This window comes from Notolepis coatsorum (assembly GCF_963971535.1).
Source record: "Notolepis coatsorum genome assembly, chromosome: 8".
NCBI classification, from domain to species: domain Eukaryota; kingdom Metazoa; phylum Chordata; class Actinopteri; order Aulopiformes; family Paralepididae; genus Notolepis; species Notolepis coatsorum.
Genome location: NC_140172.1, coordinates 41,594,942 through 41,739,120, shown reverse-complemented (window position 1 = coordinate 41,739,120; position 144,179 = coordinate 41,594,942). Strand labels below are relative to the sequence as shown.

The 144,179-nt window shown below is 42.8% G+C and overlaps 4 protein-coding genes across 4 annotated transcripts in view; 1 reads left to right on the top strand and 3 right to left on the bottom strand.

The window, feature by feature from the left end:
* Positions 1-19,725: 19,725 nt before the first annotated feature.
* stc2b (stanniocalcin 2b) lies at positions 19,726-23,993 on the top strand (the record flags this gene model as incomplete). Its single annotated transcript, XM_084320387.1, has 4 exons — positions 19,726-19,855; positions 21,452-21,594; positions 23,076-23,287; positions 23,696-23,993. The coding sequence occupies 4 exons, from the start codon at positions 19,726-19,728 to the stop codon at positions 23,991-23,993; spliced, it is 783 nt and encodes a 260-aa protein (XP_084176513.1).
* Positions 23,994-28,716: 4,723 nt separating this feature from the next.
* On the bottom strand, positions 28,717-52,259 carry bnip1b (BCL2 interacting protein 1b; the record flags this gene model as incomplete). Its single annotated transcript, XM_084320088.1, has 6 exons — positions 28,717-29,891; positions 30,200-30,318; positions 50,151-50,258; positions 50,978-51,069; positions 51,226-51,318; positions 52,137-52,259. The coding sequence occupies 6 exons, from the start codon at positions 52,257-52,259 to the stop codon at positions 29,695-29,697; spliced, it is 732 nt and encodes a 243-aa protein (XP_084176214.1). The 3' UTR covers positions 28,717-29,694.
* A 13,345-nt stretch (positions 52,260-65,604) lies between these two features.
* crebrf (creb3 regulatory factor) lies at positions 65,605-133,837 on the bottom strand. Its single transcript, XM_084320078.1, has 10 exons — positions 133,701-133,837; positions 93,072-93,284; positions 92,530-92,655; positions 79,303-79,478; positions 75,437-76,671; positions 74,974-75,171; positions 73,918-74,107; positions 73,275-73,348; positions 67,042-67,161; positions 65,605-66,627 (listed from the first exon to the last, which is right to left on the bottom strand). The coding sequence occupies exons 2-10, from the start codon at positions 93,078-93,080 to the stop codon at positions 66,509-66,511; spliced, it is 2,247 nt and encodes a 748-aa protein (XP_084176204.1). The 5' UTR covers positions 93,081-93,284; positions 133,701-133,837; the 3' UTR covers positions 65,605-66,508.
* A 6,152-nt stretch (positions 133,838-139,989) lies between these two features.
* pcyox1l (prenylcysteine oxidase 1 like) overlaps positions 139,990-144,179 on the bottom strand; it is a 20,004-nt gene continuing 15,814 nt past the window's right edge. Inside the window, exons 6-7 of the mRNA XM_084320079.1 lie at positions 143,445-143,859; positions 139,990-143,164 (exon numbers count right to left, since the gene is read on the bottom strand). Coding sequence (XP_084176205.1) covers positions 142,915-143,164; positions 143,445-143,859 — 665 coding nt within the window. The 3' untranslated portion in view covers positions 139,990-142,914. The remainder of the gene's footprint in view (positions 143,165-143,444; positions 143,860-144,179) is intronic.

The window sequence follows — 144,179 nt, the reverse complement described above, 5'->3', positions numbered from 1 at the left end:
AGCCTCAATCTACACATCTTCACCCTATCACTCCTCGACCAATATCCATCCACCTTGATTTTGACCCGAGGCTGCAGAGAGAAATAGTGCCTTCCCTTGGTCCCCCTTTCCCACTCAGCCTGCCACTCAGCCTCAACTCCTTTCTTTATCTTCTCTCTGAGTTCTACTCTTCCCATTGAAATGCCTATCTCTTCCTCCCTTCCCAGGCTCTGTTTGGCAAGGGAGTCAGCCATCTCATTTCCCGCAATCCCAGCGTGCCCCGGGACCCAACAAAACTCAACTGCCCAGCCTGCCTTCGCAATCCTATATAAAACCAACATTATTTCCTGAATGAGATCAGGGCGAGCTTTAGACCCACCTGCACTCAGAGCCATCAGTGCAGCAGCCGAGTCAGAACATATAATCACCTGGCTTGGTCCCACTTCCTCCACCCACCACAATGCCCAGAGGATGGCAAGCAACTCTGTCACAAATACAGAGCTGCCATCAGATATTCTTTGTCCCTTACCGATGGGTCCGAGGGAGAACACGCCATCCCCCCGTGGAATAGGGAGCGATGGCGAGCCGGGGTCCGAGGGAGAACACGCCATCCCCCCGTGGAATAGGGAGCGATGGCGAGCCGGGGTCCGAGGGAGAACACGCCATCCCCCCGTGGAATAGGGAGCGATGGCGAGCCGGGTTGACGTCTGGAGTGGGAACACTGGAGTCCTCCCGTAGAGAATTAGAGAGCGAAGGCGGTGTCCCACTCCAGGCACACGGCGACAGGTGGTGATGGCTGGCACGTCGTCTCACGCCGGAGACGCGGCAGGTGATGGTAGCAACAAGATGGCACGACGTCTGGAGTGAGAACAAAAGGGATCCTCCCGTGGAAGTATAGAGAGCGAAGACGATGTCCCACTCCAGGAAACGGCAGTAGATGGTAACCAACAGAACCAGCGTACAGAACACAGAACGACCCGACAAGGACTGGAGGGGAGTATGCAACCTAAGTACTCTCCCGAGCTGATCGCAAACTCCCAACAGGTGCGTGAAGGTAGGGGAACAAGAATGTCCAAAGGTGGGGGCTGGTGAAGAGTAGGAGACAGGGAAAAGTCCTCGCAAGGGTGGGGGCTGGTGAAGAGTAGGAGACAGGAAAAAGTCCTCGCAAGGGTGGGGGCTGTTGAGGAGAGTAGACAGGGAAAAAGGTCCAGGGACAGGCGAATCCTCACAGTACCTCCCCCTCCACGGGAGCCACCGGGCGACTCAAAAATCAGACAGCGGGGCAGGGGACATGACAGAGCAACCAAACAACAACAAAAAAATGGGCCATGCTAGCAGGGGAAGCTACACCTAAAGTGGGGCTAGCAGAGGGACAGGGTAGCTGCCAGGGCATTGCTAGCTACAGGGCCTATGCTAGCTGTAATGCTACATTAGCATAGAGGCTGCGCTAGCTGCCAGAGCTAGGCTAGCAGACAGGGCTGGACTAGCATGAGAACACATGGGGTTAGCTGCAGGGGCTAAGCTAGCAGACGGCTGGACTAGCTGAGGAAGCCGGTTAGCTGCAGGGGCTAAGCTAGCAGACAGGCTGGACTAGCTGAGGAAGCCGGTTAGCTGCAGGGGCTAAGCTAGCAGACAGGCTGGACTAGCTGAGGAAGCCGGTTAGCTGCAGGGGCTAAGCTAGCAGACAGGCTGGACTAGCTGAGGAGAACAAGCTAGCTGAAAGGACAGTCCTAGCTGTGGGGAACAGGGTAGCTATCAGGGGAGCTAACGAGGCTAACAGGGGAGCTAACAGGGGAGCTAACAGGGGAGCTAACAAGGGAGCTAACGAGGCTACCAGGGGAGCTAACAGGGGAGCTAATGAGGCTAACAGGGGAGCTAACGAGGGAACTAAAGAGGTTAACAGGGGAGCTAACAGGGCTGTCTCACATACACTGTCTGTGCTGGCTGGGGTCGTCGACTGGTCGGGTCGTATTGTTATGGTTTGAAACCGACCCCAATAGCACAACACAAGACAGGTATGAGAGTAAGCCAAAACAGGGCAATATTTATTATATAACAAAAAGCGGCACAGTCCCTTTAAGGGAGAACACAAAAAACACTAGAGTCCATGAAATACGAAAACTGCGGCATTGTGCCTTTAACAGGCGAACAGGCTAAGGGACTAGGGGCACTGGAGAGAGGGGCTGGGGACGGGGACAGGAATCCGACGGCGGAGGCCGGGCACGGGGATCCTCTTCGTCCCTACACCGAGTAGGGCTCTGCTGCTCTGAAAGGAATCCTCCTCCTCCTCCTCGGATGCTGCAGACAGGCAACGCAGAACGCAGGGGGTCCCAGGGGACCGGGGCGAGAACGCACCATCCTCTCGTGGAATAGGGAGCGATGGCGAGCCGGGGTCCGAGGGAGAACACGCCATCCCCCCGTGGAATAGGGAGCGATGGCGAGCCGGGGTCCGAGGGAGAACACGCCATCCCCCCGTGGAATAGGAAGCGATGGCGAGCCGGGGTCCGAGGGAGAACACGCCATCCCCCCGTGGAATAGGGAGCGATGGCGAGCCGGGTTGACGTCTGGAGTGGGAACACTGGAGTCCTCCCGTAGAGAATTAGAGAGGGAAGGCGGTGTCCCACTCCAGGCACACGGCGACAGGTGGTGATGGCTGGCACGTCGTCTCACGCCGGAGACGCGGCAGGTGATGGTAGCAACAAGATGGCACGACGTCTGGAGTGAGAACAAAAGGGATCCTCCCGTGGAAGTATAGAGAGCGAAGACGATGTCCCACTCCAGGAAACGGCAGTAGATGGTAACCAACAGAACCAGCGTACAGAACACAGAACGACCCGACAAGGACTGGAGGGGAGTATGCAACCTAAGTACTCTCCCGAGCTGATCGCAAACTCCCAACAGGTGCGTGAAGGTAGGGGAACAAGAATGTCCAAAGGTGGGGGCTGGTGAAGAGTAGGAGACAGGGAAAAGTCCTCGCAAGGGTGGGGGCTGGTGAAGAGTAGGAGACAGGAAAAAGTCCTTGCAAGGGTGGGGGCTGTTGAGGAGAGTAGACAGGGAAAAAGGTCCAGGGACAGGCGAATCCTCACAGCAACTAATGTTATGAGTGCAAAATTAAAGGACAATAAATCTAATCTAACTGAAATTGTGTAGCACAGACCTTTCTATGGATCAAAACCTCAATATTATTATGGTGTAGTTAATACTTCATGTATCCTTAATCCCTAGGCTAATGAGGCACTAAGATGTTAGAAGAAAAAAAAAATGTATGCCAATGACAGGAAGTAATGGTATATGTGTGTGTGTGTGTGTGTGTGCGTGCACTGTGCACGAGTGCACATCTAGGGGCGGGGTGTAGATTTTGGTCTCCCTGATGTTGACTCCTTAGCCACAGCCTTGGGTTGTTTAATACTGGACGAGTGTTTCATAACGGCCGTTGTGTGGGCCGGTTTCGGGGCCGGTGCGTGGGCCGGTGTGTGGGCCGGTGTGTGGGCTGGTGCGTCTGAATGTCCCGGGCTGAATTTGTGTCCCTGTCCGCCCCTGCTCTAAGCCATCCTAGGTTGTAAAAATGGGCAGGGGTGAGGTGGGTTTTAGGAGTAAGGTCAAGCAGTAGTCGGACCAGTTTGTTTTGTGATGTTTGTAGTCTTGCTTTGGTACCATGAGGTGCAAGCATAGTCGTAGTACCCTTGTATGAGCACTCCTGTTAGCGTCTTCAAGGTATTGTTTACCAGAGAGGAGATCCGGTACAAGAATCTTGTTCGTCGGTTGACTTTTTTTATTACATTGGTTGCCATTTTGTCACAGGAAGGATGGAAATCAAGCTGTTTGATAGGTTGTAATTTGTCAATTTTGCCCACTCAAAATGCCCATTTTACTATGGTCATACTATTTCTCTCATTTCATAATTGGTTCATACAACCAAATCAGCAGAGAGCACATTCAAACTAGTAGCACAACTGGTGGCAAAATAAGTATGAATAAGCCATACCACAGTCCGCTGAATTGTACAAACAAAAACTACATTAGTTATGTAGTGTGAAGGCTTGAAACAACTATTGTTACATCGATTGATATAATCCATACAATGTTTGCCATTTATATTATATATTTAGCTCATACAAATGAGAATATAATGAGTAGCTCATATTAACCTTTTATTTTATTTATTTATTTTTTATTTTTTTTTAGCTCTCGTTAACAAAACGGTTGGATACCCCTGCCGTGGATGTCAGACAGGACAGAGACACTAGGTGGGGTAGGAGCACCAGCTTGAATCCGAGGCAGGATTAACATACATTTACAATCACTGACTGATCAGGTCCACATTCAGGATGTTATAAATATAAGTCGTATGCACATCTTTGAATGAAGTTATCATTTGATATCCATTAGTCATTGTTTTAAAAAAACATTTGTATAGAAAAAATATAAATTTGTATCCTTACTACTATGCTACTATGTTTATACTACTATATACTATGTACTACTATGCTACTATGTCTATACCTCTATCTACTATGTACAATGCCACTATGTCTATACTACTATTTACTATGTACTATGCTACTATGTCTATACCTCTATCTACTATGTATTGATTTATTGAAAATCTTAAGATTGCAGAATGGGTACAATACAGTACGGCTCAATACACACAATTGTTAAGGGGATGCAGACCAGAGAAAGACTTTCATCTTGTTTACATCAGGGTCCCCCATTTTCAATTCATCATGACATTTATGACATACACAACATACAGATATACAGATATATATCATGACATTCATGACATACATGACACTGTTACCTTTATGACATACACGATATACAAATATACAGTACTGTTTAACAGAGATCCTAACAGAAAATATATACATTCGAGGGCGAGGAAACTGTACATTAGGAGGGGGTTGGGTGGGTGGGTGGCGGGGGGGGGGGGGGTTTGGACAATTACGGGGGCCAGTTTCGAATTGCAGACTCCCTTAGGTGCTCTTTGAGGGAGGTTTTGAAGGTGGGTAGGGATTCACATTATTTTACGGCTGTGGGTAGGGCGTTCCACATTGTTGTGGCATAATTGCGAAACGTGTTTAGTCCCTTGTTTGAGCCGAATCTGGGTTGAACATGATTTGTGGAACTCTCTCTGGTGTTGTGGTCGTGGAATTCACTGACCTTTGGGAAGTATTTCAACATGTATACTATATACAATCTCTACTCGCCTCTGTTCTGCATTTGGGTCCTACACACCCCCACATCCTAACAGAGGGTAGTTTATTAACCAGTGTTGAGGCTATGTTTGTAAAGAAAATGTAATTGGCCACCTCCAGTTATATAGTCGTACTGGCGAATCGCGTCTTGCTCTTCGCCATCGAGATGTACCTCATCTCCAGTACCTACTGTACTTCATTAACGAAAAAACAAATGCACCCAGCATCTGACCAGGCCCTGCCCCAGTGCCGTACTATAAAGGACTAGGCGTGGTCACCACTCGCCCTTCCTCTATTTCGTTTCCATCATGGCGGATGCGTGCACCCTGTGAACTAGCGGTATGAAAAGTATAGAGAAATTGTGCAATGTTGAGTATTCGCCGGAGATTTGCCAACCCCTGGAATCTTCTCGGCATGTTCCAACGGCACGTCGGGTCTGTCCTGGTGTTTCCTCGTCTTGTGGCAGCAGATCGAGGGACAGCGTGCAAGGTTTGGCTATCGAGCTGACTCGTACCCAGGTAGGCTCTGTGTCATCAGGCATTATCGCTGGTGTTAGTAATGCTGCTTGTTGTTATGTTAGACAACCGAGTTGTGTGTCGGCGCCAGGGGCGGGATGTCTGGGTGAACGTGAGTTGGACGTTTTCCAGGCGATCTTGGAGCACGCTGCTAACACTAATGCTATAATGCTGGGTCACTGTTTTAATGTTCCCCGCCGTGGGATGTCACCGCTTTTCCCTCCTCTTAACCGGTTCATTGATGAAGGTCAGTTGGTAGCTAATGTGGGGGTTTTTGCTGAGACTTATTTACCCTTTTTACAGGTGAATGGGTTGACAACAGGGCGCAGGGCGGGTGTGCCGTGGCTAGAGAGCCAGGTAGCATCGATCCTGTGCCCCGGCAGGGTTGACCGGTGTCCCACCCGGAAGCCGACGCTTGAGAGCAGGTCGGCCCGGCAGGTGGCAGTACGGACTGATGAGAGTTATACTGCCACAGGATGGAATTTAGCTGCGGCCAGTGTTGTGGCTCAGCTGACTGTTTTTCTGTCCACATTAGCGTCGGGTAGTGGGGCTACAGGACCAGCCGACGCTGAAAACATTTTGCATGTTTTTGGTGTTATAGAGATCTTGAATCAGTCGCAAGCTATAACTGCGGGGAGGATTAGGATGCTATCAACACTTGTTCTGGTTGGAGCAGTCTCCTCTTGGGGAGGAAGAAAGGTTTCTTCTCCTCACGGCTCCTCTTTCCGCGGAAGGACTCTTTGGTCGTTCTGCGGAGACGCGGGCGGTTGTTGACTTAGGTCCCACACCGCCTCACACTATGCAGCCGGAGGTTGGAGCACGGCCTCGTCAGCGACTATGGCGAGGCCCTCGACAGGCGGTCATGTTTCGCCCGCCAGTGGTACCCTGGGCGTTGAGTCAACAGGTGTCCACAAGGCCGACAGCCTTGGCGGCCGAGGGATCGGCCATGTTGGATGAGCTCGGCTTGGAATATACAAGCCGTCGCCGTCCTGCTGCGAGCAGCCCGCTCCCCGATCACTCCCTCCCCAACACCAGCGGAAAAGGGGCTCTGATCCGTTTCCTTTGGCTGCGGGCCGCGAGCCTTCGTTGAAGCGCATGCGGCCCCACGTTTCGCTTCTCATGGGGACAGGGGCTGACACCCAGTTGATGGCTGAGCCTGGGTCTGTCCGTGAGAATGTTGTGCTGTCACGTGGCTCCCTCGCCACGCGTTGTGCGTTTGGTGAGCCTGGTGTTATGGCTGCCACTGTCGACGGTGGTCAGCAGGGGGACTCGAGGCCTCTTCGAAAGAATGCTCAGCGCGGGTTACCCCGACCTCGCCTTCGCCAGGCGGGGTATCACGTTGATGCCTCCCACTCCCGCAAGATCGGCAGTGGTCTGGCAGGCGCGCGTGATTTGGGTGGTAGTAATATCGCTGCAGGGCTACGGTGTGTAGTGAGGGAAATCGGTGGTTTTTCAATGTATATTTGGTTTATAAACTGATATAAAGAGACGCTTTAAGAGGGTAATACCATTATCATCACGGGATGATATAGACGGTGGTGGAACCAGAGGTTTCAGAGCGAGCAGGAGTCACTGAATAGCAGCACACTGACCGAGCAGGGTGAATGTTTTGAATTCCGATCTAAGACACAACAAAGATAATGTGGCAGGAGACACAGAGGCAGAGCGCGATGGAGGTTTTGACAGTAATGAAACGTTTTGAAATGTATGAAAGGTTATTAGCAGTTGTCATGACAGCGCATGACAACCAGAAGAGGGGCGGGCTATCGTTGCTATGACGAAGATCCTATAAAGCTGACAGTGTTTCCGGGTGTAAGCCAGACCAAGAGCGGCTAAGGGCAGACTACAATCTGACTAGGACTGAGAGACTCTCTCCTCTCATCACGGAGAGGGGGGAGGAGGAGGAGGAATGACACATCATCATTAGCTTCGGCTAACGGGAGAAGGGTTCTGGCTACGACCAGGCCTGACCACCATTGGACTGAATAGCAGAAGGACGATAGACTGAACACACCGAAAGATCATTAGAATAGAGTTTACAAGGACAATACGAATTGGTTCCCATCTGATTATGAGGTCTCTGTTTATGTAAATAAACACTGCTTCTCCTTGTAAGGTATTACGCTGTGTCAAAGTGTCGAATTCTTACGAAGGTGGAGAATTCTTATGGTTTGCGGATCGCACTAACGGGGAGAGATAAGGATTGTATCAGCCAGTATATGAGACGTCAGGACCATTAAAAGTACACAACGCAGAGGAGTGGATGGAGAGAGGATAACACAAGAAGACGTGAGACTGGCCAGATTGATCAGAATCTAACAGTAGGAACCTATGGGGTCCTCACGCCTTGCATGTCCGGCTGCAGAACAACTCCTCAGCATGTTCTGGATGGGTGTTCAGTGGGGGAGCTTTTGTCACCTAGTTTGATGTCAGCTTCTCCCGTATCAAACCGGCCCTTTCTGTCGGGGTCCCCCCTTGGGTGCGATTGCCTCGTGGGTTGTATCAGGGACCGTTGTCCCGATTCCACGGAACGCCCTGCCCGCACGGTTGGCGGTTTCAGAGGCTACGCACAGCGGGAGGGACCGGGCCGTCTATCTACAGTTCCTTGCGGCCCAGCGCCAGTTGGCGGCGGGTGTGCTCTGGGATTATTATCACATATGGCTACAACAGTGCCATATGTCAAGGTGGATGGAGAGAACGTTGAGGCGGGGGCTTGTCTTGCAGTTCGCACAACCCCACCCTCCGTTTTCAGGTTTGGTGCAGACCCTATTGTCAGGGTCAGCAGCAGTGACAGCTCTGGCCGACGAGATCCAACCTCTGTTGGCGAAGCAGGCCGTAGTCGTGGTCCCGAGAGAGGACGCGATGTCAGGTGTCTACTCCCGTTATTTTCTGGTGCCCAAAGAAACGGGAGGTGTCAGACCTATACTGGATCTGTCCGCGTTCAATCGTCTGATTGTGGCGAGACCGTTCAGAATGTTGACCGTCAAACACCTGCTACTCGCTGTCAGGGTGGGAGACTGGTTCACCTCCATAGACCTGAAGGATGCATATTTTCACATCCCGATTTTCCCTCCTCACAGGAAGTTCCTACGGTTCCTTTTTCAGGGCGTAACGTACGAATACCAGAGGTTGCCGTTCGGCTACTCTCTGGCCCCCCGCACATTCACCAAGTGCGTAGAGGCCGCGCTGGAGCCTCTACGTCTGGGGTGCCCAACCGTTTTTGAACCAAGATCTACTTTTTAATTTACCACCTAGCCGAGAGCTACCAGCCAAAATTGTATATTGTAAGCCGTCATTTGAGGCTTTATAAAAGCAGCATAATGAACACAAATCTGTCAGTGCCGAGTCCGACCTCCTCTTAAATAACAAACAGCATTGCTTGTTGTAGTTAACAAGGAGAGGCAGAGTTGATTTTGCAAAAAAAATAATCTAATTTTATTAATCGAGATCTACTTGAAATCAGCCCGCAATCTACCTGTCGATCGCGATCGACTGGTTGGGCACCACTGCTCTACGTCGTCAGGGGATACAAATTATTTTCTATCTCCACGACTTGCTGCTCCTCAGCCGGTCGGAGGAGGTCGCCAGGTCTCATACCAGGCTGGTGGTGGAATTCCTCACCAGGCTGGGTTTTGCTGTGAACTTGAAGAAGAGTACACCTCTTCCCAGTCAACAGGTGGAGTACTTGGGCTTGGTTCTAAGTTCAAGGCCCATGAGGGCAACCCTCTCGGAGCAACGGAGAGTGTCTATCCTCAACGCGCTCGGGGGTTTTCCGTCCTGGAGGGACGGTCACGGCGCTGCAGGTGATGCGCCTGCTTGGTATGATGGCATCTGCTCACGCTGTGGTCCCTCTTGGCCTCCTCTTCATGAGGAGGATACAGAGGTGGTTTTCCAGTATGAAAATAGACCCGGTGAGGGGCAAGTGGAAACGGTTGATGGTTCCCTTGTCGATACGGGTGGATCTCGCCCACTGGAGGAGGACTGGTATCCTCACTAACGGGGTCCCCATGGGCAGGAGGCGTTCACACGTCACGGTCTTCACCGACGCCTCCCTCACGGGATGGGGGGGGACGTGTCGGACCAACACAGTAGGGGGCAGCTGGATGATCCAATCCATGCTGCCCAGTCTGCCCTGCACATCAATGTGTTGGAATTGAAGGCGGTCCTCCTGGTCCTCAGACGGCTCGCCCACTTGGTGGTAGGCGAGCACGTTTTGGTCAGGACGGACAGTATGACAGCAGCGGCGTATATCAACAGACAGGGTGGAGTACGCTCCACCCGTCTGCACCGGGCGGCGGTCGAGCTCTGGCTATGGGCGTCTCACAATCTGCGCAGTCTGAGGGCGCTCCACATCCCTGGCAAGGAGAATGTGGGCGCGGATGTGATGTCGCGGGGTGGTCCTCATCACGACGAGTGGGAACTGCGTCAAGACGTAGTCAGGCAGATCTGGGATCGCTTCGGGGAAGCTTCAGTGGATCTGTTTGCGAGCAGACGATCTCACAAGTGCCCCTTGTGGTTCTCGGTCAGTCGGGAGGACGATCCTCCCTTGGGGGTGGATGCCTTCTCAGTGTATCCATGGCCGCCCGGGCTTCTGTACGCCTTCCCCCCCTCACACCTGATAGGTCAGTTGTTGGAGCGGGTACGGTGCGAGCACAGGACCTTGATCCTGGTTGCGCCGGACCGGGGCACAGCTGTGTGGTTCCCGGTCCTGATCCAGCTATTGGTAGCCCCGCTTGTTCCTTGTTCCTTGGTCATTGCGGGCCCTCTCTCAAGCGGCCGGGTCGCTGTGGCAGCCCCCTGTGCTGGGCCAGCCTCTGATGGTTTGGCTGGTGAGAGGATGAGTCTGGAGAGGATGGACCCTTCTGTGGTTGACACCATCCGGAATGCGCATGCTCCCTCCACTATCGCGCTTTACGCGGGTAGGTGGCGTATGTTCCAAGAGTGGTGTAAGGTGGGGGGCCGGGACCCAGTGTCCTGCCCCCTGGATGCTGTCCTTGCTTTCCTTCAGTCTCTCCTTGATAGACTGTCGGCTTCGACGGTGAGGGTATATGCTGCGGCTATATCCTCTTATCATGAGGGGTTGAGGGCGTTGTGTTGTTCAGCCACCCTCTTGTGAAGCGTTTCCTGCTTGGCGCTCGGCGCCTTAAGCCAGTGACACGCTCTCTGGCTCTGAGTTGGGATCTTCAATTGGTCCTCGGTCGGTTGTCCAAGGCCCCGTTTGAGCCTCTTGAGCAAGCGCCTTTGGAACAGCTGTCGTTCAAGACTGCGTTCTTGCTGGCCATCACCTCCGCTAAGCGTGTGGGTGAGCTCTGTGCTCTCTCGGTGCGGCCTGAGTGTCTGTCTATTCGTTTCGATAGCGGTGCCACTCTGAGGCCTAATCCAGCCTTCGTGCCAAAAAATATCCGGAGTTCTTTCCGCTCCAGGGATATTATGGTTCAGGCGTTTCATCCGCCTCCTCACGCTAGTGAGTTAGAAGCGGGCCTTCACCTGTCATGTCCGGTCCGGGCTTTGGGGATTTACCTCAGCCGTACTCAGGGCCTCAGGGCTACCGATCAGCTTTTTGTCTGTTACGGTGGCTCTCGTGCTGGTAAGGCACTGTCAAAACAGCGCCTGTCCCATTGGTTGTGTGAGGGCATTGCCCTTCGCTACACATTGGCTGGGCTGGCCCCCCCTGGGGGTGTCAGGGTGCACTCCACTCGTGGGGTGGTGGCCTCTGCCGCCCTGTTAGGAGGGGCCTCGGTGGAGGACATCTGTGCTGCGGCTTCATGGTCCTCACCGGGTCCCTTCGTAAGGTTTTACCTCATGGACATGAGCGGGGATTCTGTCTCCCAGGCGGTTCTAAGGTCTGGAACCTCTCCTGCTTCCCGTCTTTCGGTGGGGTAGCAGGGGTGTGTGGGTGTGGACCACAAGGTGTTGTGTCACACGTGGTCACGCCTGTGCTGTGCGTTTGGAGGTTTCTAGTTCACTCTTTTTCGGACTTGGGTGGAGTTGACTGCCGCCCCCTCTTCACTAGGAAGGAGGGGTGACGGGACTCCCCTCCCCCCTGATGTGGGCTTTCGGGTCCTCAGGGGGTGCATTTGTCGGTCCTCGCGTCTGCTCTGTCCCTATATCTCGATGGCGAAGAGCAAGACGCGATTCGCCAGTACGACTATATAACGATAGGTTATGTATATAACCTAGTTATATGAGTACTGGCTGAGCGTCTTGCTCTTAGCGCGCCCTGAGGTCCCTTGGGAAACTTTTTCTGAGGAAGGGCGAGTGGTGACCACGCCTAGTGCTTTATAGTACGGCACTGGGGCGAGGCCTGGTCAGATGCTGGGTGCATTTGTTTTTGAAGTACAGTATGAAGTACAGAAGGTACTGGAGATGAGGTACATCTCGATGGCGAAGAGCAAGACGCTCAGCCAGTACTCATAGTACTTTGAATCACACCCGCTGTCTCCTGCCTGCTCTCTACTCGCCTCTGTTCTGCATTTGGGTCCTACACACCCCCACATCCTAACAGAGGGTAGTTTATTAACCAGTGTTGAGGCTATGTTTGTAAAGAAAATGTAATTGGCCACCTCCAGTTTGTCTGTGATGAGGGTGTTTCCTGTCTTTATGTTGATGTTTGAAAATCTGGTTTTTATTTTTTACTGCAGCCTAGTTGGTTGTTGAGTAATTTCCAAAGTTCACTGGGTTTGTTTTTGTTTTCCTCAGTTTTGTCATTGATGAAATATCTTTTGCCGATTTGATCATGGTGTTTACATCGTTTCTTAGTCTGTTCCTTTGTTGTTTGAGTTCAACCACGTGGGCTTGGAGGTCACTGTTTGAGCTTTTGGCAAGCTTTGACTGACTTTTATGAAGTTCAGAGCATTTCTTGTCTCTGGTTTTCATAGCAGTCAGTATTTCTGAGTGCATCCATGGCTCAGTGCGGTTTTTAACCCTGGTGGTTCTTAGGGGGGCCATGTTGTTTAGTATTGTTGAGAATTTGGTTTTGAATCCAAGCCATGTTTCTTCAACTAGTGTACCACTGAGCTCATCTGACCAGTCTAGGCTCTCCAGTTCTTGGTTAAAGACCTCACTAGAGGCATACAATGCCACTATGTCTATACGTCTATGTACTATGCCACTATGTCTATACTATTATCTACTACTATGTACTATGCCACTATGTCTATACCTCTATCTACTATGTACAATGCCACTATGTCTATACGTCTATGTACTATGTACTATTCCACTATGTCTATACTACTATCTACTATGTACTATGCTACTATGCCTATACTACTATCTACTATGTACTATGCCACTATGTCTATACCTCTATCTACTATGTACAATGCCACTATGACTATATGTCTATGTACTATGCCACTATGTCTATACTACTATCTACTATGTACTATGCTACTATGCCTATACTACTACTGTACCTACTATACTAGTATGCACTCAAAGTGAAGCACTCAAATATGGCACTGCTAGACGAACAATACCCCTTACTCTTAGTTGCCAGAGGTGTACCTCTCCTGCTGACTTGTTGTACACAAAAGTGTGAGCTAAATGACTAAATGTAATGTATGTATTTTACATACATTACAATACATACATTACATTTAGTAATTTAGCTCACACTTTTATGTCATTGCTTAGCAACATAAATTCATACCTCCCACTGACTTCAACTAGCATCAGAAAAGAAAAGTAAGACACACTTTTTTGTGTATGTGTATTAGTCCTATATAGTGGTGCTAGAATAAAAGGTCAAAATGTAAAACTTTGAAAAGCCATAACTCGCCGTACACCGCAAATCCGACTGACAAGAAACGTTGTACTCTATGCAGCTATCCTTGTTGTACAGCTTAGCCAAATTATTATATGTGTTGACAATTCTTTATCTATCAATGCCAAATTTGGTAGAAAGCCAACATAGATAAAATAAAAACTACCCCAGACAAATAGCATAAAAGACCAGAAATGTGACCGGTACCACCCAAGGTGGCAAATGCTAATCAAGTATACTAAAAGGTACATGTCTGTACATAATATTTTGAAATGTTAACCACTGCTGAATTGTAGCTTAGTCATAGTTTTAAGCCATTAGAATGCCCACCCTCCATAATAGTCTATGGGTAAGGCCAGATATTGATACTGCCTAAAGTGGCAATGTCTTTAAGTTGACAAACTATGTGTAGGGTCCATATGAATAGATTGCAATGTGATAACCTTTTAACGGTCCCACATTGTGAAAATCTAACTTTTTCAGTACTTGTGCACATAGTATACATTTGGGTTTTTGACATTCAAACTGTGAAATAAGACAACCCAGTCAGATTTTGTACCCAGCCTGTATTCAGAAACTGTGTTTGGACTTCTGTCTTTATGATGACATGAACAAGTGTGTGTGTGTGTGTGTGTGTGTGTGTGTGTGTGTGTGTGTGTGTGTGTGTGTGTGTGTGTGTGTGTGTGTGTGTGTGTGTGTGTGTGTGTGTGTGTGTGTGTGTGTGTGTGTGTGTGTGTGTGTGTGTGTGTGTGTGTGTGTGTGTGTGTGTGTGTGTGTGTGTGTGTGTGTGTGTGTGTGTGTGTGTGTGTGTGTGTGTGTGTGTGTGTGTGTGTGTGTGTTTGTGCGTGTGCGTGTGTGTGTGTAAGCAGCTGCTGGCTTGGCTGTACAGGACATGCAGGAAGGAACGTCAGTCTCTGAATGTCAGAGAGAGAAAGAGACATTATTCTACAAACCGAAGAGAGGACAGACACAAAGAGACATTGTTAATGAGAGGACAGACACACAGGGAGAGACTATTCTCTAAACTAAACAGAGCGAGAGAAGAGCCAGGGAGGAGAGATCAAGAGAATCAGAGGAAACAGATGACAGAGGGAGAGTGGAGTCCAGAAGATTAAACTTGCAGTGTCTTTCCATACTGAGAACAGACACTTTCAAGTGCACACACAAACACACACACATGCATGTGTCCAGAGTGAGTTCAGTTTTTCACAATATGTTCAAAGCCTGTAGAGGTCATTTGCTTTGTTTCTGAATGGCCCTGACCTTTGACCCTGGATACTCAGGCGGGACCCAGCAAGGTGATGTGTCATCACACAAGAGACTAAAACCCAAACAAACATGTACTCATACGTCTAACTCCTCATCCTCCCTCCTCACACGAGCCCTGGGTGTTATCCACTCTGCGCCCAGGAGGCCTTGAGCATTATGTTTGAAGGAGAGAGAGAGAGAGAGAGAGAGAGAGAGAGAGAGAGAGAGAGAGAGGGAGAGGGAGAGGGGGATGGAGTGTTTGTGTGCAGGGGCCCAATGGGGGCGGAGCTTATTCAGGGCCTCATGTTTTGATGGAAGACATCTTTCTACCACCCCGACCTTTTGCACTTCTATTTCAGCCTCCTCTTAAACCTAACCCTTACCTTAACCTCATGCCTAACCATAACCTCAAATAGAGATTAATTTAAATTATTATTATATTTCTTATATTGATTATACATAGATTTTTTTTACTTTGAATATTGGCTAACTGTTGAGGACCTTCTAAACATGCTTCAAAAGAACAGCACTGCTCCCCTCACACAACCTCTGTTGACCACCCACACACTGACCCCTCACCTACACACACACACACCACACACACACACGCACGCACGCACACACACACACACACACACACACTCACACACACTCACACACACACACACACACACCGTAGTGCAAACATCATCTATGCAATGTACTCTTGTACTCTGCTTCACTCACATGACCATGTTATGGCTAAACCCAAACCATAACATGTAAACACAATGCATGATTGTGTGAATGACAGCAGCTGGATGAAAGCTTATGACTCTCTGGTGTGTGTGTGCGTGTGTGTGTGTGCATGTGCGTGTGTGTGCGTGCATGCCTGTATGTTGAGCATGATGATTGATTTAAAGGGGAACTATTTCAGTGTTTAGCATTGTTTCCTAGCTATGTGGACTTATATTAATATGATCTATGTCTCTAATTCTCATATTGGCGCATTCTTCCAATTATCCTCTCACAATATTCACCCTCACTGAACTGAGTCATCTGAAAATGTGCATATCTGTGATGTCAGAGATTTCTCAGCTACATAATAATGTGGCAGTTGATGTGGCAGTTGGCACCAGGCCACACAGTGGTTGGAGCCCAGCCTCAAAACAGCTTAAGATCTTGAGGTAAATGCTGTTTTTGAGTACTTGATTAGAAATACAAAACAATGAATTTTTTTTGAAAAAAAACCTTACAGAGGTGTTCTATAGTCTCACAGGAATTGTGTAAAAGTGCCCAAATAGTGAAAGAAATAGTAAAATAGTTCCCCTTTAAGAGAGAAGCTAGCCCAGACAAGAAAGGGGTTGTATTGTACATACGTGTTATTGAGGTTTATTGATTTTGTTCAACTTACGGGCAGTGAGGTGAACCAAGTTTGTTCAGTAGTGTTTACTATAGTAGTGGTTTTAAAGATATGGGTCAGGACCCACTGGTGGGTCTCAACAGGGGGCCAGTTGGAAGGTTGGATGAGCTTAAAGGGGAATGCCACCCATTTTGAAAATTCACATATGTTCTTGTGCCCCAGGGCAGTTCAGTCAGTATTTGTGAACATGCACCACTCTCTCCTAAAGTTAGAAATCAAAGAGAGAACCCTGCAATCTGTGATGTAACTAGGATGTAAAATCTGTGGCTGCTTCATAGACCAGGGGTTCTCAAACTTTTTTATACCACAACCCCATTTTATTTAGGATTTTTTTTGGCAAAGTCAATGGTTTGTTATATAGACCATTTCAACTTGACAACATAAACATTCAAATTGGACCCAAGTTTATTTCCTAATATTAATAGCTAACAGGTCCAAGCTGTTATTATCAAAAAACTTGATCATGCATATTTATTAGAACATTTAATTACAGCACTATGTTATCAATACACATTTATAAAACAAGGCATATTTAGCTCAATATTACTTGCCAATGCCCCACTGTCACCTACCCACGACCCCACTTTGGGTAGCGACCCATGGTTTGAGAACCGCTGCCATAGACAATGAATGGTGCGCTGACTTTATGAGGCCATACAATTTTTGTGTGAGCTCCTGCATCCAAATGAGGTTTATATTCTAGCATTACAGGTCTGAACCAGAATTAAAACCTAATTTGGGTGTAAGAGCTCACTCACTTATTAGCGCATTTATTAACTTGCACTGTTGTTGGAGATAGTGACAGCAATGCTTATTGGTGACAGTGTTTCAATAAAATAGGTTTATTTTACATCAACACTCTCAGCACTCTGCCATCTTCTCTCTCTGCTCTGCCCCTCTCGCCTCTTCTAAATGCAGTGCATGCTCCACTATTATATAGGAACTGAAGACCACTGGCTGACAGCCAGTACACATGCAGACACACGCGCAGACACACACAAGCATGTGTTCATGTGTAGGCCAGTCTCTAGCCAAAAACAAGAAGGTAAATCAATGATAAAGTTACTGCTGATAGACACAGCTAGTCACTGGTCTAGGCTTGTATTTATCAAGCTTTGACCCTAAACTGTATGGGACTAGCAAGTATGGCAATGTGACATGTTTGTAAAAGGGGACTCTTGTTGTTCCAATAAGCCCAATTTCATTCTGATATGATGAGGTGAGAAGTCAAGGGACGCCATTGTAGATGGCCATACCGATTTCTCCAAGTCAATGGTTTGTTATAGACCATTTCAACTTGACAACATAAACATTCTAATTGGACCCACGTTTATTTCCTAATATTAATAGCTAACAGGGAATACACTTGTAATGTCACTGAAACAGTCTATACTTGTTTCAGTTTCACGGTAAGCTATGGCATGGATCCTTATCCACGGATTCCTCAGGAACTCTACTTTTAGATGATACCTCTATCTTTGTGCTAGTTTTAAAATTACTACAGCCTCCAAAAGACAAATAGGGTTTGATTTGGTACCGTGGTTTTCAGAGGGCTGCGTTACACATGCCTAGCAACTTTCAAGTTTCATGGAGTATTTTCCAACCCTTTTCAACATCAATGGAAGTTTGAATAATGTTTAGTAAGGTAAGTAAGATCAAGTTGTCATACTAGGCATTTCAGATCAAATATGACTCAAGATCCAGCTATTTTTTGCTTACTCCCTTCTAGCAAGACGTCTCATTCTTTTGAACTGGAAAAACGATCATCCTCATTTGGCAGGTGGATTTGTGATGTTATGTATTGTTTAAAAGTGGAAAAGATAAAATACACATTGCAGGGATCAAGTGGAATGTTTGATGTGGTGTGGCAGCCTTTTATTTCTTATGTGGAACGGTTGACTATGTCTCTCACTTCCTGAAATAATGACTTTGTATTGTATTGTAACGGTTTTGTATTGAGAAGTGCTCTGTAAACAGTTTTTCTGTTTTCTTGGTTTTGTTTTGTGTGTGTGCTTATGTCTGTTACGTCTGTAATGTCTACTGTAGTGTCTAAAACTTTAATAAAAACACATTGACTAAAAAAAAAGATCCAGCTATTTCATATCCAACTTACCACTTAAAATGTTGTCTGAAAATATTTTATGTTCAACTTTAGGTAGAAAAGAGAAAGTTTATGAGCAAGCCACATCTTGTACACACACACACACACACACACAAGGGTAGGTTGACAGGTTAATTGAGTGTTGATCTCAGTCTAGCTGACCTTTATCTGCTCCGGCTCTGAGGAAAAGCCCTCTCTCTGCACCAACAGTTTGCCGTTTGGAGCTATACTACAATGTGACATTTTGTATCGGCAGGAGACCCAGGGCCCATATTCACTAAGCACCTCAGTCCCGAAGTAGGAGTGCTGAGGATTCAGTGGCCAGGAACATTTATCTTTTTATATTTTGTTTTATGAATCCTTTACTTAGAGAAAATTACATTGAGATTTCTGTGACCCAGTGAGAGCATTTCTATAATTGAATATTCCAGATACAAGTTAATATCCTGGTTAGGGTCTTAGATGTGATATGGTATTATTTTGTATGCATTTTCGTATTCCAGACGGCCATTAATGTCCGTACACAAGTGAATGTATACTGCGTACTGCCATTGAGACAGAACTCACAAAGACACAAAAACCCTGCAGTAAACCGAATAAAGTGTTTACATTCCTCTGCGTCCTGCTGGCTAATAGCAGTGGCAGCTATCATAAGCAGGATATGGTGTTTACTTAAAGACAGAGAATACACAGGCATGTATTAATGTGCAGTGAAAACTGTGTATCTCCAAAAAGTCCACTTTTCACAAATTAAGACTTTAGAATCATTACTTCATAGAAGATGCTTATAGTATTTTTTAAAGTACTACAGACCTCGTTTTACATGGGTTTTCTGGGACCTATAGGATTCACAACATTGGCTCAGTATGTAATAAGACAGTGTCAAATCTGAATGCAAGAGAGAAAATTAGAAACACTACAATGGATGCCACTCTTGTGCATGTGTGAATGGCTTAAAGCAACAATGTGCCTTTTTTATTAATCAAGTTCTAAAGCGTGTACAAGGCAAACTGAGGTCACCTTCGCTGCTCTAGCGGGTCTGATGAGACCATTTGAGGTTAGAGCAGCAAAAGTGAGTGCTGTGTTGAAGCGCGGTGGTCTCAATTTGCTCTGTACACACTCCAAAAATGCATTCCATTAAATTAATTAATAGAAAATAAATGTTTTATAAAATACACATTGTCGCTATAAATGTAAAAAATGTGTAGACTCCTTTTCAACAGTTAGGTGAAACAAAAACCAGAAGCAATGTTTTTCATTCAACTACTAGTCTGTCTGTGACATCAGTTTGTTGTCTAATGACTAATGAGCCATTGTGTACATGGCGCGCGTTCATGGTGGCGCTGTGAAGGGTTCCGAATGTCATGAGCGCGCATCCCGCTCTGAGCTCAAAATGCGCGTTCATAATAGAAACTCCTCTGTTAATATAAGGCTAGGGGCCTACAACTCCTATGTTTGTTGCACCCGTCTATCAAAACAGGCAAACCTTTTGGATTCGATTTGCCCTAGAGATGCAGCTGAAGTTGTCTGCTTCGCTCTTTCTGCTCCTGGTCTGTCAACGGGTGCTGACGACCGATCCAAACGAACCCCAAGATAATAAAATCAACCAACCGAAAAGACGCCTCTCTCTGCAGAACACAGGTAGGGAAATCTCTGTGTGCTCTGTTGATCTATCGATACAGCGACGTTGCAGTGATATGTGCAGCAGATTTACCTTTCATATGCCTACTTTCTGAGAGCGCCAGATTAGTATTTCAGTAGGGGGGCCTGAGTAGGTTACACCACTTTTTGATGGTAACTACACAAAAACTATTTGTAGGCTACACATTTGTTTCTTATATGAGTCTATAAACAATGTATAGCTGAAAAACGACAACAACATAGATACGTTTTTATTGTAATTTCTTTCTAAAGATAAGGACCACACACAGCCAGGGACAATTAACAGTGGTACATTTGTGTGACACTCAGTTTTAATGCTTAAAACCATGTAGGCTATCAATCAAAATAAATAACTCGGGTAAAATCTTACATTTCACATAAAAACATTAGAATATAAATGATAAACAGGTAGCTATATATTCTTCCAATTTAGCAGTGGCCATCATTGTTCGTTTTGAATGTATAACCACAAGGGTTTAACTTTATTATGTGCGATTATTAATATTTCCACGCCTTCGTTTTTTGGTCAAGGGGCAGTACCCATTTTATCCATTGCTATCCTTCACAACAAATCGTTTTATAATATATATATAATTAATTTATAAAATAGGTGGCTTGTTCTGAAAATATGTCGGGGCCCCTAATGTCAGAAAGGTATCGAGGACTAGCCAATAGGTCTAGGGCAGGCCATTGTTTTTATTGAGCAAATAAGTCTGATATTTGTTCTGGTTAGGGTTCCCAAGCGCGTATAGGGTCCTCCATGTGCCCCTGGTGGTCTCAGGGGTGCAGACTCTATCAACGATCCTGTTTCAGAGCCTTTTAACTCTACTCGGCCCGAGCAGCAGTGTGCAACTGCTCGCCGCTAACTGCCGGTCTGCCGCGGTCTCCTGTTCTGTCGGTGCGCTGTAATTCAATGCGCTCTGTGGCTCTTTCATATCCAAGCACATTCCCCCCGTAGCTGCTCTCCAATGGCACGTCTGCTCCCGGTGCGCGTGGTGCAGCAGGCGCATAAAACAGCAGCAGCACAAAACAACAACAATCCCACTGTCTTTTAGATAATAGCATACATCTGTCAAAAAAAATGCAAAGGACATTGAAGTACATAGATGTATGGTCAATAATACACTTCTCTCTAGATGAGAACACAATCAATCAATTTGACCTACCATCAAATCAAATCAAATCAAATCAAATGTATTTGTAAGGCCCGACAACACACGTTAATGTCTCCATGGGCCAGACACGTCTTCTTTAAACAAGTCAAGAAGAAACATCACAATAAATCAAGAACAAAACAAAAACACTGAAGTCCAAAATAAAATGTAAAATAAATAAATGAATGCAACACTCCCAGACATACAAACTCACTAAAAACCTAGCAATAGGAAAAAAGCACCACAGGCAATGTGGAGGGGAGAAACCTTAGAAGGTCCGTTCAAGGGGGGGGATCTCCCTTCTTAGATGTCGGTGATAGTAGTGTTGCTATAAAACAACCATAGAACAGATTCCTCTTTAAAATGTTTGACATATTTATACCCCCCCCCCCCCCCCTACACACATCTCTCTCTCTCCCAGCTGAGATCCAAGGCTGTTTGGTGAGTTCAGGGGATGTTGGCTGTGGAATGTTTCAGTGTTTCAACAACAATTCCTGTGAAATCCAAGGGCTGCACCACATCTGTCTCACTCTGCTGCACAATGCTGGACACTACGACTCACAGGTAGGGTGGCACGCACGCACACACTACACACTCCTCAGTATGTACAGCACATTGTACTGTATCAATGTTTACAGTGACATCTTGGCTTGCAAACCCATGAACGAGATTTGCAGACTAGCAATTTATTGTGTGATGGTTAAAAGTAGGTTTATGTTGACTCTAATTATTCAAGTGATTTTATATAACAAATAAACGGCAGGTCATTTCTGAAGGATGTGCAACAGTGCCGTCTTTATAGATTGTGGTGCACTATGTTGTTAGATTATGTTAATAAGATGAGTCTTGCCTTTCAGAGCAAGTTGCTTTTGAAGGATGCAGTGTTTCTTGTTTATAGTGGTGATGATACTGTAGTACTGGTTGTAGAGCTAAACCACACAGGAGGCAACTGGAATTAGATACAGTAGCCTAGTTTTCTCCCATAGAGGTGCATCAGGGAGTGAAAACACTACTAACGTGTCTCTCACATAACCAGCATGCATACCGATATCTTTAATGTAAGGATTCGTAACCTGTACATTTCCACTAATGCTTGGAGTCTTATCGTCCAGGACAGATCCCCTGTAGAGAATCCCTTCCCTTTCAAGTTTAGTGCTGCGTTTTGAGTTGTGTAAATGGCTGCTTCGGAGCACGTCCACAATGAGACACAGGGTTCTCAGACATTGCAAAATGAAATTCAAGGACTTTCAAGTCCTTTTCCAAGCACTATTTTTTTCATTTTAAAATGGCATTTAAAAGGATCCAATTTTAAATGCATTTATTTTTTTATTGAAAAACAAAATCGGATCCAATATTTATGGCTTTCCAACAATTAGTTACACTAGATAAAAAAAAATGCTATTTCTTGATTCAGAACAATTTGATCATGGATGAACAACTTTCAATGCAAATGTTTGATTTGAATTTCAAGCACTTTTTAAGCACCTTGTAAACAAATGGGCTGTTCTCAAGGAATTCCAGGCCTTGACTCTTCCCCCCCCGCCGTCAAAAATCAAGTACTTTAAGCACTTCAAGGACCTTGTGCGAACCCTGGAGGCGTGTATGCCTTCTACAACAGAACTGCGTTTCCGCGTTCGAGTTTTGCGCTCCGATTGGCCAGGTCATGTGACATGTGCGCCAATCGTGGGACAGCAAGTTCTGCGCCTATTTCCGGGTCTAACAGCCTGCAAACTACCTGGCGTTCTATCGCCATGCTCTAAGACAAACTCTAACCTTAACCAACTTCGAAAGAGCGCCTAAGCTTAACCAGTGTAGAAACTTGCGGTCCCACGATTGGGCGTACATGTCACATGACCAGAAATGACCTGGCCAATCAGAGACGCGGAAACGCAGTTCTGTTGTAGAAGGCATTCAGGCACCCTGGAGACATCTCCACCCTCCCCCTCTAGGGAGTTTGAGGCATTAGAAGCAACATAGATATTTTTGCTCAGGAGTCAGGATGAAAATGAGTAGCCAGTTGCATGTGACAATAATATTTCTTCCAGGGTAAGTCGTTTGTGAAGGATGCGATGCGGTGCATGGCGCTGGGCCTGCGGCAGCGCTTCAGCTGCGTGAGCCGCCGGTGCGTAGCAGTGAGAGAGATGGTGTTCTCCCTGCAGAGGGACTGCTACTCCAAACACCAACTCTGTCTGGCCTTACGAGACCATGTGGACACCACCGGAGACCTGGTCCACTTCCACCTGCTGTTCCCACCAGGGTGAGGGCTTACACACACACACACACACACACACACCCCCCACCGGAGACCTGGTCCACTTCCACCTGCTGTTCCCACCAGGGTGAGGGCTTACACACACACACACACACCCCCCACCGGAGACCTGGTCCACTTCCACCTGCTGTTCCCACCAGGGTGAGGGCTTACACACACACACACACCCCCCACCGGAGACCTGGTCCACTTCCACCTGCTGTTCCCACCAGGGTGAGGGCTTACACACACACACACACACCCCCCACCGGAGACCTGGTCCACTTCCACCTGCTGTTCCCACCAGGGTGAGGGCTTACACACACACTGTATATATCTGTATATCTTGCACATTACGAGAGGTGACAATAAAGCGGACTTTGACTTGACTTAATACATTGTGTGTCCCACTAGGCCGTACGTGGAGTTGGTGAACTTCCTGTTGAGCTGTGGAGAGGAAGTGAGGTCATGGGTTGGACATCGGTTGCGTGGGCAATGTGAACAACACTGGGGGTCACTGTGCAGCAGCTTTAGCGGCACCTGCTCTCCCAGCCAATCAGACGCTCCTCCTCCGCATGCCGGCAACTCTACCCTCGCCATGACCTCGCCTCCCAACGTCCAGGACCCTCCGTCGCTGCTGGCCACAGAGCCGGAGGAGCGCGGTCTCGTTCAGACCGACAACGCCACCGAAACGACCGTTACCACTATGTAGACCGACAAGACAAACAGACAGGCAAGCAGAGACTGACTGGCATGACGCCAAATCATGAAGATAGATATGGAGACGGTGATAAGAGAATGAAAGCAGAACCAGATATTATCTACCTCAATACAACGCTGCAATAAACCATAGTGACATGTATACAGTACTCCAGGATGGATGGACACACACAGGTCTCTGGACTTGGACACGGGTAAACACAGGGAGTTTGTCTACAGCTGAAGTGCGGCTGATGATAGACAGTGTCTATAGAATGTCTTACTATTTAAGTGTTTTTATTTATTAGGAATGCTTTTGCATCATACAGTATGGTCCGTTGCAGCATACTCTCGCCCATCATACATTGTCCTGTGTTAAAACAGTCTGCAGGAGGGCATTTATGAATTATGAAGATACATTTCTGCCGTTTTAACTTCGATCTCATTTCATGTGAATCCTTTGTCCTGGTTGATATGATTTGCATCACTTAAATGGTTTTCTACGTTACTATGCATTATGTTTGCGAGCATGTTCACATGGTTATAAAAGTAAAACAAAATAAAGATATTGATATTGATTTTCTTTTACAATAAAAAGGATCTTAAGGGTAATGCCACCCATTTTAAGAACTCGCATTATGTTCTTCCTGTACCCCAGGACAGTTGAGTCAGTATTTATGAACACACACCACTCTCTCCTAAAGCTAGAAATCAGAGAACCTTCCAATCGGTGATGCAACTGGGTGGCATTCCCTTTTCCTGTCAACTTTCTCAAGCTCCAGTCTCCTAAGTGGGCGGGACCTTTACACTGGCGCTATTGTCTAACACTGAGATCGCTGGACAAGTCTCAAACAAACTTGTTTCAACGGTGGATCTACAAGTCTGAAAAACATTGATTCAGTGTCAAAATGTTCATCAGCATCTTGTAAGGGAAGGTCCCAATATTGACCTTGATTTCAATAGTAATGAAAATAATAGCCACATACAACCAAAACGGGGGGGGGGGGGGGCAGGCAGGCAGTAACCCGCCAATGCTGCACCTTGTGTAGTTCACGTGATGAATTACAGGAAGTGAGAAGCATAGATATATCTATGGTGAGAAGGACATGAAATGTTACTAACAGTGTATGCTGCCATCTCCTGGTAGAACAATGGTAACAGCGGTTGTGCAATGACCATAATATTCATCATAATGGAGATATATGCAAGTTTATTCAAATAGACATTGACCATTTATCAACAGTTGAACAGTCATTCTCAACACGAGAGATGCCCCACACAGTACTCTGTGGTTGATGTCTGCTTCGAGGGAAGGCACTAAGGTAACATTTTAATAAGTAGTGAACAGTCAACCCTGGTTTAGACCTGAAATGACAGCAGTATTCTGTAGCTTCAGACAGATGAAGGAAAAACACACACAGGACACAGCAATCTGACCCTATCAAAATACCTTGGCCCTGGTTACCTCTATGTTGTAGATTAATGTGAGGCATCCCAGTTGAAAATGACAATTTTGGCTGGATAGGAAAACATTTGAAATATTATCATATTTTGGCTTTACATATACTGTAGTTTCATAAAACATATAAAGCAATTATCAAAAGCAACTATAAATATTTTTTGTGTGTTTTCGTATGAGCTGCATCAGGTACACCAAGCTACTGTAATGTTCTCAATTACATTTTTCTTTTCACCTTAAGTTAGAGATAGATACTAACAATACATTTGACATGGTGCTTCTTAACAAAATAGCTAGTAATTTATGGAAGATTTAATTTGAAAAAAAAAACTCTTTGAAAATGATCAACTATGTAGTTATTCATCGCATTGAAACAGAAAAAATACTTTGACTTAACTCATTCAGAGCCACGCCCATATGACTAAATTAGGGCTTGTATGCCAGCGCTTTAGTCAATGGGAGGACGGGGATATTTGCGAACGCTTAAACTATATCTTAAATTATGGCTATGGGTCTAATACACCCGTCGCTTATCACTGACTTGCTTGCAGTCAACATGTACGAAACGGATTGTTTTTTCATCTGTACATTTCTGTTTTATACCGCTTTGAATACGAGTATAGTTTGAGATTTCTAGTAATTCCAGAGAAAGACACGATAATAGCCCTTTAGTGGAATACACAAAACACCTTGTCATTTTTCAGCTGATTTATGAATAGTTTTCAAATAAACGCTAGATTATCGATAGTATATGTGTCCTCATGTACCAAGAGAAGCGGGGTCTGAAAAATCGCTTCTCCGTACTTTGGTCGGCGCGAACCTCTCACACACACACACACACACGCTCCGATGGCAGAGAAAGGAACATCGGATTACCCCAAGATTATTTTTTTTTATCCACTTTTTCTCCCATTTTCTATATTTTCTCCCATCCCAATTTCGTATCATCCAATTCAACCCTCCCCTGTCACGAACGCTGTTTCTTGCCTCCCACAAGCCGGCTGCAATGTGGACTAAGTCATACATAGCACAAGTCCCCTCCGGTACTTGAGGTAACAGCAGTCGCATCTTTTCACCTGCGCAGCTCGATCTCTCAGTGGCGAGGAGTAACGCGTGGGAGGCTCACGCTGCCCCCGACACTTCCTGATTCTACTGCGCAGGCGCACCAACCGACCTGTAGGAGTCGCTGTCCACAACGCCCGATCCCCACCCATCAGTTTCCCACCCCCTAATACGGCCAATGTGTATTAGTATGAACGACCAGCTAAACTGAAAGCAATGTGGAGCGCTGGGATCGAACAGGCGATCCCAGCGTCTCTGCATTCGTGGCGAGCGCCTTGCCCACTACGCCACGTAGCCGCCCTGGATTACCCCAAGATTCGTAACATAAAGGCCTTACCTCACATCTGATGTCATGCAAAAAGATTAATCCAATTCCTGATCGCCATTCCAAATATCGATCGCGTCCATTGATCCAACATTATAGTCCAAAAACACATAATCCACGATGCTCCCAGTGGGGGGACTCAATGCAATCGTATCCAGCTGCATGCCCGAGAAGTAAAACCTGGACCGGACTTATTTTTTTGATGCACAGTCCCAGCCAATCCAATCCAATGATGTGCAATACCATCCGGGAGACGATAGGTGGCGGTATTTGCCCTTTGCGAGCTCAGACCCATTCCCAATGATAACGTCAGGCTGGATGGATGAAAAATGAATGGATATCGCTAATAAAAGAAATAACGATTAAAACCTGACTATACTCGTGATTGGCACGCAAGCGATGGCGAGTTAACCCGACTATATTCGTGGTTGGCACTGAATGGGTTAATCCACTGAGAGGAAAAAGATGTTCTAACGAACATGCAAATCTTTATGAAAAATCTGCTAATTTACCAATAATAACAAAATATATAAAAGTCATAATACAAAATATTGTATATTCTGTATCCCAAAAAAGGTTTGCACAGTTGTAAAGTTCAGATAGAATGAAAGCCCCCCCTCCTGAAGAATCCCTCCAGTGTAGACCGGGGTTTGAATTACGATTCTTTACTGTTTTAACACTGTAATCTCTCTTAAGTCTGGAATATTTTGTATTTTCCCACTGTACACATTAAGTGCAAAACATACAGGACTGACTGCCATCTCTCCTTTAAGGGTATTTTCACACTTAAATCCATTTGAGCCATTCAAGTGGACTCGGAGCTATTAAGCTGGTGATATACTACATTTTAAGTGGCTGCGTTGCGAGTGGCATTGTTCACATACTTGCCTGCATATTTTGTCTGTACCTGGAGGGTTCAATCCGAACTGAACTCATCAGAACTGAAGTGAACACAACGACAAGTGAATTCACAAGTGAATTCACCAAATCCCCTTTTTAGTCCATAAAAAAAAAAGGAGGACTGAACTTGGTTGGTCTAAAGCAGGGGTAGGCAACCCTAGGCACGCGTGCCTGCATAGGCACGCGGGGGCATTTGCATAGGGGGCAGCATTAAAAAAAAAAAAAAAAAAAAAAAAAAAAAAATTTTTTTTTTTTTTTATATAAATATTATAGTGAAATATTTTGCACTGTTGTCGCATTTATCTTGTTGAAATCCTCCCACAGGTTCTTTTTACTACCACATATTTAATTGAGACCCTTTATTTGTTTATTATTTCAATTTAGCTGGAAATTGCTACATCATTCAGTAACATTTGCAGAGCCTTATAACAAAAACATTATTACGGTCACCATTGTGACCAGTGGGATTAATCAACAAATTGTATTATTTATTTTTCTATTTCATTGAACATTGCACATGTTAAAAGCAATTTTCTTTACTCAAAATGTGAGTATTACCAAGTCAACTTGTGTTCTTAAAACAATGACAATAAACATAGTTTTATTAGGTTGAAATAATGTGGTTGTGTACTTATTTTTCTGTTAACTTATTATGGATTGAAAACTGAAAACCTTAATGCACAGTAACTGAACTCAATATTTTTAAGTTCTGGTAACTTATTATTATATATTTTTTTACAGTGTAGTCTTGCGATCAATCAAAACTTATTTACACGATATACCTCACATTCACCCTCCATTCACATCCTGGTGTTCTCCATTAGGCCTGTAGGTGGAGCTATGACAGCACACGTACAGTACACACACCAATGGTGTGTGATGTGTCCAAAAATGAATGGGCAAATGTGAGTGAAATGGTCGCACTGTATGCAGCTGTTTGTCTGCATTGCACCCCCCCCCCCCCCCCCCCCAACTCAGATTTAGGGTTGATACAACCATCATAATAATATTGTTAATAATAACAATAACAATAATGATGTAATAATGTAAAAAAAATCATTAAAAAGACCTGATTATGAGAAAAGAAAATTACGATGCATGGAATATTGTTGAGGCACACTAGTTACAACTATATTTCAAACAGGCACTCCATGTCAAAAAGGTTGCTGACCCCTGGTCTAAAGCCATGTCCACACGTACACGGATATTTCCCAAAAACATAGTTTTCACCCCTCCGTTTTCTAAAAGATTCCCGTCCACAGCATCGCAAAAATACTCAAATGAACTGACCTGATGGCAGGCTGTAGGGAGCTCTCCATGGTCCTGATGGCAGGCTGCAGGGAGCCATCCATGGTCCTGATTGCAGAGAAAATACTGCGTTTTCAAAAATATCCATATATGTGTGGACAAGGGCCATTGATCATGATTTTAGCGTTTTCCAAAAGCTCAGTTTCACCCGTCCACACATATACAGACAAAACTTGAGTTTAAAAAAAAATCTTCACCATAGAAGGCCTTTTCGAAAAGCTACATTTTCAATGACCTAAAATTCCTTTTCGCGTGGACGGGAGACCAAAACGCAGAGACAATATCCGTATATCTGTGGACGTGGCCTAAGAGTAGGAGCACTGATCTAGGACCAGTGCTCAGGTCACATGCCCATAAGACACCTCATTATTCTTTTTTTAAATATTTATTTTTTGGCGTTTTATCGCTTTATTGCTACTGGGCAGTCCAGTAGAGAGAGACAGAGGAGGAATGGGAGACAGAGTGGGGGGAAGACATTCGGCAAATAACGACGGGTTCGGGAGTCGAACCCGGGTCGGCCGTGTCGCGGCTGAGCGCGCTATGTGGTTCGCCACTGGGGCGCCCTATAAGACACCTCATTATGATGTATGAGCCAATCTGGTCTCAGATCAGTGCCCCTAATTCCAGACATTTGATAAAAGTCGTGTCCCTGGGGACCGGCTAGATGAAGGGGAAGAGTCGCTTCTTGAGGATATAGAGGACGGTGGCGAGGAAGAGCGCCACCGCCAGGAATATGAGCAGCTTATCGGTTAGCTCCCTACGGTTGTACTTCAGGATCAGCTTCCTCCCCAGGTAGATGGTGCCCGTCATCGACTTGAACTCCTCGTTGGTCTCCAGCACCGTTCTGGAGGAGGTGCCTGAGGAGGTAGGAGAGGATGAAGAACAGGAGAGATGAAGCGAAGTGGGAGGGAGGGAAATGTGGGAAGAGGAAGAGGAGGAACGGGGGGGGGGGGGGGGGGGGGGCATGTAGGAGGAGAGGAAAAAGGAAGAAAGCAAAAGAGGCAGAGAGGAGTAGAGGAAGAGGTGACAGTGAGAAAGGTAGAGAAGAAGACAGTACAATATTTTTGTACAAACATTCATAATTACCTACGTCTATATTTCCTTTATGTAGTTATTCTCCAAACAAACCATACCCATCTTTTGCAACATGCACACGGAACCTTACCCAGCGTGCCGATGGTGTCTTCACTCTGTTGCACCTGCTGTGACATCATTCTGCTGATAGACATCAGGCTCTCTGTGATGTCACTGTTCGTCTGCACCATGCCCTCCTTGGTCAGCTTTCTGCAGACAGACATTTTTCTTCTTGAGTTTTGAGGGCAAACTCCACCTCAACCTTTACATTTGAGAACAAGCTCCCGATTTTGGGTAGAAAAGCCGAACAATATTTTGTCAGCAGAAACTTTCTACTGTCCTTTGTCTGCCAGTAGAGTGAGAATAGAGTATGTTTCTACTGTCCTTTGTCTGCCAGTAGAGTGAGACTAGAGTATGTTTCTACTGTCCTGTGTCTGCCAGTAGAGTGAGAGTAGAGTATGTTTCTACTGTCCTGTGTCTGCCAGTAGAGTGAGAGTAGAGCATGTTTCTACTGTCCTGTGTTTGCCAGTAGAGTGAGTAGAGTATATTTCTACTGTCCTGTGTCTGCCAGTAGTGAGACTAGAGCATGTTTCTACTGTCCTGTGTCTGCCAGTAGAGTGAGACTAGAGTATGTTTCTACTGTCCTTTGTCTGCCAGTAGAGTGAGAGTAGAGTATGTTTCTACTGTACTGTGTCTGCCAGTAGAGTGAGAGTAGAGTATGTTTCTACTGTCCTGTGTCTGCCAGTAGAGTGAGACTAGAGTATGTTTCTACTGTCCTTTGTCTGCCAGTAGAGTGAGAGTAGAGTATGTTTCTACTGTCCTGTGTCTGCCAGTAGAGTGAGAGTAGAGCATGTTTCTACTGTCCTGTGTCTGCCAGTAGAGTGAGAGTAGAGCCTGTTTCTACTGTCCTTTGTCTGCCAGTAGTGAGAGTAGAGTATGTTTCTACTGTCCTGTGTCTGCCAGTAGAGTGAGACTAGAGTATGTTTCTACTGTCCTTTGTCTGCCAGTAGAGTGAGAGTAGAGTATGTTTCTACTGTCCTGTGTCTGCCAGTAGAGTGAGAGTAGAGCATGTTTCTACTGTCCTGTCTGCCAGTAGAGTGAGAGTAGAGTATGTTTCTACTGTCCTTTGTCTGCCAGTAGAGTGAGAGTAGAACATGTTTCTACTGTCCTGTGTCTGCCAGTAGAGTGAGAGTAGAGTATGTTTCTACTGTCCTGTGTCTGCCAGTAGAGTGAGAGTAGAGTATGTTTCTACTGTCCCGTGTCTGCCAGTAGTGAGAGTAGAGCATGTTTCTACTGTCCTGTGTCTGCCAGTAGAGTGAGAGTAGAGTATGTTTCTACTGTCCTGTGTCTGCCAGTAGAGTGAGAGTAGAGTATGTTTCTACTGTCCTGTGTCTGCCAGTAGAGTGAGAGTAGAGCATGTTTCTACTGCCCTGTGTCTGCCAGTAGAGTGAGAGTAGAGTATGTTTCTACTGTCCTGTGTCTGCCAGTAGAGTGAGAGTAGAGTATGTTTCTACTGTCCTGTGTCTGCCAGTAGAGTAAGTAGAGCATGTTTCTACTGTCCTGTGTCTGCCAGTAGAGTGAGAGTAGAGTATGTTTCTACTGTCCTGTGTCTGCCAGTAGTGAGAGTAGAGTATGTTTCTACTGTCCTGTGTCTGCCAGTAGAGTGAGAGTAGAGCATGTTTCTACTGTCCTGTGTCTGCCAGTAGAGTGAGAGTAGAGTATGTTTCTACTGTCCTGTGTCTGCCAGTAGTGTGAGAGTAGAGTATGTTTCTACTGTCCTGTGTCTGCCAGTAGAGTGAGAGTAGAGTATGTTTCTACTGTCCTGTGTCTGCCAGTAGAGTGAGAGTAGAGCATGTTTCTACTGTCCTGTGTCTGCCAGTAGAGTGAGAGTAGAGCATGTTTCTACTGTCCTGTGTCTGCCAGTAGAGTGAGAGTAGAGTATGTTTCTACTGTCCTGTGTCTGCCAGTAGAGTGAGAGTAGAGTATGTTTCTACTGTCCTGTGTCTGCCAGTAGAGTGAGAGTAGAGTATGTTTCTACTGTCCTTTGTCTGCCAGTAGAGTGAGAGTAGAGCATGTTTCTACTGTCCTGTGTCTGCCAGTAGAGTGAGACTAGAGCATGTTTCTACTGTCCTGTGTCTGCCAGTAGAGTATGTTTCTACTGTCCTGTGTCTGCCAGTAGAGTGAGAGTAGAGCATGTTTCTACTGTCCTGTGTCTGCCAGTAGAGCGAGACTAGAGTATGTTTCTACTGTCCTGTGTCTGCCAGTAGAGTGAGAGTAGAGTATGTTTCTACTGTCCTGTGTCTGCCAGTAGAGTGAGAGTAGAGTATGTTTCTACTGTCCTGTGTCTGCCAGTAGAGTGAGAGTAGAGCGTGTTTCTACTGTCCCGTGTCTGCCAGTAGAGTGAGAGTAGAGTATGTTTCTACTGTCCTGTGTCTGCCAGTAGAGTGAGAGTAGAGCATGTTTCTACTGTCCTGTGTCTGCCAGTAGAGTGAGAGTAGAGCATGTTTCTACTGTCCTGTGTCTGCCAGTAGAGTGAGAGTAGAGCATGTTTCTACTGTCCTGTGTCTGCCAGTAGAGTGAGAGTAGAGCATGTTTCTACTGTCCTGTGTCTGCCAGTAGAGTGAGAGTAGAGCATGTTTCTACTGTCCTGTGTCTGCCAGTAGAGTGAGAGTAGAGCATGTTTCTACTGTCGTGTGTCTGCCAGTAGAGTGAGAGTAGAGCATGTTTCTACTGTCCTGTGTCTGCCAGTAGAGTGAGAATAGAGCATGTTTCTACTGTCCTGTGTCTGCCAGTAGAGTATGTTTCTACTGTCCTGTGTCTGCCAGTAGAGTGAGAGTAGAGCATGTTTCTACTGTCCTGTGTCTGCCAGTAGAGTGAGACTAGAGTATGTTTCTACTGTCCTGTGTCTGCCAGTAGAGTGAGAGTAGAGTATGTTTCTACTGTCCTGTGTCTGCCAGTAGAGTGAGAGTAGAGCATGTTTCTACTGTCCTGTGTCTGCCAGTAGAGTGAGAGTAGAGCATGTTTCTACTGTCCTGTGTCTGCCAGTAGAGTGAGAGTAGAGCATGTTTCTACGGTCCTGTGTCTGCCAGTAGAGTGAGAGTAGAGCATGTTTCTACTGTTGTGTCTGCCAGTAGAGTGAGACTAGAGCATGTTTCTAATGTCCGGTGTCTGCCAGTAGAGTGAGAGAAGAGCCTGTTTCTACTGTCCTGTGTCTGCCAGTAGAGTGAGACTAGAGTATGTTTATACTGTCCTGTGTCTGCCAGTAGAGTGAGAGTAGAGTATGTTTCTACTGTCCTGTGTCTGCCAGTAGAGTGAGAGTAGAGCATGTTTCTACTGTCCTGTGTCTGCCAGTAGAGTGAGAGTAGAGCATGTTTCTACTGTTGTGTCTGCCAGTAGAGTGAGACTAGAGCATGTTTTTTTTTTTTTTTTTTTTTTTTCCCTCCATTTTCCTCCGATTTTCTCCCATCCCAATGTTAGTCGTATGCCAATTCCCAGTCCCTTCCTGGTCGCTGCGCACTTACCCCCCACAGTCAGATCATCTGGGAGAGTGGAGGCTACCACGTGCTTCCTCCGACACACGTCCAGCCAATCACCGCTTCTTTTCACTTGGCAGCGCGGATTCTCATCGAGAGGGCGTAGCGTGTGGGAGGACCACACTATCCCCCTCGAGTCCTATCCGCGCTTAGCAGGAGCCCCGACCGAACTGTAGGAGTCGCTGTTTACAACGACCCGGACCCACCCCGCCAGCTTCTCCCACCCTCTAATACAGCCAATTGTATTAGTGCAGACGGCCAGCCAAGCTGGTGACAACCCCGGAGCTGTGAGCTGGATTCGAACAGGCGAATCCAGCTCACAGCTCCGGGGCTGGTGACGAACGCAATCTCCGCTCGGCCACCTAACCGCCCGACTAGAGCATGTTTCTAATGTCCGGTGTCTGCCAGTAGAGTGAGAGAAGAGCCTGTTTCTACTGTCCTGTGTCTGCCAGTAGAGTGAGACTAGAGTATGTTTCTACTGTCCTGTGTCTGCCAGTAGAGTGAGAGTAGAGTATGTTTCTACTGTCCTGTGTCTGCCAGTAGAGTGAGAGTAGAGCATGTTTCTACTGTCCCGTGTCTGCCAGTAGAGTGAGAGTAGAGTATGTTTCTACTGTCCTGTGTCTGCCAGTAGAGTGAGAGTAGAGCATGTTTCTACTGTCCTGTGTCTGCCAGTAGAGTGAGAATAGAGCATGTTTCTACTGTCCTGTGTCTGCCAGTAGAGTGAGAGTAGAGTATTTTTCTACTGTCCTGTGTCTGCCAGTAGAGTGAGAGTAGAGTATGTTTCTACTGTCCTGTGTCTGCCAGTAGAGTGAGAGTAGAGTATGTTTCTACTGTCCTGTGTCTGCCAGTAGAGTGAGAGTAGAGCATGTTTCTACTGTCCTGTGTCTGCCAGTAGAGTGAGAGTAGAGCATGTTTCTACTGTCCTGTGTCTGCCAGTAGAGTGAGAGTAGAGCATGTTTCTACTGTCCTGTGTCTGCCAGTAGAGTGAGAGTAGAGCATGTTTCTACTGTCCTGTGTCTGCCAGTAGAGTGAGAGTAGAGCATGTTTCTACTGTCCTGTGTCTGCCAGTAGAGTGAGAATAGAGCATGTTTCTACTGTCCTGTGTCTGCCAGTAGAGTATGTTTCTACTGTCCTGTGTCTACCAGTAGAGTGAAAGTAGAGCATGTTTCTACTGTCCTGTGTCTGCCAGTAGAGTGAGACTAGAGTATGTTTCTACTGTCCTGTGTCTGCCAGTAGAGTGAGAGTAGAGTATGTTTCTACTGTCCTGTGTCTGCCAGTAGAGTGAGAGTAGAGTATGTTTCTACTGTCCTGTGTCTGCCAGTAGAGTGAGAGTAGAGTATGTTTCTACTGTCCTGTCTGCCAGTAGAGTGAGAGTAGAGCATGTTTCTACTGTCCTGCGTCTGCCAGTAGAGTGAGAGTAGAGTATGTTTCTACTGTCCTGTGTCTGCCAGTAGAGTGAGAGTAGAGTATGTTTCTACTGTCCTGTGTCTGCCAGTAGAGTGAGAGTAGAGCATGTTTCTACTGTCCTGTGTCTGCCAGTAGAGTGAGAGTAGAGCATGTTTCTACGGTCCTGTGTCTGCCAGTAGAGTGAGAGTAGAGCATGTTTCTACTGTTGTGTCTGCCAGTAGAGTGAGACTAGAGCATGTTTCTAATGTCCGGTGTCTGCCAGTAGAGTGAGAGTAGAGCATGTTTCTACTGTCCTTTGTCTGCCAGTAAAGTGAGAGAAGAGCCTGTTTCTACTGTCCTGTGTCTGCCAGTAGAGTGAGAGTAGAGTATGTTTCTACTGTCCGGTGTCTGCCAGTAGAGTGAGAGTAGAGTATGTTTCTACTCTCCTGTGTCTGCCAGTAGAGTGAGAGTAGAGTATGTTTCTACTGTCCGGTGTCTGCCAGTAGAGTGAGAGTAGAGTATGTTTCTACTGTCCTGTGTCTGCCAGTAGAGTGAGAGTAGAGTATGTTTCTACTGTCCTGTGTCTGCCAGTAGAGTGAGAGTAGAGCATGTTTCTACTGTCCTGTGTCTGCCAGTAGAGTGAGAGAAGAGTATGTTTCTACTGTCCTGTGTCTGCCAGTAGAGTGAGAGTAGAGCATGTTTCTACTGTCCTGTGTCTGCCAGTAGAGTGAGAGTAGAGCATGTTTCTACTGTCCTGTGTCTGCTAGTAGAGTGAGACTAGAGTATGTTTCTACTGTCCTGTGTCTGCCAGTAGAGTGAGAGTAGAGCCTGTTTCTACTGTCCTGTGTCTGCCAGTAGAGTGAGAGTAGAGTATGTTTCTACTGTCCTGTGTCTGCCAGTAGAGTGAGAGAAGAGTATGTTTCTACTGTCCTGTGTCTGCCAGTAGAGTGAGAGTAGAGCATGTTTCTACTGTCCTGTGTCTGCCAGTAGAGTGAGAGTAGAGCATGTTTCTACTGTCCTGTGTCTGCCAGTAGAGTGAGACTAGAGTATGTTTCTACTGTCCTGTGTCTGCCAGTAGTGAGAATAGAGTATGTTTCTACTGTCCTGTGTCTGCCAGTAGAGTGAGACTAGAGCATGTTTCTACTGTCCTGTGTCTGCCAGTAGAGTGAGACTAGAGCATATTTCTACTGTCCTGTGTCTGCCAGTAGAGTGAGAATAGAGTATGTTTCTACTGTCCTGTGTCTGCCAGTAGAGTGAGAGTAGAGCATGTTTCTACTGTCCTGTGTCTGCCAGTAGAGTGAGAGTAGAGTATGTTTCTACTGTCCTGTGTCTGCCAGTAGAGTGAGAGAAGAGTATGTTTCTACTGTCCTGTGTCTGCCAGTAGAGTGAGAGTAGAGCATGTTTCTACTGTCCTGTGTCTGCCAGTAGAGTGAGAGTAGAGCATGTTTCTACTGTCCTGTGTCTGCTAGTAGAGTGAGACTAGAGTATGTTTCTACTGTCCTGTGTCTGCCAGTAGAGTGAGAGTAGAGTATGTTTCTACTGTCCGGTGTCTGCCAGTAGAGTGAGAGTAGAGTATGTTTCTACTGTCCTGTGTCTGCCAGTAGAGTGAGAGTAGAGCATGTTTCTACTGTCCTGTGTCTGCCAGTAGAGTGAGAGTAGAGTATGTTTCTACTGTCCTGTGTCTGCCAGTAGAGTGACAGTAGAGTATGTTTCTACTGTCCTGTGTCTGCCAGTAGAGTGAGAGTAGAGCCTGTTTCTACTGTCCTGTGTCTGCCAGTAGAGTGAGAGTAGAGTATGTTTCTACTGTCCTGTGTCTGCCAGTAGAGTGAGAGAAGAGTATGTTTCTACTGTCCTGTGTCTGCCAGTAGAGTGAGAGTAGAGCATGTTTCTACTGTCCTGTGTCTGCCAGTAGAGTGAGAGTAGAGCATGTTTCTACTGTCCTGTGTCTGCCAGTAGAGTGAGACTAGAGCATGTTTCTACTGTCCTGTGTCTGCCAGTAGAGTGAGAATAGAGTATGTTTCTACTGTCCTGTGTCTGCCAGTAGAGTGAGAGTAGAGCATGTTTCTACTGTCCTGTGTCTGCCAGTAAAGTATGTTTCTACTGTCCTGTGTCTGCCAGTAGAGTGAGAGTAGAGCATGTTTCTACTGTCCTGTGTCTGCCAGTAGTGTGAGACTAGAGTATGTTTCTACTGTCCTGTGTCTGCCAGTAGAGTGAGAGTAGAGTATGTTTCTACCGTCCTGTGTCTGCCAGTAGAGTGAGAGTAGAGTATGTTTCTACTGTCCTGTGTCTGCCAGTAGAGTGAGAGAAGAGTATGTTTCTACTGTCCTGTGTCTGCCAGTAGAGTGAGAGTAGAGCATGTTTCTACTGTCCTGTGTCTGCCAGTAGAGTGAGAGTAGAGCATGTTTCTACTGTCCTGTGTCTGCCAGTAGAGTGAGACTAGAGTATGTTTCTACTGTCCTGTGTCTGCCAGTAGTGAGAATAGAGTATGTTTCTACTGTCCTGTGTCTGCCAGTAGAGTGAGACTAGAGCATGTTTCTACTGTCCTGTGTCTGCCAGTAGAGTGAGACTAGAGCATGTTTCTACTGTCCTGTGTCTGCCAGTAGAGTGAGAGTAGAGCATGTTTCTACTGTCCTGTGTCTGCTAGTAGAGTGAGACTAGAGTATGTTTCTACTGTCCTGTGTCTGCCAGTAGAGTGAGAGTAGAGTATGTTTCTACTGTCCGGTGTCTGCCAGTAGAGTGAGAGTAGAGTATGTTTCTACTGTCCTGTGTCTGCCAGTAGAGTGAGAGTAGAGCATGTTTCTACTGTCCTGTGTCTGCCAGTAGAGTGAGAGTAGAGTATGTTTCTACTGTCCTGTGTCTGCCAGTAGAGTGACAGTAGAGTATGTTTCTACTGTCCTGTGTCTGCCAGTAGAGTGAGAGTAGAGCCTGTTTCTACTGTCCTGTGTCTGCCAGTAGAGTGAGAGTAGAGTATGTTTCTACTGTCCTGTGTCTGCCAGTAGAGTGAGAGAAGAGTATGTTTCTACTGTCCTGTGTCTGCCAGTAGAGTGAGAGTAGAGCATGTTTCTACTGTCCTGTGTCTGCCAGTAGAGTGAGAGTAGAGCATGTTTCTACTGTCCTGTGTCTGCCAGTAGAGTGAGACTAGAGCATGTTTCTACTGTCCTGTGTCTGCCAGTAGAGTGAGAATAGAGTATGTTTCTACTGTCCTGTGTCTGCCAGTAGAGTGAGAGTAGAGCATGTTTCTACTGTCCTGTGTCTGCCAGTAGAGTATGTTTCTACTGTCCTGTGTCTGCCAGTAGAGTGAGAGTAGAGCATGTTTCTACTGTCCTGTGTCTGCCAGTAGAGTGAGACTAGAGTATGTTTCTACTGTCCTGTGTCTGCCAGTAGAGTGAGAGTAGAGTATGTTTCTACCGTCCTGTGTCTGCCAGTAGAGTGAGAGTAGAGTATGTTTCTACTGTCCTGTGTCTGCCAGTAGAGTGAGAGAAGAGTATGTTTCTACTGTCCTGTGTCTGCCAGTAGAGTGAGAGTAGAGCATGTTTCTACTGTCCTGTGTCTGCCAGTAGAGTGAGAGTAGAGCATGTTTCTACTGTCCTGTGTCTGCCAGTAGAGTGAGACTAGAGTATGTTTCTACTGTCCTGTGTCTGCCAGTAGTGAGAATAGAGTATGTTTCTACTGTCCTGTGTCTGCCAGTAGAGTGAGACTAGAGCATGTTTCTACTGTCCTGTGTCTGCCAGTAGAGTGAGACTAGAGCATGTTTCTACTGTCCTGTGTCTGCCAGTAGTGAGAATAGAGTATGTTTCTACTGTCCTGTGTCTGCCAGTAGAGTGAGAGTAGAGCATGTTTCTACTGTCCTGTGTCTGCCAGTAGAGCATGTTTCTACTGTCCTGTGTCTGCCAGTAGAGTGAGACTAGAGTATGTTTCTACTGTCCTGTGTCTGCCAGTAGAGTGAGAGTAGAGTATGTTTCTACTGTCCTGTGTCTGCCAGTAGAGTGAGAGTAGAGTATGTTTCTACTGTCCTGTGTCTGCCAGTAGAGTGAGAGTAGAGCATGTTTCTACTGTCCTGTGTCTGCCAGTAGAGTGAGAGTAGAGTATGTTTCTACTGTCCTGTGTCTGCCAGTAGAGTGAGACTAGAGCATGTTTCTACTGTCCTGTGTCTGCCAGTAGAGTGAGAGTAGAGTATGTTTCTACTGTCCTGTATCTGCCAGTAGAGTGAGAGTAGAGCATGTTTCTACTAGGGATGCACCGAAATGAAAATTCTTTGAATAAGAAATACGGAAATTTATTTATGAATGAATCTATTTGCCAATTTGTACCATTACATAAATTAAATACATTTAGCTTTTGATTTCTGCTTTTTAACACATTGGTTGCCGTTCACGTAGATTTAAGTTTCTGTGGCCCAGCGGTTGAGTGCCGGAAACGTAGATCTACGTTTTTATCTCGGTTTTCCCTTTATTCGCTATTGCCATTCATAATCCATCGAGGCACCTTGTGCATGCTGTACTGAATGTGTCTGAGATCGCAGATGGTCAATACCGCCGCCTAACGCCTTGCGGCCGCTATTGCACTCCATTTGAAACAATGTGGTTTCTTTTCTCTACCGAGCTGCAGGGTTCTAAACACTCCAGCAAAACAAGGGCTTGTAGGGATGGCTTGGACAACTGACCCCGCCCTCCCGTTCATGTGCAATGCCGGATAACGTCGGAGACAGGATCGTTGTGGATATCTGGAATGGCGATCAGATAATTGGATTATTCTTTTTGCAGTACACCAGAGACCAGGTAAGGACTCTATATTACCAATCTTGCGTTGATCCGATATTTTTTGTGTCTGTGTGTATGTGTGTGTGCTGTGTCCCGTTGGTCACATCACGGCACGGAGGTGTGCCCCGCTCCAACCCCCCTTTCATGCGTGCATGATGAAAGATAATACCGATAATCTAGCGTTGATTTCAGATTGATTGATCCAAGCGAGGAATGGCAACGTGTTTATTGAATTACACAAAAACGCTGTTTTCGCGTATTTTTCTGGGATTACTCAGAATCACTCAAACTATACTCATATTCACCACGGTATAAAACGGAAAATGTATAGATGAAAAAAATATCTGTTTTTTGCACGTTGACCGGAAGAAACCCACTGACAATCGACAGCGTTATTAGATCCATAGCTATAATATAAAATATAGGTTTAGCTCTACAAACAAGGTGAGCGCTTACATGGGGTTAATGGGCGGCAAGGCCTATGCACTTCCCGGAAGGGGCGTGGCACCCAATGTGTTAATGATGACAATTCAATTGTAAAATGACATGGTGATGAAAGAAAACTGTATTAGTCCAGAAAAGCACAATAACTGAAAATAAATAAATAAATTAGTCACTGTCTGTGCTCACCTGACATCTGTACCAGCTCTGGAAAGCGGCCTTGATTGATCCTCCAATATCCAAGAGGGATATCGTGACTGTATTTGATCCGTGGTATAAAGACCATTACTTTGATGTGGGGAAAAAGCAGCGTGCACGCTAAATGATCCAGGGTTTAATTGGCTGTGATGGAAACGCAAGTTGGTGATGGAGACAGGGCGTGCAGCACAGAGGATACGTAGCGCAAAAGATGGCTCGTACAACCTAGCTTATATCCCCCACCACCCTCCCCATGTTGTACTGAGTGAATGGGACCTTCCCAGGCCTAGCTCACAGTCACAAACAGGGCGCCCACTCCGGTTAATTGACCTGACGTGTAATGCGCATTATACAACGGCATGCAAATTTCTCGATTCTGATTGGCTGAAACAGTCAATTTACACGTATGTATCCGTCATAATTCCACGCTCTTGGTCCCAGGACCCGCCCACAACCGAATCACTATCACTCCGCGTGCGAGTTTTTAGAAGAAAAAAAAACAAGATGGCGGACAATAATCTTTACAAATGGATATGTTGATAGCGTCATAACGACTAAATAAAAACCGATTCTGTCACGGCGAATGTCTTAGTCTCTTACACAATGTTGTATTGTGTAATTGATGGGTCATGAGTCATTGTGGAACAAAATAAAAATCGCGCGGATTGATTGATTGATTGCAATTTTTTTTTTATTTCTCTTTTCTTTCTTCCCCTTCCTTGCCCCTGACTGCAGAGCTCACTCTCTCACACTGTCTGGCACACTCACTCTGTCGCATACACACCCACACACTCCTGTCTGCAACGTTCGAGTGACATAGAAGCAGCTGGGTGCTGCGCTGTTTTAAGTGAGCATGGCCTATTGAATTGATTGATTGATTGCTAATTTTATTACTGTCCGCCTGGTTTCCAACTGGTTAAGTTTAGGCCCTCTTTCGAAGTTGGTTAAGGTTAGAGTTTGTCTTTAGAGCAGGGCGATAGACCACCAGCCCTGGTTCCAAACTCCTTCCAAACCAACTTTGAAAGAGGGCCTAAACTTAACCAGTTGGAAACAAGGCGGATAGTAATAAAATTAGCAATCAATCAATTCAATAACCCACGCTCACTTAAAACAGCGCACCTCCCAGCTGCTTCTATAGAAAGTAGGTTTAAAAAATTAAATAAAAAAATAGGGCGAAGAAAACTTTTTTTCCCTATAGGGCAAAGAAAACTTTTTTTAATTTGTTTTACCTACTTTCTATAGAAGCATCTAAGAATGAAGTTCTATAGAAAGTAGGTTAAAAACTAAAGAAAAGTCGGATGCGTTAGTTGGTTGGATGTCTTAGTTGAAAGACAGTTGGATGTGTTAGTTCGTTGGATGTCTAGGTGAAAGACAGTTGGATGTGTTAGTTCGTTGGATGTCTTAGTTTGCTGGATGTTGCTGGATGTCTTACTGAGAACAGTTGGATGCACTTCCGAGCTGCTTCCACATGGAGGCAACTTCTCTTTTTTGTTGTTGTGGGAACTACTTTTTGTGGCGGATGGTTTTTTCAATAAATCTTCGATTAATGTGTGTTTATTGTATAGCAATAAGGTTTGATGAATGTGGCAGTTGTATAAAAGCATTACACCACTTGCAGTCGTGATTTGTGAAAAATAAACCATGCCTAGGGGGGTCTAACGACCAACCCTAGGCATGGTTTATTTTTCACAAACCACTCCTGCGCGTGATGTAATGCTTAAATAGAAAACAGATTGCGCAAATGTCACCATTCAGGGGGGGGATTTCTTCTTCTTTTTCTCACCTCCTCATGCCGCCCTCAGCAAGATGCAAAAAAACCACACACATTCTGTCAAAATGTTCTGCCTTTTCATTCTTTCAGCCGAATGTTTGGTTGTTTTTGTGGTGGTGTACAGAGACAACATTTAGAAAATGTTGTCAATATATTTATGGACCCGACTGTAAATGCTTGTGAAGGGGTAAAACAGTGGTATGGCGCACACACAACACATTGTTTTTTTGCAACCACCGTTTTCCAGCATAATCATGCAGATTACAGTTTTTAGCTCTGTGTCCCACATTTTAAAACCAAACCATGCCCATATAATGGATTTGATTTTTTTATTGTGAGCTGCGCTTTCAGCCGTTTCTCGGCTTGTAATGCCGCATGTTCCAGATGATTCGGTGGCACAGCCTGATGACGACGCAGCCTGATGACGACACAGCCTGATGACGACGCAGCCTGATGACGACACAGCCTGATGACGACGCGGCCTGATGACGACACAGCCTGATGACGACGCGGCCTGATGATGACGCGGCCTGATAATGATGCAGCCTGATAATGACGCAGCCGGATGACAATGCGGCCTGATGATGACGCGGCCTGATAATGACGCGGCCTGATAACACGCAGCCTGATAATGACGCATCCTGATGACGCATTCTCGTTTTTATTTTTTTATTAGCGATCTGAATTCATATTTCATCAACCGAGTCTACCGTTGGTAAATCAGCCACCCCAGGCGCTCAGATGTGAAAAAGCGCCCCCTATCGTCTCCCAGATGGTAATTCACCCTTTTGGATTGGACTCAATGAAAAAACATGAAGAAAAAAAAAAACTGACTCCACATTTTACTTCTCACGCATGTAACCGGAGCCGATCAGCTTCATGCTGGACCCTCAGGACAGCGTGGTTACTGTGTTTTACAGTACGTAGCATTGGATCAATAAAAGGATCGATTTTCGGAATGGCGATCAGGAATTGGAATAATCCATTTGGATACCATCTGATCTCAGGTAAGGAATCTATTTTACCAGTCTTAGGATAATCAGACCCGTTTTCACGAAGATATAAGCTTTTCCCCTATAATGTGATATGGCTGTTTGACTCTAAGAGCGATCAGGAACTGAGAGAACAGCGTGCACACGTACACATACTATCGATAATCTAGCGTTTATTTGAAAACGATTCATAAATAGGCCGAAAAATGACAACGTTCTAGAATATTACAGTACAGGGCGATTATCATGGCATCTCTTATTTTTTCCGTGAAAACGAGGGCTTTTCAAAATGCTATAAAACGGAAATTAACCGATAAAAAAACAATCCGCTTCGACAATGTTGACTGGAAATGGGTAATTGATAATGCGACGGGCAGATTAGACACAGCCATAATTTAAAACATAGATTAGGCGATATTAATGCTAACATTGCAGTGGATGGTGGGCATTCAAGCACTAAATGTGCGCCCCCTGCTGGGCACTGAAAGTGTTAATGGAAAGGGTGTGCTTGTACATTTGAACATAGTTCCATGATACGTGGCTGCGTTGTGCTGAGAAAGAAGCGCAGATCCGCTTCTACTCTGAGACGAGATCTGTATTTATTTTTTATTAATGTCAGAGCCGAGAATCCCGCTTCACAGAGGTATTGTGGGAGCTATAGAGCCATATGAAATCCGCTTTCACGGAATCGCGGACGGAATCGTGGAATTGAGCAATAACAATGGAATCAACTGTAAAAAAAAAAAAAAGAAAGAAATTACACTTTTTTTTTTTATGTTGTGGGACTTGTACAGCACTTTGTTCAACTTTGTCAGTGCTGTAAAGTTTAAACCTTTTTAAATCTTAGACAAACAAAACACTTTGCTTTCATGAAATATTGTAAGCCGTCATTTGAGGCTTTATAAAAGCAGCACAATGAACACAAATCTGTCAGTGCCGAGTCCGACCTCATCTTAAATAACAAACAGCATTGCTTGTTGTAGTTAACAAAGAGAGGCAGAGTTGATTTTGCAAAAAAATTATATATATATATATAATTTTTTTTTTTTTAATAATCTAATTTTATTTTCATATTCGAATCCCATGCCCATCAAACTAAGCTTCGAAGCTTCGAAGTATTTAAGACAGCCCTATTAAATGGACTGTTATATCTTATTAAATTGTGGACATTTATTCATTCCCACTTATTAGACACTATTTCTGATGGTAAAATGCGCGTACAAAGCAAAATACAGAATTCTGAAATATTAAAACGGAAAAAACGGAATTTGGAAAAGAATAAAATGGAATTTGGAAAAAAAAATTACGGATTTCATATGGCTCTAGAGCTATTTTCACATTTATTTAATATATTTATTTGTTATGTGATTTTGTAGAATTAATTAGTTTACAGCCATATTATTTAAGTTATTATGAGTTGCAGCTAAATGCTTTTACTTTGAAGGGGTTTTGGGCAATTGGGAAGCACAGCTGGGTGTATTTAGGTAATTAGATAGAGGACAACAGCACAGTGGGCACCAGGGAAGGTATATGGTTTTTTACCAGCGTCAGGAGATCATCTAGTTTCAAAATATTTGATTAATTTACAATAAATGCCACGAAACTGTCAAATTCCGTCTGGACAATGGACTTCCTGATCTGCGTAAGATTCGCTGCCCTGGTGCTTCAGTGGCTTTTAGTTTTTTTATTAGTCGTTGTTGACAAATAGCCACTACAGGTATGTTGATGCAAACGGGACAAGCTTTCTCAGCGCAACATTACACAGCACTGGGTAGTCGTTCCGGACTGATATCCAAAACTTTGCGAGGGCCTGTCCAGTGAACTTGACTTTCAGTAGGTCGTCACACGAAAGATCGATCAACGCCTCCTGCTCAGACAGAGGGAGGCCTGTTGCGAGCGTCATGTGCAATGAACGGATCTTGGATCCAGTTCAAATTGTCCGTGCTCTTTCTTTCTGGGAAATAATTCCGAAATTTATCAATGAGCCCTTCTATGTGGCTACAGATGATGGTCTTCAAATCACCGTTTTAAATTCAGGATGCTTAGTTTTTAAGTGCCGCTGTAATTTACTTGGTTTAAAGCTCTCGTTAGAAAGGATCTCGTAACACAAAACGCACTGTGGTCTCGGGTCATCATCTTGGCCAGTCCAAGTAAATCCATATGGTCATTTGGCTGTTACTTTTGGTTCATTTGTTTTAGTTGCTTGTCTTTGCTTTTACACCTACACATTCATGCTGCACATACACTCATCCACACACTGCTGACACACACTCATATATATTGGCTGCTCCTTTATAATACTGACAATAAATTCTTTGTTATTTCTTAAATTGTGCCTGTGTCTCCCTATTCTTGTTGCGAGCTTGAGCCAGTTCGTAACACTCAGTTTCATAGTAGTTCTGGTATCGCTACTACTAAATTCTGCCTTTCTCTTGCCAGCATTTGGAACACACGCATGTGACGCGCCGCTTCTGACAACAAACTTATCCATTGCGAGTGTCCAGGTTAAATTAATCAAATCAACTTTATATGCTTGGCCTGGAAAGCCCCCACCCCCTGGAAGTGCTTTAGTTACGAGACAGTGTCGATCACAAATATCTGAGTACACATTGACTCACAAAAGACCAGACGCTCGCGCATGCACGTCGCGGCACTTTGCGCTCCTCTGACTCAAAAGACCAGACGTGGCCTCAGTGATTATACCTGCGCAGGATGTATGATGTGTATTGAAATACTGTGCCTCACTAACATAGAGGATGGAAATGGAAATAATATAATCGATCCATTAGAGATTAACATTTAAAACCTTTTATGAAAAACTATATAGCTCAGAATATAACATTAGTGAAGATACACAAACAAAATTTCTTGATGAACTTAACATCCCCAAAATTTCTGAAGAAAGAAAACCCTGGACGAACAATTAAACATAACAGAGATATCAGAGGCCATAGGTGCATTAAAATCTGGAAAAACAGCGGGACCAGACGGCCTCTCAATTGACTTATATAAACATTTTAAAGATAAATTAGTGACCCCCTTTTTGAAATGTACCTAGAATCCTTTGCTAATGGCTATTTACCCGCATCAATGAAAGAGGCCCTGATTATTCTGCTCCCAAAACCAGGCAAAACCAACACTAAATGCGAGAACCTGCGTCCTATAAGTTTGATAAACAACGACACCAAAATTCTTAGTAAAATCCTGGCCAAAAGAATAGAGGACGTGCTCCCAGAGATAGTGGGCGACGATCAAAATGGATTCATAAAAGGGAGACAGGGATTTCACAATGTCAGACGGGTCTTCAACATCCTATACAACCAAAAAAGAGAGAGGGACACAGGTCTTCTCTCGCTCGACGCGGAGAAGGCCTTCGATAGGGTTGAATGGGCCTATCTTTTTGATGTTATTGATCGATTTGGATTTGGAAATTACTTTTGTAACTGGATCAAATTACTACACCTAAACTCTGTAGCTGAGGTACTAACAAACGAAGTGACATCTAAACCCTTTAATATCACCAGGGGTTGCTCTCAAGGCTCGCCTTTATCACTGCTTCTGTTCATTTGAGCTATCGAACCGCTAGCAATAGCAATCAGGGCTAACAGACAGTTACATGGGATTGAAATCGGTAATAACGATCACAGAATAGCCCTTTTTGCGGACAATGTCATTTTGTTCCTAAAAAACCTAGACACATCGATACCCGCACTGCTTGATATAATTTATCAGTTCGGTAGTATCTCCGGATATAAACCGAATGCCTCAAAATCATCACTTATGCTGCTTAATGAAAATGAGAGACAAACCGCTGACCAACAAGAATTTCCTTTCAAGCTCTCGAACAGTTTCACCTATCTGGGCATCAAAATAATACCACAAATAGAAAATATAGCATCAATAAATTATGAACCTATGATAGACTCCGTATTCAAATCCATAGAGAGATGGATGTTCTTGCCCATCTCTGTGATAGGGAGGATAAACATACTAAAGATGTCCATACTACCAAAGTTCCTATATTTATTTCAAAACATCCCTTTGGCACCACCGGTAGGAATGTTCGGAAAGATTGCGTCTCTCATCTCAAAATGTATATGGCGTAAGAAGTGTCCTAGAGTCCGCCTATCTCTGTTGTACCTTCCATTTGATGCAGGGGGGTTGACGTGTCCTAACCTTCATTGGTATTACCTGGCTGCACAATTGAGAACTGTAATGTTTTATTTTTCTAAGGGAGACCCTCCATCATGGATGGAAGTGGAAGCATACCCAATGCAACTACCACTACATTTATACATGTATTCAGCTGAGCCAAAATACGTAAGAAAACATACTACACACCCCATAGTGCTTAACATGATTAATGTATGGTATGAGGTAAAGAAATTTATGAAAATAACCAACTCCATGTCGCAATTCAGCCCAATCTGGGGAAACGTCTCATTTAGACCATGCAAACTGGATGCCGGATTCAAACTATGGACAAAAGAAGGAATAAGTAAAATATCTGACCTTTACAAAGAGGGGGTCTTGATGTCTTTTGAGGAACTATCAATAAAATACAGCATCCCAAGGAAGCATTTATTTAAATACTTGCAACTGAGAAGTTTCATTTCCTCTCTGCAAAACCACTCACTGGTAATTCCTACACTTTCATCTTCAGAAAAAATTATCATCAAGAACTGCAATAACAAAGGCCCGTTATCAATGTTCTATAACTGGCTTGTATCTGGTTCAGATGAGACGTCAATATCTAGATTGGAGGCATGGAGGCTGGACTTGGGAGAGGAGATCTCAAACGAGGACTGGAACAGAGCGTGCGAGGAGGCTCAGACACAAACAGCCAACACTAGCTTAAAACTAATTCAATACAAATGGCTGATGCAGACTTATATAACCCCTGTCAAACTGAATAAATACAACAGCAACACACCAGATACCGGTAGTTGCTTTAAATGTACCGAGGCTCGGGGAACTTTTATACATTGTATTTGGGAATGTGACAAAATCAAGAAGTTCTGGGGGGAGGTGGTGAATAAAATCAAAGATATCTTGTCAGTGAATATTCCATTAGACTCCAAAATGATATTGCTACACCTATATCCAGTAAAACTCAACCTGAGAACCAAACAATTTAAATTGATTGACTTTGCTATACTGCAGGCAAAAAGAACAATAGCTTTCAATTGGAAGAAATTAGACGCACCCACAATCGGTGCTTGGATTAAGAACATGGCACAATGCATGTCAATGGAGAGAATAACATATATCCTCAGGAACAAAATAGAGGTTTACGAGGATATATGGAAACCATTTAATGACTATCTGAGAAGAGAAGATATAGGAGGTCTGCTATAGGATGAGTCCCCCCGCTCTCTCCCGTGGTCAGTCATGATCCCGACCCCGGTGGAAGAGCGGAGGCACGCCATTGAAGGTGTTATAAAGATGTCATTTATTTATTTTTTCATCTTTTCAATTATTTTGATTTATGTACGAGCTATCTTATTGGAGGTACCAATGAATGTACGTATTATTTCTATATGACAACAGTAAAAACTATGGATGCACTGATATGAAAATTTGGCACCGATACCAATACCGATTGTTCAACTACGGTAACTAGCTTGTGTGTGTGTGTGTGGGGGCGGCGTTGTCAGCAGGTCGCTTGACTGAACTTTTTTTTGCCCTTTGACGTGAGACAAATTGATGGATATTTATCGGGTACTGCCATCGGCACATTTGAGCTTATCGGCCGATAGGCCGATTGCAGTCAACAAGGCACTTATCGGCCGATACCGATACCCGACCGATACATCGGTGCACCCCTAGTAAAAACAGACTCAAAGATGCTAAGAGAGAGAAAAGGGGAGGGGGGAGGGGGTATGCAGGTATACTTGTGTACACTTGTGGAGAAAAGGAACTAAGAATAACTGACGACAATGAAAACCTGAACTGTGTACTGTAAAACCCAATACAAATATTGTATAAAAAAAGAAATACTGTGCCTCCGTTGATGCAGGGGCGAGACATGGCAAATACACACAGCGGCCAGGTGAAAAACTCGATCCGAGTTGGGCTCGTGGGTTTTCGCTTGATCTTGCCAATGCGCGACCCGACCCCCTTGTCACCTACCCGCGACCCCAATTTGGGTCGCGACCCGTAGTTTGAGAACCGCTGCTTTAAAAAGTGTCCTTTTCTTGTGTGTTTAAAGTGACCTGTGGTGCGTTTGTGTGTGTGCGAGTGCAGAATGTTGTGGTGTGTGTGTGTGTATTCATGTGGGCTTGTGTGTGGAGAGATCAGTGTTCATTGTTCTGATGGCCTGAGGGAAGAAGCTATAGGGTTTATACTGTCCACCCCTAAATGGAAGGTTTATATGAATGTTTATATTATACTGTGTGTATATACACATCTTATATAGTGACAGCAGAGCAGGTTTGAAGAGGAGTTCGAGTGGAGCATGTGTCTACTAGCCAAAAGAGTGTAGCAGTATATCCTGGGTTTACAGCATAGTGATGTAACTATCCATCCAGTAAAGTAGCCATCAAGCACATTTCTACTATGTCTCAGAGAAGAAAATTGAGTTTAAATGATTATTTTGTATAATATAATTAGGGATGTCCGATATTATCGGCCTACCGATATTATCGGCCGATATCGGCAGTAAAATGTGATATCGGAAAATATCGGTATCGGTTTAAAAATTAAAAATTAAATAAAAAATATTTGTTTTCATTTCTATAACCTTTATTTACCCAGGCAAGCAAGTAAGAACAAATTCTGATTTTATTTATTGTCAAAAGTATGCATAATGTTTGGGGGGGGGGGACCCTGCATATATCGGTTGATATCGGTATCGGAAATTAAGAGTTGGACAATATCGGTATAGGTAAAAAAGCCAATATCGAGCATCCCTAATTATAATAGTTTACTTTGTACCAGTGGTGCGTCAGTGGTACATTACCTCTGCCTGGTAGTAGGGCTCTCTCCCCCGTGCAGCAGCTCATCCTTCTCCATGTTGTCTATGGACATTTTACACGCCAGGTTGGCCTTCCGCCACGCCGTCTGGTTACTGACATGGACACAATGATAGAACAACAATTTAAGTTTAGTAACTTGTTATTTAATGAGCCCCTAAAATGAATGAATGCCTTTGGTTGAAAAGTTTGAGGAATGCTTGTTTAAGCTGAACCAAGCAGCTTTTAAACAGCTCGTCATCAGACTCCGCTGTGCAGCTTTTAAACAGCTTGTCATCAAACTCCTCTGTGCAGCTTTTAAACAGCTTGTCATCAGACTCCGCTGTGCAGCTTTTAAACAGCTTGTCATCAAACTCCTCTGTGCAGCTTTTAAACAGCTTGTCATCAAACTCCGCTGTGCAGCTTTTAAACAGCTTGTCATCAAACTCCTCTGTGCAGCTTTTAAACAGCTTGTCATCAAACTCCTCTGTGCAGCTTTTAAACAGCTTGTCATCAAACTCCTCTGTGCAGCTTTTAAACAGCTTGTCATCAGACTCCTCTGTGCAGCTTTTAAACAGCTTGTCATCAAACTCCTCTGTGCAGCTTTTAAACAGCTTGTCATCAAACTCCTCTGTGCAGCTTTTAGATAGTTTGTCATTACTCCTCTGTGCAGTTTTTAGGCAGCTTGTCATCAGATTCTGAGTATGAGATCACTTGCAGTGTGACTACACAGTGTCTGACTCAATTCCAGGACCGTGCTCAAATGTGTGCAAAGAATCATTAACAGTATGTGTGTCTGTCTGTGCCTATGTCTGTGTATGTGTCTCATAAGCACCTCAGCATCTGCCTCCGCTGGCTCTCTGTCTCTGTCTGGACAGCCAGTCTGTCCGTCTCTCTGTCCTGTTCTTTGGACATCTGTTCCAGGTCCTGACAACAACAATAACGAGAGATTTAATTCACATAACGTGCCAACTCAATTCTAAAGATAGAATATGGCAGCTGCAACACAGCTACAGTAATATGATTATTGTGTCTGTGTGTGTAAAGGTGACACAAATGATCTTTGATTGAACAGGGTCTTACCTGTATTCTTAGTCTAAGCTGGTTAAACTTTTCTTTGACCTGAGAGTTGAGCTCATTGAGAGCAGACTGGGGTCCTGGGCATTCTCTGATGTCCTATAGGACGGACAGAGAGGGACACACACACTCTTGAGTAATCCATAGTTGTATTATCGTTATCAACAATACATACCACCTTATTTAATTTACTAAAAAGTGTTGAATTGAAGTAATTTGGAATACAAGTGTGCAGAGTGCACCCAGCCCATCATCTGCTCTCTCCTGTCCCCAGTTGCCTAAACGGAGATGGAGGGAGTTGAGACATTTTATGTGTAACTTGGCCCAGTATTTACCCAGCGTAATACACAATATATCATCTAGAATCAAAGTGAGACACACCCTGATTCTGGGCTAATTTCTTAACCACCTGTAAAATAGTCAGGAGACTTAAATAAATGAGATAGTGACACGTGGCATTTGTACATACAATTTGGTATCAATTCGTTTGTCAACTCTGCAGGCACATACAGCTTTCGTGGTCGCTGGATTTATATTCACTGAATGAATGCAGTACGTTTCTGTAGTAAGCGGTGGTGTTTTTGAGTTAATCAAAAGTGAAATGTCAGCCTAATGTAGCCCTCCAACATCTCCGATGTACTGGGATACATTGATGGTTAGAGACGCCTGTTCCTGTCCTGCAAGCGTTCTTGGTGGGTGTCACACCAAACCAGGCTTTCTTGGTGTGGCCCACCGTTGACACAATCAGAATCAGACCTGGGTTACTTGTTGATGCCACACCCTGATGAGTCTGAAGCAGGTCACCCATCTCTCCCTCAACCTGGCGGCGCAGTCTTCCGACTGGGGATTGCATCTAGGCAGTAGACACAAACATTTGTAGTCACTGCTGATGACACAAAATATTTTTTAACTCTTACCTGAATAATAGCCTTGATTTCTAGATCATATTTTATTATTTCTTGTCCACAAATTCGGACATGAACGTCACAAGACGACGCCATTTTTGTTATTGTACGGCAAGCCTGAGACCCAAAATACATGCACTCTCCTGAAAGCGATGCAGGGTCTTCTTCTCTTTTACTTTTCTGCAGGAGAATCCCCCGTTGGCGTGTTGCTGCCTCTCGCCGTTTGATCCTGACGAAAAAGGATAGCAAATGGTATTTCCAAAAATAAATTGGGCATGTCCATAATTTTCGATGGCAGCGACCAAAAATTATGGAAATACCATCGGTGTCATTGTTTAATTTGGATAATACCATTTAAGCCATTGCCACCGTGGTACCACTTTTATGTTTAAATAATATATTAGCTTCGATTACATTTATTGTTATTGCACAATAAGTACAGAGTACGCCAGAATTAAGTTGGCATCCTGGTTAGATGGCAACTTCCTTTTGTTGTACTCTACTGTACTTGTGCAATGACAATACATTGAATCTAATTATTTAAACACAAAAGGCAATGCAGATTTGGACGACATTTCACAGTGACGTACAGCCAAAGATTATATATCTCAGTCTCGTGGTTAAAAGCATGCATGTTCATTATTTATTATGGGTTGAAAGTTTATACACAATCTATTAATCAATCAAAGCAGGGAACATAGAACCCGGGGAACATAGGACCTGGGGAACATAGGGATGATCCCGTACAAATGACAAACCACAGAACTGTATACCTGTATGTCATGTATGTCATGATATATATCTGTATGTCTCCATCATATTGGGAGGCACCCAGGTGGCCTCCGTGGAGTCATGCCGATTCCTAGGCATGACAATCTCCCGGGATTTGAAATGGGAGCTAAACATCACGGCCCTGCTTAAAAAGGCCCAGGGGAGGACGTTCTTCTTCCGGCAGTTGAAAAAATTCAAACTGCAGAGGACTATGATGGCCCAATTTTACATGGTCATCGTTGAGTCCATCCTCACCCACTATGAATTGAAAACGGGGGACCCTGATGTAAACAAGACAAACGTCTTTCTCTGGTCTGCATCCCCTTAACAATTGTGTGTATTGAGCCGTACTGTATTGTACCCATTCTGCAATCTGTTAAATAAAGTTTTCATTCATTCATTCACCCACTCCATCATCTCCCGGTTCCCCGCTGCAGCGGCAAAATATCTCGCCAAGCTGCAGCGGGTGATTCGCTCCGCGGAGAGGGTGATCGGCTGCCCCCTGCCCTCCCTCAAGTCCCTGCACGACTCCAGGGCACTGAAGAGGGCAAGAAAGTTCATGGCCAACCCCTCCCACAGCCTCTTCACCCTGCTCCCCTCTTATCTGGGAGAGTGCTGAGGATCCCAAAATGAAAAAAAGGCTGTGAAAGTTTCTTCCCCTCAATGCCTCAGGACCCCCCCCCCCCCGCCCCCAAGTGACACTGGCACAACAATTTCAACATAACAGATAACAAATATCAGAAAGAAGCATTTTATATAGACGTATTCTGTACTTCTGTATGACAACTAATAAAGAAACTTGACACTGGCAAGAATTCTGCACTGGGACTGACCTGGAACTCTGGACTGCACTTTACACTTTATATATATATACTTATTCAAATGATAAATCCTGCACTGCACTGTCTTTGTCCTGTGTCTTGTTGTTATGTGAAAAGAAAAATGTATGGACAAATCAAGAACTTGAGAGGATAGAATGGACCATTCAGCCAAGATGGCTTCTAGTGTTGCTGGTGGTGTCAATGAAATTAACACCATGTCATGTGTGGACAGTGCATAAGACCATAGATATAGAATGTCATAAATTCCATTTCTGTGCACAAACCTAAGAGAGTTAATAGCTGGGATCCACTAATCTCCTTCCTAAGCATTTCTCAAAGCACTCCTGGGTATGTTGAGGTATATTGCATACTGTTCCATTACTGCATGCTGGTTTGCACTTGCCAGGCTACCATCAACCTACAATACAGTGTAAATAAAACAACACATCACATTCAACACAACTGGAATCGTCATCTAAATTATATGCCATGTGCAGTCTCATCTGCCAATAATTTCCATGGCTATCATTAATTTTTGTAGCGGCCATTCTAAGATAAATATGCTTGTCAAATGACCGTTCAAGGATGTAGATTTCTATGGGAATAACCATTCTATCAATTGAAATCTACAGTATGTGGCACATGCTCCCAGCAGCAGGCAACAACAAAATGAAAAATATTTTCTAAAATGTCCTGGCGACCACAGCTTCCTATGTGAGTAAACATCAATACTGATGAGAAGCCCCGCCCCCCATGCTGTTGCCCATGAGAGCAGTTGGCCTGCATCACAGTAAGCACACAGCAAGAAGACACACTAAAACAGATAAGTCCGAGTCAGGTTGTGGTGCTAATGTTTTTATTATTTTGATATTAAAATCAATAAACATGATCAGACTATTGTGGTTACAAGAAGAACTGTGGTACCAACTCCCGGCTGATACAACATTGAGAGAGAAAGAATAATAATAATAAAATAAAAAAATGGAAATGAAAAAAAGAAGAAGAAAGAGGCACAATAACACAAGCTGTTTTGTGGCCGGTATTGGCAGGAAGCCAGAGACAGAAATCTGTGTCAAAATCTCTGAAGCAGAACAAGTTGTTACAATACAACTGAAGACACAGTAGTATCATTTAGATCTCCATGCTTATGCTACCACACTACCCACTGTGCCTTGAAAACAATAACAAAAACAAGTTTACAAATTAATTTAATGAAAAGACGGGGGGAAAATAGTTAGATAGAACAAAAGTATAAACCCAGCACAACATTTATTACACAACATAAATATAGCAACGGTCAAGATATTGTATTTGAACAGGCATATATGTGAACTACAAATATAGATGTCATCGCTAAGAAGAGGATTGGGGTTAGTTTTCAGCAGGTACACTTTCTGCAGATTTTTGCTTCTTTATGAAATAATAATCACCAGGAGATCTATTACAGAGCACTTAGCAATGAAATACAGCCTTCCTACTGAGACTGTGGGGGGGGGGGGGGGGTACACACACAGGACTAGATCCCATGCTGTTGGTCTAGTCAAATAAGTTACCATACAAGATCAGAAGCATCACAACAATGGCATATAGCTGTGTAGCTTAGAATGGCAGATCTCTCGCACGTTCTCTACATATTGGGACTTGTATGGATTTCCTATCCAATCATTTACTGTTTTATCAGTATTATAAAAAAAAAGAAAGAAAAAGAAGAAAGACATAGAACAAACGTTTACAAATAATTATTTTCTTATTCCTCTCTCACTCCATGCATTTTGGCAAGTCTGGAAGGAAATGTAAATCATTGCTGTTACTGATGAAGAGTTTGACGTGGATATAAATAGAGAGGGTTTTTTGTTTTATTGTCAAAGTTTGCTGTTGTTATTGTTTTATCTGATCAGTCTGTAGGAGAGGAAACAAAAATACTCGACAAATTATTGTAGGGGAATTAAAGATCTCTGCCCACAACCCCTAGTCTAGTAGTGACCCCTGGCTTATCTCAGGGCCTCCCTGACCTTGCAATAAAAAAAATTAAGAAAAAGAACTTTCATCCAAACCTACTCTAAAGATGCAACCAAAATGGTCAAACACCTCTGCTGTGGGATGGAGGAGTCGTGAAATTGCCCCTGAACACTGATCTGGGATCAGTTTTACAACTTCCCTACAAAGGGTTAACATCAGAAGAGGGAGTGGACAAGCAGTACCCCAGGGGAACGTCACTTGTTGGGTCAAAATTAAACTAACCGCATACCAGAGTCGTGACAACAGGTTCTGTCAAGGAGGTCAATTTGCCAATTAAAACCTACTTCAGGGCACTATTTTGTGTTCCTGAGCCACTCTGGTTTATTCAAACCTCAGCTGAGTGCTTCCAATGACAGAAATCGAATTTAACTCAATTTCACTCGAAGCTACAACCTCCAGTCTCCCTATAGATCTACACTGAAATATCACAGAAGTCTCAGCCTATAGCTTAATTTAGGTCTGTGTAACGGACGTCAAGTCTCTGGCTCCTAAGTGAAGCTTCAGAGGAACAGCTAGGACGATCCATGTCTCCCTGCATACCAAGCTACAAGATTAAACAAATAAATATAAATAGAGCAAACAAATGGTATGAATAGAAGGATCAGGAAAAAGGCAATAAAGTACAATTTTGAAGAGAAAAAAAAAGGTCAAACGTGCAACACCATACAGAGTCAGACTCAGAGCATAAATATAAAATCATAATATTAATAATAAAATAAAAAGGTTTTAAGATATAAAGGACAGCGGTCATACAAACATACAACATTCATATTATTTCTGTATCCTGATCACAAAGAGAGAGAGAGATAGAGAACAAGTCTGTGTCTCTCTCTCTCTCTCAGCTTGCTATAGACCTTTTCAGAAGTATTCCATTGCTATTCCGTTGCCAGGGGAACAGCTTAGGCCCCCTGTTTATTTCCTGTCCGCAACTGCATTAACAAACATTGCAACAGGAAATACAAAGGGTTCCTATTTAGAACGTGTATGTTGTTAAGTTAGAGAAGGTCTACACACAGTCCCAGAGATCAGCTATCTACTAAAACGACAGCTCCAGCAGGAACATTTACTACACACGTCTGTCTCGGTCTCTAAGATCCTGTTAAAGGAAGACGAATCTACATTCATCAGCGAAGCAGCAGCAGTTACACCTCTATTTGGGCACACAGAGCCGGATATGAGACTGACTAGCCTGACGCATCAGACCCATGGAATAGAATGGGTATGAATAAAATATGGCTAATGCATTTTTTATTTATTTAAAAACACAGCCATGTTAGCACCCAGCCACCAACATGTTAGCACCACAAATCACCTCCACGCTTATGTCGTTGCTTAGCAACCTGTAACTCAGCGCCAACACCGACTTCCAAGGAGGATCTGGCACTTCACAATAGCGATGTTAATGAAGAACAAAGTCATGTTTTCGATCTTCAAAAGTTCTTGAGTCATCGAAATGGGCCTCCCGCGTTGAAGCCATAGGAAAAAAAGTACGCCATGTAACCCAATCGGTGAAAACCAGGCCCGAACTGACAATAGTGGAGTTGTTTCTCTCTACAGTAACATAGCAGCAGCAGCCAAAACATAAGAGAATAGTGTGGCATAGTGGGCAGAGACAGCAGGGCAAGGGTTCCCAAAACACTACCTGCTTCGGTAACTGTTACTCACTTTATGCACATTTATTCAGAAAATAAACCCAAAAGAGACTTATTTTTTTTAACCAGTGAAAACCTTTTGCTATAAAAATCAGCTCATGTCTACCCATATGAATTTTCTCGTTTAAATATTTTATTCGTTTTTATATTATCGACATTTCTTGGCGTGTAGACGGACCATTGGGTGTCGACTTTCATGGCCATGGTTAGAGCAACAACAAAATGAAACTACCTCCGGTGATGTTCTGGGAAAAACCTTAGACCCATGGTTCTTTTAGGGAAACCCCTCCAGACTGACAAAAGGTGCAGATCAAGTTTGTATTCTCATCTGTTTGAGTAAGGCACCTGGTTCAGCAGGCATCATATTCAAAATAAAGTTTTTTTGTTTTTTTTATCTCTACATTTTCTTTTTAACCAAGTGCAAGGTGAATAATTGTGTGTGTTTGTTGACTAGTTGTCTCTTTGTAGGGAGGAGAAAAAGTGAAAGTGGGGTGCGTTATATACTGTATTCTGTATCTTTTGAACATCCTAAACCAACACCTCTGTATCTTTGTGCTCATTCATCAGCAGCAACTATATAAAATCCTTGGGACTGAGGTTGAGACAAGAGATACCCAGTACAATATAGTGAGCTCCACACATTATATTTTGGAACTAATTTGGGCTTCTGAACATTCCAAAGATAGAAATAATTCTATAACACGAATGTTAATAATGGAATCAGCATGCACACATTTCTTAGTCGTTCCAACTTCATTCTCCTTGTGGAATATATGTATATCAACTATGGATTTTACAAAGGGGGGGGGGGGGGACAGGTAGAGGGTATAAGTATAGCTACAGCCTCTAAAGACAAAGTATTGTACAGGCAACAAGGGCAGCTCAGACCAGTTAGAACAAGACAAGACCTTTTAAAAAGTCTCAACAGAGATCACAATCCAGACTCAGAGATTTGACATCACACCCCGAGGATGAGGGATGGGGCCAATAAAATTACGGTAACACATTTTCTTTTCATTCTTTCAATTTCACATCTCATGTTTTGTCAAATTTACCCTCTGGTGAGCAACATACAGACTGGGGTAAAATTACATTCAACTATGTTTCAAATGTGTGCTTAATTCGGGTTATTGTGCAAGTGATGCTTTCATTTTGTGTCTGTATTCCAATGCATGTAGAATCAAGCATGTTTGCAGTAATTAAAATATTTGAGATAATTTTTAGATACCTATTTTTCTCACTGGTGTGGTGAGAATAATGTGTGTTTCACCGGGAACAAATAACTACCTTGACTTCGGGGCAGTGGCATCACATTCTGAGTCTGTCTTTAAAGAAACGGTATGCATAACAAAAACAAAAACAAAAAAATACAGATCACAGATATCACTGTTTTACTGTAGCTTAGTGCAAGAGGCGGTTTCTTCCTCTAATTGGTCCAACAGGGTGTTGCCATGCTGTCAATCAACATTACAACCAATCAGCATTGCTGAGGTCTGGTCTATCGAAGCTCATTCAGAATGATAATCACTTGGACAACGTGACATATGGGCGGGTCTGAATACAAAGGTAAATCAGCACCATGTGACAAACCCTTGTTGGGAGAAAAACTAGAAAGCAGTCAAATCTCTTGAAAGGAAAATATTCAATGTTCTGTATGTCAGAATAAGAAATCTGGGAATCTGCTTCTAGCGATAAGTCCATTGGCCATTTCTGTTTGTGTAGAGAGCATTGCACCATATTGATTTACATTGATAATCAATAACACACACAATATTTTTGTACAGAGGAAAGAATGGTGACAATAATTGGAATACATAAATATATTTTCTTTCGATTTTATGTCATCACATATCTCAGAAGAACAATATTACCCTGATTTGCTGAAGAAGAACTTTATGGATTCAATTATCTGTTATTGGACAAGAGTAGCACAAACGTACACAATCTATTAGCTTAATATTTGACTGTATAGGTTTTATATCATCAGAGAAATAGAAGAAGGAATAGTTTTACTGGCGTTAACCTATTTTCCTTGACTGTCAAAATGCCACAGAGTCTCGTGGTTTGAATGTAAAGTTGCACAGCTTGCGCCTCTCATGTTAAACGTAAAGGCCTCCGAGGACTGAACCAGCCTCATGACCGACAACAAGACATATACACGCGTCTCGTATTTGCCGGACCACCAGTGGTTCATTGTCAGTCCCTTTGTCAACCAGCAGCCCATTGCTGGCTCACCAACAGGCCATCGTTGGCCCCCCTACCAGACCTGGGAAACTGCAGTTGAATATGTTTCAAATATTTAAAAACATGAATAGCACTTTGTTTCTTGTGTTTTGTTTGACTCTGTTCAAGTGCCTGGTAGCTAAGTAAAATAGAGCACATCAAGTAGCTAAAATATTTGTAAACATTTTCCAATACAATTCCCCCCATGTCTGCCACCCCAGTCGCAATAGTTTTGAGCTAATTGGGCCGAACAGATTTTTTTGTCGTCTGCGATTTTATTATTTGTGTGTGCATGTGTGTGTGTAATGTGTATATATACGTATATTTGTGTGAAAAGGTTATTTGAGAAGGCAAAAAGTGTCCAGATTGAATCTCCATTTGCAATTGGCTTGCCATACAGTACAGTGATATAGTAACTTCCCCCAAGGTGCCCAGTAACAACCACCTTTGTCCAGGTTCTTACTGCTCGCCCCAGGCTAAACCCATCCTCATTTAAGTCACAAGTAGAAATCAGTTTAAAAATTATAACAATATAGCTCTCTGGAGAAATGTGTCTACACTGTACATCACCCTGAAGAGGAAGCCAAAGCAGAATCAGTTTTTCCATAGGAAACCTCTACTGAAGGCAAATTAATCATGACGCCTAGGGGGGTCATCATCAGAATCAATGTAGGGGCCTTGGAATCAAAACCTCTTAAGACCACAAACACGCTGTCCCCGGCCAGGTAATAGACCTATCCAAGACGTTGTGCTTTCCAAAGCTGTGCAATGATGTTCTATCCATACAATACAACATATCATTACAAGTCTCCAGATAGACCTATCTAACCCATTGGCCTAGCCAGGCCATAGACATATCCTTAACAGGCAATAGACCTCTCCTAGCCAGGTAACAGTCCTATCCTAGCAAGGTAATCGTCAAGTACACTGCAGCATTCACACCAGGTCTTATAGCAGCAAATGGAAGAAAAATGCTTTTCTTTTTTTTTCTTTTTCCTTTTAAACATTTTCTTTCTTTTTTTTCTTTTTTCTTTTGGAACAAAGTGCTGTTGTTTTCATACATAGATAGAATATCCTATACATATATCTAACATTAAGAAGATACAATTCAACTTATAGTTTATTTACAAAAATCAATCACTGCTAAGAAAATAACTATGGACGGTAAGAGAGAGCAAGTCTTTAGGCTACCACTAGACTAATAACACGTCGAAAGAGAATCATGGATACTCATCATTCTAGTTTCAGTAAAAGCACCATTTCTCCCTTGTTAGATCCATGCCTTGTCTGGGATAAACTCCGCCTCTTAGTTTAGTTTATGTATTGTTAGTGTAGGGAAGAGCTGATTGGAACATAGTTAGGTTGATTGTCTTCTGCACATGACATAGCTGTCTGTTCTTGCCTCTTCTGTGAGTGGACGTGTTTGTGTTAGTGGGTAAGCTTGTCATCTTGTGTGTCTGGTGGTGGACTTTGTTTGGCATTTGGTTACAGGTAGGGATGTTCGATATTGGCTTTTTTACCGATACCGATATTGTCCAACTCTTAATTTCCGATACCGATATCAACCGATACCGATATATGCAGGGTTCCCCCCTCCCAAAAAACGGAATAATTTCAGGTAATTAACATTACATATGTCTTGTCGTGGCATTAACACAACATTATGCATACTTTTGACAATAAATAAAATCAGAATTTGTTCTTACTTGCTTGCCTGGGTAAATAAAGGTTAAATAAATGTAAAAAAAAATATATATATATATATATATATATATATTTAATTTTTTTAAACCGATACCGATATTTTCCGATATCACATTTTAATGCCAATATCGGCCGATAATATGGGTAGGCCGATAATATCGGACATCCCTAGTTACAGGTCATTCTAGGCGGTTGAGGTGGTGCTCTGTGCCCGTCACCACCACAGGGACCAGCATGGATGTCTTGGATTGATGTCCCGGGTCGATGCTCTATCTTTTTGCTTGCTTGTTACCATGTTTCACTATGTATCAGTCACATCATCATTTCTTTATCTTATCCTACGCATTGCTAGCCTTGCAAAGAGTTTAGGACTTTAGGTACATACTCTTCAAGGGACTTAGTTTATCAGCATCAGTTTACGACGGGGTGTTCCTGTATGGTCTATGTGTGTCTGTTGGTCTGTGTACATGTATGTACAGTGTGTCCAGCCTGTGCTTTGCCTCTAGGAATACCCCAGGTAACAACGCTCTCTATGGACGTTGTCTATACCAGTCCTTTACTACTCAAAGTTGTGTGTTTGTTGTGTTGTTCTATGATCACCCATGTTGTTGATGCCACCTCTATGGACGTTGTTATGCTCTGTTGTCTCTGCTTACCCGTTATGCCTTTCTATGGTTTTCCTTGTATTGTTTATTACCACTATTATTTTTATTATTATTACCATCAGGGTGCGATTTGTGTGGGGGGGGGGGGGGGGGGGGCGTTTACATTTCTTTAAAATGTAGGCCATAAAAAAATGTATATAGTTATATCCATATAAAACTCACACATCTCATAAAACTATGCAACAGAAGGTCATCTTCTGTTTGTTGTTTACATTTTTCTAAATCAAGGGATTTGCCCTCAAACACACAAAGAGATTAAATGGATGGAATCTCAATAGGCTATGTTTTACTTTCAAACGGATGCTTTCTGAAATATAATACAATGGTTTGCTGTTCCGTTTTCATCTTGTAGGGTGACCCAACGAAGGACAGCATGGCGATTTTTTGCGGGACAATACTGAATACAATATGTAAATGACATAATGTATAAAGCATGTGATCTAAATAGAAGCATTTAGATTAATTAACTACTTAATAAAGCACAGTAGGCTAAGTAGGTCAAATGGCTAAGCAGCAGAAACACTGCAGAACAGAACACAGAAATGTCTTCATTAGTTGTTACTCCCAAAACACACATTTGGTGAGTGCGGTGTGCCATATAGGCCTCTAGAGGAATTGTATTTCTTGCTGGACTTCGCTGCTTTTTATAATGTTTATAGAACTCTTGGCATGTCAGAGAGAAATTCGCCTCGACTTGAATCTCGCTCTTCACAAGATCCGCTCTACTTTCTGTGGTCGGTTCACACACCGCGTCACGAGGGAGAGCAGCCTCTCTGGCTGGAGCACAGAGGCCAGTGAGACAAACTGCGCGCAACAACAACAACACAGCTCACGGCAGCAGTTGAGACACTGGTGTGTGTGGGCTGCTGACGATTGAGAAATTCATGTATTTAATTCAATACAAGAATCGATGATAGTCTAATATAGACTATACGAGAAGGGGGGATAAATCATATCCCCACCAGTGATAAAAACGAATTACCAGAGGTAGGGGCGTGAAAAGCAGAGTTATGGAAATCACCCACAGCAAATCGCACCCTGATCACTATGGTTACTACTGATTACTCCTTTACAGTATTTATTTTCCAAATTGTTCAACACCTATTCCACATCTGGCCGTCCTAGTAGGGGGCTCTCATTTAATTGCCCACCTAAGGCTGCTTCCCTTTTTTTCCTATTAGGTTTATATTTTTTTCTTGTGAGAGTTTTTCCGTATCTTTGGGGGTTTAAGCCGAGGGGGATGGCGTTCCTTTGTAGGCATGTGAAGCCCATTGAGACATGATTTTGGGCTATACAAATAAATCTGACTTGATTTAACAGAAAACAGGTGGAATAAAGTAGGTATGTAGCGCTAGGTGTTATTCAATCAATCGCACATGCACATGCACACACACACACACACACAATAAAACCACAGACTGCTCTGCATCCTTATCAAGTTAAATGAGGAAGCATCAAAGACATCAGAAGAACACATTGTTCTCTGCTTCCACACATGGAGCCACATGGATGACATTCTAACGACTTTGGCCCCCAAATGCATTTGTCAAAGCCTCCCTGACGCTGTTCAGAGCCAAAATGACACTTGGTCAGTATTTCTTGGGGCCTTTTTAAGATGAGTAGTGTTCGCCTAGCTCCATCATAATCCCACTATGATGTCATCCCTGGCAATTCGTCCTTTCACAGACTTTCCCTCTCTGCACTGAAATCGTCCCCATACCGACTCAAGTTAGCCTGTGGCTTCGTTGCATTGTGTGTTTTGAGTAAATCCAGTCCTGAATCTCTGCGTTCCGACAGAGCGCGTGGAGACCAGAGGAGTCTCGGCTTCTAACCACCGGAACATAACGCTCTCTAAAGACCATACTCCTCTCCTAAGAGACAAAGCACTGGAAACATATCCTACGGAATACGTCCAAACCAACAGCAAAGCTAATAGGAATCTAAAGTACAAAAATATAACAAAAAATTGTTTAGTTTTTTTCCATTCCATTTTTCCTCAAACTTTCTCAATGCAAGAATAAACTTTAGAAATGTGTCATGCTTAATAATAATAATAATAATAATAATGTATCAATTGTCATGAAAAAAGTGGCATTTCACCATAGATATAACATGAATGAATGTAGCTATGTACAGTACTTTAAAACACAAAGTTCAGTTAATATTCTTTTTTATGAATGAACGTATCTCTCTCGTCTACATATAGAAATCAAATGAGCGATACGGATAACTTTTGGTTATTGTTGGTGACATTTTGAAAGAAAAGAAAGAAAAAAAAACAGGCAAAAACATACAATAGCTTATCTACCAGGGCTCTTCTTCCTGCTCTATTTAGCGCCATGAACACGGTTTAGCGTGTAGGGAGGAGTCAGTTCAGGAATGAAGCGTTTCCTAAGCGACAGATCTACAGGAAAAGCACAATGATGGGTTTATAATAATAATAATAATAATAATAATAATAATAATAATAATAATAATAATAATAAAAAGAAGTTAATGAATGTTTCCTTTTCTGTACAGAATTGGACCCAAACTAATTTCACAGTTCTATGAAGTTCCCTGACCCTCCCACGTGTTTCTTACATTCAATACGGCGTCAGGTAAGCTGTGCAAAACCTTACTTTAACTGGCTAGTCGCCATTCCGTTGCATGTGTCTTTGGTACAAAAACAATCAAAATATAGTGTGCAAATACTTTTTTTTTAACTCTAAAACGAAAATATCTTTTACCCCCCCGCCCCCAAAGACAAGAGTACCAAAAACCAAAGGTAATCTTTTGCAGAGCCCTCCTATATTATACACAGACTCTGTGGCATCACGTATTCATAGCTTCCATTTTCCTATGTACATTCAGAATTAGAGCTGAAATACACAACAAACCCCCACAGGTTTGTCCCACCCTCATTCATGCTCTCCCTCACTTTAAAGTGGTCCTCTCATTGGTTGGACCCCAGGGAGTTTTGACCAATCACCTCCTCTCTCTCTCTCTCTCTCTCTCTCTCTCTCTCTCTCTCTCTCTCTCTCTCTCTCTCTCTCTCTCGCTCTCTCTCTCTCTCTCTCTCTCACACACACACACACACACAAGGCACAATGAATAGAACTCTGATCGAACACTAGTATGAACACACCAAACTGTTAGCCTGGTCATCCCTACCATACAAAACGGGGGGCCAATGGCATTTTAGTTGGGAGACACTTTAAAGCACAGCTTCAGGAGGAGATGGATTGTTATCAACACCATCTTCATTATGATCATCATCACCATCACCACCATCTAGCTCATAGTCTGCTCTTATACTGGCTAACTGGCCATTTGACCACAGGTCCTTAGAACAAGAGCTTTGGATGTCTAATGTTGCCAAACTAAACCACCCTCCATCCATGTCTCCTACCGTTTGTTACTTTAGGTAACAATGTCAAAGTAAGCTTTAAAAAAATTAAATAAACCTTCCTCCTGCCTCACTCACATCAAGATCAGCAGGACTTCAGATGTTTTAACTCTCAGTTTAAGATGTAGGCAAGTAATACGCCACCTCCTCTTGTGCGGAAGCTGAGGCTCCAGAGCGGAAGAGCCGACCCAGGAGAATTCCTAGAAGACATTCCATTAACTCTCGGTCTAACCTTGTGTGACGTGGTGGATCATTCCACTTATCTTCATGCAAGTTTCCAGCGGACTGGACACCTGCTGGTGTGTTGCTGCCACTAGAAGCTTGTTTTGAATATTTTAATATATGAACATCTGCCTTTTAAAAACAGCAGCGCTGGCCGGCCGGCAGACGGGGAACGGTACAGCCTCATTTAGGCTTTCAATACCAAATACTTCCTGCCATCCCATAATGCCTTTCAGCATACTGCTTCTTCCTGTGTAGTGCCGTCCTGGTGCCGTAGAGACCAACGCCATAATAATGAAAGACTTCTGTTGAGAGGGTTGGTTTGCCTTTACATGCCATGTCTTTTTGAAATAGTATTTGGAACTATTTGAGTCTCTGATGGTTTCAAGGTTGTAGCAGTTCTCTCTCTCTCTCTCTCTCTCTACGTCATAAAAAACAAGAGTGAAACTAGCCTTGCGTTTGCACTCGTGTGACTCTTTCATTACTACGGCCACGATGAACGGCAAGACCAACGGACAGCTTAGATCTAACACGATGTTATTATTACACACCTACTAACCATTACTGGATTAGGACATGCTATTAGATATACACCTATGCACAACTTGCTTCGGTTACGCTTTTCCCCAAACACTCATGGTTGATTGGGAGACGGTGACATTAACTCTGCAACACTGTTGGTGTAGCGGAGTGCAGAGAGAGACAGAAAGCTAATAGGCTCTATGCCATACCGGTGCAGGACTGCACAAGCACACATACACACTCGCGCACAGGGCGCGGTATGTGTGTTTGTGTGAATAACAACGTGTATGTATTCTAGGTTCGGAGGGGCATGCAGAAGGGGGGCGTAGTTACAGTGGGACAACACACGGTGGCGATACTCATATAAACCCACTCCCTTCAGTGGACAGGCCGTTATCTAGCTCTTGGAAGTGGGGACTCGCAGGCCGGCCAGTCCGCCCGTGGGATCACCGCTCCACGTGTTCTCCAGGATCTGGTTGACAAAGTCTGAAGTCTGTCCGGAAACAGGTGATGTCACTGCAGGGGGATTATGCGAGGAGGTTAGTTGATTCAATTAACAAGTTAGAAGTTGACAACTTTAAAATACCTTGGTAATACCAACTAAAGACAAACAATAGAAAAAGTATTAATGGGAGAGAAAAATATGATGAGCTGAATGTGTGAACCATTAATTATGTACTCCATCTAGAGTCCATTATCAAAAATACTTCATCGATGAATTTAGCTGCAGTGATGGAAATTCTAAGTAAGATTTGATGCCAAGTGGATAGCCAGATGTCAGAGGGTCATGGTTGTGTCATAGGGTTAGAATGATTGCAATGATCAACATTCTCTTATTCGGACCCCTAATGGTATGTCAGTCATCAATGGATGCTTACATATGGATAGTGCCTGTTTTAGCATCCAAGGTTAGAGTGAATTTTTTCTCACCGAGTGTCTCCTGGATCAGTCTGTCCAGAGTGTCAGCCATGTTCCCTGGCTGGGGAGAGGAGTCCTTCACTCGCGTCACTATCTCCTCCTTGATGGCATTGATAACAAACAGCAGCCGATCTGTACAGACACACACACACGCAATAAAATAAAACCGATTATCTTGTTTTCATAATCATTGGAAGCCAGCAATTGTTATTGAAAATAAAACAGTAATTGAAAATGTAATTAATTGCCCAGCCCTAGTCACTCAGGATGTTTACCCCTCTATTTATATTAAAACCTACCAAACTCCTTCCACATCATACCTTACCAAGAAACACCCAATTTCCGGAAAATAATAAGAGTATTTGACATAATTATGAATTCTGCCATCATATAGCATATTGTAGTTAATTGAAAACAGATCAAGTGTTCTCCTATGCAGCGATCAAACAAAAAACAACAAGCGCTTCCATGGTTTCCTATATGAAAAAAAACCTAAATATTTTGTATTTGTCTAACGAATCTTCGTTCTACTTCATCTCTCTTTATTTCCCCTCTTCTTTCTACTTCATCTCTCTTTATTTCCCCTCTTCTTTCTGAGTGAGGATGTCCCCGATATGTTGGAACTTAGGCTGTTTTTTCTTTTGACCTTTTCTTCACTCAGGTGTATTATTGATACTCTCATTGATACTATGTTTGTTTCTGACTCAAAGTGTGTGTGTGAGAGAGAGAGAGAGAGAGAGAGAGAGAGAGAGAGAGAGAGAGAGAGAGAGAGAGAGAGAGAGAGAGAGAGAGAGAGAGAGATAGATAGAGGGGTGAGAGAGATGAAGAAGGGGCAAGAGAGAAAGAGAGCTGGGAGTGCGTGTGTGTGTGTGTGTGTGTGTGTGTGTGTGTGTGTGTGTGTGTGTGTGTGAGAGAGAGGGGGGCAGGGGGTGTGAGTCCTCAGCCCTTGTGTGGGTGAATGTAACAAGTTCCTAACGTTTTCTTTCGCCTATTATTTCATGCACACTTTATTCATTGTTTTAATTAAATTATTATTTTCTTTTAAGTTATTTTGTGCATCACTCTGTTTTGAATTTAATGCAAATTTGCTATGCATGAGGGTCATCCTTTTGTGTTAAATGGCTGCATAAAGCAAGCATTATGAATTGAAAATGGGGGACCCTGATGTAAACCAGACGGAAGTATTTCTCTGGTCTACATCCCTTTAACAATTGTATGTATTGAGCCGTACTGTATTGTACCCATTCTGCAATCTGTTAATAAAGTTTTCAATCAATCAATCAATTTGTTGACTCTCGCCAGACCCGAGGATAGTCGGGTTAACTCGCCGACCGTTCAGCGCCAGACCCGAGTATTGTAGAGTTTTTATTGTTATTTCTTTTATTCGATATTTCCATTCATTACAGGCACACGGACTCGGGGTTAACATGGGGAATCATCCTGAGAATGCCAAAGTGCAATACCGGCCGCATCCACCCAGGTGGCAGTATCGAGCACCCTTGAAAAAAGTGGATCAAAAAAAATATACTGCATGCCCGAGAAGGAAAACCTGGACCGGACTTTTTTTTTGATGCACAGTCCCAGCCAATCCAATCCAATGATGTGCAATATCATCCGGGAGACGATAGGCGGCGGTATTTGCCCTTTTGTGAGCTCAGACCCATTCCCAACGATAACATCAGGTTGGATTGATGAAAATGAATGGATATCGCTAATAAAAGAAATAACGATTAAAACCCGACTATACTCATGATTGGCGCCCAAGCGTCGGCGAGTTAACCCGACTATACTCGTGACTGGCATCCAATGAGTTAAGGTAGATTTAGAACAGATAAAAAATATGCGATTAATTTGCGATTAATCGCGAGTTAACTATGGACAATCAGATTAAATATTTTAATCGATTGACAGCCTTAGTTGGAACCCTTCAACCATAAATAAAAAATACCAACCAATCACATCAAACCACTTCTCGGTTGGCTTAACAAGTTTGTGACGATAACTACAACGTTTACGAGTTGGGAGTCCTGGGTGGTGCAGAAGAGATGTTATGCATCTACCTATTCTGGTTGCATCATTACCATATTAAACTTGCATAGACAAGCTGAATGCCTATCCTTTTCATAAACCATGTGCCGACAATGCCATGCAAATTATGCAAATTCATATTTTCAAAGATGTTACCAGGCCTTTGATGAAGAATGAGAAAGGTCTCTGTTTATCTTGTATTTTGTATCACATCATTCTAGCAGGGTTGCTTGATTACAGCAAAAATACGAATCACGATTATGTTGGTCAATATTGAGATCACGATTATTTAACACCCACAGCTCCGGCTAGTTTGCCACATAACTAATGCAAAGCCAATGGGGCCAGAGCTCCAGTCTGTACACGTCCTTAGATAAACACTGACGCTCCAGTCTGTACACATCCTGAGATAAACACTGAAGCCAATGGGGCCACGCTCTAGTCTGTACACGTCCTGAGATAAACACTGGAGCCTACGTTGGGTGCACTGAGGAGTAGATAAACACTGGAGCCTACGTTGGGTGCACTGAGGAGTAGATAAACACTGGAGCCTACGTTGGGTGCACTGAGGAGTAGATAAACACTGGAGCCTACGTTGGGTGCACTGTGGAGTAGGTTTCAGGGCTTGTACAGACTGGAGCGTGGCCCCATTGACTTTGCATTAGCCAGAGCTGCGAGTACCCAGTGTGGAAAACGGGATGGATTGTGCTGAGAAAGGAAAGGGAAATAAGGCAAAGGGTCATAAAATCTAAACCTACCCTTTAACCTCTTCCACCCGGAGCCTATTTTCTGAAAATCTGCCTAAAATAAGGTCCATTTGCATGTTCTTGGTATCTAGGGACATATATGGACCTCAGTGAATGTATTCCCAGTGTCAGAAATATTGTGTCTATTACTAGGCTTGCTTAAATTGTGATGAAACAAAGGAGAATATGAATTATGATTTTTCTTTGCATCTTTGACAGTGAATAACACCATGCTAACTGCCACTGATCTCGTTCAGTACCTTCTTGAGATCATGTGTACAAAATCTAAGGAAATTAATAAAGGGAAGATGATTAAACGGAAGGTTCTGTAGATACAGTACTGAATTCTCCCATCCGAACCAATGCAATTTGAAATATTATTATAGAATATAGAATAGCAGGCTTATAAATTACCTTATTATAGCCAATTCGCACATTTATATATATATATAATATACATATATTATCTTTTAAATGCCCGAGTTCAATTTGGATTTAGTATCACCAGGCGTGCATAAACAAGATGGTTTCATCTCAAGGGGTTATTCCCAATAAAGAAATTTCAACATAAGAACAGATAATGAAATCTACTGTACTTTTTTATTTTCCCCACAGTGCAACCATTTTGAAACTAATTTCAGATCTAATTGTTGCTGCATGCTAACAATAGGGAAGAAAAACTAACTGCGTTTCAATATTTGTCAAAAACGTTACCTTTTGTGGTAGAATTATCCCGAATAATAAGAGTTATTGAAATAATTCATACAGAACTATGAACCCCATAGAATCTTACAGGAAGTGTAGTTTTGAAAAATCCCAACACAGATCCAGACCTCTGGATGTCCGCTACAAAATGGCAGCAAAAAAACTACAATTCCCATGATTCAAAATTTTACAAAACGGTCGCCTCTCGTGGAATATACAGACATTTCGAAGAGGAAAATCCATCTATATAACACTTTAACCTATTCCTAAACTAAAATAATTGATGATAATATACATTCTAAATGCTGTTGTGACATGGTTATGATGTTTATACTTGAATACGTTTGATATAAAAATCGCTACTTTTATAGAACAGTCTGGAAATTATTGATTTATGACCAAATGTCATTTGCGGTCCTTTGTTTGTTTGTTTGTTTGTTTATTTACACATATAAAAACAGTTACATATATAATACAATATAGTCCACAAGGGATGTGTAGGAGAATTGCCTAAAAACCCTCAAGGGGCTTGCATGTGGCATTCACCAGGAAGCAAAACTACATTATATCAAGATAAATATAAAATATAAGATAAAATGCCCCCCCCCCCCCCCCCCCTGAACAAACAAACACACACAAGCAGGCCTACATAGACACCGAAGTAGGCACCCCATGCCATACGATTTCTGGTATAGAGAAAACAATCAATGACAGTAAGAATATATAATAAAACGAAAATACAATAACAAAATACATCAAGCCATCAGACTACAGTTTGTAAAGGAAGTCCATATGGGAAATATTGGTGATCTAGGAGATGAGATTTCAGTGCTCTTTTGAATTTCAGAAAAGAAAATTCCAAAATATGTGGAGGCAAAGAGTTCCACAACTTTGACCCTCGGTAGAGCAAACAAAACTGAGATTGGGAAGTGCGTGAAAAGGGTGGTCTTAGCAAACAGGAACTACGTGTGGGGTAATTATGAATTTGGTGATTGTGGGCAAACATGTCATGAAAAAAAGGGGGAAGGGCTCTGTTTAAAGAACTATGCACAAATAAACCAGTCTGAAGATGATTCACTTGATAAACACTGAGGATACCTAACTTATGGAATAGAGGCTGAGAAGAATGACTTCGATGTACACAGCTGATTATTTTTAGAGCTCGTTTCTGCAGACGGTATATGGGCTCAAGTTTGGTCTGATGCGTACTACCCCAAACTAAATTACAGTAGTTGATATATGGGTAAACCATAGAGTAATATAACATTGTGGCAACCTCGGTGCTCAGCAAGTGACGTGTTTTTCCAAGAATACCAATACTCTTGGCCATTTTTGTAGTTATGGCTGTGATATGAGGTTTCCATGATAGGGATTCATCAAGCAGAACACCAAGGAATCGTGTAAAACACACCCTAGCTATGGGGATGTCATTGATCACTACTTTAGATGAAGAGTTAAAAATCACAGATTTGAGACCAAAAAAAATGAAATTCGTTTTTTTAATGTTTAGTGATAATTTGTTGCATTTAAACCAAATTGATAGTTTGTTAAGTTCTTCATTTATGACCCTAATGATGGTATCAGGATCTTTATGTGAATAGAATACACACGTGTCATCTGCAAATAAAATTTTCGACAGCCTGTCTGAGACGTTAGGGAGGTCATTGATATATAACAAAAATAACAAAGGCCCAATAATTGAACCTTGGGGCAGACCGCAAAGTAAAGGAAGAAAAGGAGAATTTGTCCCATTATAGGATACAGACTGACGTCTATCTTTAAGGTAACTGGTGAACCATAGCAGTGCATTGTTTTTTATTCCAAGATGTGAGAGCTTCTGCAGGAGGATATTGTGATTGACTGTATCAAATGCCTTTGATAAGTCTAAAAAAATACCTATAGTGTTTTCCTTTCTGTCTTTAGCTTTGTATATTTCATTAATTAGATGTGTTATTGCCATATATGTTGCATGTTTCTTTCTGAACCCGTACTGGTGAGTGTAAATAATATTGTGCTTATTAAGATGTTCAATTAATCTTTTATAGACCAGCTTTTCAAGTATTTTTGACAAGGTAGGAAGGATGGATATAGGTCTGTAATGGTTGAAGACGGCTGGGTCATCATCTTTATAAATAGGGATGATCTTAGCTATTTTAAGTTCCAGTGGGACGATTCCCTTCTCCAGTGATGTATTAAAAATATGACATAATGGCTTCACAATGGATTCTTGAATGGATATCAGTAATCTGCCTCCAATACCATCATAACCCGGAGAAGAGTCCCCCAGGTTGATCAAGATCTCCCGAACCTCATCCTCTGTAACCGTCAAGAAGTTAAAACTGTCATTGATTGGAGGATTCATAAACTGAAGGGGACTATGGTTACTAAATGGAAAGAGATTAACTAAAGTATAACTTACTATATCTTGGTGCATTTTCATGAAGAACAAAAAAGGGTTATTTTCAGCATTTTGGAATAAACCTCATGAAAGTTGTTTGCAAACAAGAGCTTTGTTGTCGTCTCCTGTTCCTTCTGCCAGCCACGAACACGACTGCAGACAGTCGTGGTGACAGGAACAGAAAGTAGCAAAGCAACTGCCAGATGGTCATTTTTGATGCAACTAAATCTTTTTTAAATAAATACAATCACATTTTAAAACTATGGGTAGAAAACTGAAACGCAGGACACAAACAACAACTTTGTTGCAGTGGGCCACCGTATTTGAATACATATAGTGGAAACACTGCACCATAGCAACGGACGTACCGTACTCTGTGCCGAGTCCCCACAGCTTGACCTTGTTCGCTTCATACTGAGCCTTCTTTTTTAGACGACAAGCTCTGCAATACATGGTGGGAGAGCACAGGTTAGCGAAGCACAGCGCAGAACAAGAACCTACAGCTGTAGGATAGACAGCAGAGAACAAAGAGTAAAGTAAGATTAACCTTAATGTGTGTGTTGGGGGTGTGGAAATGGTCCACACAGCATGATATTGTGATACCCCCGCCTTCCTCAAAGATATTATATGGATATGAGATTTCCAGTATCGTATCGTATTTTTCACAGTACCTTTTCCAGGTCATAAAATAAAGACCTTACATATTATAATACAATGTCACCCTTGTAGCGGTCAAAATACATTTATTTTCTGTACATTTTTCTACTTAAAGAATTTGTATTCCCTACTGACGAATACAAATGCTAATCTCTCTATTCAGATTGTACCAAAAACAACTGAAAGCAAACTTTGTGTGTATTGAGGTGTTTTCTATTACATCTTTTCAGAAGAAATGTTCAATATGAAGTCTCAATAGATCAGTGATATATCGCCAATATATTGAATCGTGATATGTATCTTATCACCAGATTATTGCATACACAGCCCTGGTGTGTGTGTGGTGTGTGTTACCTTGAAGCCAGCTTGTTCTTCTCCTTGCGGGATCGTGGCCGTGCGGTGAGCGGCAGCTCGCTGACGGGGGTCAGGTCACTGATCACCTTGTTTAGTTTGCGGAGCTCCGTGCCGATCGAAAGCAGCTTGCGTGGATTGGGAGTCAGGTCCTCTACATCCGTACGGCGCGACTTCTTCATCATGTACTTCCCTGGTCACAATCAGTGATGAAGCAGAGGTTAGATCACCCTGACTCCATTCCTATCAGTGATGAAGCAGAGGTTAGATCACCCTGACTCCATTCCTATCAGTGATGAAGCAGAGGTTAGATCACCCTGACTCCATTCCTATCAGTGATGAAGCAGAGGTTAGATCACCCTGACTCCATTCCTAGTTAGAGATCACCCGGATCCTTAACACATAAAACAAGAATACAGCCACATTATTGTTATTATCATGATAAAACCAAACACAACCATTTTATTGTTGATATAATCTGAACACAAGATGCTTTCTTGTAAAATCAAACCGAAAACAGCCACGTTCTTCAAATAACCAGTGTAGCATGCAGTCTTGTTACGGGTAAACCTGGCCTTAAAACTTTTATTTACCATTTTACAGATGCACCAAACATCTGCCAAGATCTGAGCTTGGACAAAATCTTTTTTGAGGGAGAATGTAGATCTAACATGAAAGATAAACATATGAACTGGACAATCCTTGTGATATGACATGGCCCGTCAGAAAAAAAAATCGAATTATCCGAAAACGAATGGCCATGTCAAAAACTCTCTTCAGAATAAATCAAACGTCATGTAAATCCATCGAAAATTGCACTTGTAAAACAAAATAATAAGATATCGAATACAAAGACAGACATCCAATCGTGAAAGTCACAATCCCAAAACCCCTTCCTCTGGACATTCTCATAAACCTTTGACAATGCTATATCGCCATTAATCCCAGAATCGCTGCATGTGGATTTATTTTGTTTGTGTGTGTTTATTCTAATCGTGGTCTAAGGAAATAAACCCAGAGTAGTGTGCAGATTTAATTGATTATGCATGTGTGTTTTACCGTGGTGAGGCCCATTCTTCTGGTAGAGGTTGCTGGGCAGAGTGTGCCGATCCCACTCGGACGGCTTCAGCATGCGCTCCTGTTTGGAGGGGGTGATCTGCTCACTGTACTCCCAGAAATACCTGCGCTTTCCTCTCCTCCTACTGGGAACACCTGCTGTCAGACCTTTAATATCATCTGTCAGCTCCACATCACAACCTGAGCAGCCAGCCAGAGAGAGGTAAAGAGAGAGGTAGAGAGGTAGAGAGGTAGAGAGAGAGAGAGAGGGGGGGGGGGGGGGTAGAGGGAGAGAGAGAAAGAGGGGTAGAGAGAGAGAGAGAAAGAGAGGAATAAAGAGAAAGAGAGATAAAGAGAGAAAGAGAGAGGGTGGGAACAAATAGTGAGAGAGAGAGAAACAAAACATGAGAGAGGGTAAATAATACAATTAATTATAATGGCACCCAACTCGGACCACATGGAGTACCTGGCTCAGAGAAGGCGTCACTCATGTCGTCGTCCTTGTCGGCTTCATAATCGTCATCCTTTCCCTCCGATTCTTCTTCTTCTTCCTCTTCCTCTTCTTCTTCTTCTTCTTCCTCTTCCTCTTCTTCTCCTTCCTCCTCCTCCTCCTCCTCATTATCGGACAGCTCGTGCTCACTGCCAAAACCCTCATCATGATCTTCGTCATCTAGGTCAAGCCCTTCTCCTTCCTCTTCTTCCGCCTCTTCCTCCTCATCCTCTTCCCCATCCTCCTCCTCCTCCTTTAGCTGAGAGTGGATTCTGCCTGCCAATCTGGCACGGGTCAGGAACAGAGAGTAGTTGTGCTCCTCCTCTTTGCTTTTCTCTGTGGCCTCCAATGCCAGAGCACCACTAGCCCCGGGCAGGGGAACGCTGCTCAGGCCAGAGGTACTGCCCTCCAGGGCTTGGCTGGGCCCGACCAGCTGAGGTACAGCTGCAGACCGGCCCAGAGAGGCCGGAGGCATTTCTCTCCTCACTGTTCCCTCTGCCCTTCTCTCATAGCTTGCCATGTGGCCTGAGCCACAGGCTACAGTACCAGGGACAGCCACCAGGGCGGCACTGCCTGAGGTGGAGGCCTGCTGGTCCTGTGGCTTGGAGAGGGGGAGAGGGGGATTGGATTCCTCACACTCCGTCTTGATGGGTACGTCAGCCTGGACTCTATGGAGTGCGCTCACACGGACCTTGGCCTTCCGCACAAAGTCTGAGCTGTGGGAGGATGGAGCTGCCATCTTGGCTCCCGTCCCCTGGGTCTTCAGTTGAGTTTGGGTGTGGTCCTGGGTGAGGCTGAGGCGACTCTGGGCTTTAGCCATAGTCTCAGTGCTAGAGGCGACAGGCCAGGTGGCTTTTTGTAGGCCCTCAGGGAAGTCAGGAAGAGGACTGCGAGACGAGAGGGAACAGGACGGGGTAGTGGGGGAGGGCCGAGTTACGCTGGGGCCAGAACCGAAGCCAAAGCCTGGGTATCTCTTACTGAGGCAGGTGGGCAGGGGCAGTTGAGCCTGGGACAAGGAGGCAGATGGGGGCAAGTCTGGTGGGTGGTAGAGTCCCTCACATACGGGCTGGGAATCCTCGCCGTTGAGCTGGGCTAATGTCGGGGTTCGAGCAATCACCTCTTCATCCTGGTACGGACTGGAGAAATCGTCTAATCCAAGGAAGTCCACCTCTTTGGTTCCCCAGATGTCACAGCTGGCCAGCCGTGTGTATCTGTCAAACACATGGAGAAGTGCATACATGTGTATCAATAGAGCAGAGGTCAAATAGGAGTCTTCTTCACTGCCTTTCACTGTTTTTACATTTACATTTACATTTAGTCATTTAGCTGACGCTTTTATCCAAAGCGACTTACAAGTTCTGTACGACAAGTCATCAGGAAGGATACAACTCTATCAGCTGAGTAACAATGTTCATCAAAGTGTTGCGTGCTACAGTGTAGGTTAGTTTATTAAGACAAGTGCATGACAGTAAGGTTAGTTAGTGTTAGATTTATTTAATTTTTAGAATTTTTTTCAGATAATGGTTGAAGAAGTGCGTCTTTAGTCGACGGCGAAAGATTGGACGGGTTTCGGCGGTCCTAACTGGGGTGGGTAGTTCATTCCACCATTCTCTTTGATGACCCTCCCGGAGCTTGGATAGGAGTAGGTCTGACTGGTTCAACTTCAAAAGGAAATATGAATTTGAGTTACACTTGAGGAACAGGTATGCTTTTCTAGGATTATAAGAGGAGGATGAGTAGCATCCTGACAGCAGGCTAAGGACCTAAATTCTAGAATATCTTTCAAATCAGTCAACGTCAGGTATTTTATTTGAACTAATTTCCATAATATGCTAGTGAAATGGTGGTAAAATCAATATCTGAAATGAAAAACTAAAAAGAAAACGAACCTTCTTACCGTCTTCTACTATCATGCTCTCTTCCTAATATACGAACATGTCTCTACTACTCTACTACAACACTGCAGCACTCAGGTTTCAACACTTTGATGAACATTGTTACTCAGCTGAAGGAATTGTACCCTTCCTGCTAACTTGTTGTACAGAGCTTGTACTGTAATTCCTCTAATAGTAACCCCGGCTTGTATTTGTTTCAACTGTAGCGGCTACCAGGCTTGTATTAGGAGGAGGCATGTATAAGAGAGAGGCCTATATTTCTAATTTTCAAACAGATCATAATGAATAAATCAACATTTTGTGTCAGTTTGAACCCAGTAAAATGTACTGGGTTAATTTATTGAAACCAAGTACTGTATGAAATACGGTAGTAAACAGTGCAATTACAGGTGGTCAAATAAAGTAAAATAGTGCAATCACAATACTGGTATAATAATAATAACTTCGTTTTATACCATTCTGAGGTAGGCTTACTCTCTTGGTAAACATTAACACCATACCATTATATGGTATTTACTGCACAGCCAGGCCAGCATATAACAACAATAACAAAATATATTGCCTATGGTAAATCCGTTGAGGGAAATACCGTAATTCCTCTAATATACATGAAACCCGGCTTGTATTAGGAGGCCGGCTTATAATTGCTTAGCTCAACAGCGGTCATTAATAGAGACTCGGTTTTTAATTGAATACCGGTTACTATTAGAGGAATTACGGTAAGTCGCTTTGGATAAAAGCGCCAGCTAAATGACAAAGCTAACATTAGGCAATGTTGTGTTTAACCTCTTAACTCTTTCTCTGCAGGCTATTATTCTCATCCTGTAGTAAATGCGCCACGCTTTATATAGAAATGTTCACTGTGCGTCGCAGTGTTTGCAGGGCCATATCTATATTCTATATTATAGCTATGGAGACAATACTATGGCTCATTGACAGTTCAACATGTGAAAAAGAATAAATTTTTTCATGTATACATTCGCGTTTCAGAGTGATCCTGGCTAATTCCTGAAAACGGCGCTATGGAGCGATATGTGCATTTTGCTAAATGTGTTGCTTGCCTGGACATGCTACTGTTTCCAAATCAAATGTATATAATAGGTATTATTTTTTGATGCTCTGATCGTCATCAACGGCATTCGTTTTTAATACTACATACGTTGATCGACTGGATCGATATGAAATCATTGTAGGATCAAGGTGGAATTGACATCAGATAATCCTTACCTTTGATCGGGGGTATTCCAAAAAGAATATTCCAATTGTCTGATCGCGATTTCCAGTATTGGTGTCCATCGGGTCCCCGACATAATCTGGCACAACACATGCATCGAGGGGCCAAGTTCGCTATTTGGCCAAAGAGATGGTTGCTATAAAGTATAGGAACAGAACGCAGTCTCCAATGAAGAAGAGAATCCAGTATTTTTTACTTGAGAGATGAAGGCGTGTATTAGGGGTGGGAATCGCCAGAGACCGCACGATACGATACTATCGCGATACTTGCGTCACGATACGATAGTAAAACTTTGTCAACATGTTATATCTAATCAAATAAAGTTCAGTCTGTTCATCTCACTTCAATCATTTTTATTGCAGAACATGGTATTTTCTCAAGCAGACAGATGTAAACACTGTAATCTGTGTTGCATGTACCTGACAAACTGAACTGTTTGTATTACAGTCATATTCCAACTTAACTGGATGCACATGTGTGTGTGTGGACTACTGTACTATTACAGGTATTGAAATGAACTTATAAAAATTATTAATTATTAAATATCGATACTTGGCGTCCCTGTATCGATACAATATCGCCACGCAAAGTATCGCGATACTACTACGTATCAATTTTTCCCCCCACCCCTAGCGTGTATGAGGGATTGCGCTGGTGTGGGCATCTGTCCGATTGACCGTATCGTTTTTAAAACGTGTTATTAGTTGCTGTACCTGGTGAGGTCCTCCCAGTACGAGTCCCACTGCTCAAAGTTGGAGTTACTGTAAGACGTCTCTGACTCTCCCATCACCATCAGCTGGTCCATGCAGGCCTCCACCTCCTTCCCTCCATCCGCCACCCCCACAGCTCCCTCCCCACAGGGACTCTGCTGGTGGGACATATCTCTGTCCTGGGGGGGGGGGGGGGGAGAGAGAGAGAGAGAGAGAGAGAGAGAGAGAGAGAGAGAGAGAGAGAGAGAGAGAGAGAGAGAGAGAGAGAGAGAGAGAGAGAGAGACAAACAGATACGATTATAGAACTATGTTATTATTATACTCTTAAGTTTCAGCAGTGGAATGACTTTGTGTACATGTAGTTAAGAAAATACATTATTAACCTGTTTTTGTATCAGTTTAGGAGATATATTTGTGGTGGGCCGTTTAGAGCAAACACAGGTAGACACTAGATAACTCATCTCACTGTCCACGCTGACCTCTACAAACAACACATCTCATCCTACCGCGATGCACTCCAAGCTGCCAAATCTGCCCACTACTCCACCATCATCAACAGCAGCAACCGAAACCCCGGGACCCTCTTCTCCACTGTCAAGAAACTCCTCCAACCCCCAGACAATAACACACTCTCCTCCCCTGACCTCTGCAATTAGTTTCTCCACTCCTTCAACAACAAAATCTCCCAAATCAACAGCTCACTGACCGCTCGCATCGCCAAATCGCCCACCCTCATTTTCCCCCCACCCGAATCATCCCCCCTACCCCTCTCACTGCCTTCGCCCCCGTTGACTCCTCTTTCATCACAGACCTCATGACCACCTCCAAGGCCACTACCTGCTCCCTCGACCCCCTCCCCACTACTCTCACCAAGGCCTGCCTCCCTGCTCTCATCCCTCACCTCACTGCCCTCTTCAATCAGTCACTATCCCTAGGCCACATTCCCTCCATCTACAAACTCGCCGCTGTCACCCCTGTGCTCAAAAAACCCACCCTTGACCCATCCAACCTCTCCAATCTCCCTTTTTTCTCCAAAACATTAGAGCGCATTACTGCCTCCCAACTCCACTCCCATCTCCAGTCCAACACCCTCTACGAACCCCTTCAGTCTGGCTTCCATCCTTCACACAGCACCGAAACCGCACTGGTCAAAGTCGTCAACGACCTCCTCATTTCCGCCGATTCTGGTGCCCTCAACATCCTGATCCTACTCGATCTTAGTGCAGCATTTGGCACAGTGTGTCACTCCATCCTCCTCCAAAGGCTGCACCAACTGGGTGTTGAGGGCACAGCACTTGACTGGTTCACCTCCTACCTCACCAACATCATATCCCTCTCCGGCCACACTTCTTCCACCTCCTCAGTCACACAGGGGGTCCCCTAAGGCTCAGTCCTCGGCCCCCTGCTTTTCATCTGCTACATACTCCCCCTTGGTCACATCATCCGAAAATACAACCTAGACTTCCACTGCTACGCCGACGACACCCAAATCTACATCAGCACACAATCCCCCCACAACCCACCCCTCAAGTCACATCGAGTCCTGCATATCGGAACAACAAACCTGGCTGACCTACAACCTCCTCAAACTCAACAGTGACAAGACAGAACTATTCATCATCGGCACCAAAACCACCCTCAGCAGATCCGGACCCATCCCACTCACCATCAACGACTCAACAATCACCCCCTCCTCCCTAGTTCGCAACCTTGGCGTCATCCTGGACCCAACCCTCTCATTCGACCCCCATGTTCGCTCCATGGTTAAAACATCCTACTTTCACCTCCGCAACATCGCCAAAATTCGACACTGCCTCTCCCCCCCTGCCGCTGAATCCCTCATACACGCCTTCATCTCCTCCCTCCTCGATTACTGCAACTCCCTCCTCACTGGATTCATCTCCCGCTCCCTCCATAAACTTCAGATGGTCCAAAATTCAGCTGCCTGCCTCCTCACAAACACCCGGTCCCGTGACCACATCACTCCTGTCCTCCACTCTCTCCACTGTCTCCCGATCAAGGGGGAACGCATAAACTTCAAAATACTACTCCTCACCTTCAAAGCCCTTCATAGCCTGCCCCCCCCCCCCCCCCCCCCCCCCCCCCCCCTCCCTGCCTGACTGACCTCCTTCTCCCTTACCGCCCACCCGTTCCCTCTGGTCCTCTTCCACTGCTTCCCTCACTGTGCCGTCATCCAAACTCACCTTTTTGGTGATCAGGCCTTCTCATGTGCTGCACCCCGACTCTGGAACACCCTCCCTCAGACCATCAGAGACTCTCCCTCATTCTCCACCTTCAAATCCTGTCTCAAAACCCACCTGTTCTCCCTAGCCATAACAACCCTCCTCCATCCTGTTGTTATTGTGGCTCTATGTTTCTGTGTATTTCATATTGTTCCCCGTTTTCCCTGTGGTTCTATGTTTCTTTTGTTTCTTTGTTTTTCTTTTCTTTCTGCCTACTTTATTATTACCTAATTATTATTACCCAATTATTATTATTATTAGATAGCAGGCAAGTACATCATTATATTATTAGCTTTCCTGTTGTTTGTGTTTTGATATCCATGTACATTGAGATGTATTGTGTTGTTTGTGTGTCCATCATCCACCTGTATGTCCGGTGTGCGTCGACGTCCCAGTGCACAGATACTGTCGCAACAACCCGAGATGGAGCTGTGACACAAGAACAAGAATGCTCACTGGCTGAAACCCTGACCTTCATCTAGAAGGAATTAGGCCTCATCAGACGCCGCAGATCTGACTGTTGTTGTAGCTGTTAGAGTTTCAAGCCCATAGAGATAAAGCCTTTTGTTCTCCCTGTGTTTTTTCCCTTCCAAATTCAAAACATGTCCTTCTCAATTTCCATTAAGATGGCACATGCTAGCTGCAGACATAGAATTTGGGACAATGGAAGAGGATAGCACTTGACAGGACTTGCAATATGACCCCTTTTGGCTGGATGATAGTATTATTGTTGAAGGTCACAGCTGACATTTTTAACTGTCATATCTCACACAACATGGGATGTATTGCCAGGAGATCTTATGTACATATCCAGCTGTCCTTGCTGTACAAATTGGCCACTGGGACCCTGGAGTATTATTTTATTGGATATTAACAGTTAGATATTTGATTTTCTGGCATTAATAATATTTAGATGCAAAATACTAACAAATTATATATTTGGTTAATCAAATGTAATGGAATATTGCATTATATAACCATGAGACTGTGGTTTCAAGATTACATTGTGAATTAATACATTTTGAAGCACAGCTGCTTTCATAAGCCTTAATCTCTAACTAATGAATGTTGAAGGCCTGCTTACTAAAGTTGTAATATTAACCGTCTGTTAGGTTACTTAACACTTCCTTTGCCTTATCATGTTAGCAAGTTGGCAGTCTGCACCTGCCACCACCTGTTCTTTATTGAGTTTCTAAACTGAATGAATACTGCACAAATGCTTCGTTAGATCATTCTGGTTGTAACTAAGGTCGCTTTCACACAGGGGCTGTTTGGTCCGGACTTTCGGACCAGAATTCGATAGTCCGGTTTTTCGGGTCTGTGTGAATGCGCGTCGAACTCGGTCCGCGGACCAAACAGGCGAACTCTGGTCCGCCTGAAAACGTAGGTCTCGGTTCGGCTTCAGCGGACCAAATATAGGAAGTGATTATTATTACCACTGCTTGCAGCACTCACTGCAAAACAAGCACACTGCATCTAATCTCTCTATCTATCTATCTATCTATCTATCTATCTATCTATCTATCTATCTATCTAATATATCTATATATCTAACTGTGCATCTTGGGAAGAAGGAAGAAAAACGCGGCTTATTATTATTACCGAGGCGCACGGCATTAATAATGGATCAATGCCACGTCAATACTATTATTATTATTATTATTATTATTATTATTATTATTATTATTGGTCTACAAGTTGTTTAGCGAGAGGATGGTGATAATGTGCTTCACATTTCAATAGAACAATGGATCAATGCCATGTCAAAACTCGCTCCGCAGATCTGGAGGAGTCCACACACAGACACACACACGCGCGCGCGCACACACAGGCTTGCAGCCACACACACATTTCCACTGTCCAATAGACAAGCGCCCTTTTCGACCGCGTGACATTGTTCAGAAGGTCTCGGTCCGCTGACAGATTTCTCTGTGTGAAAGCAGGCGAACCAAATGAAGAATGCAACAATGTTGCAACTTCACCCCCAGAACCGCACCGAGTCCTCCAAAACTCTATGTGAAAGCGACCTAAAGTTATTTTCAAGGGAGGATGAACGAGGGGCATGGCATATGAGCTGATATGATAAATACATATGATTGATACATATTAATTTAACAAACTATATTGAAAAATAATATAAATACATACATACAATCAAATCTATTACATTATATAAATATAAAAATAATACAATTGTGCTTGTAAAATTGTAAAAAAAAAAAAAATTGGCCATTCCAACTAAATCAAACTTGTTCGCTATAAGTCTTGGCTTGTGCACTGTGTGATGCAAAAGTAAACAGTATGAATGTAAACCTACAGTATCAACAGTCAATTAAATGAAGTGACTGGCTGGTTAATCAGAAACTATTGGGTAACCTATATCAGGGGTGGGCACTGGGCAGTAGATTTTCAACGGTTACGTTACGGTATATATCATGGTATATTTCTTTTTCTTATAATAATAATAGAAAATGCTTTAGGAGCAGTACCTTTGCAGCGGTTTTTAACGTGCGTTTGAATTTGAGCTCTATATTATGCCTCATTACACTCTTCAAATGGTATTTCCTAATCTCCCATGCTTTTGTCGTAGTGGGGTGTGGTTTGGGCTCTGCTGCAGGAGAGAGACGGTTGGAGTGGCACAGGGGAGCAGTGCCAGGGTTAGTTAATTGGCACATGTGTTACCTTTTTAGTAGCATGCTGGACCTGGAGAGGGGGCTTTTTGACACACACACTGACAAGAGGGAGGGAGGCTGCATCAGAAACACTGGCTTGTTCTGTATATGTAAACCAAGCTGTGTGTTATTATTTTGTGTGTGTAAATTAAAGCGTTCTTCATTTGAGTAACAAAAAAACTTCTCCACTGTGTGCTGGGTAAAGAACCTGGGGGTAACAACCTTCACTGTTACATTGGTGGCCCGTACGGGGACTCAAAACAGCGAGGATGACGGAACAACAGAGAGATTGGAGGCCCTCCATGCCCAGCTGCATCGGCAGACCCAGGTTCTGGAGAGTTTGCTGTGCTGACCGCGGGCTGAGGCTCCAACACCTCCGGCTCCACAGAGAAGGTCCATGTCCTTCCAACCTAATATAATAACTCACCATCCTGTTCCCTTTCCCCGCATTAACCTCCTCTCTGCTTCTCACCCACTCCAGCTGCTATGGGCACTGCCCCTCAAGCATTGAGTGTTGGTGGTGTGCGAACCAATAACCAATAAACTACAAGTTTTCTTAAACATCTGTCTGCGCCGAATCCTCCAGATTCGCTGACCTAACACCATCAGCAACAAAGACCTGTGGCAACGAACACAACAACAGCCGAGCAGAGAAAGAGATTCTCCAACGGCGTTGGAGATGGATTGGCCATACACTCCGTAAACCATCCCTGAGCATCACAAGACCTCTCAGGTGGAACCCCCAAGGGAAAAGAAAGAGAGGCCGACCATGAAACACCTGGCGCAGAGACTTGGAAGATGATGCCAAGAAGATGGGACACACCTGGGGCCAGCTTGAGAGGTTGGCTCAGGATCGGGATGCTAGGAGAACCCTTGTTGACGGCCTATGCCCCAAACGGGGTAACAGGTGTAAGTAAGTAAGTAAGGTGTGGGAAACCCAGGCACTTCGGTAGTGAGTGCCCTCTCATGGAGGTTGGTCAAGTGGTCTAGGTTGCCGCCGGCCCGCCAGCACCATCCCCCAAGGGCTCGAACGACCGGCCCTGCTGCCAGAACTATCGCTGTCAGAACTGGGGACGTGAGAACTCATATCCATGTGCACTCATTGTACTTTTATATTGTATTTGTATTTATATTTCATATTGTATCTATAGTGTATATAGATACTGGACTGCATAGGACTGTGAAGCTCTGTATCCCCCCCATGCTGCTTTGACACCCACATTTCCCCAAGGGGATTAATAAAGGATCATCTTATATTATCTTATTTTGTCGCAGCAGGTGTCGGGGGTTGAATGGCCAGTGCTCTATATTAGTCGGAAGTTGTCAGAGAGGGACACCCGGTATAGCACTGTGGAGAAAGAGTGCCTGGCAATCCAGTGGGTTGTTGGTTCCCTGAGCTATTACCTCCTGGAGCACTTGTTCACCCTGTTTGGACCATGCCCCACTCTAGTGGCTACACTGCATGAAGGATAGGATACCAACGGCCAGATCACCTGGTGGAATTTGGCCCTACAGCCTGTTAAATTCAAAGTGATCCATAGGCCGGGGCCACAGATGGCAGTGGCTAATTTTCTCTCCCGCTCCCTGGGGGTGGGGGTACGGGTAGGCTAGGCCGGATGTTATACATTTCCACAACAAAGTCTGGGGTAGGGGTGGGCGGTATGGCCTAAAATTCATATCATGGTATATATTTTTTTTTTAACAATATATTTATTGGGTTTTAGTTTGCAAATTACAACATGTCTATCAGCAGAGCAGTATTCAGCAAACATTTTCACCCCGTTCTCCCTCCCCTAACCCCACCCCACAAAATAATAATTAACTTCAAAAACAGGTTCACATAAGAAGGATACAGATTTAAATAAAAAATAAACATAAATAAATAATAATACAACCAAAATGTTTTACACATTAAGTAAAGGGTGTTTCTTGTCGTTTTTACACAATGATAAGAGTTGTCCCACAGTACTCCCCCTAATCCCGTTCTTGTTGAAGCAAGTTCCCAACATTCGTATTATGCTTTAAGAAGTACACAAATGGTCCCCAGGCATTATCAAAAATGTTTTGTTTACGTCTAACAATATACACCATCTTTTCCATTGACATATTTGAAGCCATTTCTTTAATCCACATACCAATTATTGGTCCATCAACATTTTTCCAATTAAGAGCTATTACACGTTTTGCTTGTAATATGCACATATCTATAAATCTAAACTCTTTGCGTTGTAGATGTGGGGTGGTAGGATATAAACCAAGAATAAAAAGCTTGGGATTCAATGGCAACTTCTTTGATAAGATTTGATCGATCAGATCAATAACATCTTGCCAGAAGGTTTTCACTTTCACACATTCCCATATGCAGTGGAACAGTGTCCCCCTTTCCTCACTACACTTAATACAAGTATCTGGAATATTATCATTAAACTTATGCAATTTAACAGGAGTTATATATGTACGCATCAGCCATTTATATTGTATAAGTTTTAGGTTGCTACTGACTGTCTGACTCTGTGCCTCTTTACATGCCACGCTCCATTCTTCTAAAGATATTTCCTCCTCTATGTCTTCGTTCCATTGATTCAGTTTTGATTCAGATGATTCATCTGAACCAGATACAAATAAGTCGTATAGCATTGAAATTATTATCATGGTATATTTAGATTTTTGGACGGTAACAGAATACATCACGGTATATTTGTTTTTCTTATAAAAAAGCTTTAGACTCTGGGATGGTAACAATTTATTCCCGGGTGTTAACTATGAGGTTTCTACCGGGTTCGTCCGTTAAGTGTTCTGTAATCTGTATATTATGACAAAATAAAAATTTAACTTTTATTGGTCATTAAACTGTCAGCTTGTAGGATATAATCTTTACTCACACATAGTTACTCCTAAATAGTTTTTCTGGTTCGCACACATCTATTTTATTCACAAATGCGAGTGAAGCACTGTTGAATCACTAATACCCAACACACACACACACACACACACACACACACACACACACACACACACACACACACACACACACACACACACACACACACACACACACACACACACACACACACACACACACACACACACACACACACACACACACACACACACACACACACACACACACACACACACACACACACACACACACACACACACACACACACACAATGAGAGAGGGAGAATGGCTGATAGCAGACTTAATGATATTAGAATTTTTCAGCTAATGAAGTGAAGTTGATTATCATCAACTATCCAGTTCGTTTTTATAGTGTAATGTCTGGCTATTTAAAATCATTGAATGTACAGACAGAGAAAGAGAGGGAGAGGGAGAGAAAGAAAAGAAAGAGAGAGAAATGATAAGCAACCCCTCCCATTCCTCACTGTTTCAGCTGAAGCGCACACATATTAACTATCTCCGCTAACTATCTCCGGAGATATTTGGGAGATTGGACGTGTTGACCATCTAGTCAACAGTGCTAATCTCTAGCTTTTTTGCTAGAATTTGGCAACAATTTTCAAATCCGACTTATTGGTCTCAGATTCTACATTTATCGTTTATCTTACCGGGTTTAGGAAGAAGTGTAATAAAAGCTCAGGGAGGATCCCTTCCCAAAAGGATTCAATAACATTACCAGAAGGTGTCTTTAATTTAGAAATGTCTTACAAAAATGTATGGGCAGGCTTCCCAGATTCCATGCTTCTTATTGCCATGTCATTCTCTAAGGTTACAGTACATCTTCCCCCAAAGATGTCATGGACCAGATGGACATCAGATGGACCAGATGGCGATCAAACAATTGGAATATTCTTTTTGGAATACCCCTGACCACAGGTAAGGACGATCTGACGTCAATTTCAGCTTGATCCAACAATGTTATCGTACTGATCCGGTAGTTTTTTTAATCAATAAAAAATATATATTACATACCGGTATATATTGTTGGTGCTCCTTACATTTTGGTGGGTGCTCCAAAATGTTTGCTGGTGCTCCCAACTTTTTGAAGTTGGGAGCACCAGTGCTACCAAGTAAAAATGTTAATTTCGAGCCCTGAATACCTATTATATACATTTGATTTGGAAATAGTAGCGTGTCCAGGGACGAAACGCCAATGCTTTTAGTACAATTCATGTTGCGGCCTAATAGCCAGCCTCCCAGGAATTAGCCCGGATCATTCCGCAATTATACTTATATTCATACCACGGCAGAACGCGTGAACGTATTCATGAAAAAAATCATTCTTTTTTGCATCTTGGACAGAAGATAGTTACTGTCAAATGACCATAGTATTGTATCCATAGCTATAATATAGAATATAGATATAGCTCTACAAACAAGGTGACGCACAGTGAAATTATGTAATGGAAACCTGGCCTGGCTAGAGCAAGATGGGGAAAGGCCTTAGCCGTGAATGAGTTAATGGGTCTAAGATAGAATAGCCATTTGTTTTGTTTAGAACAATAATAGCTCTTTCGGTTTTAAATAGTTTTATGCGCCATGCCAGAAATGTTCCTGTTTTGTTTAAGTTTCAAAAGATTAGCTATAGCTTTTCAGACTCAGATTTCATTATAATGTGCTCTAAATGATAATAATAATTCCTGATGCAATTTATAACAGGGATTTACCTAATATTTTAACTCCAAGATCTTAATTTTTTAACATTGTTAATTTGTGTTTAGCTTTTTTAGATTGATCCATCACCCGGCCAGATGGCGGGTCGCCATGAACACAAGCGCAAGTCGCAGCACTTTTCCCTCGTCTGTCGGGTTTGGGCTGTATTTCTGCAGATCAACCAACACATTGTTGGAAAGCTAAAATGGTCGCCGTTCAATTGACACCATACTTGACCTATTACGTGCTTTAAATCTTGGGTTACAAGACCAAACAACCATCGAGTGTCAGTTTCGGAAAAGTTACCACATCCGGTTTCGGCTGGCCCTGAACTGACCAGTCTGACGGTGAAAATTATTGACCGTTTTTGTAGCCAATGAAATTCTGGAGCTAATGGTATATTACATGATGGCTGATTCCTACGATAAATGGACAGAAGAAGACGGAGAAGTTGTTTGTTTTGAGAATTTCTCGCTCGCCCGTCCAAATGAATTTTGGATGAATTTTATTACCAATACAAACATTACAAAAACATGTGTAAAACACAAATTTTCCATGGGATTGTTATCAACTTTGGACCTGTACTAGATAAGACTTCAGGCTATGGAACTGTTGTGTTTTCCAGCTCCTACCTCTCAGCTGGAACTCAAAAACAGGCATCTGTTTGCAAGTAAACAAAGACGTGAGTAAACAATACTTGTATTTCAGTGTGTTCAAACCTCTGTAACTATTACATTAGCACTCAGAGAGACTCATGCATGTGCTATAAGTGGCTCAAGAATGAATTGCAAATTACTTTGGGTATGCAATCGTCAGGCGTTTTATGCTAAACTATCCCCATTCTTGCCCGATGGATAAGAGGTTAAATTAATGATCTGGTCCGTAATAAAAGCGTTAAAAGCTTCCCATCTGGTGCAGTCATTTCAGATATATTGAGTGTGAAACATATCAATTTGTGTCTCAAGGAAAGAGATTAGATCTGGGTCATGCAACAATTTTTGCGGCAATCTCCATTTTGGTGGATCCTTTTTCAGCCCTGGATCTACATACCATAACCCCTTCAGTACGGGCTGAGATTAATTTCACATCATAAATAGATCAATAGTCTGTATTAAGTAATGTTGTGTTTCTTTTTCAAATGTAGCCAAGAGTAAAGACCCTAACCCTATCAAAACAGCCGTCAAAGTGTATATTTTCAGCACTACGTTTGTTTACCAAAAATCTCTGCATATTGCATCGGAAACCGGATGATTTAGACGTGTGGTAATGATGCCGTCATGAAATCATTGTAGTCCTAAGAAAGAGGAGAGCCAGGGCTTTCGATGGACATTGACATTTTATAAAACTACACTATGAAACTTGCTGTGTGTCAACCTGATCTTTTCACATTCCCATATAGACTCACATAGCCAGACCTATCTTCTACTTCGTTTAAGCACTGTGTCAGTGCAGGAGAAATGTTTCTTCATCAATGTTTTCCACCACAAGCTTAAAAGTTAGTTGTTGTCAAATACACAATTAGCATCCTCTGTGCATCCTAGCAGTAAATGGGCTTTAGAGCAGCAATGGGTCCTTGTGGCTATAATTGTTGTTGTGTAGCAGGTCGGCTAGGTGTTTCATTCAAACCTGTGCTTATGTCCTCTTGTGCGAGTCTAACAAGATGTGTATCTTTTTACTTATTTATTTTTATAATTTTCTATGTGTTTATCAGTTTCTTCACACTTTTGTCTACCGGGCACAGTGTAGACAAAAGTGTAAAACAAGAAATTTGCTTTAATAATTAGAAAATAGGCTAATAGTTTAGTCTACATTTTCCTGTTTTAACTACTCCAAATATTGTCCAATAGTGAGTATCAGGACACCCTTTTACAAACATGAGGCTGAAATGACTGAAGAATGTTTTTGGCTTTTAGTTTCCTGGGCCCTCATTTATCAATGGTGCATACGCACAGATATGTGTGTAAACCGTGCAAACGATAATTTCTAAGCAAAGTGTGGGACTTCAAAATGAACGTGTGCTTGAGACGTTGAGAGATTATGATGAATTGAAAATGGGGGACCCTGGTGGAAACAAGACGAAAGTCTTTCTCTGGTCTGCATCCCCTTAACAATTGTATGTATTGAGATGTACTGTACTGTACCCATTCTGCAATCTGTTAATAAACTTTTCAATCAATCAATCAATCAGACAGCTCAGACCGTGCGTACATGTCACCAAGTGGTAGAATATGAAGACTGCAACACGAGACGGACTTTCATGCATTAGTTTCAACACTGATGTGTTCTGTATGACCCGTAATTCATTATAGTTAATTGTAAAATAGCGACAGTAGTGTAATTATTGTCAAACCCTATAAATAGCATTTGGAATAGGCATTTGGAATTGTTCTTTCTTTCCGAATGAATGCAGCATGGTTTATCTATATAGCGTTATCGGAATACTACGAGGTGTGCTGACTGCGCTCCGCAGGAGCTGTTTTCAGAGATAGCAGATAGGGCAGTCTATTTGCCGAGAGAACATAATATTAACTGGAGTCCGCTACCCGAGACATATTCTCCTTGATTTGTACCGCAATTTGGGATCCAAATTGGAGCGTGGAACAAAACGCACAAATGCCATCCCCATGCACATTCAAGTCCTCTCCACCCTCCGGTCTTTGGCCACCGGCACAGTCCATCGTGATATATTGGAGATGGATCGAGCAATAGACTGTTACTGTACCACCCATGTAGCTGTCAAAGCTCCATCACAAATTCAGTTATGTGAATAGAAAGCCTTAAGGGATTCCACTCAGTCAATGTTGCGATGCGCATTTGGCTGATACATGTCGTTGCTGGTGACCAGGAGGAAGGCATGCATTGTCTTGAATTAAATTGTAATGTTATTACTGGGGTATCTGTAATTAAAATATCGCTTAAATGCAGGTGATCGGGGTTATCCACTGAAGCCATAGTTAATGACTCTGACCAACCCAACGAACGACCCAACAGGAGTGCAATTATAACGGGCTCACACGTGAACAAGAGCCCTTTAGAGCACAGTTGGCCTGCTTGTTTGGCACGGGGAAGGCAGACGCAGAACACCCACCTCCAAACGCGATTAAAATATTGTTTAAAATAAAAAGCGAAATACTATTATTTTGTGTGTCATGTTTCCAAATAAGATTGGTCACAACGAAATGCTTTCTAGCTTAAATTTGTTGGTTAGAAATAAATAGATGACCTCCGTTGAAACTTCACTGAGAGCGAGATTGATCACGGAGGACTCACTCTCAGTGAAGTTTCAAGTCCGCTTAGTCCATTATTCTACATTCCATGGGGGTGTTTCATTATCATATGGTTAATTAGGGGCAGTTCAGTATGCAAATGCTTACAATCATGCACGAGCATAGACGGTAAGAACATTGGTATTTATCAACACAGAGTGTGCGTACGACCTGTGCATGCACGGTTGATAAATCCCGATTTTTCTGTGCGTAAAGACATTCTAAATTCCGTGCTTAGGAACGAAAATAGAACACTTTCTACGCATTATTGATAAATGAGGGCCCTGGACTTTTATGGATTATACCTGCCAAAAGCTGGTTAAAGCAAGTGTGTGTGTGTGTGTGTGTGTGTGTGTGTGTGTGTGTGTGTGTGTGTGTGTGTGTGTGTGTGTGTGTGTGTGTGTGTGTGTGCCCATCTGTGTGCCTCCACTCACCAGTTCGTACATGAAGTCAGGGTCAGAGCTGCTGGCGAGCAGCTCAGTGCTGGTCAAGGCTTGGTCAGCAAACGTGTAGTTCTGAAAGGCATCCCCAAAGGGAGGCTCCATCCCACTGATGCTGGGCTGGAACACAATAGAATAAATAGTAAAAAAAAAAGAAAAAAAAAGAAGGAAGTGCTCCCCAACCAACACTATTGGGGCTGAGCAATTAACCTACAGTATCTCAAACCCGCCCTCTTTTCTAAAAAATTTGCCGTCACTGTGTCGATATAATACTGGCATGCAAAATCTTGCTATATATTGCTGTATTGATTTTTTTTTCCCATCCCTAATTGATATAACAGTATATCACAATATCAGTTTAGGCATGGAACATGGCAGGGAATGGCTCCCTTTCTCCACCTATCCCACCTCCTTCTCACTTGAAAATGTAAAGGAGGGTAATTACACCATAAACACCAGTCACCCCACGTCAATAGATGTTGTCAAAACCACGACACCCTTGCCCCAGCCCAACCACCACACCTGTTCCCTCTCACCTGAGGCATTGCCAGGCACAGCTCAGAGTTCCAGCGGGGGAACCTCTGGGTCTCCTCTCCAGCTCCAATAGTGTGAGACTGTCTGCCCTACCAGAGGAGTTACACGTTGAGGGACAACCACTTGGTGCTGTGTGTGTGTGTCGCTGGTCTCGAAAACTGGGTTAGACCTCCGTCGGTCTATTCTGGCGGGTCTGTTCTCTGTATGCTTCAGGCCTGGTGAAGACAGAAAGAGAGTGTGAAAGAAGTAGGGCTGACCTTCAACGTTTTTTTTTGCATTCGAAGCTTCGGGCCGAGATTCGATTTTAATTCAAAGCTTCGAGATAATAATATTTTATTTTTAATAAAATATTAATGAATTAATTTATTATTATTTTGTTTTATGTTTTGGGACTTGTACAACACTTTGTTCAACGTTGTCAGTGCTGTAAAGTTTAAACCTTTTTAAATCTTAGACAAACAAAACACTTTGCTTTCATGAAATATTGTAAGCCGTCATTTGAGGCTTTATAAAAGCAGCACAATGAAGACAAATCTGTCAGTGCAGAGTCCGACCTCATCTTAAATAACAAACAGCATTGCTTGTTGTAGTTAACAAAGAGAGGCAGAGTTAATTTAGCTAAAAATAATCGATTTTCTTTCTTTTTTTAATATATTCGAATTTATTTTCCCATTCGAATCCCATGCCCATGGAACGAAGCTTCGAAGTATTTAAGACAGCCCTAGAAAGAAGAGAGATGTCTGGTTGAAAATACAGCCTCAGCAGGTGCATTTAGCCTTAACCACTAAGGTATGAGTGGACAACTTGGAGATCTGATATTTGACACAGGTATCACTATTCACTAAGAGTTCCTACAGGTAAGGCCACTTGATGAATACTTGAACTTGAAGTGTAATAATTTTACATACAACCACCTCAGCTACAGTAGTAGGTTCATCATATAGCTGCCCGATAAGATCCTCAAGTGGTCAACCAGGGCCTTTAGATTTTTTTTATTAGCAACAGTCTGGCCAATGTTCTGTCCAGGGTTCCCACAGACATTGCAAAATGAAAGTCAAGGACTTTTAAGTAATTTTCCAAGCACTATTTTTCATTTTCAAGGATGTCACTCGAAGGATACAATTCACTTTTAAATACAGTTTTTTAAGCATCTTCTTGGCCCGCTTGCCAGCTAGAGCATCACACACGAAGAAATGAGGAAAAGCAGTTGGAGCGAGCAAGACAGCGACTTGTTTTTTTTATTTATCCTTTATTTATCCAGGAATGACCCATTGAGATACAAGATCTCTTCTTCCAGGGAGTCCTGACCAACACGGCACACAACAAGTTTCAACATAAAACAGGGCATTAAACAAAAAACATACAATTCAAATATAAATACAGAAGGTCATTTGTGCAGTGGCAAGGAGCATAATGACATCAACAATAGCATCAGGTAAAACAGTTACATGTTTCATGAAGGGCTAATCGTAGCATACCTTTAAAAGCATTTACAGTAGGAAGTGCCTCTAGACAAAGTTTTACTTGCAGCGTATTCCATAAAAAGGGAGCATAGTGGGAGAATGCAGCTTTACCAAGCTCTGACTGCATCAAAGGAACATTTAAAAGCATCCCATTTGCTGCTCGTCTGGTATTAAAAAAGCAAGTATAAAAGGACAGAAGTCTGGAGATATATAAGGGCAGCTTACCTAGCAATGACTTAAGGATAAAAATCAACATGTGTGATTGTCTTCTTTGGTACAGAGAGGACCATCCTAAGGACTGATACAAAGTGCAGTGGTGGGTGCGAGAGCCTGCCCCCGTTACAAAACGTATGGCAGTATGGTACGCAGAATCCAGCTTTTTAAGCAGGGAGGAATGAGCATGCATATAGATCACATCGCCATAGTCTAATACAGACAGAAAGGAACTCTGCACAATTCTCTTCCTGGCTTCAGATGGGAAACATTTCTTTAGACGGAAGGAAAAGCCCAGTTTAGGTCTAAGTTTTCTCAGTAGGTTCCCATTATGAACATCAAAGGCCATATTTTCATCAATCCATATGCCCAGATATTTGTAGGATGCTACTTTGTCAAGGCATGTCCCTTCCAGTGTCAGAATCGGAGGGACAGCTGTATTAGCTCGAGAGCGAGAGAAGGTCATGTACTTGGTCTTTTTTGCATTAAGGACCAGTCTTAGCCTTAGCAAGGAGTGTTGCAGTGTATTAAACGCATCCTGTAGAAGCTCTATGGCCTGAGTTAAAGAGGAAGCCACTGTGTAAACAACTGTATCATCAGCGTATAAATGAAACCGTGCTGGGTTTATCCCATTTCCTAGTTCATTTATAAAGATGGAGAATAAGACAGGGGCCAAAATAGAACCTTGTGGAACACCTTTATTTACAGTAAGAGCAGCTGAGGTATAATCTTCTACTGAAACACACTGAGTTCTTTCAGATAGATAGTTTTTAAACCAGCTCAAAGCCATTTTACCAAGACCTATGCAGCCAAGCCTCTGCAGTAGCAATGCATGATCCACAGAATCAAAAGCTTTAGACAGATCAACAAACAATGCTGCACAGTGTTTTTTCTTGTCTAGTGCTTCAATTATGTCATTTGAGACTAGCATAGTCGCTGAAGTAGTACTACGGCCTGATCTGAAGCCTGACTGAGACTCGTTAAGAATATCATGTTCAGTTAGAAACTTTTTCAGTTGTTCGTTTACAAGAGATTCAAAGACTTTGGCCATTACAGACAGTCTGGAAATAGGGCGATAATTATTTAGGTCAGAGGGGTCTCCGCCCTTTAACAAGGGGAGAACCATGGCCGACTTCCATGAGCTAGGTAATTCACCAGCACAAAGACTGAGATTTTATTAAAACAGAACAAAAAAACTATTTCTTGATTCAGAACAATTTGATCATGGATGAACAAAACATTCAATGCGAATGGTTGATTTGAATTTCAATGACTTTTTAAGCACCTTGTTAAAAAATTGGCTGTTTTCAAGGAATTCCAGGCCTTGACTTTTTTTTTTTTTTTTTTATCAGGCACTTTAAGCACTTCAAGGACCTTGTGCGAACCCTGCTTCTTACAATGCGATTTGTCTCCCAATGGTAACTGGGAAGCCATTTTCGAATGTTTCTATTAACACTTTGAGTGCCACGGACGTGTTTTGTCGTTAGTTCATGCCGACCTTTGAATGCCCCAGACGCTATATAGCGTTTGTTTGTCGTTTTTTTTAATTTATTGGCGATTTTAATTCATATTTCATCAATCAAGCCTCACGCTAGTGTTGCAGACTCTCTCTGAGCTCAATTGGGAAGATCAGGGCTCTACAGTGCGACCATATTGCTCGCATATGCCCCTAAAAATATGTGTATGCGAACCTGAAAAATCAATTACTCGCACGGCGTGCGACTCAGTGCAGATTACAGCCTCATTCGTTCTTTTTTTTCTCCGCTGCGAGAATCGTTACAAAACTACAAGTCCCACAGTTCACAGCCGCATAAACGTTCCAATCACAGTAGAGTTTCCTGTGGTCACGCGATTGGAAACTGATCAGCGTCACTGTCTGAGTCAGACAATACAGCCATGTCGAAGCCCATTAATTTTTATTTTGCGCGAAAGATACCGGAGAATGAGAAGTCAGGCGAGGCAGCTCATGTTACAGAGGTGATAGTTAACGTTAACGTTAACCAAGATACTGACACTAGCCAGCATGCTAGCGAAGTTGGCCAAGCTAGCGAGGCTACACCCACTGTAGCACCCAATGTAGCCACTGTAGCTAGCGAAGCTACACCCACTGGAGCCGGAGGGAAGACATACAAATTTAACGTGAATTGGCTAAACATTTTCCCATGGCTAGAGTTCGAAAACAATGTCATGTTTTGTAAATATTGCAAAGTAGGATCGATGCATTGCGATGCATTGTTACACCCCTACAACTGGCCCACTGTGTATGTGTGTACAGCTAACTTGGCTAGCGTTATCAACCGCAGAGGTGGGCAATAGGTCCAGCTGCAGCGCCGGACGGCCAGAGTGCAAGCAGTGTGGCAATAGGGTCTAGCTGCAGCGCCGGACGGCCAGAGTGCAAGCGGTGTGACGTCGTAATTGGCAGAATCGACTGTCAATCAATGGTCTACCTGACACGGAAACTCATAAACAATGTTTCTGTACTGGAGGTGTACAGTATTTCAATAGGCAACCCTGAAAGGATTATTTTTCTAGAAGAGCAACACTAGCTCCCCCCTCTACTGATGGCCCTGGTTGTAAAGCCAGTGTCTCCCTTTTGTTCAATGTCACTGCCTTTCTTATTAGGCCTAGTTGTTGGCTACAACTTTGCCACAGTAGGCATTAATCACTTAATTAATAGTTAAAATGTCTGTGTCCCATTCCCGTTTGCACACGCAGATGATACACACACACGCACACAGTGGGCCAGTGACTTTGGTGGTATGTGCTATTGCACAGATGTGTGTCCCGTTCCCATTTGCACATGCACGCACAGTACAAATATACATTTATAAAAAAAAAAAAAAAAAACTCTTGTTACTTGAAATATTTTCACTGTGCTCCTAAATATTTTTGGGTGCTCTTAAATTTCTTTGTGTGCTCCTAAATTTTTTCATTTAGGAGCACCTGTGCCCCTAGTGAAAAAGGTTAGCGTAGAGTAGAGCCATATGAAATCCGTTTTATTTTTTTCCAAATTCCATAATTTTGTTTTCCAAATTCCGTTTTTTTCGTTTTAATATTTCAGAATTCTGTATTTTGCTTTGTACGCTCATTTTACCATCAGAAATAGTGTCTAATAAGTGGGAATGAATAAATGTCCACAATTTAATAAGATATAACAGTCCATTTAATAGGGCTGTCTTAAATACTTCGAAGCTTCGAAGCTTCGTTCGATGGGCATGGGATTCAAATATGAAAATAAAATTCGATTATTAAAAAAATAAATAAAAAAATAATATATATTTGAGCAAAATCAACTCTGCCTCTTTGTTAACACTTTGACTGCCATGAAACGTGTTTTGACGTCATTGCTGGCCATGCTCAAGTTGCCGGGGGACGCTGTACAGCGTCCTTATATCAATATTTCAAAAATCTGCGATCGGATTCATATGTCCCCTCCGCTGGCCTGAGATCCACCAGCAGGACCCACTGAGCTCTCTGGCGGTTCAGGAGCGCCATCTGGTGGCCGATCGGTGCAATCGCTTTAACAGGAAGTGGCATAGAGGTTGTGCTACGTCCGTAGTACTTCCGGGTGCTCGCTATAGGTCCCGCGACTCTGGCTCGTCACGCTACACAGTGATCGATTGCCAATAACTCGATAAACAACATGATTTGGACGTATATACCATTATACAAGCTGGAGATGGACCGGGTAAATTTACATCCCATAATGATAAGATTTCAACTCTACGATGATCGCCCAACGGCGCGCGGAGACTGGGGTGAGTTTCAGCGTGTAACGTTACCGTCTTCGATACTAACTGCTATTATCAACATTTGACCCACATTAGATGATTGGTATAACGCTGCCCACGGAATTATAAACGGCCCCTAGCCCATCCGGTCAACATCAGATGACGTGTAGTAACTTCTAGAAGTACGTCTAGTTGTAATTTTTTATATCGCGCTGATTGCCATAAAACTGTATTGCATCATCAATATAATGTATTTGGGGCTATAGATCACGTTCTGGAGAAAGCTGCAGAAAGAGATGAAAACATACTTATACATTAGACCATACTTTACTATGAATATGTGAATGAAAAAGTTTAACGTTGCTACACAATGAACAATACATATAGGACTTTGAATGGGCCCTAATAATGGCAATGTAGCAATAGAATTTAAAAAGTTATAGCCCTGCAAAGAAGGGGACTTTCTCCATAGACAAATAGCGCTGGCAATCTATGGTATATCATGAATTTAACCTTAGGCAACCAAAGTGTTAACTACAACAAGCAATGCTGTTTGTTATTTAAGATGAGGTCGGACTCTGCACTGACAGATTTGTGTTCATTGTGCTGCTTTTATAAAGCCTCAAATGACGGCTTACAATATTTCATGAAAGCAAAGTGTTTTGTTTGTCTAAGATTTAAAAAGGTTTAAACTTTACAGCACTGACAAAGTTGAACAAAGTGCTGTACAAGTCCCACAACATATTATTTTTTTTTTTTTTATAGTTGATTCCATTTTTATTGCTCAATTCCGTGATTCCGTCCGCGATTCCATGATCGCGGATTCCATATGGCTCTAGCATAGAGCCCTGAAGATAACGCCCCCTATCGTCTCTCCCTATGTAACTGCACCCCATTACTTTACACTGACGAAGGAGGGGTGGCCAGTTTCCTCATTTTACTTTTCCCTCAAGCCAACTGAAGAATCCATTGTGCTCGCCGGCCCGGAAAACGCGTGGATTATGTATTTACAGTACCCAACACTGTAATCAATAAGCGTGATCGATATTTGGAATGGCGATCAGGAATTGGAATAATCTTTTTGGATAACATCTGATCTCAGGTAAGGAATTTATTTTACCAGTCTTAGGATAATCAGAGCTATTTTCAGAGATATAAGCGTTTGCCCTATGCGTGTGTGTGTCTGTGTGTGCGTGATCAGGAAATGAGAGAATCGATATTTCAGCCCGCCTCTATAGCGTGCATAAGTACACATACTATCGATAATCTAGCGTTTATTTGAAAAGTATTCATAAATAGGCCGAAAAATTACGTGTTTGTGTATGCCAGAATATTCCAGTAAATGCCTTTTATCACGGAATCTTTATATTTTCCTTGAAATCGAGGGCTTTTCAAAATGCTATAAAAAGGAAATTAACAGATTAAAAAACAATCCGTTTCGACAATGTTGACTGCAAACAAGTCATTGATAAGCGACAGGCAGATTAGACACATAGCCATAATTTAAAACAGAGATTATGCGTTCACAACGCTATCATTGAAGTGGGTGCTGGCATTTAACCATGCTATGGCCGGCACTGAAAGTGTTAAGGCTGCCCCCTAATAGTCAACCAAATGTTGAAAGACCCCCTAAAGAGTCTTAGTTGACCAAATTAAGTATATGGCTGAATCGTGTATAAACGCTGACAGACACAGGAAGTGGCGACACTCAAGTCAGTCAGGGAGGGACAGACATTTGCATTTACATAGCTGGTCCCTACGGTTATTAGATGGTTACTATCTCAGGCAGGAAATTCAAAGTGTGGGATTATTCCGAGAGGGTAAAGGACGACATGCAAACTCTGCAGGCAAACATTCGCCTATCATCTGTCGACCTCAAACACGACTTATCGTCTAAAACATGTAAGCAGCCTAATGTTAACCACTTGGTAAATCATAGCCGCTCAAATGGTAGATTGCCTAGATCAGTGGTTCTCAAAATGAGGTCCAGGGACCCACGAACAAAAACACAAAATCACATCTAACAACAAATATCTTCTCAAATGGGGGTTCCTGGGACAAGATCTTATCAAATAGTCCCTGACCTATTACCTATCAATTTGTGGGTCCTTGACATGAAAAGGTTTACCACTTGCCTAGAAAAATATATTTTCATATACGCCATTACCTTGGTTACTGCATGTTTAACTTAACTCTTTGGACGCCAGACCCGAGGATAGTCGGGTTATCTCGCCATGCGTTGAGCACCAGGACCCCCGAAAACCCGAGTATAGTCGGTTTTCAGTGTTATTTCTTTTATTCGATATTTCCATTCGTTACAGGCACATGGACTCGGGGGTTAACATGGGGTTATCATTCTGAGAATGCCAACGTGCAATACCGGCCACATCCACCCAGGTGGCAGTATCGAGCACCCTTTGAAACATTATATCTTGGCCTGTGCGTTGATCAAATGTCTCCGGGCACACTTTTCTTTGTCGGGCGAGGTGGGCCGGTATCCCGATCCCATTGAGAAGCGTCAAATGCCTCCGATGCATCTGTTGTGGTGGATTATGTTGGCGACACGATGGACACCGGTACATGGACTCGCGATCAGACAATTGGAATATTCTATTTGGGGTACCTCCTAGTGAAGGTAAGGATTCAATTACATCAATCCTGCTTTGATCCAACCATGATTTCACCTCGAACGTGTGTGTGAACGTTACTCCACAACGTATGCCTGTTGGTGACGATCAAAGCATCATATCGTCGTTTTCTGGGATTAGACAGGATCACTCTAAAACTATACTCATATTCACCACGGTATAACACACAAACGTATTGATGAGAAAATGTATTCTTTTTCACATATTGAACGATAGATAGGTGATGTCAAATGGGCCATAGTATTGTATCCATAGCTATAATATAGAATATATATATATAGCCCTGCAAACACCGCCACTTGTTCCTATCTTTTAGAGCATTGGCGTGGTAGGAACAAAGATGCTCTAGGCTTCCGGCGCTGATTGAGTTAATGTGCATTTCTATACTATTATCCTTGCCGATTGTTCAGACACATTCAGAATCATTACCGCTTTTGCTGGTGTTGCTCGCTTCATGTGTGCATTAATTGTAGATTTGTATTTTAAAGGCTCATCATTACGGTTTTGTATTTCTCTGTAATGTAGCACAGTGTTAACTGTGCTGAGAAAGAATGTAACATTCTTTCTCAGCCCTGGAACTCCTTTTTTTTGGAATTTTCTGATGCCCCAAAAACATATATATTTAAACAATCAAATTAATATCATAAACATGCAACGACTTGTAATGGCTTGAACTAGCGACTATTATAGGAAAATCTTTAGTCTAGGGCAGCCATAGTTTCTATGACGTCACTGACCCATCCACTTCTTATAATTCTAGCCTATAGGGAGCAGTTACATTGATCCATCACTGTCCACTGTCTTTAAACTAGACAGGTGTATTCCCAAACGGCCTGGATTCTCAATCTACCTTTTGATCCTGTCCCTAATCCAAGCCGTTGAGAAGTAGTTCATGTTTTTAGTCTCATGAGAATAGCGCCACGATGAGGTAAGATGACTCAGAACTTCATAGGCCTCCTTGCTATAGTAAAGGCAACATATTTGTCAAGTTTGGTGGAAATCAGACAAGCAACAAAACATTTCCTGTTTACCATGAGTTTTTCTTTTTTTCCGATCCACTTTTTCTCCTTATTTTTCTATTTTTCTCCCATCCCAATTTTTGCCTCGCCAATTCTCCCTTCAATTCTTCCCTCCCCTGTTGCTAGACTATGCCTCCCACTGGTCGGCTGCAGTGAGGACCAAGCCTTGCATCACGTGTCCCCTCCGGTACACAAGGAGGCAGCTGTCGCATCTATTCACCTGAACAGCGCGATCGCTCAGTGGCGAGGAGTAACGCGTGGGAGGCTCACGCTGCCCCCGATACTTCCTGATTCTGCTGTACAGGCGCACCAACCGACCTGTAGGAGTCGCTGTCCACAACGTCCAATCCCCACCCACCGGCTTTCCCACCCTCTAATACTGCCAATTGTATTACCGTAGTATGAACGACCAGCCAAGCCGGTAGCAACGCCGAGAGCTGGGCTCGATACCAGCATCTCCTGCATTAGTGGCGAGCGCCTTGCCCACTGCGCCACTTAGCCGCCCCCACCATGAGTTTTTCCGAAAATTTTACTGGATCTGGCAGTCATAATTTGGCAATTATCTCAATGACACATTTGAGATGTTAGATGTTAAGATGTTAGTCCCAAGATTCCACACAGCAAGTTGGAACAGCAAAAATGGAAATTCCATTATGGTGGACTTCATAGGTCCTTATGGCAAAGTTGTGGTGGATGAGTAGACATGTCTCTGGAATACCAGTTTCATCACTATATGACCAATGGATCGGGATAGGGCTGGGCGATATGGCAAAAAATCATATTGCGATAACGATATGATAATGTTATCATATCACTCGATATCGATAATTATCGAAATTGTTATAAGTAAAAAAAAAAATATATATATATATATATATTTTTTTTTTTAAACAACAGATGTATGTTTATTTTGCAGCAATTCTTTGTCGTTGCCGCCATCTTTAGTGTTACATCCCCTCACACTCCAGTTCTCAGGCTGCAGTTGGTTTAAAAGCTAAAGTAAACCGGCTTCTCTGCTGGCTGTGGCTCCAGGGGAGTTGAACAGTTCTGGCTCTGCTAGTTTCTTTTCTATCTTTTGGCGCTTTTTTGGTGGACAAACCACCGCACATGTGCACCGTGAGTGACTCATGACTGGAGACTAGCTCCGCTAGCACACATAGCCTACTGCAGGGCTATTCAACTGGCGGCCCGCGGGCCAGATCCGGCCCGCGGGATGATTCTGACCGGCCCGCCAAAGATTACATGATAAAAAAAAAAAAAAAAAAAAAATTACTTTTTTCTTTTCATGTCAACGTTAACACGCACAATTGAGCCAAAAGTCACTCAATTAATGACAGATTTCATTGATAAATTGAGGGAAAACTTTGCAAGTCGTTTTGATGAATTTGACATGTCCAGAGAATTGATGCATTTTGTGAGCAACCCATTTGCCAATGTAGCTGCTATTTCCACAAAAGGACAAGAGTTCCTTGCATCACTTCACATTGATGAAGGTCTCCTGCAACTTGAAATAATTGACATGCAAGCATCATCTGCTCTGAAGCAGGCACTTGAGAATGAATCCACCACAACATTTTGGATAAAGTGTATTCATGTCAAGACATTCCCCAAAATAAAAACGCTGGCAATATCTGTGCTAACAATGTTTGGCTCAACATGCACCTGTGAATCCAGTTTCTCTCGCATGAATGCCATTAAAACAAGCAACGTGCCTCCTTGACAAATGAGCATTTGCATCACTGTTTGCGGGTAGCCCTCACTTCCTATGAACCCTTTCTCTGCCATTGCCCAGTCAAAGAAGTGCAATCGCTCTCATTAGATGTCTGCCCCCCACCCCCCTGATGTTTGAGAGTTAAGAGTGGACAATAAGTACTAATAAGATGCTGTGATTTGCTGTTGTTGCACAGACATGAAGCACTTTTTCATAAGCTCAGCTGCACTATAAATGTGTTTTTTTGTTCAAGTGTTGATGTTAGAATGTTCATGCACATCATGCACTTGTTTGTTTTTTATTTTATTTTTATATTGAAATGTTGAAGAGGAGATGTTGCAGTTGTTGCACAGTCATAAATGAAGCACTTTCTGCAGGAGATGTTGCAGATGTGGCACATAAATGAAGCACTTTTTTTTAAAAAGTATACTACTTTTGCAATGTAGTTAAATAAAAGTTGTGAAAATGTGGTTGCGTGTTGTGTCAAGTGTACATATATTCATAGCACGGGGAGGCGCCGTGGCAGCCCGGCCCCTGGCCCCTTGGGTTTCTGACAATGTGGCCCCCTGAACAATTTAGTTGAATAGCCCTGGCCTACTGTGTACAGACGGTTTCAAACTGTATTTTAAATTAGAAAGCAAACAAAATAAATGGACCAGAGAAAAAGATATCTCAATTTGGTCAGTATTGTCATTTGGACAAGCAAAGCCATTACTTTAAGTTGCAGGCAAGAAAGACAGTCTGTCCACTGTCTCTGGTTTTACCGATATTCTTTTTGTTCGGTATCGATTATTAAAATATATCGCGATATTTATCGTTATCGTTATATCGCCCAGCCCTAGATCGGGACAAACTAATTAGAGAATTGAAGGTTTGGCCTGATGGTGGTGCTAGAGGAAAGGTTGTGGGTTCACCAAAACCAATAGGCTTCATCCTCTAGGGGTCATGAATGTGCACAGTAAATTAGAAAAGGGCAATGACAACCAGTGTGCAATGGCGTGAAACACCTTCTTGATCATGGTATCTCCCCTGCCAGGTAGCTCCCCTGCCATAATATCCCTCTATGTCCTTCAGGATATAATTAGAAGCTAACCTAATCGTGCGTTTGCAGAAGCAACAGCTTTGCTAATGGACGGTGACGTATCCATCAGTTCCAATGGTTCATTCTCTCAAAACAGATACAAATCTGTCGGAGACTGACTCATCATCAGCCCTGAACAACAAATGGATACTCCTCATCGAAAAAACAGACGTACTGTAGGCGGACAGGCAACGGATCAATGTAGCCCCCCCCCCTCATTTAGGCTCCTTTTTATTCACCACTGAAAACCATCTCTACCATTACTGAGTTATGGCGACAGCATGAATGAATGAATGAATGAATGAATGAATGAATGAATGAATGAATGAATGAATGAATGAATGAATGAATGAGAACTTTATTTAACAGATTGCAGAATGGGTACAATACAGTACGGCTCAATACATACAATTGTTAAGGGGATGCAGACCTGAGAAAGACGTTTGTGTGAGGATTCGCCTGTCCCTGGAAATTTTTCCTGTGTTTTCCCTGTCTACTCACCTCTACTCTTCACCAGCCCCCACCCTTGCGATGACTTACTCTCCTCTACTCTTCACCAGCCCCCACCCTTGGACATCCTTGATCCTCTACCTTCACGCACCTGTTGGGAGTTTGCAATCACCTCGGGAGAGTACATAGGTTGCAGACTCCCCTCCAGTCCTTGTCGGGTCGTTCTGTGTTCTGGACTCTGTATCTGTGTCTGTGTTCATGGAGTTCTGTACGTTACCATCCTGTACGTTACCATCACCTGCCGCGTCTCCGGCGTGAGACGACGTGCCAGCCATCACCACCTGTCGCCGTTTGCCTGGAGTGGGACACCGTCTTCGCTCTCTAATTCTCTACGGGAGGTTTTCCAGTGTTCCCACTCCAGACGTCAAGCCGGCTCGTCATCGCTCCCGATTCCACGGGAGGACGGCGTGTGCCCATCCCGTTCCCCTTGGACCCAGGCTCGTCGTCGCTCCCTAGTATTCCACGGGAGGATGGCTTGTGCCCATCCCGTTCCCCTTGGACCCAGGCTCGTCGTCGCTCCCTAGTATTCCACGGGAGGACGGCGTGTTCCCATCCCGGTCCCCTGGGACCCCCTTTGTTCTGCGCTGCCCGTCTGCAGCATCAGAGTAGGGACGAAGAGGATCTCCGTGCCAGGCCTCCGCCGTCGGGCCCCTGTTCCCGTGCCAGGCCTCCGCCGTCGGAACCCTGTCCTCATCCCTGTAAGCAGCTCTGGCCCTCGCCCTGTCCAAGGCCTTAACCCTGTTCTCTGTCCCTGTCCCTGTCTAGACAAATAGAGCTGGCGAGGGATGGTAAATTATGAATTTAACCCATGGCGATTAAAGTGTTTAAGATTAATCACCGTTCTGAATTCATCTGCTACCCAACCTTCACTTCATAATCCCTTCACTTATCATGGCACACGCGGTCTGCGTCCTAGCTATTCCAAAGCAAGTTAAGCAGAGCATAAATATGCAACCGCAGCATCCCCTGTTGGGATTGGTTATATAACGTTGTAAAATATTACACAAATGTTTTTTTTTATGCACAATGGTATTATTAGTCCCTAATAATAGGGACTTTCATTCATCCTTTTTGTACTTGTGCCTGTTTTACAAGGAATCTATAAAGGTTTCTTACTCCTTGTAGTACAGTGGATAGCAAAACAATTGTGCACTTTTTCATAAAAGCATGAAACTTTTATTCATTCAAAAATTCAAAAACACTTAAGGTATAATTTCCTACCAACTTCAGGGTGCCCCTTCTGTTGGTTATACCTTTGAGACCAATAGCATTCAAGAAAATGCATTTAGATCAATGTGGAGGTCAAATTATGCAGACAAAGGGAGGTAAACAGTGCAAAAAGTAGTTTATTTCCAAAATAATAACAGTAATAATGATGTTAATAATGATTATAACAACAATAATGGCAATAATAATTATAATTATCATAAGTTATTTAAACTAATTTATTATTTAACTTTTTAATATGTTTTTATTTTTTAGCCACAAAACAAAAACCATCAAGGGACGGAGAAGCAGAGAACTAAAGATCTAAAATCTTAACAGTCCCCAGAACAGAAACAGAGATCTGTACACTTAAGTGCAGCTTTGACACAGGAGCACCGTCCAGTGTACCCTTTCTGGCAGTTGCAGCGGACCAGCTCATGGCAAGACTTTGCTGCTTCAGGGAGAGTGGTCCAGAGTGGCTGCCACCCAGTTGTTTCTTTTGTCCAGCCCCAGGCAGATGGCTCTGGCATCTCTGGATCCAGGACCAGTGACTGGTTCCAAATGTTGGCCTGATAGCAAGTCCGCTTGATGTGCTGTATGAGGGCTGCCTGGGTTGGAGGGATGTTCTCTAATGTCCTGGACTTCTGGGAGAAGAGCCGTTTCCTGGCGTCATTCACCTCCATGCTCTCACTGGTTCGGTCATACATAAGCACCACAAATCGTTCCAGAAGTACCCTTGAATCTTCACTGACCTCACTTGGCATGCACAGGAGTTCCTGGAAAGCATCAGTGAGCTCTGGGAAAGACTTCCAAGTCTCCCAGGCACTCTTCTTTCTTCTGCCAGCAAATGCAGACAGTGTCGCACCCAGTGAAAGCATGAAAGACAGGGAGAGTCAGGCACTTGACTGGAGTCATTGTGGCAACCATTTGATGAATGGCAATGAACCGGAAACTCGACCCAACACCAAAGGAAACCCACAGTTCATCAGGAGCTATTCTGCTAAAAGAAGACACTGCCAAAACCACCACATCTGTGTCAACGGTGCGTATGGTCACTTTCCTACAACCCTTCTGCACAGCATCTGCCACATGCAGAAGAAGCCAAGTGTCAGCCTCCTCCTGCGTACATGGGGCAGGCCACACATGAGTCAGCAGGAAAGCAGAAGACTCCAGTTCCATCCGTTGCGTACAGTTCCTTGCCCTGTGCTAGAGGCAGATGTACGACTTCTTGTGTCAGGAAGGAAAAAAACTGTTTTGTTTATCACACCGAAGAAAGTCTTTCCAGTTCTTGGGCATCACACAGTGAGGGGAGCCCCTCTTTTCCTTGTGCATTTCCCCCTCTTCTGTCTTGTGGAGGATTTCAGGCTGGCAGACAGGTATACATCCCAGACAAGGTCAACACGGGCACTTACCACTAGTTGAGCAGAGATGTATGGTGCAAACACTGTTTCGTTGTGGAAAAAAAGTCTGCACACCGCCTATAGTGTTCCCAAGTTTTAATGTACTTGAACACAACGTTTCGGCCTGTGGCCTTTTTCTTTTTTTAAACTTTATTTTTTAGCGTTTATCGCTTTTCTGGTCAAGCATGACCGACAGTTGTAGGGTGAAACGGGAGAGAGAGCAGGGGGAGACATTCGGCAAATGACGGCGAGTCCGGGAATCGAACTCGGAGTCAACCAGATCCGTGACGCAGCACGGAGTCCCGCGACGCAGCGCGGTAACATGGTGTGCTACTGGAGCACCCCTGTGGCCTTTTTCAAGTGTCCGAAACGTTGTGTTCAAGTACATTAAAACTTGGGAACACTATAGACGGTGTGCAGACTTTTTTTCCACAACATTACAGATCTATTTTGAGTCTAGCACCCGTGACTACACTGGGGATGTGCGTGAGTCTTTTCTACTACGCAAACACTGTTTCACCATACTCCTGGAATGTTCTTGATGTCTTTGGATTCAGCATTTGAACTACAGCTGCACCATCTAGAATCACTGCATCAGACTCATTTCCATCATTGCGTTTAGATGTAGCCTGTTTAGATGTAGCTCTGTTATACAATGATGGAGTATGGTACTTGGCCTCTAGGGCAATCATGTCACCCTCTGCAAGCTTGGCCAACAGAGCAGTGTCCTCGAGCTCAAGAGCACACTTCCTCACATTTCTGTCAATGTTGTAGGTTGATGCATTGTGTAAACCTGAAGAGCCTGCTGCAGGCTCATTGCAAAAGAAGCAAGTAGGTTCTGTGGACTGTGAATGGCTGTGGGCAGACCGTGTGTGTACAGATGAGGTACTGTCCTGTTGTGCTGTAGTTAATTTCCCCCGACTTTGCTCATCATATGCTTTTTTGTTGAATTTAAGCCTACATTTCTTGTGCCACTCAGCATTGTGTCTCTTCAAAGTGGACTCTATGCCATCTCCATCATTTAGTAGCTCCAGGTTGAGGTCCATTGGTGTGTGCTGAAGGGTACGGAACCAGAGAAGGTCTTCTGCCAGGGACACATAGCCACTACCAACAGACTGTTTTGTTTTGTTTTCGGAGTGGGCACTGTAAAGGTTCATTTGTAACTACTTGACAGAGGACACAAAGGTCCCAGTTAGTGCTGGGAGGAGGCTTGGTTTGCTTGGATGAAGGGGTCTGGGTAGGGTCCATCAAGCTGTGACGCTTTGACATGATTGTGATCAGAATCACCAGCAAGTCGACATGGAAATCTGAAAGGATAACAATTGAACATTATTTAGCATTCAGGGCTGTACACTGCAACAAGATTATCGCAAATTGCCCCTTAATTTGGCCCGTGCGAGTGGACAATAATATTTGGGGGCAACCTTGCGAGTAGTGATTTCAACCCTTCATTCGCATTTCACTCCTAAATTAATCCATACAAATTGGATAAAAAAAATAGTAAAACATTAGCCTACAACCAGGGCTGTACAGTGCGACATAATGTCGCGGTGCTATGAAAAAATCTGTCGGCAATGAATGAATTTACTGCGATAGCCTGTGTGGAAAAAAAGATTTGCGTGTGAAGTGAATCTGGGCCACGCTATATACTTGGTAGTTGTAGTCTATCGTGCGATTAAATACCATGTCCCCGTCTGCGTAGAGTCCATACATCCAACACCAAATCCCATAATTCCTAGCGAACCATCGAATCGAAACTGAATGTTGCATTGCCAAAGAAGAACTTCATTTCAATAAGTTTAAGCCGCTAATTTTGCTCTGCAAGAAGAACGGAGCGGATATCAGTCCATCTTATGACAACCACGTCCGATGTGGAGAGATGATAAGAGACCATAGCCGGTGAAATTAAGTCGGATCTGGCAGTGATGATTGACGGGGACACACTTCTAACGTTCAGTTCAGCCATGCATTAGGTGAGTTGCCCACTATTAGGACGTTTTTCAATACTTAAATACTGTCTACTTAAATTTCCCTCCGGGGATCAATAAAGTATCAACCTATCTATCTAATAATGAGACAATATGCAAATAAGATAATACTAATAATTGTCACGGTTCCCCGTATGAAAGTGGCATATACAAATACCGTAGTAGGCCTCTCAATTCTTATATAAAAAAAGTCCCGGATATACATAAACATTAATTGGCATAGATCTCTATAAACGGCCCAACACATTGATCACTTTAGGCACACCCTGAAACCAGTAACATCACAAATATGAAGCAGGCAATTACCCATAAAAATAATAAACCTTGCATGGGGTTATTTACAATAATAATAATTCATTTTATTTATAAAGCACTTTTCATTGTGAAACAAAGGTATGCAGAGTTTCTTGTCCTCCTGATTAATGCAAGATGTGTGTGTGTTGTGGTGATCTCATTCAAGGAGCACTACAAGCGCACGCACACACACACACAGTTTGTTGTTTTTGTTCTATTAGTGATTTATACACTTTCTCAGTTGGTTCATTATAAAAGATACAAACCTGAAAACAAACACACTTAAATGTTAAATAAAAGGACCACAGTAATGAGGCAGGAGGAACATATTATTTTGCACTATAATGGTAAAATAGTTATTTAAAAATGTGCCCCTAAAAAATATTCTGTGCCCCTAAATTTCTCATTTAGGGGCAAGTGTGCCCCTAGTGAAAAAGCTTAGCGTACAGCCCTGGCATTGTTCAAGTATTTTTAATAGTACAAATGTGTCTTGTCCTAAACGAATCCTATGAATTATGCTTGTTAGACCGTTTAAGTTTGACCAAAATTAGCTCAAATTTTGCTCAAAGCCCATAACGTGCTAGCTAACGTTAGCTGACGTTGCTGCAACTAGCCAGATAGTTTTGGCTAGCTAACACACATCAAAAAGTTCACAATAACTTGTAGTTAATCACCAGGTATATATATTTTTAATGTAGGCCTAGGTTGAATAATTTGTATAAGAAAACGTATACGGACAACTGAAAGGAAAATCTTTCTTACCTGCTTGTCAGTTGATTGACAGTTGAATGACAGTTGTGACAGTAGGTGCTGTGCGTGTGAACATATGGGAGAATGACAGGTGGGTTATATCATGGCTAGGGATGCACCGATCCGACTTTTTCAGTCCCGATACAGATACCTGGGTTTGGGTATCGACCAATACCGATACCGATCCGATACCCATTGTCCAATTCCCCCCCCCCCCCCCCCCCCCCAAAAAAAGTAGAAAAAGAATAATTGAATCCACGTTTTTATAATTTTAATTTTATTAAAAAAAAATTATATATTAAAATATATTTTGTTTTTAAGAATTGTAAAGGATCACAAGTGTGTTTTTGATTTGTTGTAAACAAAGACACAAAATAAACTTCATTCAATTAATAAACTGTATGCCTCACTGTCACTGTGTGGAAGAGACTGGGATCATTCAGCTCGTTGAACTGGAGCTAGGTAGCCAGCAGGCTAAATGCTCCGCGACGCTGGTTCAACTGGAGCTAGGTAGCCAGGTAGCTAAATGCTCTGCGACGCTGGTTCAACTGGAGCTAGGTAGCCAGGTAGCTAAATGCTCCGCGACGCTCGTTGAACTGGAGCTAGGTAGCCAGGTAGCTAAATGCTCCGTGACGCTGGTTCAACTGCCTGCACCGGTCTGTCTGTCGAAGACCGAGGGAACCGCATCGGGCTTCAGCTGATTAGTGGTCTTCTGGACAAACCTCCCACCATCAACAACATAATCCGAGGCAATGAAGTGTTCGCTGCAGATCTTCATTCCCTCTCCAACAGGCTGATCGCGCCGCTTGAGTGCAGCCAGCCAACGTGCCAACAACACTGTTTTTTTCACTGGTAGTTTGTGGAAATTAACCAACTTTCCTCTCTCTCTTTCACACGGTAAAATTTGTTTGAACAGCCAGGAGCAATACAAAAAGTTGTTTGGTAGGCAACGTTGCATTTACTAACTGACCTTCAAGACACTCCATGTTTACTAGGCAGCTAACCAGCAGTGTAAACCAGGAGCCAGACCAAACCAACACTGTGACGTTAGCAACAAAATGGCGGCGCACATGTTCATAAATGCTACATAAATGGACATAACAAATCGTAAAAAATTTATAACGTGATTTTTTCTGTGGTTTATCTAAATACTAATTTGATGCTATGACTATGACTATGTTTATATCGCTATGCTTCATCTCCCCTTTAACCACTGTACTATTGCTGTTTTACAGAGGTTTACAATCAGTGAATTGAGGCTATGACTGACAGCGATAGGACACATATTAAAGTGAAAAATGTGTATTGATTTGGGGACAATGAGATGTCTGCCTAGCAAGCCAGTCTTTTTGTCAAACATACTGTCAGATCATATTCACTGTTTGTTAACCATAGGTAAAGTTATTGACAGAAAGGCTTGCTAGCATAAAGTTAGCTTTCTCAGTCATGGTCACTGGCATCAGTCAAGTGACAGGTGGTTGTCAAGCAGTTGCTAAGGTGGCGCAGAAATAAAGCAAATAACATATTTCTTTATATTTTAATGTTGAAAATATGAATAAATGGCACAAATATTTTGTCTTTGGCAAGTGGCCACAGTATAAGCAGAATAATGAACTTGGTTGGTGTGCATTAAATGGTGTTAAGGCGGAGGCTGTGCCGCACATAGCACTGGCTTGTGTACTGTATATTAGAGGTCAGAACTCATCAGTTCAAGTTCAAGTTTCATGTTTTGTTTTATTTGTCATATAAAGTACATGTGTACATTACAGTGAAATGCTTGGTTATGTATGAGCCTCCTGAGATTGTGTTTCATACAGTAAAAAGAATAAAGACCAAACACTATACAAAACAAAAATTAGCTAAATTACAGTTCTTATGTGTTTTATTGATGCTTCCAAAGCCTTTGATCATGCTAATCATAACAAGTTGTTTATTAAAGTGAGTCAAAGAGGGGTGCCCAAATACATTGTGAGAATTCTTGCTTACTGGTTTGGGGAATATTAGATGGGGCAATAGTGTCTCAGCCCCATTTGGGGTTAGCAATGGTGTCAGACAAAGGGGCATTTTGTCCCTGGTTCTTTTTTTATCAATATATATGGATGGTCTGTCCAAACAATTGAAAGCCTGTAATACTGGGTGCATGATTGGTAAATACTGTGAACCATATTATGTAACAGAATCAGAAAGGTCTTTATTGCCAAGTAGTTTACACATACAAGGAATTTGATTTGGCGACACTAACGGACAGATGCAGGTCTTTAGACCAAGTAGCGCTGGTCTACAGCAGCTCCTTACTATATGTTCCGTGTCTGGTGTGGAACATGATATCAAATACAATGCCAGTACGAGTGTTGTCATGATCTGTAGAACCAAAGAGGACAGATGTCTAATTTCCTGACTTTAAATGGTCTGATACTAATCTTGGTGTCTGTAATAAAGTAAAATATATTGGAAATTGTATTACAGAACAAATGACAATAATATTTATAGGCAATGCCACATGATCTATGTGCAAGCAAACAATCTCTCACGCAAGTTTAATATGTGTACAGATAGAGTGAAGATGTGCCTGTTCAGAGCATAATGTACACATATTGTACATTGTCAAACTACAAAAAAGAATGCTTACAGAAACATCATCTTGGTTTTATCAAACATAAGGTTTAGACACACTGACACTACCAATCCCAGCTGTGGAGAAATTGATAACGTTGTCTCTTTGTAAGACATTAATATATATTTCCTCTCTTTTAAACCATGATTTTTTATTGTGTTTTTGTATGTAATTTATTCTATGTAATGTCCTGTCTTCTATCTAGACCCTGAATCTGAAATAAATATTTGATTGATTGATTGATTGATTGATTGATTGAGTGAGTGATTGATGTATAAAACAGTAGTAGTCTGCTATCTGCCCTCTCATGTCTTTCCTTCTCTCTCCCTTTCACTCTAGTTCTTGTATTATTCTCTGCTTGCTTACCGTTCCTTCTCTCTTTTTATGCTGCCTACAGACGGACACACGCAGACTTGGCCTGAGTCTCAGTCCCACTGCCTTTGCATAACAAATAATTGAGTATCTGCAGGGAGGCACGACCCCCGACACACACCAGCCCATCTCCAGAAACAGAAGATGACAACATAATTTCCTCCCACTGCAGGCTGAACACAGGTCACAGGTCTACACACAGAATAAGAAAACACAAGCAAAGGCCTGAACAGAACAGTGCCACACAGCTGATATGGGAAAGAGAAACTTAAAATAAATGTATGATAAGACTGAGGGATAAAGAGTTCTATGTGGGGGTGTTGTTCAATTATGCGGTTTAAACACACAGAGCAAGTTTCATAGACGGGAATTTCTTTATTTCAGATCCCCATTAGTCACTGCCTCAGCAGCGACTATTCTTCCTGGGGTCTGGATACAAACATATATCAAACAAGAATAATCAAAGAGAAGATCTATCCAATGATGCTGTTGCCGTAACACTGGCTAATATTATCAAAAGAGTGACCAATATCAAGCGTTATAGGCTAAATCAAACTTCAGCTAATGTTACTAGTAGTAGTCAGTCAGCCTATTTATTTTCAAGTGTTCGCTACATTTCCTCCCCCTATATACTAATAGCTAACTAGGGATGCCCCGATCGATCGGCCAGCGATTGGTATCGGCCGATATTCAGTATAAATATGAGATTGGGGAATTCCAATAATGCTTTCTAGTCGCCGATTGCGAAAACCGATCAATGATGCGAAAAACATGCGCCAATTCTCAGCGGAGTTGGTTTCATTGTCGCATGTTAACTAACCTAAAACATTTTGGCGGTGTGGAACTATTACAAAGTGTCTGAGACAGATGCAACAAATGTCATCTGCAATGTATGCCAGGATAAAATACCTCATGGGGGAGGCAATGTAAAAGGTTTCAACACAGGCACCCAAGTGGCGACCCATGTAACACGCTGCGTCGCGAAGCGGCCGACCAGGGTTCGTCTTCCCCCCCACTCTGTCTCCCGTTCTTCCTCTGTCTCTCTCTCTACCGGACTGCCCGGTAGTACAAACAAAATAAAAATCTACCAAAAATAAAAACATAATTAAAAAATAAATAAATAAAGTTTCAACACAACAAATTTTATAAGACACTTCAAATCCCATCACCCAGAGGAGCATGGAGAGTTCACTAAGCTTACCGCGGAAGGTAAAAAGAACCAAAACAGCCGCTAACGCAAACCACTTTAGAGAGCAAAAAATCGATACGTAGTAGTTAGGGATGCACGATATTGATTTTTTGACACCGATACCGATAACTTTATGCTCCTCAAGCCGATATTTATTGTATTATAATATTTTTTTTAACTGTATATATATATATATATATATATATATATATATATATATATATATATTTTTTAATCAACATTTTTTTTTTTTTTTTTTTTGTATTTATAAGCTCCGACGTCATCGGTACTGCTATCGGTACTCGAGAAATTATGGAGGTTTTTTTTGAGGAATTTAAACCTCGCAAACTAATCTTGTTGGCAGTTGTCTCTGCCTGCGCGGGGAGCTCTGTGCTCTCTGCCTGCTGTGCTCTCCTCTCTTCCCCTCCCACACACACACACACTCACTCACTCACACACACACACAGAGCAGGGCTCCAGACTAACTTTTTTCACCACCGTCCCAGAACCGTCCCGAAATACAATTTTAACCGTCCCAAAGTGAATGTAACCGTCCCAAAAATACCAGTGCATAATTTTTATTTTTTTATTAAATTATATAAATTATACTTTTTTTTATTTATTTTTTTATACAGCTACTGTTTTATATATACTGTTTTAAGTAATAACTAGAAAGTAATGGTATTTATTCAACAACAGGTGATTGATTATGATACTAATACAAATCTATACGGGGCTGCAGCACTGCAGATATACCCTACTCCAACGATCCACACGGACATTACACGGTGTTGCACTCGTTACCAAGTGGCTCTGCAGATATACCCTACTCGGCTACAAGGCTCCGTTTGAGAGGATGTTGTGATTTTTGCACAATAAATATTCAACATTCTCTTTTGAGACTCCGCCTCAGACTCTTATCATTTGGCACTAAAAGCTAAACATTGTCACCGATATGGCTGTCCGCAACATGTCATTAATTGTGTACGCGAGGTGGTTCAGTGACGACGCTAACATGAGCTAGGTTAGCTAGCATGTAGCTGCAGTACTGTACCGGAGGAGAGGTGGGTAGGAAGTAACTTGATGCTGGATGAGCGTATTGCTGCGTTGGGAGGCGGAGATAGTCATTGGATTTGGCAAATCACGCTACGTTTAGACTTCAGTGAACTTAGTCAGCACGAGACATTAACCATTTGACAGCAATATATGCGCGCACTGACAGTCGTCCAATTGACATTTCCTGTGAAAAAAAAATTTCACAGGATTTCATTTCATTCCGTCCCGGATGCGTCCCAGCAAAGATTTCTGTTCGTCCCAAATCAATAATTGATCGTCCCCGGGACGGCGGGACATCGTTAGTCTCGAGCCCTGACACAGAGACACGGGTGCTGCGCTGCCGAGTGCAGACAGCTCTGCTCTCATAATGGCGGACAGAACAAAATGTTCAAAAGTCTGGGTCTATTTTACTAAAGTCGATGATGACAACGCTCGTTGCCACAAGTGCAACAAGACATTTGCCAGTAATGTATAAGCGCTGGTACTTGTCAATGTGGCTGGCGGGGAGATAACGTTAGCTCCGAGTAGAGTAATGGCTGACAATCCGGAGGTAAATAAACGAACGAGAGCTTCTGATTGGTGGTAAGAAGAAGAGGTGGGTGCAAGCCGTGGGACGTAATTGGCAGATCGACTGTCTGTCTCCGAATGTAACGTGACTACGTCACAGCCAAGAAAGGGAGCGCTGGATTTGTGAAAAACTCCCTGTTCCTAAACCACACGCTATCAGTTTTACCACAGTACTGGCAAAACGGGAGGAGGCTATAATAAAAACAAGCGCCCTTCATCCAAATCCACCCACACCGGATTTCTTTTAACCAAAAAATTTACTATGTTATCGGAGCTATCAATAACGTTATCGAGTTTATCGGGATGACGTCATAATTGCTGATATCGGCCCGATAATTATCGTGCATCCCTAGTAGTAGTATCACGATACTTTGTGTGGCGATACTGTATCGATACAGGGACGCCAAGTATCGATATTTTATTATTCATAAAATATAAACTCAGCGTATCGCGATATATTTTGTATCACGATACTATCGTATCGTGACACAAGTATCACGATAGTATCGTGAGGTCTCTGGCGATTCCCACCCCTAGTCAGAACGTGAAGGCTAAGGCGAGCACAAGAAAAGTCATGCAATTCATATTCATAGGGCTGGACGACGAGCCATTAAGTGTAGTCGAGAGTCGAGACGACGGACTACTCTCTCATTTTCATTAAGCCCAACTGTTGGGAAGGTGGATTTAATAGGCAATGATTCAAAATTATGTTCAATTTTCGCCTAGAAAAAACTGCCATGCTGATCTTCCAAAAGGTCCCTTGGCCATTCACATGAATATATCAGAGTGAACATTGGTTTTATAGGTACCCACAAGCCTCTTCTTTCCATACATACCCACTTTGTCCAACTTGCATGCTATTTGGGGCAATAATCAAGCAGGTTTGTGCATGTGGTACAAATCTGTCGAACATTCTAACAACTGACCAAAAATGTGAATGTTGGGTTAGGGTTTGTTGTTAGAATGTTGAACATAGAAGATCAATTTTGGTGTCAAACTACACATTTTCTGGGTCAATAAATGTGTTAATGCTATGAAGAATGTCACCAGATGAATATTTGTACCATTCTAACAACATATTTACATAATTTTTTACTTGTTTAACAGTCAGACATGCATGAATCGAATAGACATTTTATTAGGATTAGGGATGTCCGATATTATCGGCCTACTGATATTATCAGCCGATATTGGCATTAAAATGTGATATCGGAAATTATCGGTATCGGTTTAAAAAAAAAATTATTTAACCTTTATTTACCCAGGCAAGCAAGTAAAAACACATTTATATTTTTTTTATTGTCAAAAGTATGCATAATGATGTGTTAATTCCACGACAAGAGATATGTAATGTTAATTACCTGAAATTATTCAGTTTTTTGGGGGGGGAAACCCTGCATATATCGGTATCGGTTGATATCGGTATCGTAAATGAAGAGTTGGACAATATCGGTACATCGGTATCGGTAAAAAAGCCAATATCGAGCATCCCTAATTAGGATCACTCGTTACTATAAGAACAAATTATCTCGTAAAGTTATTGCGGAGGGAGGTGGCACAGAGACATAGGAACTTCATGTATTATTATTAGTGCTGTCAGGCAATTAAAAAAATGTATCTAATTAATTACAGGATTTGTAATTAATTAATCTAATTAATCTAATTAATCGCATTTTAATCGCATAACCATTTTATGCCTGATATTCTATATATATATATTTTTTTAATCCTCTTTTTCTCCGCCTGATTTTTCTGTACTTTTCCCCCCATCCCAATTTTAGTCGTTGTACCTATTCCCCCCTCCCCTACCTGGTCGTTGTGTGCATGTGCCCCCTACTGGTCGGTCTAGGCAGCCCTGAGGACTACCACATGCTTCCTCCTTCCTCTCATTGGTGAAGTGTAACGTGTGGGAGGTCACGCTGCCTTCACCACTTCCTGTCTTTTGCTAGCGGTGTGAATATTTTCCCTGACAGGGTTGCACTTCCGCGTTCGGTTTGCGCGATCTGATTGGCCACTGACGTTTCTGGTCATGTGACATCTGCGCCAATCGTGTGACGCCTGTTTCTATCACTGGTTAAGCTTAGGCACTCTTTCGAAGTCGGTTAAGGTTAGAGTTTGTCTTAGAGCAGGGCGATAGAACACCAGCCCTGATTCCAAACTCTAACCTTAACCAACTTCGAAAGAGTCGCCTAAGTTTAACCAGTGATAAACTAGGCGTTAGGTAGTTTGCAGGCTGTTCGAGGCGGAAATAGGCGCAGAAACAGGCGTCACACGATTGGCGCAGATGTCACATGACCAGAAACGTCAGTGACCAATCAGATTGTGCAAACCGAACGCGGAAGTGCAACCCCGTTAGGGAAAATATTCACGCGTGCAGGCGCCCAGACCTGACCTGTACGAGTATCAAATCTAACTGAAGAATTTATCCCTCTTCTAACAAGAGAGAAAAACGTATAGTTTAGCTTTAAACTATAATGTCATTGCTTATGTCCAGAGATTCCACCTTTGATAATTAAAAGTAAGGACACTTGACTTACCTGTTATATTATGTTTTGCCTTTTTAAACATGTCCCTTATCGCGCTGTCCTCTGGCTGCGCTAAGCCACGACAGCTGTCACGAGACACGCACTGAGAGCTGGCCAGTATACCGCGGGAATTTTTCAATGAAACATTGATATTTTCACGGGCACGAGACCACTGCACAAGACCCGCGAAAATATATCCATAACAGTTAAATACGCCTATACGGGTTAAAGAGTTATGATAATAATAATAAATGTTAGGGATGCCCCGATCGATCGGCCACCGATCGTTATCGGCCGATACTCAGTATAAATATGCAATCTGTGAATTCCGATAATTAGTCATATTCGCCGATAGCGGAAACCGATCAAGCGAAGCTCTCACTCGCTGTCTGTCTCAGACACACACGACCTGCAAACTGCCGCTGCTCCTCCTCCCTAGCCCCGCCCGCCCCCGTGTAGAGTTTGTAAACAAAGAGGTGCGGCTCCTCTGCTCGAGTCTGTAGTGCACTGCATTCGACCTGCGCTAAGGTTAGCTACCTAGCTATCGTTACTGTTTAAACAAAATTACCCAGTCAACTATTCACGTTTAGTAGGCATTGTCTAACGGTATTTAGCCGGCTAGCTACCGATAGCTCCTGATATCAACAAATGATACAGAAAGTCTAGTAGTTCATGTTCATACCTCAGTTAGCTTGCGTTAGCTGACGTTCGTTTACTGTTCAAAACGAAATGTCCCATTGAACTAAAGTTCTGTCTTAACGCCATCTAGCCGGCTAGCAGTAGCTACAGATAGCTCTTGATATCAATGTCTTATAACATTGATTTAATGCGTATTCGAGCTGAGGGCTTGCTGAATGTGAAATGACCAAAGCACTTAACGTTACCAATGGGGTCCCGCTGCAGCGCCGGAGAATCCTTTTTGGAGCTGGGCTACTAGAGTACACACAGACAGTGGAGCTGTTTGCAGATAGTGAGCATTTTGACTTGTTGCGTGGTGGCGATGTCTCGCAGTCGCAGATAATACAAGTACAAGTCTAATTATATAATATAATTAAAATAATTTTTAATTTCTTTTTAATCAAAAACAATCGGTATCGGATCGGTATCGGCCGATATGGCTCACGACGATCGGTGATCGGTATCGGTGGCAAAAAACGTGATCGGGGCATCCCTAATAAATGTAACGAGTGATCCTAATAAAATGTCTATTCGATTCATGCATGTCTGACTGTTAACACATTGAGTGCCACGGACGCGTTTTGTCGTTAGTTCATGCCGACCTTTGAGTGCCCCCAACGCTATATAGCGTTTGTTTGTCGTTTCTTTTTTATTGGCGATTTGAATTCATATTTCATCAATCGAGCCTCACGCTAGTGTTGCAGACTCTCTTTGAGCTCAATTGGGAAGATAGCGCCCCCTATCGTCTCTCCCTGTGTAACTGCACCCCATTACTTTACACTGACGAAGGGGGTGTGAGGATTCGGAGTTCAGGAGAGGTGTAGAATTCAATCGCAGGACAAAGTGGAGTGAGAGAGACGAGGCGACGTTCCGATAATAATAATAGGTTTACTGAGCACAGCCAACAGGCACACGTTACAGGGGGAAACAAAACCTCAGCAATGCTGGAAAACATGGACTACAAATACGGGAAGGTACGGAGGACACAGGATATACGGAGATACACACAGCAGTGACAGCACGGAAAGGTACTGATGGGAAAAACCTAACAACAAAACAATGACGTGACACTGGAAGACCGGGGCTGCATGATTATATACAGGACTAATTATAATTGACAAGGAACAGCTGGGGGCTGACAGGCAGGACAAGGGAAGGAGACTAGACACTGAACTAACAGGCAGGAATAAACATTGTAACATAACAACACGGGGAATACAAGGGAGACTAGAACATCTGAACTAATGGGAGATACACAGGGAGCAAGACAGACAACAGACTTGACAATAAGTGTACACAAAAGTCCATACGAAGGGCGGCGGCCTGTAGCACCGCGAACAGACCGCCCGGGGGCGCCAGAGGACTGTCCATAAAGTTCAGATCCTGACAGGGGGGCCAGTTTCCTCATTTTACTTTTCCCTCAAGCCAACTGAAGGAAGAATCCATTGTGCTCGCCGGCCCGGAAAACGTGTGGATTATGTATTTACAGTACCAACCCTGTAATCAATAAGCGTGATCGATATTTGGAATGGCGATCAGGAATTGGAATAATCTTTTTGGATAACATCTGATCTCCGGTAAGGAATTTATTTTACCAGTCTTAGGATAATCAGAGCTATTTACACAGAGATATAAGCGTTTGCCCTATGCGTGTGTGTGTGTGTCTGTGTGTGCGCGATCAGGAAATGAGATAATCGATATTTCAGCCCGCCTCTATAGCGTGCATAAGTACACATATACTATTGATAATCTAGCGTTTATTTGAAAACTATTCATAAATAGGCCGAAAAATGACAACGTGTTTGTGTATTCCAGAATATTCCAGTAAATGCCTTTTATCACAGAATCTATATATTTTCCTTGAAAACGAGGGCTTTTCAAAATGCTATAAAACGGAAATGAACTGTTTAAAAAACAATCCGTTTCGACAATGACAAGTCATTGATAAACGACAGGCAGATTAGACACATAGCCATAATTTAAGACAGAGATTATGCGTTCACAACTCTATCATTGAAGTGGGTGGTGGCATTTAACCATGCTTTACCATGTTAATGGCTGGTACTAAAAGTGTTAAACAAGTAAAAGATTATGTAAATATGTTGTTAGAATGGTACAAATATTCATCTGGTGACATTCTTCATAGCATTAACACATTTATTGACCCAGAAAATGTGTAGTTTGACACCAAAATTGATCTTCTATGTTCAACGTTCTAACAACAAACCAACTAACCCAACATTCACATTTTTGGCAGTTGTTAGAATGTTCGACACATTTGTACCACATACACAAACCCGCTTGATTATTGCCCCAAATAGAGGCTTGTGGGTACCTATAAAACCAATGTTCACTCTGATATATTCATGTGAACGGCCAAGGGACCTTTTGGAAGATGAGCATGGCAGTTTTTTCTAGGCGAAAATTGAACATAATTTTGAATCAATTCCTATTAAAACCACCTTCCCAACAGTTGGGCTTAATGAAAATGATACCAATGTAAAGCTTAGCTTCTCTAGTTTACAGGGATACCAATACCTTTGTGTTCGCTCAAATATTGAGCACGCTATGGACCAAGATATTTATTAATGGGCAGAACCTTGATTTTACATGGCGGCCATCTTGAAATCCATCATGATGACGTGGCCCCTACCCCAAAATGAAAGCTATGATGATGAGGAACACGTGGGAAAAATTTGGTGCTTTTGTCCGGCGCGTCCACATCCTTCTCAAATCTGGTGCCAAGCCACCGCACTATATACTGTAGGTCTAACACAGGCATTCTCAAAGTCCGGTCTAAATTATCTAATCTAATCTTAGAAATTAAGTAAAGACAAGTGAATAGCACTGGGTGTTAAGCATAACAGTATCTAATAGGGGTGTAACAGTACACAAAAACCACGGTACGGTACGTACCTCGGTTTTGAAGTCACGGTTCGGTACGGGTTTTCGGAACAGTGGGGGAAAGTTTGGCTTTCCATGTTCCACTCAGGGGTGATGTAGTGTGCAGTAACTAATTGTACTTGTAGGGCTGTCAACGAATATTCTATAATTGATTAATAATCGACTTGTAAAAACGTTTTAAAATAATAATAATTATATTAGATTGTGAAAAAAAACAGCCCCTGGTGGGCGCTCATTTAGTGGTTAACATACCGTTGTATTCATTCGGTACACTACACAGCCGTTCGGTACGGTACGGTACACACTGAAACGGTACGGATACGTGTACCTTTACACCCCTAGTATCTAAGTTAATTTACTTCTGACCATTATAGTCAAAGTATTTTCCTATGACCTGAAACTTATAAGATATTCTCAGTGTTCAGTTAGAGCTATGAAGCACGATAGCTAATTAGCCAACAGCTGCAAAAACGAATGATGTTATAAGACATTGATATCAGGAGCTATCTGTAGCTACTGCTAGCCAGCTAGATAACGTTAGACAATGCCTCATGTATTAAACTAAAGTGAATAGTTGACTCTGTCATTTTGTTTATAAACAGTAACGTTAGCTAGGTAGCTAACGTTAGCTCACGGAGGTCTCATGCACTCGAATTGCCGCAGCATTTGTTGACATGGGTCTGGGAGGGGTTGGGGCAAGGCGTGCAGCAGCAGCAGCTGTTAAACAAGCATAATGTATAGAGCAAGGATTAGGCTTGGGCGGTATGACGGTATTACGGTATACCAGGGTATTTCGAGATCCCGCCGGTATGATTCTCAATACCGTGACGTCACAGACTGCTATTACAGACACGGAGTTGATTGTAGTGCACAGCACGCGCCAGCAGAGGGTTACGTGGCTAATCGTTCTGAGAGCTAACGTCGGTACCTGGCTGGATGCTGGCTAACTAACGTGGCTAATCGTTCTGAGAGCTAACGTCTCTGCCTGGCTGGATGCTGGCTAACTAACATGGCTAATCGTTCTGAGAGCTAACGTCTCTGCCTGGCTGGATGCTGGCTAACTAACGTGGCTAATCGTTCTGAGAGCTAACGTCGGTACCTGGCTGGATGCTGGCTAACTAACGTGGCTAATCGTTCTGAGAGCTAACGTCTCTGCCTGGCTGGTTGCTGGCTAACTAACGTGGCTAATCGTTCTGAGAGCTAACGTCTCTGCCTGGCTGGTTGCTGGCTAACTAACGTGGCTAATCGTTCTGAGAGCTAACGTCTCTGCCTGGCTGGTTGCTGGCTAACTAATGTGGCTAATCGTTCTGAGAGCTAACGTCGGTACCTGGCTGGATGCTGGCTAACTAACATGGCTAATCGTTCTGAGAGCTAACGTCGGTACCTGGCTGGATGCTGGCTAACTAACGTGGCTAATCGTTCTGAGAGCTAACGTCGGTACCTGGCTGGATGCTGGCTAACTAACATGGCTAATCGTTCTGAGAGCTAACGTCGGTACCTGGCTGGATGCTGGCTAACTAACGTGGCTAATCGTTCTGAGAGCCAACGTCTCTGCCTGGCTGGATGCTGGCTAACTAACGTTGCTAATCATTCTGAGAGCTAACGTCTCTGCCTGGCTGGATGCTGGCTAACTAACGTGGCTAATCGTTCTGAGAGCTAACGTCTCTGCCTGGCTGGATGCTGGCTAACTAACGTGGCTAATCGTTCTGAGAGCTAACGTCGGTACCTGGCTGGTTGCTGGCTAACTAACGTGGCTAATCGTTCTGAGAGCTAACATCGGTACCTGGCTGGTTGCTGGCTAACTAACGTGGCTAATCGTTCTGAGAGCTAACGTCGGTACCTGGCTGGTTGCTGGCTAACTAACGTGGCTAATCGTTCTGAGAGCTAACGTCGGTACCTGGCTGGTTGCTGGCTAACTAACGTGGCTAATCGTTCTGAGAGCTAACGTCGGTACCTGGCTGGTTGCTGGCTAACTAACTGGCTAATCGTTCTGAGAGCGAATGTCTCTGCCTGGCTGGTTGCTGGCTAACATTCTGTGATTTGTTTACTTGGTAACACAGGTTGCTAAGGAATTTAGGTTCGAGGTTGAAGAAAGTGCACTTTTAGGTTGAAAGAACGGCCCTAATGTCAACGTGTTTCAATATAAGCGTTATGTGTGGTGATAACGAGTATATTGTTAGCTCCGTCATTAGAAAGTCATACCGTCATATACCGTATACCGGGGTATTATGTCAGCAAGGTATGACGGTATGAAAAAACTTATACCGCCCAAGCGTAGCAAGGATAGCTGCATGTGTGTAGAACAAGGATAGCTGCATATAGAGCAAGGATAGCTGCATATGTGGAGAGCAAGGATAGCTGCATATGTGGAGAGCAAGGATAGCTGCATATGTGTAGAGCAAGGATGGCTACATGTGTAGAGCAAGGATAGTTACATGTGTATAGAGCAAGGATAGCTGCGTATGTGTAGAGCAAGGATGGCTACATGTGTATAGAGCAAGGATAGTTACATGTGTGTAGAGCAAGGATAGTTACATGTGTATAGAGCAAGGATAGTTACATGTGTGTAGAGCAAGGATAGCTGCGTATGTGTAGAGCAAGGATAGTTACATGTGTGTAGAGCAAGGATAGTTACATGTGTATAGAGCAAGGATAGCTGCATATGTGTAGAGCAAGGATAGTTACATGTGTGTAGAGCAAGGATAGTTACATGTAGGCCTGCCGCGATAAGCAATAAATCGATTAATTGCCGCGATAATTAAAATGAATGCAATGATTTTGACGGGCGCGATTAATTGCTATTTGCGCGTTTGTTTTAATGAGGCGGACCCAGTGCCCCTTGTCAGTCACAATGTGTCTATTCTACTAGCATTAACGTTACTCATACAAACAGAGTAAACACAGTTTTCAATCAATCAATCAATAACAACATTAACGAGACCCTCGTTGTGTCTATTCTGCTAACGCTAACGTTAGCTAGGCTGTCTATGCTAACGTTAACGAGCATTAGGCTAACAAGCTGTAACGTTACCAGTCGCGTCTATTTGCTAACGTTAGCATTAGGTAATAACCGGTTTAAAATGGATGGTGATTACCTCACGTTGTGTCTATTCTACTAGCATTAACGTTACTCATACAAACAATCAATAGCGAGTTATATTGATCACGCTATGTACGATAGCCATGCTAAAACGCTAGCACAACATTAGCACCTAACCTAACAACAAGCCTTAACAAGTCAGCGATCTTTTTGCGAGACTAAACTCTCCGCTCGGTGGCAAATTGTGTTGATGTCGGTTTTGTTTAATCAATAAATGAGGCAGAATACACAGTGACTGTATCCTTTGTTTATTGCACTTGTGCCTGCTGCAAACATAATGATTATGAAATCCTAGAGACGCGTCTCTATTCAGTGGTCTGCAGTGTTTCACGTGACTTTTCTGGTACCCAAAAAGTACCTGATAAAATCACAACAATACTTCCGGTCCGGTCGGTGGGCTTCAAAATAAAAGTCTTAAACACCGGAAAAGACGGAGCGGTGGGCTTCAAAATAAAAGTTTTGGGAAATAAATTTCTCAAAAAAAATTCTCTAACCGGTCGCAATAATATCGCTTATCGCGATATTTTCGGGGGCAATTAATCGCCCAGCAAAATGTGTTATCGTGGCAGGCCTAGTTACATGTGTTGTAGAGTAAGGATAGCTGCATATGTGTAAAGTATACTTATGTGTAGAGCAAGGATAGTAACATATGTGTAAAGTAAGAATACTTGTGTGTAGAGCCAATTGCATGCTTTTGCAGAGGACAAGAAGCCTTCAGTCGACTCCTTCAGACATTAAGCACCCCCCACAGCCCAAATGGAATGATACAAAATAAAAAAATATATTTTTTATTATTTTTATTTTTTTGTCGACCAATAGTCGACTAACGGCAAATTTTGGCCAATCATAGTCGACCATCCAAATCCTTAGTCGGGGACAGCCCTAGTGTAAAGCAAGGATAGTTACATATGTGTAGAGCAAGGATAGTTACATGTGTTGTAGAGTAAGGATAGCTGCATATGTGTAAAGTATACTTATGTGTAGAGCAAGGATAGTAACATATGTGTAAAGTAAGAATACTTGTGTGTAGAGCCAGGCAGGGGAGGAAATTAGGCCACTTTACTCGCCAAATGCGAGTATTTTTTACGTTTGGCGAGTGATTCATGAAGACCACTCGCCAGTCTGGCGAGTATACAAAAAAATAAAACATTCTGCAATCACTGCACTGGCAAACGGTGCGCGTCTTCTGAGTGTTCGCTTTAGTTGACAGTGCCACGAGAGCACTGCACAAGACCACCCGCGGACATATAATGTTTAATAAATGTTTGCGCAGTACTGGCCAACCCGCGGACATATAATAATAAAAGTCCCGCGGTACTACTAGGCTAGCCATCAGGAGCACTCGCAAACAGATAACGTTAAACACAGCAGAATATGGAAAACAGACAGACTGACCAACGGGGAACTGCATCCAACCCTAGTACAACCATCGAGTATAAGTTACTAAGGACACATTTAAATCACAGAGGTGTAATGTTGTCTACTGGAACTGTATACAGTGGTTAGCTTCTAGTTAGCGTTATATAGCTGCTTGCTAGCTAACGTTAGCCCCGTGTGCTCAAAGCAGCCAGCTAGGTGTATCTGTTATGACTATAATGTTTCCGAAAAAGCACCGGACTACGACGTAAGGTTAGACATTTTATTTCATGCTCAAAAGCCCCTGGCTTGCACATCGCAGTCACGAAAGGGGCTAGCTCAACCAGTGCACTGTGCACAACCACAACGTCAACAGCACACCAACCCAACTGACGTTACCACAACACTTGACGGTACTTCACAGCACTGTCGTAAGACCACCGTGCTGTCTTAAAGACACAGTGTGCCTACCCAGATGCATACACAACATTGACGCGGCTTGACATACAAAGAAGTAATTATCACAATTAGCGATTTTTTTTTGTCTGGTAAAAAATCTGTTTGGCTGGTAAAAAAAATCAGATACTCGCCAGTTGGCTGGTAAGCCAAAAAGTTAGTTTCCTCCCCTGGAGCCAGGGTAGTTACATATGACTAGAGTAAGGATAGTTGCATATGTGTAGAGTAGGGCTGAGTCCAAACGTTCGAACCTTCGATCGTTATGTTAGGATTCTTAATTAAGCAAGGATAGCTGCATATAGAGCAAGGATAGCTGCATATAGAGCAAGGATAGCTGCATATGTGGAGAGCACGGATAGCTGCATATGTGTGCCAAGGAGTTTTATATCAAAAAAAATTTATTTGACCTTTAGGCTAGTTATTAGGGGTGGGGGGGGGGGGTTGAATCGATACGTAGTAGTATCGCGATACTTTGTGTGGTGATACTGTATCAATACAGGGACGCCAAGTATCAATATTTAATTATTCATAAAAATAAAATAAAAATAAAATTTTTTTTTTTTAATTTTTATAAGGAAGTTGCATTGTTCATTTCAATACCTGTAATAGTACAGTAGTCCACACACACACACACACACATGCATTCAGTTAAGTTGGAATATGACTGTAATACAAACAGTTCAGTTTGTCAGGTACATGCAACACAGATTAGTGTTTACATCTGTCTGCTTGAGAAAATACCATGTTCTGCAATAAAAATGATTGAAGTGAGATGAACAGACTGAACTTTATTTTATTAGATAAAACATGTTGACAAAGTTTTACTTTGCAGTTGAAAAAAGGTAATAAATTAGATGTATTATTTAGTATCGCGATACTATCGTATCGTGACGCAAGTATCGCGATAGTATCGTATCGTGAGGTCTCTGGCGATTCCCACCCCTACTAGTTATAGTGCCCCACCTCCATCAGGTCAATTGGGGTAATGTTTGTTGTGAAGCATTTGTGCACCATTGTCTGTCACTGTGCAACATTACAAGTATGTATCATGTACCATGTCACTGCAATGTGAGAAGCAGCAACATAATAATAACACTAATAACAATACACCTACACACAATACGGTTTCAGACCTACAGGCCGTATTTATTTTTCAGGACAGCAGGCAGTCCACTACCCTTTGTATTTTCTCTTCATTATGACTGTAGGAAGTAGGCTTGGGCGGTATGACGGTATTAAGGTATACCAGGGTATTTAGAAATACCTACGGTATTGATTTTCAATACCGTCCGTCACCGTCAAAATCACAGATGCGCTTCAGTTTCTATAACAGTGAAACAGAGTTTTGAGTGTAGTGCACACACTGAGTGTAGTGCACACACGCGCCAGCACAGGGCGAGACCGCTCTAGTGGAGCGAGTGGGTCACAACGGTGTTCACGTTTTACGGTAATGTTGCGACAGTGCTGTGAAAATACCGTAAAGCGTTGTGACGAGAGCAGTGTTGTTGTGGAGCAATCCGTCTCTTATTATATGTGAACTAAAGAGTACAAGGTTTACACAACAGCCCCCACCCGCCTTTTTATTGTATTTATTTTGTACCGTCCTGTACTATCCGCTGTCAGCTGTTTATCTCTCTCTGTGAGCTACTGAGCTTGAATAACTAGCGTTAGCTCACGTTAAGTAGCGTTAGCTCTGCGGCTAATCTTAGATTACCCTGAACTAAATCAATGACTAGGTTATAAAGCATTCGAGTAGTTTTCACTGCACATAGAAGTAGCCAAACAACGGGAGCATTTCGGGAGCATATGACCAAAACCCAGGCAATTTAATTTTCTAGCCCTTAAGGAATCAAATAGTCTGCCATGGCTATAGGCTAGATGCTAAATTGCTAACGCTAAAACGGTGCGGGCTTCTACCGGTGCGGGACTACCATTCTGAGAGCTGACGATGATTTGTTTACTTGGTAACACGTAACCCCCCCCCGCTGATGAAAATGAAAGTCATACCGTCAAATACCGTGCACCGGGGTATTATAATATAAAGGTTTGCCGGTTTGAAAATAAGGATACCGCCCAAGCCTAGTAGGAAGGCAGAGGTGGATACAGAGTAGGGGGAGACACAGGAGAGAAGGCTCTGGTAGGATCTGATGCCAGGCCAGCAGCCATACAGCGCCCCGGGCCTATGTAACTATTGGTTGAGGCCGAGGGGGGCAATATAAATAAATGTATCATATTAGGGCTGAACGATTAATCGATTTTAAATCGAAATCGCGATTTGGAATTATGCAATTATCAAATCGCAAAAGAAAAATATTGCAAAATTTTTATTTTTATTTTTTTTAACCAGGAAGTCCCATTGAGATACAAGATCGGTTTGGGAGAGGGAGGTAAGGGGTTTTAGATTGTGTGTTGTGAAGTTTAGACTTCAGAGAGGGAGAGTAAAGTACAGAAAAAAGGGTACCGTTGGGTACCGGTGTCGATTCCCAGGTAAAAAGAAACATTTTCAGGCTCTGTGTCCTGAAAAGACCCACCGCGTAGGCCAGATGCAAGCCGCATTTTACAATAAACCTCTGTGGGGCTGCTTAAAAATTAATTAATTAATGAATTGATTAATATCTGTCCAAAATCGTGCAGCCCTATATCATATCATCATGTAGTTCCAGAGGTAGGGGTCTTAACCACTACACACCATCTCTGGGTATCTGCTTTCAAGTAGGCTAGTTAAACTGCGCTACTCGTACAGGCTATACTTTGTGGACATATCCCTGACTGTGGCAAAGCAAAAGGTGTGGAGAATCCTAGTTGGGAAATGATGTTTGTCCAAGATTAGTTTAGGATGCTTTGAGAAACCTATCCCATGACGACACATAGGGCTGGGCGATATGGAAAAAAATCATATCGCGATAACGATATGATAATTTTATTTTATTTCTCGATATCGATAATTATCGAATTGTTATAAGTATAAAAAAATAAAAAATAAAATAATTTTTTTTTTTTTTTTTTTTTTTTTTTTAACAACAGATGTATGTTTATTTTGCAGCAATTCTTTGTCATTGCCGCCATCTTTAGTGTTACATCCCCTCACACTCCAGTTCTCAGGCTGCAGCTGGTTTAAAATCTAAAGTAAACCGGCTTCTCTGCTGGCTGTGGCTCCAGAGGAGTTGAACAGTTCTGGCTCTGCTAGTTTATTTTCGATCTTTTGGCGCTTTTTTGGTGGACAAACCACCGCACATGTGCACTGTGACTTGTGACTGGAGTCTAGTTCTGCTAGCACACATAGCCTACTGTGTACAGACGGTTTCAAAATGTATTTTAAATTAGAAAGCAAACAAAATAAGAGAAAAGAAATCTGAATTTGGTCAGTATTGTCATTTGGACAAGCAAAGCCATTACTTTAAGTTGCAGGCAAGAAAGACAAGTCTGTCCACTGTCTCTGGTTTTAAAACTGCCCTGTTGCAGGTAAAAAAAAATTAAAAAAAAAAAAAAAAAAAAAAAAACGATTTTTCGATTTTTTTTTTATTTCGATGTTCGATATCGATTATTAAAATATATCGCGATATTTATCGTTATCGTTATATCGCCCAGCCCTAACGACACATTTAAAAGTGCACTGTGGAGTTTGGGGAGAGAAGTTGAAGAGCCTGCAGTTTACAAAACAAATAGGCCCAGATATAATTATGAATATACCAATACTGATAAACAGAACAGGGCATCAGTATTAGAGAATTTAGCCAACACTCAAATCTGATACCAGGATTCATGTGCAATATGTCAATAAAGCAAATTTTGTTGATTTTCAGCATTTCTGGCACATAGAAGAAGCAAGTTAGATCTCTCTAATGAGAAAGAAAACGGACTAGCCTGTATCTTAAATCATGTATATCCAAGTACCACAATTAATGGTCTGTCTATATATTGTTAAAAGTAATAGATCGGATCTGCACACGGTTATCAGCCGAACAATTACAGTTTAGGACCTGGAATCTGTGAACAAAGTGGAAGCATCTGTAAATATTACATTATGTAAGCCTAATTCTTACCATTCCCATATTTCACCATAAACCAAAGCTAAATAATTTTGAGCTACTGTGTGAACCAAACGTAAACATAGAAGATAGCCTGCGTCTATGTCACAAATGTATCAGTACCAAATACCTATATGTCCCTATGCCATAAATGTCATATATGTTGTGTATGTCATAAATGTCTATATGAATTGAAAATGGGGGTCCCCGATGGAAACAAGACAAACGTCTTTTTCAGGTCTGCATCCCCTTAACAATTGTATGTATTGAGCCGTACTGTATTGTACCCATTCTGCAATCTGTTAAATAAAGTTTTCATTCATCATTCATTCAGTCTTTGCATTTTAGCCAAAATGTTTGTAAACTAAATTGTTGTGCCCCCCTGCCATTGTAAACAGTGAAACTGTAGCGTCTAGCTTCAAACAGGGACCCACTTGTCCTCTGAAAGACAGGCTGTTGATTCATGTTTGAAAACAGGCTGTACCACAGAATTGTTTTTCTTCACTTCTATGAGTCTCACATTTCTCTCAAACGGCATAGTGCACATGTACCTAGCAAACAGCTTCAATACCATATACCAAAACTGAAAATAATAATAAAGACATTGTGAGAACCGTCATGCAAAACAGACTCGCCGCCCCACTTGACATCTCTCTCCTCTCTCGCAGACCCAGAGCAAGAACAAAATAAATCCTCAACCTAACATCCCACGCCAACGCCCACATAATCGCCTATCGCTATTGGTCGAACGGTACTGGAGGACCCTCCTACAGACATCTGTGGCTGGTTGGCAGGACTGTCAATCCCGGGAGTCACTTCACAATAATAAACACAGCCCCGTTTCAATCTAGGTTGAGACGGAACATAACAAACAATTTGAAGAACGCCTATGTCCGTGTGGCCTAGATATAATATCTACCGCCCAATACAGACACATATTATAATAAACGATTGAATGGTGATTATTAATGGGTTATGCTTATCATAGCCAAAGAAGAGGGGACAAATACTCCTTTCTATCACGTGTTATTGTCTCCAGCAGTACCAGCACACAGTGTCCTGCTGGGGGGCGTGTACCACAGACTGGCCTCGCATGTTGTGGAGCCTTTTACTGACCCAGTAACTAACTAACTACCTTAAACAGACCACAGAGAGGCATGCTAGTGCTGCCAGTCTTCTAAATAACACAACTGGTTTCATGAGTATATATGATTTTGGATCGTTATTAGCCAAATTTGCAACAGCTCGCCAAATAACAGATCAGTCTGTTGCTTATATAAGTGCACGATTATACACGTTTAATAATAATGTTAAACCCTGAAGAGTCATGCTTGTTAACAAAATAACTGCTCGGTAGAAGACATTTAATAACACAACTCGCGTGTTTTGACAGCTTATGTCTCTAGACTAACCTGATTGTCATCTATTGCCACTTGTCTCTCGTTATGATGAGGCGCTCATCTCTGTCTGATAACAGTGGGTACAAAGCGCTTACCAATTCATATTGGCGAGAATTATAATGTGGCATAACAATAGTGTGATCGGTCTATGTTTAATAGGCAGGTTTTAATGCGGAACTGATAGATCCTTGCTTCCTTCTTCTCGCCAGCAGCAGCAGCTCACACACAGTATGGCCTCCGCCGCCCCCCTGCAGCCCTGCAAGCCCCGATACAACCAGCTAACAACCCAACAGCCCTGGCATTCACAGCGGTGAAACGTCGCTCCTGCGCTGGGCAAAGTTTTCCAAATGCATTGAAAATAATTCCACTCACTTAATCAGAACATCCACATAAATATCTTGCTTCGTGTGTTAGAACGCGTATCGATTCTTTATGGTGGCGATAATAACAAGGCCATTTTCAATGGAGTCCACGCGCTGATCTCTGGTTTGTTTTGTTTTTCTTCTTCCTGACGGGTTCCTGGAAAGCGCGTGACTACCCGGTCACGTGGTCTCCCGTAGGCCAATGGGAAGGGTATTTTAGGATTTTCTCAAAACATTGCAACGACATTACGAATGTTTTTTTAATCAATACAAAGTTGATTCATGAAAATGTAATGTTTATCTTCTATTGCAAAGAACATTAAATGATTGTACAGCATGTAGATGCTATAAACACATACACAGTCACTGACACAGACACACACACACACACACACACACACACACACAAAAGCATCCAGCTGTCAACATTGGCTGCATGATCAACAATAACAAATCAACCCATGGTTGTAAATTAATAAATAAATTTGGTTGGGAGTTTGAGTATTAAGTTACAGTAAGTTGTAACTAACTACTTCCAATTCCAGTACCCTGGTCAAGGGTAATGACAGGAGCATACCTAGCAGCATGCATGCCTCTTGTAGTGGGTTTCCTCACCATGCTGCTAGGTATGCTCCACAAAGATGGGGAGAACATGCAAACTCCACAGAACACTCTGGCTGGGCTAGAGCATAATGTTGGGCTAGAGAGCATAATCATGTCTGTCTGTCTGTCTGTCTGTCTGTCTGTCTCTCTGTCTGTCTGTCTCTCTGTCTCTCACACGTCATTTCTATTTCCCTTTCAACAGAAACCATTACTCAGTAGAAAGTGAACACAATACTGAAATAATCTTTGTTTCACATCGCCCCCTCACGTCAAGATTCCTAAATAGATACAACAGACCCAGTCAAAAATAACAACATCACAAGAACCAGAGGGACTGCCGGTCTGCATCATACAGCAAACTAGACAGTACTAGGACTGCTGCAGTAATAGAGGCATTGCATGGAATGTTAGAGGACCAGTCTAATGTTGACTCCTCACCATTACCATATATTGCCCCTATCTTTAATTAATTATGTTTTTGTAGGTGTATGGTGTGTGGGTGTTTTAACTGTTCTCAGCTTACCTTACTAAATTCTATTCACACAAAATTTGTTAAAGACAAGGACAATCTGGTAATGGCGAGAAGTCAGAATATGGTTCTTTTAATGTCATTCAATTTCTTCCAACATGGCCTGTAACTGTAACCATTGGCAACCACTTTAGAAAGAAAATGCCTAATTTCTATGCAGTGGTAGAATAGATCCAGCAATATGACACCAAATTAGTCTATATCTGTTGATGGATTTCTCATATATCAACCCAAGCAACCGTTGGTTTGCACATACTGTAGCAACCATTGTCTCTTCCTATATGGAAGACAAATGGGAATTCTAAACATTCGGTGAAAGGCCTCCATTGAGTGATTGTGATTATATGAGATAATCACAATTATTTTCTATGTTCCATTTTCACCTTTAGAATATGTCATCTTCCATACTTTAGCAGGGCGTTCCTGAAAAAGAGCATCTGTGCTCAGCAAACCTACCCTGGGTAAATAAAGGTAAAAAAAAAAAAGATGCTGTAAACCCTTTGATGCTCATTCCTTTTGCGCCGATGTTATCATTGCAGTGTGGCATAGTGAGCAACATGGATGGATCTCCATGCAAAGTGACATACCACACTACTGATCTATGAAACCTTGGACCTGATCATAGCTAATAAACAAGACAAGGCAAGCCAAGCTGAACCTGGATACATGCCAGTGCAAGACCCCCCACCCCCTCCTAATAGACAGTCTCCTCCCCACCGTATGTATATTTTTTCTCCCACCTGCCAACCCCCTCCTAATGTACAGTATCCTCCCCATCATATGTATATATTCTCTGTTAGGATCTATGGGTAACAGTACTGTATATTTGCATATCGTATATGTCACAAATGTAACAGTACTATATACCTGTATGTCATGTATGTCCCTATGCCATAAATGTCATGTATGTCATAAATGTCCCTATGAATTGAAAATGGGGGACCCTGATGTAAACAAGACAAACGTCTTTCTCTGGTCTGCATCCCCTTAACAATTGTGTGTATTGAGCCGTACTGTATTGTACCCATTCTGCAATCTGTTAAATAAAGTTTTCATTCATTCACACATGCACGTTTCAACAATGGGGTGTCAGTCAGCCAGTTAGTCACGCAGTAACTAACCAAGAATGGCTTGTATTTTGTTTCCGGTCTTGTTTGCCATAGTTGTAGTTCCTTGTTTCAGTTTCCTGTAGTCGCTTGGTTTGTCTGTTTCCCTCCCAGGTGTCTCCATTTGTAATCATCCCAGGTCTGTCTTGTTTATCAATCACCCTCTGTGTTTATCAGTCCTGTTTTTCTGTCCAGTCCTTGTGGTGTCATTGTTCTGAGTGTGTGTCTAGTGTGTGTTCTTTGTTAGTGGAGTTTTCAGTGTTTAGTATGTTAGTATAGTCTGCTCTTTTGTTTATTGCCTTTCAGTTTTATGTTTTTTTCTTTTGGTTAGTCAGCTAGGTGGTCCTCTTTTTCCTCAGTTCTGTAGTTTTGTATACTATGCAATTTTCATTCAACACCCTCGGAACCTACCTCTACCTCCTTCATCCTGCACCTTTGTGACACCTTGACATGAAATAGTTTCAGAACCACTGGCCTATGTGACACTGATGAAAGGATACAGGGCCGTTCCATCATCAGTCCAGGCCACAGATGAGTTACGAAAGGGGCAGTGGCTAAAGGGGGTGTATGTGCATGCATGCATGTATGTACCACTTTTAAAACCAATTGAGTGTTAGCATTCAATATGTTTCTGTCCCTTTAAGGTTTTTTTGTGCATGCGACCCACTTGTGCCCTGCAGGTTGCCATGGTTACTAAGAGTGACCTGTCCATACGCTCTGTAGAAATCACAAATGTCAAATCCACATGTCAAACATGAATGAGCAAAAAGCAAAACATTGAATAGAGCCCTCTCACAGAATGTTTAGAATGCCCATTTGTCCTCCCATTTTGGAAGAAACAACGGTCACTGTGCAAAACAATGACTGTATGATACAGAAATGCTGTGTTTTTTATTTAACCTTTATTTAACCAGGAAAGTCACATTGAGATTAAAAATATCTTTTTCAAGTGTGAAAGATATATGACTGGTTTTCATTATGGTTATAACAGAAAGTACGTAGAGTAAACACCTTTTAATTCGGGGTGTTTAGTCTTTTAGGCTGAATCTGTATTAGACAGAGCTAGCAGATAACGATACAGAGAGAGTTGAACAGAGGCCTGGCTAAGGCCACATTCAGAGAGAGAGAGAGAGAGAGAGAGAGAGAGAGAGAGAGAGAGAGAGAGAGAGAGAGAGAGAGAGAGAGAGAGAGAGAGAGAGAGAGAGAGAGAGAGAGAGAGAGAGAGAGAGAGAGACATTGCCTAGGTAAGGAGAAAGGTAGATAACAAATTGCAGAAAGACAGTGATAGATCGCTTATTAGGTTCAGTTGTGTTTTTGGAGCAGACAGACACACAGAGAGAGAGCCCCAGTCCTCCTGACGCTGATAACGACTCTAATCTAAAGTGAGACCTGGCCAAGACAAGCTGCAGCAAAGGAATGCAAAAGTTGCACATAAATACAAAAAAACAACAAATTACACAAATACATTAAACAACCAATATCAGAGCCAGAAGCAACCTAGCAGGGCAGGCAGCAACAATAGACTATATTAGGGCAATTCAAAACAATGACAGACCATTGATTCAACCTCTAGTCCCTTCATGAGGAATTTAAAAGCATCCAGTGATACATAGTCAGAGTGTTTCAGGTCATTCTGTAACATGTTCCAAGCCGAGGGAGCAGAATAACTAAACGCTCCTTTTCCCATTTCAGTACGGACATTGGGAACAGACAATAGGAGCAGACTTTGAGAACGTAAAAAAATAACCCAGAACACTTTTATGGCCCATATATTAAGTACACAAGTAAGAGGGGAGGAGATCGAGAATTGCCTTGTAAATCAATATGTACCAATGCACAAGTCTGCGGGTGGCCAGTGCAGATCAGCCAACCCGGGCATACAGGGTACAGTGATGAGTCAGCGCCTTACAATTTGTCACAAACCTCAACAAGATGTGATAGACAGCATCAATCATACTCAGACGACGCATGCATGTACAGAACGTCACCGTAATCAAGCACAGGCATAAAAGTGGCAATAACAAGCCTTCTCTTAGCCTCAAATGAGAAACAAGCTCTATTTCTAAAATAAAATGCCAATTTCAGCTTCAGTCTCTTAACAAGATGCTGAATGTGTGGTTTAAAAGAGAGACTCATCATGAAGAATACCTAAGTACTTATATGAAGGAACAATCTCAATCTCCTTACCCTGAAGAGTGACAATAGTTGATGGGTTTAGTGGCTTTGTTCTTGATTTTGAGAACACCATAAGTTAATCTAGTTTCAGTTGCACAAGTGTGTTTTGTACAACAGCAAAAGCATGCTTCAGTAAGTTTAGTAGCTGCACATGCAGCCATATTGGAAGAAGAGAACGATGCTTAAAACATCCCATGCTTATTACTGAATCTTGTAAATAAGTCACAGTGGAACAGTAATATCATGCTTTTCCAAAAATAAAAAAAATTGTGAGTGAGAAGACAAACCAAGTGAACGTTTTGATAAAAAAAAAACGAAATCCTGGTTTTGTGTGAAAATGATAGGAGTAGTGGTGATTTAGAAAACATGCTTCACTCAAACGTGCCACACCCTAGGTTTTGACATTCCACCAAGTTGTAGAATTCCCACAGTGCACCAAAATGTTCCACAAAGTAATAGCATGAAGCCGCAGGATTTGAAGTATTACCTGTGACCATGATGCGAAAACTCTTATGACATTGATGGGATGCAAAGACTGACAAGACAGATGGATGGACAGACAGACAGACTGTCTGACTTACTAGCTGCTTGATTGTAACAAAAGATGTCGCCGGACTGTATATCATGGACTGTAATTAACACAACACAAGGATTCAATGTCCCCAATTACATCACTGGTGGCCATATTTAAACTAATTTACTTTCAATAACTGTCAAACTAATTGAATGTGTGCAATAAACAGTATCCCGTGGACCAAAATGATTTTACCACACATGAATAAAGCCTTATTTTAGACTAAAGATTTGGGGGAAACAATCTAACACTAGGCTTAATCCCTGTATGGGAAGCCGTCCTTTAGTCTAGTGGCTGAAATGCAGTGTAGTCAGATCAACTGATGTGGACAGAGGCTGCTGATGTCGGCTACTCAACCTAGCAGCAGCAGACCATGCAGCCCCACAGGCTTCCCATGTTGATCTAACAATCTCTGGGTAAATAAATAAAAAATCATGCAAACGTCAAACAACCTGCAAAGAGCTCTGCCTGCCAGCCTTTCAAGAAAAGGATAGGATGAGATAGAAGAGAAGAAAATATAATTTGTGTATGAGAGCTAGAGAGAAAGAGTGAAAGTGAAAGTTGTCTTACCATTATGTGAATTCTAGTGAACCGAATCTGATACAAAAACATCCTGTGCTTTCTCTATTTGTCTGTAGCCAAAGAGATGGGCATGATGATCCACATAGTGTATGTAGAACAGAACAGAATGGGTTAACTACAGCAGTGTTTAACAGTTAACAACTGACAGACCAAAACAGAATGGGTTAACAGCTGTGTTTAACAGGTAACAACTGACAGCAGTCAGTACAAGTGAAGCAAAGTCCTTTTTACGTTATTGTGATTTTTTTCAGCAGGACTGAGGTGTACAGGATATCAATTAAATGATCTGTGCTTAGTAGAGCAGTATGGATCTAAAGAGAACAGAATACAATACTGAGTTGGGCTGCTAACAAAATGACCATATTCACAGTGGCCATTTTGCTCTTATGTCATGTTCAGGTTGGAATACCTTTCCATCCTCAGGGAATCCCAACCTGAGCATGACATAAGGGCAAAATGGCCACCATGTCAATGTGGTCAATGTTGGGCACAGAAATTATGAAGAAATTCTTAGTCGACTAGTTGATTTCATTGACAGATTTGCAGAATCTAGTGCTTACCATGAGTTTATCATATTTGAGGAAATAATCCGCCATCTCCCCATAAACAGTACTAATTGACTAATAAAGTCTTGGTCGACTAAGACTAAACCGACCAATTGACTGAATGACTAATGAGTAACTTAGAGGGAAGAAATCTATTCAGAAAAAACAATTCATGGCAAAACAGTTCAATTATTTTATTCTATTAAAATCAACAAATAACATTTTCCCTTCATTACGCAAATTAAATTCTTTGGGTAGGCTAGATAATGCAAACGGCATAAAATAAACTATTTACAGATCAACAGTTTAGCAGGGACTAATATTTTAAAGGGATAGTTCAGATTTTTGGAACCCTAGCCCTATTTGCTACTTAGCAATGTAACCAATTGATTTATGTGTAGTGTGGAGTAGATTTCATGTATTCAGTCAGCGTGTACAGACAGGAGCTTAACCTTATTGACTTTGCATTGGTTTGCGGCCAACTACAGTAGCATGAGGAACAGAATGGATTGTGCTGAGAAAGGACCCAATCAACGTTATTGGTAAGTAGCAAATAGGGCTAGGGTTCCAAAAATCTCTTTAAATAGACATTATTTTAACTGTGTAGTATCTACAGGCGGACATTCAGCAGGAAACCTTTCTTTTCTAAACAAATAGAGAATTTACTGTTTTAATGTAGCCTAATGCTCTAGGATAAAATCACTATTGTCTGAGAACAATTTTATTTTCTAACTAATAAAATACATTTAAAAAAGCAAAACTGACCCTTGATCAGCACTCGTATAAAAACATGCCAGAGCCAAGACCTTTGTAATATCATCTTCCAAATCTTGGAGGGGGACCCACAGTTATAAATTGTGTTTTAGTTGCAACACAGTTACATTAAATTTTTTGTTCAACAGTTCAAACCAAAGGAGGATTTCCATTTAATATATACCTTCTAATGCTAGCAAAACAAGTGCACCAATTGACCTCTCAAACCCTGCCAGTTTCTTGCTCCTCCAATCACAATTGTTGCTTCAACAAAAACAACAGTTGTGATTGGAGGATCAAGAAAGAAGGGTGGGGCTTGAGGTCTGTTGCCCTTACATACAGTTGCCCCTATGATCCGTTTTCTGCTTTCATTTAGTCCAATTTGAGAGTTCTCTGGCTCAATTTCCTTGCAATTTTTTTTTCCAGTAATTAGTAGACATGTACTGTATGCTATGGAACAGAAGTAGTGGGAAAGGGAAGTAATACAATATGCAGATAAAACACAGCTCACAGGGGTTACAGAATGGTCATAAGGCAATTATCTTATTTAAAGAAATCCTATACAGATTATCTAATGGCGAGTTCACCTTTGTACAATTCACCATGACAGCAAGCAGCAGTGTGCATTAGTTGGCAATACGGCAATGCCACATTAATAGGAAGCATCAGTGGCACAGAGGGTCTTTAAGGAGATGAAAACAGAACAGAGGACAACCAGAACAATCCCAAGTAATTCAGACAGACAGGACACCGTTCCCTCGGTCAGATTTCTCTGGTCCCACAAGTTCAGTTCGGAGCTGTGCCTGAGGGTCATAATGCAGTCAGTCGGTTCATCTTGCAATTGTACGAATCACTTTCGAGCGTTTCTATGACGACACTGATCCATCCTCTTCTTACAATTCTAGTCCGAGGCCCAGGATAACGAGAGAATGGGTCAGTGTCGTCATAGAAACATTCAAAAATGGCTTCAAGAAGAGTCGTCTCCCAGTGCAATTCTAGTCTGGAACCAGGAAGAAACTGACCCCAGGAGGAATTCTAACCCTAACTAACCTTACTGTCATGCACTTGTCCTAATAAACGAACCTACACTGTAACACGCAACACTTTGATGAATATTGTTACTCAGCTGATAGAGTTGTATCCTTCCTGATGACCTGTCGTACAGAACTTGTAAGTCGCTTTGGATAAAAGCGTCAGCTAAATGACTAAATGTAAATGTAAATGAGGCTATGGCCTTTGCTAACATGTGCCATACGCTTTTTATCTACCACATTATAATTATGAGGTAGTAGACATATCAGTGTAGACATAATCACAGCTCTACCAGTTTAACCTCTTAGGGACGATTTGCCGACCTCTAGCGGCTTGGGTGTGCATATTTTTTAATACAATCTATATATCGAATTAAAGCCGTATTTGTTGACTGTCGATTGCCATTTCAGGCGACATAATCCGTTCAGCGGTTCTCGAGTTACATGCCGATATGTGAGGTGTGCGCCGAAGTACACGGCAGACTTTTATTTTTTTCCGAATACCACCCTCTACTACTCTACCTCAGTCAATAATTTGGCGATCTCGAAAATGATTGGACAGGGTTGTAACCAATGAGACTGGCTTTCCAATGATACCCCACGTGGGAATGAGCGAATCAGGGATCTAGGTGAAAAGTCACGAGCGCAAACAGGAAGAGAAATGTCTGTGTAATGTCCTTTTTATTTATTTATTTTATTTCTTATCAAAATCGCTCCTAATCACTCAATTCTGAATGGATTTTTATGAAATTTGAACATGTACTACACAATACCTCAGGCTATGGACCCAGCATGTTTCTTCAGCCTATCCAATTTTTTTGGATATACTACTTCTGGACTACTAACTACTACAGAAAAACGTGAGTAACATGTTTTTCTACAACTCCAGTTCAGACCCATGTTACTCTATTTCATTAGCACTAAAAGTGAATTTTCTGTATCATAAACTTCCGAATGTCATCTTCCAAAAGAGAACAGGCTCATGCATGTGCTATAAGTATAAAGTATAGTATTTTGGTTTGCAAAAAAGGTATGCAGTCCTCAAGTTCAAGTTAAAAAATTGCCACTTTTGGGGGCGCCAGTTAAGAGGTTAATGAATGATCGGCTACTTCAAGATACTTGATACATGCAGGCCTTTTTACCGTCTGTCTCAGTGGGATGAAGCCGAGTTAGGGTGTACAGCTCAGGGGTTATCAGGATTCTAGTAATCCACTATAGGTTCTCCTTCAATTTGTGTGCATCAAGTATGTTCTAGTGCAGCACGTCTGAGTTCACTTGCAGACGCTGGGTTTAGCAGTCAGGGCCATATAGTGCAAAACAACCAAGTCATAGTTCAGTCTTGATCCTGTGCATCAGGTCTTTCTGGTCCACCATGTCGGTCTGTCTATTCCAGCGGTGGTAGGCCAAAAGGGCAATGTTCTTGGCAGCCACTGAGCTCATCTCCATAGCGCTGCCTGCCCACTCAATGCCATTGAGGTAGTACAGATTGGAGTGGAGCTCCACTGGTGGCAGGAGTTGGCTACTGCCATACCGAGGGTAGGCCTGCCACTCAGTCACCTGAACCGAGTAGTAGGACCTAGAATACGAAGAGGAGGAAGAAGGTTATTGTAATACTATAGTATTGAACTGATCCCATGCAGGTTCTATCAATTGGCACATCACTATAAACTGTAATGCATGTTGGATTAGGCTGTCTGTTGCTTGATTTGTACCAGTAATACTTTAGATTTGTAACCAAGATGGGTGACATGATACTACGAAGCGGAAAAAAAGTGAAGTAAAGGTAAGAGGAAGAAAACAAGATGTTGAGGTAGAAACGCAAGAAACGGAGGCAAAGAGCATGAACTGAACCAGACCTGAAGAGTGTCTTGAGCTCCGTCTTCTCCAGTGGCTGTGGCGAGAACACCTTATAGACCCCGGCCTCCTGAGGCTGCTTGCGTCTGAAGCCCGCCGAGATGTTGACGGGACACACGCTGGCCGCACTGTTGAAGAACAGACCCGGCGCGTCGGTCGTCAACATGCTGGCGAAGGGGAACAGGCGGGGGTCGGGGAAACCGAAGAAAGAGGTGTTGAGGTAACCGTGGACAAAGGTTGCCACGGTGCGCTGGTAGTTGCCGGGGAGCGGGTCGAGAGGAGGAGAGAAACCTTGGAACTGGATCCCGGGTCCCACGCTGGCTTGGAGGGGCATTGCCAAGACCACGATGTCATACAGTTCAGACCCAGCTGCCCCCGTTGATGTGGAGAAGCTCAGCTTGTATTGGACTGCCTCTCCTATAAGGACAACATGGTATTACAAAAATGTCATTAATAATAAATATAATGTAAAAAAGATGAATACATGTGTATTCGTATATTAAATGAGTGACTTTAACTAACTATCTGTGTGGAATTCAGCTGCAGCTTATTACATCACTGTAGGAAAACTCCCTTTGGCATTTTATGTGTGAGTGAATTATGATCAATTGAAAATGGGGGACCCTGATGTAAACAAGATGAAAGTCTTTCTCTGGTCTGCATCCCCTTAACAATTGTGTGTATTGAGCTGTACTGTATCCATTCTGCAATCTGTTAATACAATTTTCAATCAATCA

Bases quoted from the DNA above. Each gene is read 5' to 3' on its own strand.
- crebrf (XM_084320078.1), bottom strand. The intron at 75,172-75,436 runs GTACTCCATGTG...CTGGCTGCTCAG, and splicing joins TGACGCCTTCTCTGAGCCAG to GTTGTGATGTGGAGCTGACA. The intron at 73,349-73,917 runs GTAACACACACC...CATGTATTGCAG, and splicing joins AAGAACAAGCTGGCTTCAAG to AGCTTGTCGTCTAAAAAAGA.